At 43.5% G+C, this 144,179-nt stretch overlaps 2 protein-coding genes across 18 annotated transcripts; one reads left to right on the top strand and one right to left on the bottom strand.

Annotated features, from left to right (window-relative positions):
• Positions 1-84,584: 84,584 nt before the first annotated feature.
• On the top strand, positions 84,585-107,943 carry HNRNPA3 (heterogeneous nuclear ribonucleoprotein A3). 17 transcript variants are annotated; one of them, XR_009558415.1, is made up of 14 exons: positions 84,624-84,742; positions 88,106-88,205; positions 92,283-92,405; positions 92,573-92,719; positions 92,876-93,086; positions 94,280-94,369; positions 94,457-94,549; positions 94,645-94,728; positions 96,173-96,310; positions 97,928-98,053; positions 98,138-98,210; positions 98,297-101,080; positions 101,165-101,229; positions 102,014-107,943. XR_009558415.1 is itself a non-coding variant. In XM_035134681.2 (12 exons), the coding sequence occupies exons 2-11, from the start codon at positions 88,143-88,145 to the stop codon at positions 98,191-98,193; spliced, it is 1,131 nt and encodes a 376-aa protein (XP_034990572.2). In that variant the 5' UTR covers positions 84,624-84,742; positions 88,106-88,142; the 3' UTR covers positions 98,194-98,210; positions 101,165-107,943. The 17 variants fall into 17 exon arrangements, 3 of the variants coding, with proteins under 3 accessions (XP_060136834.1, XP_034990572.2, XP_060136803.1); XR_009558416.1 differs by having other exon boundaries at positions 98,297-101,229; positions 102,014-102,080; positions 102,854-107,943; XR_009558413.1 differs by having other exon boundaries at positions 98,297-101,229; positions 102,014-102,080; positions 102,522-107,943.
• Positions 104,374-129,566, bottom strand: NFE2L2 (NFE2 like bZIP transcription factor 2). The gene is made up of 5 exons (XM_035134632.2): positions 129,336-129,566; positions 109,874-110,143; positions 109,208-109,300; positions 108,451-108,648; positions 104,374-106,264 (listed from the first exon to the last, which is right to left on the bottom strand). Exons 1-5 carry the CDS (start codon positions 129,354-129,356, stop codon positions 105,068-105,070), a joined length of 1,779 nt encoding a protein of 592 aa, XP_034990523.1. The 5' UTR covers positions 129,357-129,566; the 3' UTR covers positions 104,374-105,067.
• Between the last annotated feature and the right edge of the window lie 14,613 nt (positions 129,567-144,179).

Here is a 144,179-nt window from a genome sequence, read left to right as displayed (position 1 = left end):
ATGTGGCTCCATCTCCTGTGTTTCTTCAGAAGTAATTCCCGCTGTGGGTCTTGCTCCTGCTGTGGTAGGTGAGCATATGACTCCAGTCTGAGGATACAGCACGGCACGCCCCATACATTTAAAGCACATGACTTTCCACAAAGATCCAAGAAAACTGTACTTCTCGCAGAGCTACAGTTCCCAACACACTTCATCTCTAGTTCCCAAGATTCTTTGTGGTTTTGTGGGGAGAGATATGTGCTTTACATGTGCTTTTGATGTATGGCATGTTCTCAGCCATAGAACAGAAAAATAAAAATAATGGAATACATAGTCGGTGCAAAGATTCGATGATGGCCCACTTTATTTTCCCCTGAATCCTGTTAACTTTTCCAGCCCGGTTCCTAAGCAGCTCTTTGCTTTACTTCAGTGTCTCTTCTCCTCTTGATTACGGCGCGTGCATGTCTGCAGCTTCCTCGAGGCTTTTAAGACTCATATTTTTAGGAGGAGCCACAGACCTGTTCTTCAAGATGGAAATGCTGCCCTCAAGCTGCCATTGCAACCTGAAACAAGGATGCTTTGCTGCCTCAGGAGGGGAAAAGAAGACTCCAGGGAACATCTATTCATACATGTATTTATCATCTACAGCACCATGAAGATGTTCCCCAATGTTTGATGTTTACAGGGAAATAGAATTTTCCCAGTATTGAGATTAAACCAGAAGGAAGGGGAAACGATTCCCTGACAGCTAGTACCAAAACTAGTCTTAGCTTCTTGTTTTTTTAAAAAAAAAATAAAACCAACATGCTTTGGTTTCTGTGGGTTTTCCTCCTCTACCTTTCCTGTTCTTTCCAGTATGCTCAGCTTGTCACACACCCTCAGAGCTTCCCTGCATACTCGGCCCACCACCTGTGGTTCTTTCAAGCCCTGCCCGTGACCCTCAGAAGACGAAGAAGGAAGCTCTCAGTACTCTACTCAGGGCATCCGCCTTTTTAATAGCGATGTTAATTATTTGAGGTGAGTAAATCACAGTCAAGATAATGGCTGCAAAAAAATTAATAGACATGGTTTTTATGCTATAATATACTAGTGTACTAATCATCAGAACAGTTAATTGAAAAGCACTAAATGTTTTATTATCCATTCAGAGCTCTTTCTGCTTTTGCCACACAATTCTTTCTTTTTATTTTTCTTCCCATCCCAAGTTTCCAGGGGGCAGGGGGCAGTGTGTGAAAGAAACATCACAAAGAAACATGGTGTGCGTGTGTGGGTGTGTGGACAGCTCCAAAGTACATTTTTATAAGGTGAAACTATAAGCGACAAGCAAGCTGAAATAACGGAATTTTGGTTGGCATCCCACATTTGGGACTGCAAAGAGGTTGTGTGTGCGCCGATTGTGACTTATTAAGATTGTTGGGGTGTGTGGTCTCCTCTTCCACCACCACAACCACACTGCGATAACCGCTTCTCTGTCAGGGTTCAGCAGTGGAGTCCTGACTGACAGCCACAAATCTCTCACTCTCTCTTGTACCACCTTGGTCAGAGACTGGAAGGCACTAGAATAAACCCCAGATTCCAGACCAGGACTCTCCAAGCCATGAAATCAGGTGGCCAGGGGAAACCAATCACCTTCCATTTCCTCCCATAAAACATCTAGGACCTGCTGATGTTTGAGTAACAGTACCAGGAAATGCCACTTAATTTCAGTTCAAGTAGATTGCAATTTATATTTGGGTAGAGAAAAATGCACATTTTTCCTGCAACTAACCGTGTTATAACGTTGTAGATGCCTCAGGGTGGGGTCAGCCAACGTCTCTGGTGCCATGGGTGAGGCCACTCCCCATATTACTCCCATGATTGCCCCTTCACACGAGTAGCACATGAAAGGGGCTAGGGAATAGCTAGCATTCCACAGGCTCCGTTTGGCCTTGGAGCGGAGGAAATGAAAGAGAGTTAACAAACTTTTAAAAAACCTTCCTCATTCTGGCCTTGTTTTTTTGAGCTTTTGCGCCTTTATCTCCTGTTAAGGGACTCCAACACCTGCTTGTCTGTGATGAGTTGGCTTGTTTGTTTACTACTTTTTTCCTGTTGTCAGCTGAAAAGCCCCTTCTCTAGCTAGATGCTTTATTTAGCAGCATGCTATTTCTATCTTCTCTATTCTCCTATATCTTATTCTGTAGCTTGACTCTCTCATCACGTCTCTAGACATCTCAGACCTCACAAACAGACCTGACATGGTGAGACCCAGAGGACGCCATTGACATTTTATTTTTTGAAAAATATACGCAGATTTATCACGTCCGGTTTTTATTTTGATTTGTTTTATTATATCTGTATGACGCTTTTCATTCAGATGAATCCCAAAGCGGCTTACAAGCAACAAATAACAATGATAGAACATAATAAAACATCACAAACACAGCATAATTCCTATGGAATAGTTAACGAATCATCGGTGAAACAATTGCAATCTATAAAGCACCTCTAACAAAGCAACAGCTGAAAAACATGCCTAAATGTCACAATTAAAGGAAAGGTCATATGTATGATGAACAAATCAATACAGCATTTATAATCTATTAAACAACATTAAGAACATCAAAAAAAATAGCAACCGGAAGATAAACGAAGCATGGTTAAGTTCATACATACCCTGTTTCTCATATTTTAAGACATACCCATAAAATAAGCCACAGCAGGATTTTTAAGCATTCAAGGAATATAAGCCATACCCCGAAAATAAGACATAGTGATGGGCGCAGCAGCAATGCCGGCCGCAGCAGGAGGAGGAGGAAAAAAATAAGACATCCCTTGAAAATAAGCCATAGTGTGTTTTTTTGAGGAAAAAATAAATATAAGACATGTCTTATAATATGAGAAACACGGTACACTCTCTGCCTTTACGCCATGTCATGTTTGCCCCCGAAGGAACCATTCCAAATATGCCAAAAGCCTAATGTTCAACATTCATATACTGATATATATATATATATATATATATATATATATATATATACACACACACACACACACACACACACACACACACACTAACACACCTTCTGCATGTGATGTGGCATGTACCAGGGATTCTTTCCCATCAGCTGAGTGCCAGATACCTGCAGTGGCTTCCCAGCTTACTCTAATAGCTATGCATATGCAAGCAGAAGGTCATTTCGAGCAATAAAGTATGTAGAGATGCACATTGGGAAAGAGGGAATTAAATGATGGATTGAAAAATAAGCTGGTCAGTACAAGGTAGCATACACGGGCTCTGTACTCTTTGGGCTAACAGATTTTTTTCCAAAATGGAAATAATGGAGAGGAAGGAGAATGAAATGTCATTGGAATTAGTGAGTCAGCAGTTTGCAGGTGTCCCGTGTTATTTCTGTAGCCGAAGGCCATCTGAAACTCCCGCACCTGTCAAGGAGAGCTGTCCCCTCCCTCCCTATACCTCGGGTCTTTTCTGCCTTCATTATCCTTCACCCTGAATGTTGAAGACCCACACTGAGCATGTGGAGTTGTTGTTGTTGTTGTTTCTTACCCACCCTTCCCCCTAAGGTCCCAGGGCAGGTTGCAACCATGATAACACAATGTTAAAAACTTGTTCACAGCAACTTAGAATCACAAGCATAAATACATTGTGCAAAATACACATGGTTTGAAATAGCTCATGTTGCTTCATATCTATGTCCTACTTCTCCTGCAACCACAACTACCATGAAAGAAGTAGAGTGTTACATTCACGTTATTAAAAACAGCATATAAGTATTCCTGAAACAAGAAAAAAGTCAAACAAGCTGTGTGGAAGGCAGAAACAGTGTTTGTGTCCTCTCTCTTCCCCTCCACACACACCTACCCTTTCTCTCTGCACTTTGATTACTGGCAATGCCAGCTGAAAACGTTAGCTGGTCAGATTTATCGATGCATTTAACATATTTATAGACCACTCTATTTATAGACTATAAGGCCACTGAAGCAGTGCATGCCTGAGATACCTAGATTCGACCTCACCACCGGTTAGCCATAGGAATGGAGGCAGCAGCACCACATGCCGGATCCTGGACCCCTCATTCAGTGAAGGCTGAATTTTCTGCAGCAATAAATCCAGCAGGTGAAGCTCTCGTGACCAGGACACATTTAGCGGAGGAGTTTGAGAGGGAACCCAGAGTGCTGTCTCACAGTGTATGTAGGACCAAGAGACATGGATGGTGAGGGAGCTGCAAACCTGTGCCACGTTTGTCTTCCTGACGGAGAACATGCAAAACTACACCTTCAGGAACTTGAGGCCCACCAATCCACACATCATGCTAGCAGACAAGATGAGAAAGCTTTTGCTAGACAAGAGTGCACTGTCCTGGAATAAAGATGTAGGTGGGGTGCCCCCGGGGGTGAGGAAGATCACCCAATGCAGGAGACGAACTCCTGGAGGAATGTGACACACAAAAAAGCAGGACTGTCAGGAGTCATGCTGTGCCTCTGGAGCTGCAAAATTGATTCCATACCCTCATCTTGGACACTGATTCTCAGACAGAGGTAAGAACAGCAGTTGCAGAACTCAGAAGACATCAAGGTGGAAGTGCAGGTGCAGTGCACAGAACGATTCCTGCTGCTCCTCAGAGAAGGAAGAGGCGTGTGGTGGTGCAGGTGGCTCCCTTTGGAGGGGGGCAGAGGCTGCATTGTGCTGAGAAATGACTCATGGTTTCAGTTGTCTCTACACTAATGCACAGGGTATGAGAAACAAGCAAAGAGATCTTGAGCTCTTAATACAGGATAGCAAACATGACTGAATAGGTTTTACTGAAATCAGTTGGGATGAGACTCATGAATGGAATGTAGAAAATGAGGGGTCCAACCTCCTCAAAAGGAATATTCCCCCCTGCCTTGTTCCCGATGTCGATCTTCACTTATCCCTTCTTCCCTCGCAATGTGTGTGTGTGCCATTTTGTGGTTCGCTTCAGGTGCCAAAATGTCTTGGGCTGGGCATTAGGGACTAGCCCTAACTCTTTCCTAACGAAATGCAGCTATGGAAGGACAGACCCACACGGCAAGGAAAGGTTAAACTTTTTATTAAGAAAGAGACACAAGCTGCTATAAGGATCCTATAAAAATGCTTTTAACATAATGCTTAATTTGGTCCTAAGGCTGCAAGCCTATGCAAACGTATATGGGGGTGAGGTGAGCCCCATTGAAGAGAGTGGGGCTTACTTCTGAGTAAAGGTGCATAGGTTTGCACTGTAAGCCTGTATCCCCATGTGACTGGTCCCTGGACACAGTTCCAATCCTGTCCACCAGCCTGATTTGGAACTTTTGTATTACCAGACCAAGTCTGACACAAATCCCTTGTGTTAGATCAGGCTTCCTTCAGAAGTCAACAGAAACTATTTATCAATTAGAATTGCGCAAAGGCTGGTTTTATTATACTTTTACAGTCTTTACCATGTGCAAATGTTATGAGCATAATAAAACACTTTGTTATCACTTGCTCGTAAATCATTTATTGCCCAGGAGTTTCCTTAAGAGTCACTTTGACAGCATCCGCATAAAAGGAAAAAAAGGAGACATGTTTTTAAAATCATGTAGCTGAATGTGATTCCTAATAGATCTTTCTCCTAAATTACATCTTATTCCCTCAGGGGTTCTTAACAACACCTCCAAAATGTTTTAATCTGGTTTTTGTTCCTCGATAGATCTCTAAAATAAATGCCATATAAATAGAAACTATTAATAAAAATTCAATTGGGAGTGAGAAAAGGGGGGGGACCTTTGAGTTCTCTTTCTGCCACACACAGGCTGCATGACAAAATCATTCTATTAGCAGCCTAAAGCACATGTTTCCAATCACAAGCTGTTTATATTGTCAGACTTTTTCATTTATTCTGTTTGGATGAAATGTATTTGTGCTAACAAGAACCAGTGCTTTTTTCAGGGGGTACTCAAGGGTACATAGTACCGGCACCTCTCTTATTTTGGGGTAAAAATTGTGGCACTTATGGTAACAACTTCATGGTGAGTATCAGTACTGATTTTACTGGGGGAGGGGGGACACTGACAAGAGCAAAAACCATGGCATCACCAAAGTGCTTGGATGGAACTCAGCATATCACACTATTTTATTCATTTCATAGAATCATAGAATTGTAGAGTTGGAAGGGACCGTGGGGGGGGGTCATCTCGCCCAGCCCCGTGCAATGCAGGAATCTTGTTGCCCAACATGGAGCTCCAGTCCACAACTCTGAGATTAAGAGACTCGTGTATTATAATTGTTTTGAGTGACCAGGATTTTGCAGAATCATGGAATCAAAAGCTGTTGTTGTTGTTAAGTCGTTTAGTCGTGTCCGACTCTTTGTGACCCCATGGACCAGAGCACGCCAGGCACTCCTGTCTTCCACTGTCTCCCACAGTTTGGTCAAATGCATGTTGGTAGCTTCAAGAACACTGTCCAACCATCTCATCCTCTGTCGTCCCCTTCTCCTTGTGCCCTCCATCTTTTCCAGCATCAGGGATCTGTCCTTCCAGTGAGCACTCAGGGCTGATTTCCTTCAGAACGGATAGCTTTGATCTTCTTGCAGTCCATGGGACTCTCAAGAGTCTCCTCCAGCACCATAATTCAAAAGCATCAATTCTTCGGCGATCAGCCTTCTTTATGGTCCAGCTCTCACTTCCATACATCACTACTGGGAAAACCATAGCTTTAACTATATGGACCTTTGTAGGCAAGGTGATATCTCTGCTTTTTAAGATGCTGTCTAGGTTTGTCATCACTTTTTTCCCCAAGAAGCAGGAGTCTTTTAATTTTGTGACTGCTGTCACCATCTGCAGTGATCATGGAACCCAAGAAAGTAAAATCTCTCACTGCCTCCATTTCTTCCCCTTCTATTTGCCAGAAGGTGATGGGACCAGTGGCCATGATCTTAGTTTTTTTGATGTTGAGCTTCAGACCATATTTTGCACTTTCCTCTTTCACCCTCATTAAAAGGTTCTTTAATTCCTCCTCACTTTCTGCCATCAAGGTTGTGTCATCAGCATATCTGAGGTTGTTGATATTTCTTCCGGCAATCTTAATTCCAGCTTGGGATTCATCCAGTCCAGCCTTTTGCATGATGAATTCTGCATATAAATTAAATAAGCAGGGAGACAATGTACAGCCTTGTCGTACACCTTTTCCAATTTTGAGCCAATCAGTTATTCCATATCCCATCTGTTTCTTTCTCAGTTCTGTTATTTTACACACACACACACACACACACACACACACACACCTCCAATGTGTGACACACCTGGGAATGCAGTAAAACTGAGATGAGGGTGAGCCCTCCAAACCTTGAAGCATGGGAAGTCCCAAAAATAAATTATAATTTGGCAGAATATTTAGACTATTTGATATGCATATATATAATTTGGAATATGTAATGTGAATTAATTGGATTGTTAATTTGGAAATTTTAATAAAAATGATTTTTTTAAAAAAAACGCGTGGCGACAACGGGAGGCCTCATTAGCTAAAGTGGTACCTCAAGTTAAGAACTGTTTCAGGTTAAGAACGGACCTCCAGAATGAATTAAGTGTGTAACCAGAGGTACCACTGTACTTTTTTACCCTTTTGCAGGTCCACCACATACCAAAGAACGTTCCCTCAACCTCATTGTATCTCCAGCACTTATCTGATTCAGTCTTATACATCTACATTTGCTAAGTGAATTGCATACCTGCCAAGTTCGGGCCTGGGAAATAAGGGACTGGGCCGGAAGTAGCAGACCGGAAGTAGCGCTGCCGTCATTTTGGAACTGGGTGGAGCATGCTCAGAAGCGACTTTTGATGCTGCTCTGCCCTGCTCCAAAATGGCTGCCGCACCAGAAGTCGCGCTGCAGCCATTTTGGAACTGGGCAAAGCAGCATCAAAAGTCGCTTCTGAGCATGCTCCACCCAGTTCCAAAATGGCCGCCGCGCCAGAAAAACCAGGAAGAAACAAAAAAATCTGTTTTTTCGGCTGGGAACAGCTAGAAAAACAGGGGGTTTCCCGGGGAATACGGGAGACTTGGCAGCTATGGAATTGCCACTTTCTCATGAAGTTCCTCTATGTCCCCACCAACGGCTGCCACAAATGCCCAGTAGGAAATGTGCAGGCAATGGCTGTGATTCACATAGCAAGCTGCTCTACACATTGCAGCCATAGTCTGTTCCACTCATCTGGAGGAGAGTGTGCTTTCAGTCATCCCAGTAGGATGACCAGCTCGCAACCTGGAGAACATGCTTTAAAATTCTCCAGTGCAGCAGAGCCTTTGCCACCCTGTTCCTTTCTCAGCCTTGCCACATGTCGTCTTCCCCATCTGCACAAGCAAAAAAAAAGCAATCCAGGTGTGTCACACACTGGAGAAACAGCTGCCTCCACTTCCACTGCATCAGGGCATATAACGGCATAAACACATTTTCTAGTTTGCAGCCTGGCAATCCTATCCCCGGTGCAGTGCAGATACTGAGGCTGCGGAATGAAGGCTTGTGAAAGGCAACCCTGCAAAAACAGCAGCAGGGTGTTGAAAAACCATCCAGTAGCATTTTGGAAAATGCTCGTTGCTCCACTTAATTTGTTTCCGGGAGTGGAGGTAGCAAGCCTTGCGATGTGGTGCATGCACAATGTGCACACTATAAACTGCGAATGCCATTCTATATTTATGACAGCCATTCAATTATCAAAAGGGGAAATGCAGTAGAAGGGAGGGAGGGTCTCTGAGGTTTTCTTGAAGTATCCCTCCCTAACATCCATCCCACTTATTTTACTTTACATTGTATTCATCTGGTGGATAATAAAAGGTAAAGGAGGGCTTTTTCTTTGCCTGTCAGCAAATGATGAATACATGTGGTAGAGATTATTTAATACCACCAGACCACCAGGGAAGAAGATTTAGGTGAGCAGCAGCAGAGCTGTGCCATTTATTTTTATTACCATGCATTTAAAATTACGTTTACAGATAATTGTTTTTTCTCTCTCCAATAAACTAAGGTACTGGGGGGGGGGGAGGCGGGAAACCAAAAAACAAAGGAGGAATTTAATAATATTAGACCACCAGGGAGGAATTCAAAAAGTTGACTTCTCTCTCTCTCTCTCTCTTTCTTTTTTGGTAGTATTAATGAAGCGGGTTTGCTTTCAAAATCTCCAATTATTTTTAACTGCAATTTCTGGAGAGATAATTTTAAGCTAGAATGACATGATGAGCTTTCATCCGAGGGAGTTTTCGCGCAGATTCAGTTGCTCCTTTACAAGGGTAATTAGCTAATCAAATAGTCCCTCAACACCAGCAGTTTTATAACACCTGTGTAGCTGCCCACATGCTCATAATGTTTTTCAGCTGTAGGTCCCTATAGACTCAGCCCTCCTGTTTTCCATCATTTTTTGGCTAGGACATAAGTCTGCTCCCACAGAAATCAAATTAGGCTTTTAATGGGAGCTGGATTGAGACTTCCTTTTGTTTTGTATTACTGAGTCTTCCATATTACGTTTGGGCAGTAAGTAACTCCGTGGTTGGGTTTCTTTGATTTCATGCACGCCACATTTCAATGGAAAGAGAACTCCCCTCCCCCAGTAAAGTGTTTATACCTTTGAATTACTGCAAATGGAAGACAAATTCTCCACAACCGAAAATTCGGCAGGACTCTAAACACGGATACCTCAAAGCAAGCAGGAGCAACCAGCTTCCGAAGAAGAATGGGGGGGTGATGATGTGCAGCGCATGGCGTTGCACATTACACCAGGACATCGGAGGAGCCGGGGGCAGAGCTGAACGTGGCAGCATGGTGCCACCACAGCTTCAATAACCATGGCTCCTCTTCCTGCCACTGGCCTGGGTCTGTTTCTTGCCTCCTTTCCCTCCACAGGAGGAGGAGGAGGAGCCAGCCTGGTGCCACACTTGGCTCCACCTCCTCCTCCACTTCTGGACATTGTGGGGGCCACAAGGGCTCGCCCCTAGGAGATGGCACCTCTGGGAGCAACAAGCTACATTCAATTGAGTAAAAATATCCTCTGCTCATGCAAATCTTTGCATGCACTGTTAGAGTTGTTCAGCGGAATTCCGGATCTGGACCTTATGTATAAATGAATTCTTTCCACTACAAGAATGAGCTCGATGTTTTACTGCAGAACATCTTTTTTTTCCTTCTTTTTTTGAAATCATTTTTATTTAATTTTACAAATATAAGTTTATAGCAATATCAAATACATATCCGTATTTCTCTGAATCTCAAGACTTCCCCCCATCCCCTCCCTGGGTTCTATTGTCAACATTTTCAACTGCATATTATTTCATAACCTATATTTTCCATCTATCTATATTATCCATAGTGTTTGTTACATTACAAGTGAGATTAAAATGCTGCTAATGTTTTCATCTGCTTACAGTGGTCTCCTAAATAAATTATAAATTTCCCCCCATTCTCTATTGAAGTTTTTGTCTTCTTGGTTCCTGAGCTTTCCAGTCAGCTTTGCTATTTCGGCGTAGTCCATCAGCTTGGTTTGCCATTCCTCTCTGGTAGGGAACTGTAGAACATCTTAAATACCAGTTACTTTGTCATTTTGTAATGTTTATCTTAATGTAACACACTGCATACAAGCAATGAGGTTCAGTCCTTTATGCAGTTCCGTAAAATTTCCTCCCTCTGGTCACAGAGGGAGATCAAGGGTTGGCCGAAAACATTTTGGCACGTCAAGATGGCTGATGCTGCAGGGGTTCCCGTGAAACCCTTCACTCTGAATGCGCATGTGAAGTGTTTGTGGCATTGCACCAGCCTGCCCCATCCCAATGAAGATGCCCACCACCACCATCCCATGTATTATATGTTTGGTGACCATGTGAAGAGGCCCTATGCAGGTAAAGGTAAAGGTAAAGGGACCCCTGATCATTAGGTCCAGTCGTGACCGACTATGGGGTTGCGGCGCTCATCTCGCGTTATTGGCCGAGGGAGCCGGCGTATAGCTTCCAGGTCATGTGGCCAGCATGACAAAGCCGCTTCTGGCAAACCAGAGCAGCACACAGAAACGCCGTTTACCTTCCCGCTGTAGCGGTACCTATTTATCTACTTGCACTTTGACGTGCTTTCAAACTGCTAGGTTGGCAGGAGCTGGGACCGAGCAACGGGAGCTCACCCCATCGCGGGGATTCGAACTGCCGACCTTCTGATCGGCAAGCCCTAGGCTCTGTGGTTTAACCCACAGCGCCACCCACATCCCTTTTGTATTATACCATGTATTATGTGTTTGGTGACCATGTGAAGAGGCCCTATGCAGGTAGGGATGAACATACATATATTTCTCCATGTGAGGACAATTATCATTGGCTTGAGATTCCCCACTATGGAGAGAAGACCTAAGCACATATATTGTCTCTGACCACCATAACCGGAAATACACTCATAGTCCTCAATCCAGCAATCGGAAGCTCCAGAATCTGTGCGTTTGTGTGGCAGTTCTCAATCCATTACAAATCCTGTATGTACAGAAAAGCATACAGCATAGATTCACACTACTGGCTTTCCCCAGCAGTTCTTAGCCAAGTTCCAGATTGTCATGGGAACACTCTTTAAAAGGATCATTTCACAAAACCACACCGACAGTGTGTGGAACTGAGAGCTGGTGCAACAAAATGAAATGAACACATTCGTACCACGGAAGCCAGAAGAAACCAACCAACCAATGCCTAAAATGTGTTGTGGTGGTTGGCCAACTTGTATGTGGAGAATCAATAAAATGTAGGATAACCTCTCTAGTGTTGTGGGGCAGGCTCCTGTTACTTTGAGTTTAAAGCCAATGATTCTGCCATCTAAATTTGTTGGTTACCCCAACCCTCCAGAGAAGTTTGGGGAACATAGAGGGGAGGAGAGAGAAGAAAGTCCCATTGGGCAAGGGGAAGTTGTTCTGCTCATGCAGTTATTTGGTTGGATACTAGCCTAAGACAGCGAGAGTAGAATACACCTAACTATGCTTAGGCATGGGACATAGGTGGCGCTGTGGGTTAAACCACTGAGCCTAGGGTATAAATGAAAGTATTATTTTTCTTTTTATTATGGAATAGGATGTCCCTATTTTCATCAAAGAGATGTCAGAGGGTATGACATAGCTAGTCTTCCCTGGATGCTGCAGCCCCCCAGATAATAGTCACTACTCCCCCAGAGAGGGAAAGAAAGACCAAACACAGATGTAGGTGTTTGCTATGCAATTAAAGTTTGGCCCTTACATTGTCAGAAAAGGTATTACAGTAACATATGAAGTGCAAAGTGCTCTCTCCCTGCCCACCCGCCTTGAATGCATGATGAGCAATTATGCAGTGCAAAAGTCTGTGGGGGTTTTTGTGCCAAGGCAAATAAAATTTGGCAAAGTGACTACTGGGCAAAACCAGTTCTCCTAGAACTGTATTTAGCACCTAGAAAAGTGAAGGGTTTTTTTTCCTTAATGGCAATTATAGAATTAAACCAGACAAGTCGCATTAATTTAAAATGCAAATTTCAAACCACTGAGAGGACCCCGATGAAATCCACGGGACTGGTCTGCCAATAAGTAGTGTCCAGATTAATCCTTTCAGCATGTTCCCTCTGCCTAGTTTTACAACAGAAGCCTGGCAAGAGAAACGAAATCCTCTGCCAGACCTTCCAGCTCTGCAAAACAACCACAAATGCATCTGTTAAAAGGTTTTGCAGAATTTGGTTTGCCAGCTCTTTAAAGTAAAACAAATGTATATTTTTTGTGGGTTTTCTACCCTTCGCATGGCTAGGGTCACCAAGCAGTTAGGAATGCCAATAAATCACACAACAACAACAACAACAACAACAACAACAACAACAACATAGCTGCCAAGTTATCCCTTTTTTTAAGGGATTTTCCCTTATGCTGAATAGGCTTCCTCGCGAGAAAATGGAAAACTTGGCAGCTATGAACAACAACAACCCCTGATCATCTTGCTTTATTTAGAGCTGGGTGGCTTGCCTGTAGGCCTCTAGTTGTTGCTGGACTACAACTCCCATCATGCCTGACAACTGGCCAGGCTGTTTAGGGCTGATGGGAGCTGCAGTCTAACAATATCTGGAGGGCCGCAGGTTCATAGCTGCCAAGTCCCGGTTAGAAAAATACGGGATCAGGAGCGCCGGCACCAGAAGTCGCTTCTATGCATGTCCAGGCATGCGTAAAAGCAACTTCCGGTGCCGGCGCTGCCCGATTTCCGGTGCCCAGACATGGACAGAGCGGCACCGGAAGAAATCCGGGGGAATTATGGGATATTTCGCCATTTGGGAAGACAGCGGGAAACGGCTTTAAAAACAGGGGTTTCCCGGGGAAAACGGGAGACTTGGCAGCTATGCGCAAGTTCCCTGCCTGTTTTAGAGAAGCAAGAGATGGGATCCATCCGAGACAGACCCCTTGCTGGAAGAAGGAACTGGAGCCAAAGCTAAAATTGACAAGAATCTAAGAATCCTCATCTTCACTGAAGGGCAGCAGGTGCAGAGCTGTAACTTGCCCTAATGCCACAGGGATTCAATTCACCTTTTAAAAAATCTACTTCACTGAATCTATCATGGCGGATATGGAGGTAAACACAGGAAGGAAAGCCCCACCACTCATGAGCAGAAGTCATCCTACATGTACAATGACTTTGTCAGATTCACTCCACAATACATCTGAAAGGGGGACACCTACGTAAGCTTCAAAACCATCTCAAGCCCTGAGTGATCCATGTGAACATAGCGAACGAAGTCCGCTAAAGGCAACAGGGTAGAAAATGTGTTTTGAAATGGCCAGGAACATGCCAACCGCCCTCAGCTACAATGTGCAGCTAATGAAGGCAGCATTGAGGACATCCAACTAACAAACTAAATCTCCATTCCCATGCTAATTTCTGGTCTGCTAAATAAATTACTAAGGCCATCCATATTATCATTCAATTTAGCTTCTGCAACAGATGTACAGTCCCTGCAGTTCTTCCTTGGTTTCTCAACCCTTTGCTAAACTGGTCCATGATGCAATTATCCCGCTCTGGCACAAGGGTCGACAGCTGGTAAGCAATAGGCAAAGGAATTGCGAAATTTGATAGGTAAGGTGGAAACAAACCTGCTTTTGAACAAAAGCTAAGGCTTTAATCCTTAGCAGATTTTGTATTTTGCTCCTTGTAAGGAGGTCAGGGGAAACTGAGGAGGTTGTTCCCTAAGGAGGTTGTTTTCTTATTTTCGTAACTCATAAGTAGTTTTTGACCCCTCTTTCTTCACTCTGTTGTATCCCCTTTCTCCCTGCTGCTTTCTAGAAGGCTCCAAAGTGGCAAGAGTGAAGAGCCTACTCTAGGTGCCCATGCTGTCTGAGGCAAGGTAGGTGGAGACCAGAGAAAGACTATCTTGCAGGAACACTTTCTCCAGGGATATTCACCCAGAACATCAAAAGAGCCTGCTGGATGTGGCCAGTAGCCCATCTAGTCTAACAATGTTGCATAATGTACACATTTTTGTGCAGCAGTTTGTCCTAATACAATGCATTTTGGCATGCCATTTGCACAGACATGAGCATTTCAGTGCACATTATAGCCTAGTGCAGGCATCCCCAAACTGCGGCCCTCCAGATGTTTTGGCCTACAAGTCCCATGATCCTTAGCTAACAGGACCAGTGGTCAGGGATGATGGGAATTGTAGTCCAAAACATCTGGAGGGCCGAAGTTTGGGTATGCCTGGCCTAGTGTATGCATTTATTGTACGTATGACTTGACCGGAAAATGGCACAGCAAAATTCAGAGAAGCAAATTTCTAAGGACGGAGGTGTTGTGATTCACGAATTGCTTTGGGAAATGAGAATTTAGTAAGGTTCGCCTCTAAATTTGGAATGAATCAGATTTCTCCCCCACTCCTAATTCTGACCACCTCCCTGGCAGCACAAAAGAACAATCAATTAAATGAGTAACAATTCTCTGCCTTTTGTGGCACCTAATATCAGCTTCCTGAGTTGGCCATCACATTCCGCATAACATCAGGATCACAGGCCTTCTAAGAAAGCTAAACAATTGGCTTCCAAAGAAGATGATTAAACTATTTATGTATGTGACAACAGCATTTGGAATATTATATGCACAGAAATGGAAAGACGAGACGGTTCCAGGGAAGGAGGAATAGCTTTTGAAAATAATGGACTATTACAGAAATGGCAAAGCTGACAGTGAAATTAAAGAGATCAAAATGATGGAGAGGTGAGAACTGGCAAACAAGCTTTTTCATGGGGAAACTCTGTAACAAGTACCAGCAGTTTTCTGTATGAAAATACTTTGTTGGTGATTCTACGAAGTCAGCTATGGCCTTTCCACTGAGTCTACTGCAAGACTTAGCATAGCTCCATGCATTTATTACATTGACTCAGGGGCGGAGCAAGCAGGGGTCGGGGGGGCGGTCTGCCCCGAGCGATGCCCTGGGGGGGGGTGACAGACACTTGGCCTCCCTGGCCCGCCCCTCACCTCCGCCCACAAATGCGCAATCTGTTCGGGGTACCACTGGCACGCGGCGGCTCCACGGTGTTCCGCACATGTTCGGCAGCCCTTACGGGGTTCCACTCTCACACGGGTGACATCACCGTGACCCCGTGCTGACTGCGCATGCGCTGGATCCGGTGCTACATGCGTCATTACGTAGCAACGCCACGCCCCCGGGTGCATGGCAATTTGCCGCCCCATGTGTCGCACCGTCTCCCTACACCCCTGCATTGACTTCCTGCCTTTCTGTATGAGAAGCGCAAGTTAGCACACATGCTTGCCCCGAACCCTGTTTTAGCCTCACAACAGCCCTGTGAGGTAGGCTTTGCAGAGAGAAGATGACTCGCCCAAGGATGTCCACTGAGCTTCATGCCTCGGTGGCGATTTGAAGCCCAGTCTTCCGTGTCCTAGTTCAGCACCCTAACTGCTATACTGCACTGCTTCTTTTGAGATTCTTCCAATGCAATGTGCACAAAAGGCTTTGACTGGTGTGTGGTGTGTGCAGAATTCAAACTGTCCCACCAGCGCACAAAATGAATCATATTTGGTCAGTTCGGATTCTGTTTCCTTGTTCCCTCTGCCCCTAACTTCTGAAGCCTAATTACTGTCGAGAGCAGCTGTGTATGCTGCCAATTGCCTTCCCTACAATGAACACATTTTCAATAGACAAAACATCTATTCTGCTTCTAAATTTGTTTTTAATTTAGAAGCAGAATAGATGGGGGGGGAGGATAGAGAGGGTGCCCCAGCTGTTAACACCCCTGGCTTGGTTCAGCCAAGAGCTGACATTGAGCAGACATTAGGAAACACTTTTTTTAAAAAAAAAAAGCCTTGTAGTTTGTAATGATTTAATAGCAGACATTTCTGGCTTTGAGTGTACTCTGAAATATCCCTGTACAACAGGACAAATGATAGACTACTGCTATTAATTTTACCTCATAATGTCTGAAATGCTGCTTCAGAAATACATGCAGTATTTTTACTCAATTTTGTCAGGTAAATACTAAATTCTTTTGTCATAATAACTTTACAACACTGTGTTTCACCTTGTCTTGCCTTGACTGCCAAAGGTAATAGGGGTTGTTTTATTATGCCCATAAATTGGCTCAACTGACTTACCCTTATATCCTGTTTCCTGAACTTAACGAGAGATTCTGCGCTATTAGGGAAAACACATCATCCTACAGCAGGATCAAAACCAAAGGAAGCCCCGATGGTAAATCATGTTAATTTCTGGGAATCTTCACCAGGCAAACCTTTAACATTCCAGTAGAGCTTAGAACAAATTCAATATGTTCATCGACGATCATTTTTGCGGCGGCTGTGCAATTATGTTTAATGCACTCTCTATGGTTCCTTGCACCCAAAACTTTGTGTTTCTTGGAACGGGACACCTAAGTCGAGCTATGTCTGCCAAAAATTCAGAACCACAAATATTTACAAGAAAGAATCAAGTATGTGGGGTTCCAAACCAATTTTTAAAAAAGTGTTGGGATGTTGCTTTCAACAACATTTCTGTTTTCGTTGAAAGAAAGGGGGTTTTTTATTGGTTTTTATATAGCGACCAAAAAGTAACTTACAACAAACACTTTATCATTATATGTCATTTTCCACCACAAAAATCCAATCCTAATTAAGCTTAAAGAGCAAACAGCTGGAAGTTTCCTATATCAAAGCACGTTGTGACTCCAGGGGACGCCTCAGGAGCCATTATGCAACTCCTCTCCTTTATGATGCAGTTTGGCAAAAGTTTCCACTGAATCCAGTCAAGACTCCTCCAGATTAGTTTCAGCCATAATTTGGAGGCTGGGCAGCTCCAAACACGATAGTGTCTGTGTAAAGAACCTGGATCAAGAGCACTGCATGAACACGCCTTTTTACAACCACACCATGAGTCCACAGCGGAAGGCATTCTGGAACTTTCTTCTACGTTTAATATTATCTCCTAAAGGCAATATGGTGGCATCGTCGTCATCATCTCAGCTATGCACACAACCTCCAGATTACAGATGAAACTACCTTGCTTGAATCTTTAGAAAGAGTGGCTTTGACAGATTATCATAGAATCGTAGAATTGTAGAGTTGGAAGGGATGCCCAAAGGTCATCCAATCCAATCCCCTGCAATGCAGGAATCTCAGCTAAAATATCCATGACAGATGGCCATCCAACCTATGCTGTAAAGAGCTCCAAGGAAGAAGAGTCCACCACCTCCCAAGGGAGACCGTTCCACTGTCAAAAAAAAGCTCTTGCTGTCAGAAAATTCTTCCTGCTGTTTAGTGGGAATCTCCTTTCTTGTAACTTGAAGCCATTGGTTTGAGTCCTACCCTCCAGAGCAGGAGAAAACAAGCTTGCTCCCTCTTCCATATGACAGCCCTTGAGATATTTGAAGGTGGCTATCATATCTTCTCTCAGTCTCTTCTTTTACAGGCTAAACATACCCAGCTCCTTCAACTGTTCCTCATAAGACTTGGATTCCCTGCCCCAAGTTGTGAACAAGTCCAAAATAGACAGAGGAAACAGAGGCAGGGGTAGATGAGGAAGAATATGGGTGATAGCCAATGTTTCTCGGGCTCAGAGTAGGTCCATTGATCTCAGCGGATCTATTCCAAGGGTGACTTTTGCTGGAGATCACCTACAGTTGATTTTCCTCGACTAGAGTACTTTAGCTCATGAATCATTCCCATAGTCGCTACGGCAAAGGTGGGTTTTGAGGAGATGTTTAAAGGAAATAAGTGGCTTCAGAGAGATATGTTGGCAGGAGTTCCAGGCATAAGGGACTGCAAGGGAGAAAGAGTGAAATTGTTTCAGCGAACAGGAGGCCTTCAGGCAGTTGAAGTTGATGGAGTTGGACGTGTACAGTAGGTTGCCATGCGCTTAATGACAGACACAGGGAAAGAGCCATTAATCAGGGATGGAATACATGAATTATAGACAGAAGTCGACAGGTTCAATCCCTGGCATCTTCAGTTAGATCAAGACATGACTGCTGTTTGCAGAGACAAGATGACCTATGTGGACCCAATCAGAGGCAGATATGTAGGGGGGGGCACAACTGGTTCAGTCACACAGGGCACAGAACCTCAGTGGCGCCACAGGTGATGTCACAACTATGATGCAGAGTGGTAGGTGAGAGGCAGGGGAGCACCGAATGTTGGTGTTGCAAGGGGCACTGCTGAAATTTGAGACCCCCAAGGTCCACCACTGTCCCAGTAAGTCTGATTTGGTATAAGGCAGCTTCCTATGTCCATCTGAAATATGTTCACTTTTCAGTTGTCTTAGCAGGGTGCTGCAGAGATCACATTCTCCGGACCACCATCCAGAGCTACCCCAGGGGATGTGGTGCCTTGCAGGGGAATAAAAGTGGGGGGAAGTAGTGGCACTCTTTGTGTTTGCTCCCACTGGTGTAACTATTCAGTTGTATCCAGCCCCATCCATTTAAAGCACATCTCCCCACCCACCCACAAAGAATCCTGGGAACTGGAGTTTGTTAAAAGTTCTGGGAATTCTAGCTCTGGGGGAGGCGAACCCTGTGCTTTAAATGTGCCTTATATGTATAGTTTATGTGCAGCCAGAATCTGCTAGCTGGGAACCCTTTGTTTTCTTTGGAGGCACGAGGAGGCCACATGGACAAGGAAAGCGCTGATGGAGCGGGGAGTGGAGTTCATGAATTACTAAACCTTGCATCAGCCATGTACCAAACATACATAAATCAGGCCTTCCTTTTTCCAAAAGGCCAAGCTTACTTTATTACCTTTCCATTGGTCTGTTTTTCGTGGAAGCCCTTTAAGAATGCTTAGAGGGAGGGAAGGGAGGAGGAAGAAACACTTCTGCATTTGTGGCAGCAGTTAAAATGTTTAACACTGGCAAGCTTCCAATATATACAATTAAAATTACTGTAACCCTCCGCAGCAGGATGGGAATTCTAGTTATCCACCAAGTTAGCACCATCCATGTAGTATTTAATAGGTGTATTTTGAAATAGAACTGTATCATTAATTTCTCTTCACACACACACACACCTTCCTATATGCATTCATTTTATTTTTATTTATTAAAAAAAATATTTCTGGACCGTCCGGGCATAGAAGATATCAAGGCAGCATGTAATGAAATACGATAGTATAATAAAACGTAAAATACCATCAAAACAATAAAATAATGTATTTTTTCCAGATGGGAGTTTATTCTGGAATTGATGTCAATTATTGTCAACAAGGTTTTTTTGCATCCCACATTGTCATCCTCAAAATGCCATCTCATTCTTTTTAGTTTTTAAAATATTTGATCCAGCTTTTCCTGACTTTGGAAAATCTGATCATAAACAGCATCCTTTTGTGGGGGAGACGAGTACAAATTTCAGTGGGTGGTCTCAGTTGCTGCAGCCCTGCTTCTGTTTACTCCCCACCAGAGCAAAACCTAGCTATTTTGGTTCCAGTGGAAAGGAAAGAAACTTACGACAATGATGATCATATGATAACATTGCTGCTACATGCCCGCTTCTGAGAAAATAGTCATTCAAGACCTTCACATGATAGACGTGTGGAGACTCTGCCACAATGCACATATTAGGATTTTTAAATAATTATAACAATATAAGATACAAAAACCCAAAAGGAGCCAGTGTGGTGTAGTGGTTAAGAGCTGTAGACTCGTAATCTGGGGAACCGGGTTCGCGTCTCCGCTCCTCCACATGCAGCTGCTGGGTGACCTTGGGCTCGTCACACTTCTTTGAAGTCTCTCAGCCTCACTCACCTCACAGAGTGTTTGTTGTGGGGGAGGAAGGGAAAGGAGAATGTTAGCCGCTTTGAGACTCCTTTGGGTAGTGATAAAGCGGGATATCAAATCCAAACTACTTCAGTTTAAGTACGCTTCAGTTTGAGTACTTTCAGTTTAAGTACTCCATGGACCCGTCTGGAACGGATTAATCCACTTTCCAGTACTTTCAATGGGAAAGTTTGCTTCAGGTTAAGTATGCTTCAGTTTAAGTACTCCGCGGACCGTCTGGAACAGATTAATCCACTTTCCATTACTTTCAATGGGAAAGTTCGCTTCAGGTTAAGTATGCTTCAGGTAAAGTACAGACTTCCGGAACCAATTGTGTACTTAAACCGAGGTACCAAGGTATTGCCCTCCTGGAGGCCACATTCCAGGTGTAGTGGGTGGAGACTGGAGGTAACAGTGGGCAGGAAAAATGGATATAACTCTTGTACAATAGGCTACAAGCCCATCATGCAAAAATATACACAGAGAGATATTTCTCCCTCCAGGCCAGCAAGAGTTCAAGGACACGTTCTAGACAGGCAAAAACATTTGAGGACCAGATAGGCCTGGAGGTCTGCATTCACCCCAGGCCTAAGGTTTCCCACCCTTACTTAAAATACTGCTTCATGGCAATTTGCCTGGGTTCCCCTTCATTGAAAGGCACTGCGCTGTGGTTTCCAAACTGAAAAGTTTATACTCAAAAAGTGGGTTGTGGTTGAGGAGACCTTATTGATGGGTTGGTGACTTGAGCTACCTGATGTTTTCTGTCAGAGAGAAACCATCGAGGAATTACTGAATGCTCATTGCTTTTCTGCCCAATATTCCCTGCTAAAAGGTTTTAACAAGATAGGATCATAGAATTGTTGAGTTGGAAGGGACCCTACAGGCCACCTAGTCCAACCCCCTGCGATGCAAGAATATCAACTAAAGCAGCCATGACAGATAGCCATCCAGCCTCTGCTCTAAAACCTCCAAGAAAGGAGAGTCCACCACTTCTCATGGGAGTCTGTTCCACTGTTGAACAGCTCTTACTGTCCAAAAGTTCTTCTTGAAGTTTAATCAGAATTTCCTTATAGCTTGAAGTCATTGGTTTAGGTCCTACCCTCCCATAGGAGCCAACTCCTGGGGGCCGAGGTCCCTACGCCTCCCCAATAAAACATCTGAAGGGGCCAGGGGTCCCCAAAGTTGATGGGCAAAGCCATTTGAATGGTGTGCATGTGCTGCATCTTGTGATTGACTATGCAGGGTGGGGCTCACCTGGAAACCCACCCACCCCAACATTTTATTCAAGATGGCACCCTATACCCTCTGGAGCAGGAGAAAACAGGTTTGTGCCACCCTCCATGTGACAGCCATTTAGATATCCCAAGATGGCAGGCTATCGTATCTCCTCTCAGTCTCCTCTTTCCCAGGCTAAACATACCCAAGCTCCCCCAACCGTTCCTCACAAGGCTTGGTTTCCACATCTCGTAAGTAGGCTTTGGCCTTGTGCGACTTAGCTCTGTTTGGATATAAAATATTCAAAACATTCCTGCGGTGCCAGCCTATTCATTTCGACGGGGGCAGGCTGTCCATCAGGGGCGTATTTAAAAGCCTCCACAATGTGACCTTGGCAGTCTATCTCCTCTTGAATTAATAATCATCGCCTATATTACAGATGGCAGCCAAAATGACACGCATAAAGCAAGCGTTTGATTTACTGCACTTCTATTTCAAAAACTCATCTGATATAGAGTGGTGGAACTCCCAGATCTCCCTCACCCCACCCGCAACCCTGCACCAGCCCTGTTCGTTTGATCACAGTAAAGCATCCCCTGGTCACATTGCATACTGGTCATATATCTTGTGCAGCTATTGATAACCGGACCAGCGTTGATGGGAGACAGGTAGAAGAAGCCAACGCTCGGGTCCTGAGCCAAGGATCAGCCCGACTGACCTTTCTTTCACATCAGCACATATGCACCATCTACCCAAAAGATTGGTGGTGGGTTGCAATGATCTGGTCATTGCAATACAATCGCACTGTGGTCGTCCTGCAGGTAAATGAAGCAGGAGAGGAAATGGCGGCAAGAAGCGTTGTAGGAGCATCCATTCCAAGCCTCAAAATGTAGCCCCCATGTAAATGGGGAATTGCCTGTGCAGTTAAAAAAATAAATTATTTTCTAAATTCTTTGATGCAGGCCTTTTCATTTTGCCTTTCATATACGTGTGAATGCCGTGAACATTTGGGTTGGACATATATAGGTCTTCCCCATGTGATTGTTGCCGTGTGTTCCAAATGGATGCCAAACACAGACTTCATGTTTAAAGTTTTGCTGCTGCTGCTGCTGTTTTTTGCATTGCACTTTAGAGTTTAGTTTATTTGTAGCAGCGTTTTAATATGTTTTAAACTTTTTGATAACGGCATTTTTTGTTTTTATAATTCTCCAGTTGTGAAGCCATCCTATAAATAGAACAGTGAGGCACAAATAATAATAAATTGCTCAATTTGCTCAATTACTAATGTATAAAATTGGCATCACATTTTTTCTCACCCCAAAGTTTTTTTTTTAAGTTAGCTTTGCTCTGTCCACTCATCGATCAGCAATAATACTCTTCTGACATTACTGATTTAGTTGTGGTATGGTCCAAGATTTGATGAATGCCTGACAGCTGGCTATTTCGGCCGGCTTCATCGTTTGGCAGCCTTTGTAGAGCCTGAGCATGTAGCTCACTTAGGTTGAATTCACATGAGAAAATACAATACAAATTAGGTACATTCTGCAAGAATTATTTGGGAGTAAACGGCTTCCTTAATTTAGGACACGGTCTTATGCGTATTTACTCACAAGCAACCCCCAATGAGTTCTCTGGCAGTTCACAACATGTCCCCTCCTTTTTTTTCTTTTTTGAAAAATATCCCTCTCTTAACAAATATTAAAATGAAATTAAATATAGGCAAATCTGAATAAGGCTATGTAAAACCTAATCGTGGAATAAAAGCATAAAAGAATCATAACATTCGAAAACTTCCCAACAGAGGTCATCCATCACTGGCAGACTTTCAAATTTCAGTGGTGTCTTGTGCAATGCCAAAATTAGGCACGTGGCCCCTCTCACCTTTTGTTCTACATAATTGTTGTGGCACTCTCTGCGGTGCCCTCTCAGCTCAGCACCCAGTGTGGGTGAATTAGCCATGCTCTCCTCTGGAGTGAGCACAGACAAAGACCTAAGTCCCAAGCCTAGTCCTGAAGCCAGATTGCTATGGTATGGCTTCAGATTATCGCTTTCTATCAACAGTGTCACCCCCTCCCTCTCAAGTACTTTCCTGGAAAGGGGTTACAGTGGTACCTTGGTTCTCAAACACCTTGGTACTCAAACGCCTTGGTACTCAAACGCCGAAAAGCTAGAAGTAAGTATTCCAGTTTTCGAATGTTTTTTTCGAAGCCTAACAACTTATGCGGTTGTCGGCTATTGTTTTCAGGAGCCCTGGGTTCTTTTTACTATGCAAAAATCAATAAAATATTATTGTTTCCAGGGCTCCTGCAGCAATCAGAAGCTGCACCTTGGCTTTCGAACATTTCAGGAGTCAAACGGACTTCCAGGAGGGATTAAGTTTGGTGCTTTTGTTTTTGCTATTTATTTTGCATTTTTGTTTTCAGGTTTTTTTTGGGTAATTTGTTTCTGTTACTGTGTGGAACCCAGTTCAGCTACAGATTGATTGATTGATTGATTGATTGATTGATGGATTGAGGAAATGGATAAAGCCCCCCCCCCCCCAAACAATTTCTTACCTGCAAACAGTGCAGGTAAGAAAAAAAATTAGTGATGATTTTTATCATCTACAATACTGTCTTATTTATTTTATAGTACAGTACATTGATTACTGCTTTCATTTTATGGATCAATGGTCTCGTTAGACAGTAAAATTCATGGTAAATTGCTGTTTTAGGGGTTATTTTTAAAAGCCTGGAACGGACTAATCCCCTTTCCATTACTTTCTATGGGAAAGTGCGCCTTGGTTATGGAACGCTTTGGTTTTGGAACGGGCTTCCGGAACGGATTAAGTTTGAGAACCAAGGTACTACTGTATTTGCAACCAGGCAGCATTCTCATTAACCTCTGGGTCCAAGGCTTTTTCAAGAGCAGCCGTGCCATTGCCCATACCCCACAAGTGTCCCAGTAAAACTGGAACATTCCTTTTTTGTGAGAGAGCATGGCGACCATTTTAGATGCTGTGATTTTGCCCCAAAAAAGCCGGGGGGGCACAATCTCATGCAGTGCCCCAAAACATGCATTTTGCTCTCATACTAGAGCACAGTCCCCCCCAAAAGCCATGTATTTTGTGCTCCATGAGCTCACGTGGGTCATGTGACTCATGAGGGATCATGGCCGGTTAGACCCGCGTCCCAGTTTGGGGACTCAATATGTTGGAGGGTACGCGGCTGGTGCTGTGGTCTAAACCACTGAGCCTAGGGCTTGCCGATTGAAAGGTCAGCAGTTCGAATCCCCGTGATGGGATGAGCTCCCGTCTCAGCTCCTGCCAACCTAGCAGTTTGAAAGCACACCAGTGCAAGTAGATAAATAGGTACCGCTCCGGCGGGAAGGTAAACGGCATCTCCGTGTGCTGCTCTGGTTTTGCCAGAAGCGGCTTAGTCATGCTGGCCACATGACCCGGAAAAATTGTCTGCAGACAAATGCCAGCTCCCTCTGCCAGTAAAATGAGATGAGCACCACAACCCCGGAGTCGTTCGTGACTGGACATAACTGCCAGGGGTCCCTTTACCTTTACCTATGTTGGAGGGTATGCAACATGGCAGGCATTGTTACTTTATGCAAGGGGGCACTCCAGCTGGGGAGAAATTCAATTCAGTCAGCATTTAAAGGCAAACCTACCTGATTTGCACTTTCTTTCTTTTCTTGAATAGATTTTTATTGGGTTTTAAACACAGTAGTACAGGGACAGTTCTCACTTCTGAACATACGGTACAACTTAGAAGAAGATATATTTAACAACAAAGAGAGAGGAGAAGAAAAGCATGAAGGAATATAATCAAAAAGGGTAACTTAAAGTAACTTAAGGGTAACTTAAGGGTAACTTAAGGGTAACTTAAGGGTAACTTAAAGTAACTTAAGGGTAACTTAAAGTAACTTAAAGTAACATACCATTAAAATAATTAAATATCAGACTGGTGTAATAAAACAGGAAGGTTGAGTATGGTTGCAAGCATGAAAATCATACCCATTACTGTCGTGGACACATTGAATATTGGAGGGAAAATAATATAACATCGCAGATTACTGATTTGCACTTCCTGAAAAAATACATGAGGCCAAACATAGCCATTTTTTGAAATGTGCACTTCTCTAAGTTTTACAGTGCAGTTCGTCAGCAAAGTAATGTGTACGAAAATACAAATACATAAACATGCATCCATTGGTGAAAATGGCATGCAAAAATGAATTTTAGTAGAAATTCCACACAAAAATATCTTTATCAGGAGGCATTCACACACAAATGCTGGTGAATTTTCAGGAGGACATTTTAAAGAAAATAAAATCTCAAACTGATGTGGAAATGTAGAGAAGGAAATTTAAGCTTGGACAAATGAGAAACTGAAATTAATAGCCACCCATCCCTAAGGCTCATGATTTTCTGGCCAAAATAAATTCAGTGGTGAGGAAGCAGACTTCTAAAAAGAACCAGCGAAAACCCTAATGTGTGTGTGTGTGTGTGTGTGTGTGTGTGTGTGTGTGTGTGTGTACACAGCATCATTACAAAGTGGTTATATTTATTCTAATTGCTGCTGACTTCACAAGTGCCTCATATGAAGATAGTGAACAAAAAGTAAGTCAGTTTTATTTGCTAAAAAGAAACCTCATTGATAATTGCAACAACTGGAGCCAAGATGCTATTTCTAAAATGGAGGATATTTTAAAATAAGGCAATTTGAAGTGCCAAGGGAAGGCCAATTCAAATTTTAAAAATGGTGGCAAGGGAAGCCTGCCACGAATGGCCCACCCTTCAACATCTTCATAATTGCTAAATAAATAAACAATTGGGGACTGAAGTCCCGACATGCCCATGGTACTTCCTCTACCAGTCATATACAGTATGTCTCGATCCAAGTTGGTTTTCCAGCTCATTTCCGGTTTCATTTCAGCTGTGCATCCAGCAAGGGCTACCTCAAATTCTTTTGCATGCCCCTGCCTCCATATCCAGTGTCTTGCAGGCTTCAGCCAAAACTTCCAAGCTTCTCTCTCATCAACCGCTGCAGCTTGAATTCCCTCCAATTTTGACTAAGCATCTGTCTGGCTCATATTTGTGGCGTTCAACCAAGCGGTCTAGAAAATGGAGACAGATGGCAATGGATTAACTCTAACATTTCCTTACTACACGGCAACCGTTATAGATTTCTCTATTGTATTTGCACGGCGTATTTCTATTGACAGTTCCATTACGCAGATTGTGATAAAAGAACTGCTTCTTAACATTTATGAATGCCTTCATAAGGATTTGTTCATGCTGAGCTTGTTCCTCGGCCATGCTTGGCAAGTTCACCCACACAGTTGAACGTCTAAGGTTCCTGCCTCCTGCCAATGGCACCGCAGAAGACCGACTGCTTTTGTTGTTGTTGTTGCTGCTGCTGCTGCTGCTGCATTTTGTATACCACTTGGAGATTTCTAAACAGTGCCATTTTTTCTAGAAAAAGAGGTACTGGAACTCACCTTGAACACCTCCCTTGTTCTCTTACTTATAATGGCAATGGCAGCCACTTGAGAGGTGCTGGAACTGAGTTCGAGAGTTCCAGCTGGGAAAAAAGTCCTGCTTCTAAATATTAAGCAGTCGAGAAATGCTCTTAAATAAATAAATAAAATAATGGAAGTGTCACATGCCTGTAAGCTCCTGGGGCTCCCAGTATGGATATGGGGATTTTGCCATACTCTGTTATTTCTTCCCATTGTCCAACCCAATATTATATAGATATAGATGATATAGATATATCTGGCAGACTCTGGTCCATGGGGTCACGAAGAGTCGGACACGACTAAACGACTAAACAACAACAATATAGATATAGACATAGATATAGATGAGGGACCCAGGTGGCGCTGTGGTTAAACCACTGAGCCTAGGGCTTGCTGATCAGAAGGTCGGCGGTTCGAATCCCTGTGACGGGGTGAGCACCCGTTGCTTGGTCCCAGCTCCTGCCAACCTAGCAGTTCAAAAGCACATCAAAATGCAAGTAGATAAATAGGAACCGCTATAGCGGGAAGGTAAACAGCGTTTCCATGTGCTGCTCTGGTTTGCCCGAAGCGGCTTTGTCATGCTGGCCACATGACCTGGAAGCTGTACGCTGGCTCCCTCGGCCAATAATGTGAGATGAGCGCGCAACCCCAGAGTCGGTCACGACTGGACCTGATGGTCAGGGGTCCCTTTCCCTTTACCTTTTAACTTATGCACATGCAGCTTTCCGCACTTGGCAAAAAATAAAAAGCAGGAAATGGATAAAATAACTACTATTATGCAGAGAGGAAGAAAACTGGTGCTTACTAGGAGGGAGAAGGCAAAGAGGGAGGCAGCGGGGAGGCCAGCACCTGCTGGTCCAATTTGTCACTCCTGCTGGTTTGCTTGGACCATGCCCCTCTCACCCCCAGTAAGCAACCCCAACAGGAGGTCAGGTAAGTACTGCTTCCCCAATGCTAAATCCAAACAAAACTGTGTGGCAGGTCCCACCTTTTGAAGGAATAAAGTAGTGTCAATGAACGGGGACAGAAGCAATAAAAAAAGAAAACCATGGACACCTCCTGGCTTCCATTCGCTCGTTATTGTCCAACAAAACATTTTTTCCTGGCGTTTCAGTAAGCTGGTGGACCTCGAGTTCATGAATGTCCAAAGCAGGAGATGCCCATTTATGGTCTGTTTCAGTCATTCCTCAAACTGGACATATATTTTTTTCATATTCTCTTCCTTTGAGTAGTCATTGTTTGGGATACAAAATCCTTCAGTCACCTCCCTGGTAACCTATTTCATTTAGAACATAATAGATGTATGTTATAATTATCATTGGGTATGCGTTGGTTGTAAATCTGTAATGATTCCAAACTTTGGGAGGCTAACGCTTCATCATTCTCTGCAAAGCGTTTTTCTCTTTTGCAGAGCTGGGGTTCTGCCAGGAAGTCTCTCTCCCCTCTCCCAGCATCTGGTACCCAGGTTCCCTAAAACCAAAAAGCAGACAGGCAAAATTGAGACAAGGAGCCTGCAATATTTATGAAGTTCTTTGTGTGAAAGCATAACTTCCTCTGTCCACCAGCCACAATCTTCAGAAGTATCTGGTTGTCGGTTTATCAAAAAACCGTGAAAGGAAATCAAACAGAGCACGAGAAAGTTGTGCGTGCCTACTTAGATCAATATATCCCCCTGAATGGATCTGGGACTCCGCTGCTCCAATTGGGTAATTTAAACAGAGTCCCTGCTTTCATCCACAATATAATTTCAATTGCAAGTTTATGGGGGGGAAATTAATCCTTTGGGATTAAACAAACAGTGGCATTTCGGATCTGGAATATGGGAAGCTGCTACGTCCCAGGCAAAAACTTGCACCATCTATTTTTTATTTTTTATTTATTTATTTATAATTTTATATCCCACCCCTCAAATAAAATTTCCCAGCGTGGTTGGAATGTGGCTACAGCTTGGCTTCATGTCATAGACAGGGTTCAATACTGCCTTATTTGACTGAGAGCGGCCCTCCAAGATTTCAGGTCTTGCCCTCATTTGCCAACTGATCGTCAGAGACTGAACTCTCGGCATGCTCCGCCAAAAGAAGTCATCCTCTTCTAGTATATATTTTGAGGGGGGGGGATTGTCCAGTTGTTTGTTCTCTATGCATTTGGGTGCCTCTTGAAATATCATTGCCTAACTTGGCACCAGACTTCCTGGTGTGTGTGTGGGGGGGGGGTGTTTTCATTGGTGTTGGGCCACCAACTGCCATTTTGAATCAAGATGGTGGACCAAAATATCACTTTGGCGTGATTTGCCAGGTTTTTGGCAGAAGCCCTGCTGCCTCTCAAGATATTGTGACCAAACTCAGCATCTTGGGATGAGGGTGGCAGTCCAGTTATATCAGTTTCATTATTCGCATCACCATTGTCATTTGTATACCACACTCACAGGGCAGTTTGCAACATAAAAATACAAAAAGAGAACGCAAAATACATAACAAGTGAAAAACGATAACCTTTAAAAGGCCATATATTGTTTAATCAGCCAAAGGCCTGATTCTAGAGAAGCATTTTCGCCTCCCTGGGGAGCCACTGCAGAAAGGTTGTCCCCTCTCATGTTGTCCCCCTCTAGACCCCTTGTGGAGAGGGAACATGGCAAAGGGCCTCAGATGATGATCACAGGGTTTGGGTTGGTTCATATGGGGAGAGGCAGTCCCTGAGGTAATGTGGTTCTGACCGAACTAAGCCTCCTAGACCTAGAGCAGGCATAGGCAACCTTGGCTCTCCAGATGTTTTGGAACCACAACTCCCATGATCCCTGACCACTGGCCCTGTTAGCTAGGGGTCATGGGAGTTGTAGTTCCAAAACATCTGGAGAGCCAAGGTTGCCTATGCCTGACCTAGAGCACAATATACACCAAGAGGCTTAGTTTGATCACGATACACGTTGTCTTTTGTGAATTCTCCTCACTCTAAATGTAAATAACTATGCAGGAATAATTAGCCATGGCGTCATAAAGTCGTTGTCAGTGTGTGTCCCCCGCTGCCGCCAAAACATGTTCTGTATACCCAAAAGCTGGTTCGTCATCTGTGTTCTTGAGCATTCCCAACTCTTCTGAATAAAGTTACCTTTGATTTGAAAATGTTCCTGTTTGTTCTCTGTCCAGCAAGGAAGAGGCCTCTGGGTCCTTCCTTTACATCACCACTCACACCGATAAGCTTAACTTGTCTTCCGAACCAATGATTTATAGTCTTGTTTCATCACATTGCAGCTCCCCAACTCTTATCTCACTTTCTACAAACAGACCACGGAAGGCTGGCCATGAGGCCGCTATCCCCCAAAAAACACAAGCCCAGCAAACTTCTACAACGTTAGTAATTTGTTTCCTTTTTTTTTTTTTTAACCAGACGGGCAAACAAACGTATCAACAAATTTGACCAGGGATGGGGGAGCAAAGAAGGCTCTCTATTCAGTCTCATATTATGATGCACGTTTGTCAGCTGAAACTACGCTAGTGGCTAATTGCCTGCCATTCTCAAAGTGACTGACCTTCTGACCTTCAGGGGAATACAGCCACTTTGGAGTATCCATACTGTACTTCCAAATGTTTCCTAACAAGAAGGAAACATCAGGCCAGGGCCCCATTCTGGTCAGTGTAGGCTCATCAGAAGTGTAGCAAGCCCAGATGGTACCTGGTGCGGAATTTATTTTGTCACACACACACCCCCCATCGACAGCTCAGGGTAGGCTTGAGAGTCGCAGGCATGCGCGAATGTCCACCCCCCCTTCCTACGTCTCTGCACCCCCACCCCTGCAACTCCCAAGTACTGTACTCTTAGCTGTCGGGAGACGGGGGGGGGGGAGTTTGCTGCTTTGCCAGGGTGCTGGCAAAGCTGCATCCTCTCGAGTCCCATGGCTCCCATCCGTCCCCCTCCCTCCCTCCCCAGCTTGCTGTAAAGCTGCAAAGCGGGAACCGCTTACAGCAAGCCAGGGAGGGAGGGAGGCTGGGAGGGGGGCCCCAGCTCAGCGTAAGCGGCTCCTGCTTTGCCGCTTTTCAGCAAACCAGGAAGGAAGGGAGGGGGAGCCGTGGCTCCCATCTGCCCCGACCTGACTCGCTGTAAAGCGGCAAAGCAGGAGCCACTTATGGCAAGCCAGGGAGGGAGGGAGGCTGGGAGGGGGGGCCCTGGCTTGTCGTAAGCGGCTCCTGCCGGTGGCAGAGGGATCCCACCGCTGTCTGTACGGCGCTCCAGCGGCCCCCCGGTTGCAAACCGCTATGCACAGCACAAGTGCAGTATCGCTACGTGCAGTGCATGCTTGCGACACCGCACATGAGTTGTATGTAGCAGTTTGCTGCCGCCGCCCGAGAGCCGTACGGAAACCTCGACTGACACTTACTCAGGTTTTCTCAGGGGAAAGTGGAAGTGAGCCTTAACAAAGTATTCCAACAGTTCACATTTTAAAAAGAAAATAATAATAATATTTTGTGTGTGTGTGTGTGTGCAAGAGAAATTAGCCTCCTTAAAAATACCGTTGGTGGCTCTTACAAAGCTTAAAATCAGATGCAAAATCTATCCTAATGTGGTTATGTCTGGTAGATGGAGGGAGGCTAATAAATTAGAATGCACTATCCATCAGCGTTGGCCATTTCTAAAACTCAGTCTTAACTCTTGCTGCTGCGTCTGTTTTGAGACTTAAAGAACAGAGCCACCCTGATCTCTCGTGCATTTCAAAATCTTTAAACCCCATTGGAAAAACGGTGATTAGGTGGCGCATGGGTGCCTTTAAGTGTGCTCCGGATTTAGCAACTTTAACCAGCCACTCGACTCCGTGAGCTATCCATTACCAGTCAGCTTTATGTACTAACAATGTGGACCTTCAAATATGCTGCAAATACACCACAGCAATAGTTTAATGTTTCCCAGATTGAGACACCTTTTTTTCTTTTCTTTTCTTTTGGTGAATGTATATACCATGGTGGTGAGGAACAAATCTCTCTTTACACAGATGGAAATGCCAAGGACATGTTGTGGGGAAAATATACTAATGAGGTGCGCCAACCAAAACTCATGTAAAAATGGGGCTCTGCAACTGGAGTCCTCAGGGCCAAATCTGACCACTTGAGAGAGGTCAACTGGTGGTGTGTGAGAGGCAGGCCACATTACTAAGAATTAAGTTACTTGCCTACCAACCCTCATGTGGCTGTCAAGGTGGCTGCTTAAGAGCCCTAAATGCTAACTAGTTCTTCAGACTAGGATTGTAACCCATGTGAGGGCAAGGGCAGTTAGAGTCCTGCCCCAAAGGAATCATTGCTTTCCCCCCACTTACATTTTAGGGATGAAATTGGCTTTTTCATTTGAGACATAATAGCCTCCATTTAATTATTATTATTATTATTATGGTTATGGTTATGGTTATTATCTTATTATCTACTAGCTGGCCCGGCCACGCGTTGCTGTGGGCTTTTGTGTTAAATGGACCTTTTTCTGTTAAATGGCCCTTCAGAGTCTCCCTTTAGAGTCCCCTCACCTGCCCTGTCCCAACCCTGACTCCCCTACTGTAAGTTTCAAAAATAATACTCCCCCACCCACGCGTGTTCCTGAAAATGTCCCCCCCCCCAACACTGCTTTGGCTAACTCAGGGTCCTACCTCCCTCCCCATGGCTATGTGTTTTCCCCCCTCCTTTTGTTGTGCCTCATCCCTGTGCCGCTCCCCATTGTGAAAGGCCCTATTGTGCTTGTTTTTCCCTGCTTGGCAATGCTGCGGCCTATTGAAAAAGCTGGGCCTTGTTGCTGCAAAAGGACTGTTTTCAGTTGGTTGCTGTGGAATTTTGTGGTGTCATCTGGCGGCGCAGCTTTGGAGGCAGCAGCGTGCGATCTGCCTTTCTATTGGATGCTGCTGGAGTCTTCAGAGCTTCTGGTGGTGACGTCTAATTTGGGCGCCACTTTTTTTGTTTAATCATTATTTTAAGTGTGAAAGGTGTGGGGTTTTTTGGGGGGGATTTATGCCAGATCCTTCCCTGATGGGCATGGAATGTTGTGGCCAAATTTGTTACATTACGGTTCAGCAGTTACGGAGAAAGGCTGTGACCTCCCCGCGCGCAATGCCTACATTTTTTATATATATAGATACCCACCAGCCACTCTGAGTGGCTTACAACATATCTAAAAACATCAGTCCTTAAAGCAGGCATGGCCAAACTCGGCCCTCCAGCTGTTTTGGGACTACAATTCCCATCATCCCTAGCTAACAGGACCAGTGGTCAGGGATGATGGGAATTGTAGTCCCAAAACAGCTGGAGAGCCAAGTTTGGCCATGCCTGCCTTAAAGACTTCCCTAAACATGGCTGCCTTCAGATGTCTTCTAAAAGTCAGATAGTTGTTTATTTCCTTGAACATCTGAAGGGAGGGCGTTCCACAAGGAGGGCACCACTACCGAGAAGGCCCTTTAAAACAAGACTTTACTTTAGAGATGCACACACATTATATGTTTTTAAGCACGCACTTGCACACACACACACACACAAAATCCATAGCTGCCAAGTTATCCCTTTTTTACAGGGATTTTCCCTTATGCTGAATAGGCTTCCTCGCGAGAAAAGGAAAAACTTGGCAGCTATGACAAAATCATAGAGCTACAATTCTGATTACCCATAACTACATTTCCCAGGATTCCTTGGGAGAGGTTCTTTACTGCACAGTGTGCATGCAGCCTAAAAGCAGGAACCATTCTATTAAGTAAGTAGATAACTAATATGGCAACTGATTTCCAAATTCCACCCACCTGACATGCCCAGACGGGCTGTATAGAGAGATGATAGACAAAGGCAGTAGTGGTGGCAGTTCCTATTTGTTCTTTCCAGGGCTGGAAAATGGTACTGCTCCCTTTCCACCTGCTTGCTTAAGGAAAAGAGTGGAGGTAATAGAAACCCTGTTTTATAAAATGCTTCATCCTCCAACATAATTGCACTAACCCAATGGGTAATGAGGGCGATTTCAAGCTGCTTACAGGCAGGCATTCAGCCCCAGTAAAACTCAGGGACTTGTGCAGATTGAAAGAAACAAATATTCATAAAGCCAGCATCCTGGCCTCTACAGTGATAAAGATTTGTGCTCCGCACAGGTGCCAACAGAACAGAGAGAAAAACTAAGCAATTTCCAGATAAGTTGGTGGTGCTGTGGGTTAAACCACTGAGCCTAGGGCTTGCCAATCAGAAGGTCAGTGGTTTGAATCCCCACGACGGGGTGAGCTCCCGTTGCTCGGTCCCAGCTCCTGCCAACCAAGCAGTTCGAAAGCACGTCAAAGTGCAAGTAGATAAATAGGCGTTTCCGTGCGCTGCTCTGGTTCGCCAGAAGAGGCTTTGTCATGCTGGCCACATGACCTGGAAGCTGTACGCTGGCTCCCTTGGCCAATAATGCGAGATGAGCGCCGCAACCCCAGAGTCGGTCACGACTGGACCTAATGGTCAGGGGTCCCTTTACCTTTTTAATCCAGAAAATGATGATAACAGAATTTACTGTGCTCCAAATTTGGTGACCACTTTCTGCGCTCCAAAAATCTACCATTTCCCTTTTCCTCATAGTGTGGCCGCTCTAAAGAAAAAGAAGGAATTTAATCCATTTTTGTCTTACTCCTGGTGCAAGGCATGTGGGGAGAAGAGACATGACCTTTCTGCAGTCCTAGAATATCTAAGTGGTTCCTGTCTCCTGTTGAACGAGCCCCTTGTGCTTTTCGTAGAACAATGATCTAATGAAGGGGTAGGGAACCTGGACTCCAGTTCCCGTCAGTCCAAGCAAGCTTGGCCATTGATCAGGGATGAGACTAGTAACATCGGGGGGGGGATTGGTTCCCCAGTCCTGATCTAGCTCAGTGCCTCCACTGAATGGACTGGACAAATTGAGAATTGTCATCCATAAAACAATGCAGATTTCAAGCCCCATCTCTTCGAAAGACGTTCCTATAACCCACAAATTTGTGGCGCAGATGATCCGTGCTATAGAGGAGGTCACAGAACATAACTATTGGGGTCCTTTCTGTCTTTAAAATCTATGAGCCCTTTTTTCTAGCCATTACAAACTTGGAAAGTTTAACTATTATAGCCTAACGATGTTGTAGGGAGAAAAACAATGTGGGGATTTTATTTCTGTTTCTTTTAAAACTGTAATAGTTATAAAGGACTGAAATGAAGACCAATTCACACTAATAGGGAGTTAAATTATATGGGGGATCATCAAACGTTAGATTCCTTATCTGGTTTCGAAAGTGCTTCATGCTCCTGTCTTTATTACACAGCAAATTGGCACTCTTAAATTATATTTGCATTCCTCCCCCCCCCCCGCCTTGTTACAGGTTTTAACTTCACGCTGTTTCTAGGGTCATTTTTTTCTGAAGTGGAAATAGAACAGGGTTCAATTAGTGACTCCTGTGCCATAACTTAAAATTAATATTAGTGTTCTTCTTGTAAATAACATTTGGATCATTTCCACAGATCACAAAGCCGGCCCTTAATAGTTCCATTGTGAGATTCTCTAGGGTCAATACTGTAAAATGTAAGATACGAAATCATGAGCACTGTGACCAAAAGATGAACCAAAAGATGAAATCCTTTAGCTACAAAAGTAGCAGTGTGCAAATAGAGTATATTCTCACCTGCATCAGAGCACCCATGGAGCTTGCATTCTGTAATCTCATGGGTTCTGTAACTGGGCTTGTGTCACCATCCGTAAGACTATAGTGTAAAATATCAGAAATAAGCACAGGAGTCCACTTAATTATGGGCTGGTTGCATATTTATTGCTTTTATATGCATTGCCGAATCCTACAAAATTACTATTTTGGAACAAAACCAAACTATGTCTCCTCTTTTTCCTTGACTTGGATTCTTGTCTCCCTCCTGCCCTAGAAATTACAACAATTTCAACTTTCAACTTTACATTTTAAAAAGCTTATTGGACTTGCAGTTGTAGAGACAGAGACTGACATTATGCACTCTTAAAATGTGAAGCGCAACAAAGAAAGTTCAGCGGGCTTCAAAGCCCACCAAAATCAATGGGAATTGCGAATTTAATTTTGCATTATTGTTCCCAACGGGATGCAAGTGAATTCAAATCTATCTGAACTGAATCCAGTACTGTACGTGCAAAAACCAAACAAAAATGCTGAAGCGCATAGTGAATTCTAGATTGCTTGTCCTTGTTTTTAATGCTCACTTTTGAGTGTCACTCTTCTGAGGATAAGTTGACAGGTGTAAGTAACAATAATAATATACAGCCATGTCAGTTAGATATGAACCTGATAAAAGCCCCTTCCACTGAAGTGAATGAGCACATCTAATTCAACTTTTGTTCTGTTCACTCATTTGCAAGAATGGGTTTGTGCTTTCTCCTGTTATTTTTCACAGCTAAAGGACAGATCTGTTAAGCAACACATTTCTCATCCAGTTGTCCAGTGTACAGTGGTACCTCAGGTTACGACGCTTCAGGTTACAGACTCCGCTAACCCAGGAATAGTACCTCGGGTTAAGAACTTTGCTTCAGGATGAGAACAGAAATCGTGCGGCGGCGGCGGGAGGCCCCATTAGCTCAAGTGGTACCTCAGGTTAAGAACAGTTTCAGGTTAAGAACGGATCTCCAGAACGAATTAAGTTCTTAACCCGAGGTACCACTGTACTTGTCATGTGGAGGCACCACAAATATGCCTAGCATAAAACTGAAACCAAAGTCCCAAACTACACATTATACTGGATGCATTATTGGATATAGTATAATTGGGGGGGGGGTAGAGCAGGAGACCCAAATACAGTGGTACCTTGACTTACGAAGACAATCCACTCCGTGACGCTCTTCGTAAGTCGAGGTCTTCGGATGTCCAAGCGCCCGTACCACGCATGTGCGAAGCGTGATTTTGCACTTCTGCGCATGTGCAGACCGCACGCGCTGCTTCTGCGCAGGCGCAGAACGGGGGCGCAGAACGCACACGTGGCAAAAAGACTCCCGGGGTTGCCGACTTCAGAAGTCAAAACCTTCAGAAGTCGAAGCGTTCGGAAGTCGAGGTACCACTGTATCAGATGCCGCGGAAGCTCAGACATGGTGGATAGAGGAGTTTTACCATCTCCCCTGCTGTGATCCTGGCAAATATATATGCCCATTCATTCAGAAACCACCCATCAGGTATGCCAATGAGTATGAGTAACACTTTTGAGAGTGGCATTCAGTGAAAAGAGCATTGGCCTTTTGCTGCCTGCAGTTCGTCAGGAGCAACTTGTCGTGTGAGATTATAGAGCCATCAATGGACAATCCAAAATAAACCATGCCATTTAATTGTCTACGTGCTGAGACAAATAGCGACCTTGCCTTCAGAGGAAGCCTGCATTTCTATGTTCATCTTTCTTTCCATATACTACTTCAGTGAGTTAATGGTGATTCAATCTATTCGGAGCTGGAAGCTACTTCTCTAAGCTGGAGCATTTGAATGAAAAATGGGCAACCCACCCAGCCAAATCTCCCTTGGCCAAATGATCCCATTTAATCAGTGTTATTGTTTATATCTAGACAGGGGCTTTTAATCTGAGTATCTATCTACTAATTCTAACTAAAGGAAAGGAAATGGTGGGCAGGGAGGAGGGAGACAGAGTGTAAGTATCATTGCTGAGTCAGTTTTTCCTTTATCTATCTATCATGACAAACACGGCAGCAGGCAGGTGCGGCCTGGACTCCAGAGGAGTCTTGCTTTCCCCCAGAGGGTTCTCATGCTGGGTCAAGGAAACATCTGCTTCACAATCCTGAAAAGGATTCTCTCCCGCTCCCCCCCCCCGACTCTTCCTCTGTATGTGTGTGTTCTCTTTTTTGCCACTTTTTTTCTGTGTGTACATAATGTCTGACAGCCTAATGAAGCATGCACAGTAAATTCTGTACCTAATAATATCCTGGTTTCCTTTAGATCGGGAATAGCCAGTGTGGTGCCTTCTAGATATCTGTTGGACTACAACGCCCCATCAGCATCGGTCAGCATAGACAATGGTCAGGAACAATGGGAACCGTGGTCCAATAGCATCCTGCCTGTTTTCTGATACTTGAGATGGATCTACACGCATGGTTTTGAACGTTAAGGAAGGGTTAATGGATGGTTTTGATAACATAGATGGACACATGACGTCCCCCTTTGTTTTGACAATCCCACACTCCTAGGCTGCTATAGGAGGCAGGCAGGCAGGCAGATGACAGGAAGGAGGCTGGCGAGCAAACAAGTGGAGGGTGGAGGGAAGGAGAGAAGTAGAAGCTCCCTCAAGTCAGCACCCAAACCCTGTAACCCCCCCCCCCAAAAAAAAGCTCAAAAACTTTGGCAAATCATTCTCTGGAAAAAGCTCAGCAACTTTGGTCAATCCTTCCCTTAAAAAAGCTCAACAACTCCTGGCAATGACAATGGGTAGATAACAGCCAATATTTTTATACTGTGAGTAGATCGCAGTCTCTGGGGAGTCCAACTAGATTTCAATGTGGAGGGGGGTGACAAGAAAGTTTCTGCACCGGGTACCACCTGACCTTGCTACGCCACTGGTTGGAGGAGGAAATGGGGACATTCAGGGATCGAATCAGAAGCCGGGATGGCTTTCGTGATTCTGGGACTGTCCCTGGGAAAAGGGGACACTTGAATTTAGGGCAAGGAGTACTGTAATATAGAGATGTAAGATGCTATTAATATTAGCCAATGGTGAAGTTCATCAGACATCAAAAACAGCTTTTGATTCAGAGCAGGGATGGGAGAGTACAACATCGTTCCTGATCCTGTTAATAATGCCGCATGTGTAGAAATCTGTCCTAAGGATGCTTTGTAGGTCTTTGGAACATTCACCCCCACCTCTGTTTTCAAAAAGAGTTCCATGGACCAGAAAAGCGAATGCAAATTTTGCTGAGAAATGCTTCTGCTAAACGTTCAGCTTCTGGTTGCTGTGCTTAATGCTGCTACCTACCGTCAGCTTTTGTTCTCGTTGCTGCATTTTAAAATATTTATCGTTTAAGACCTGCTGCTTTTATTGGTATTATAGCCATGGTGAGCTGCCATGGGGGCTCGTTTTCATAGGCAGAAAGGCAAGAGAGAATTGTAAGGAATAAGTAAAATAAATAAATGCAGACGGAGAAAACAAAGGGAGAAAGTACTTCCGTTAAAAAGTCTGTATTTAAAGCTAATGCTTGCATCCCCCTAATATGGTACCGGTTTATCTTCCCTGAAATAAGACAGCAACCTAGTGATTTTCAAATTTCTACTTTTTTACTATTTTGTTAATCTAATCACCAACCTCTGTGCTAGCATGTTTCAACAGGTGAAAATCAGGCATGCCCCCTCCCTCAAAAAGAAAAAAAAAGGATCTATTAGCACCAAAATGTGGCATTTTCTTCTTGTCTTTGCTTCTTGGAGGAGTGAGCATGTGAAGCATTGCCCGTGTGTATCACCCAAGTCAAATCATTCATGATACAAAAGAGCTTTTTGAATCCATTAATAATAGCAAAGACAACTGGAAAAACCTCAGGTAAATATGAACTCTGCCACTGGATGATGTCAGTTGTCCAATAATTATATGCTTAATCACTTTGCCTTGCTTTAGTGTCTTCAGAATCAGTTCCTGCGGTCAAAGGGGAAGAAATTAGCATCTTAACAGATAAGGGTACAATGCTAGGACAGCAGAGAGCTCTGAGGTCATATCGGATTTGAGCAAGAGTTGTTTTGCAGTGAAAGTGTGGTGATCTCTAGAGACCAACCTTCAGCTGAAAATGATTTCCCTGTTTATAAATATGCATTGCCTGACTTTTCTCTCCCCCGCCCCCAGGTTATTATGTTTTGACAACAGCCTCAGCTCCCAGGAGTCAATGGAGTTATTTAAAACGACAGGTCTCCTCTTGAAATTGTCTGCTTTCGTGTGGCTTTCCCCCTCTTCGTACCATCTACAATTAAAAATTAAAAGCTAGGCATTTCATCGGGATAATTTAGAGATTTAATCCTTGGCTATCAAGGCTCTAAATTACTATCAAAAAAACTTATTGCTGGATAATTGAGCGTTAATTGCAAGGAAACAGCCAATTTTCTAATCAACTGTTGATGGTTTGCATTTTCAAAATAAGGCAACTAAAGCAAAACTGATCCTGATGTTCTTCTGTAGCTTTCCGTTAGCAATCATTGGAAGCAAAGATTCCACAATTTCATTGATCAGAGTCGGCTTGCAGATATTCTGAGACGCGACATGAAAACGAAAACAGATTTGCCAGATGTCTCCCTGTGGAGGTTCTGGCACACATGGGGTTGTGCATAGGAAAATGCTGCTAGCTTGTGCCAGCTGACTAGTTCTTTCATCATCTTTCATGCCATAAAGTCCCTGCCATTCCTCTAACTTCCTTAAACTCTCCATGACTATACAGTGGTACCTCGGTTTACGAACTTCATCTGTTCCGGAAGTCTGGTCTTAAATCAAAGCTGTTCTTAAACCTAGGCGTGCTTTCCCTAATGAGGGCTCCCACCGCCGGTGCACTTCCACAGTTCGGCTTCTGTTCGTAGACCAAGGTAAACTTCGCTAACTAGAACACTACTTCCAGTTTTGCAGAGTTTGTATACCAAATAGTTCGTTAACAGGGCTGTTCTTAAACCGAGGTACCACTGTATGTGCATTAAGACTCATTTTGGTCTAGGCCAGGTATAGGCAACCTTGGCTCTCCAAATGTTTTGGAACTACAACTCCCATGATCCCTGACCACTGGCCCTGTTAGCTAAGGATCATGGGAGTTGTAGTTCCAAAACATCTGGAGAGCCAAGGTCGCCTATGCCTGGTCTAGGCCCTCCAAGTTGCAAGGATCCTCTCCTAACTACCAAGCCTTTCAAGCTTGGGAGAACCTGGCCTGAATTTTATATTTTCCGTCTCTAAAGCTAAATCAATGCATAGCTAAACTCATATGACTTTGGTTTGCGTATCATATTCTATATGCCTGAACTTATTTCCTGTTTCCTTTTCAAAAATATTTCAAAGTTTTGCTTTGGTTATTGAGAAGTTCTGGTCCCATCCCATAGACACACCCATATACGTGACCTCATGTTACTGCTGAGATAGATAGATAGAGCGATAGATAGATAGATAGAGCGATAGAGCTGATAGATAGATAGATAGATAGATAGATAGATAGATAGATAGATAGATAGATAGATAGATAGAGCTGATAGATTATAGATAGAGCTGATAGATGATAGATAGATAGATAGATAGATAGATAGATAGATAGATAGAGCTGATAGATTATAGATAGAGCTGATAGATAGATATAGCTGATAGATAGATGATAGATAGATGATAGATTATAGATAGAGCTGATAGATGATAAATAGATAGATGATAGATAGATAGATAGATAGATAGATAGATAGATAGATAGATAGATAGATGAGAGATAGATAGATAGATGAGAGAGAGAGAGAGAGACAGACAGACAGACAGAGCTGATAGATAGATGATAGATAAATAAATAGATGATAGATGATAGATGATAGATAGATAGATGATAGATAGATAGATAGATAGATGATGATAGATAGATAGATAGATAGATAGAGCTGATAGATTATAGATAGAGCTGATAGATGATAGATAGATAGATAGATAGATAGATGATAGATAGATAGATAGATAGATAGATAGATAGATAGACAGATAGACAGATATAGCTGATAGATAGATGATAGATAGATGATAGATTATAGATAGAGCTGATAGATGATAAATAGATAGATGATAGATAGATAGATAGATAGATAGATAGATAGATAGATAGATGATAGATAGATAGATAGATAGATGAGAGAGAGAGAGAGAGACAGACAGACAGACAGACAGAGCTGATAGATAGATGATAGATAAATAAATAGATGATAGATAGATGATAGATGATAGATAGATAGATGATAGATAGATAGATAGATAGATGATAGATAGATAGATAGATAGATAGATAGATAGATAGATAGATAGATAGATGATAGATAGATGATAGATAGAGAGAGAGAGATAGACAGACAGACAGACAGATAGAGCTGATAGATAGATAGATGATAGATAAATAAATAGATAGATGATAGATAAATAAATAGATAGATGATAGGTAGATAGATAGATAGATAGATAGATAGATAGATAGATAGATAGATAGATAGATAGATAGAGATGATAGATATGAGAGCACATGCTCTGCACACAGAAGATCCCAGGTTCAATCCCTAGCACAGGGGTCGGCAACCTAAGGCCCATGGGCTACAAGTGGCCCACAGGGGTCGTTTAACTGGCCCACAAGCCGCTCCCAAACTGAGCCGTCCATTCGGCGAGTCCCTGCGCGCTGCGCTAAACTGGCATAGCGTGGTGCGGGGACTTGCTTCCACGGCGCTGGAAATCGTGCCTGTGCAGATGCCAGAAATCCAGCCCACAGAGGAATCTCCACTGGAGTGAACCAGCCCAGGTGAGGTAAACCTTGCTGACCCCTGTCCTAGCACCTTCCAGTTGGACTTGGAAATACTTTGGACTGAAACTCTGGCAAGCCAATGCCAGTCAAAATAGGACAGGAAAAGTGGGGGGCCACTTTGATATGATAGGCTGGATCCCAAAGTAGCCACCCTTCCATAAGTCACTTTTGACAAACAGAGCAGGTTCTAGTGTGGCTTTCCTTATTGCTAAGGAAAAAGTCTGGTCTTTTGAGGAAGTGGCGTTCTAGCACAAGAGTTCCCACTCAACTATAATTTCACAATCTGAGCTTGCTGGCATGTGACTGAATTTCCCCATCCACCCCAGAAAATAGTGACCATCTGGAAACACCCTTTAGGTATGGTCATCGGCGCCAGAATCATTAAAAAATATATATTTATATTTTATCAAAGTGATTTTAGTTAAAAGAAATAAAGTGATACAGGGGGGAAAGATGGAAAAGTGAGAGGGAGAAAAACAACAACAGAGATACATATAAAAGCAAAAATATACCCTCCAAAAGCAATATACGATATTCCCATACATTCTTGTATCAGTTGGTATAATGTTATCATCCTAATGCAGGGGTCCCCAGACTTACCGAGCGGCGGGCCGGTGCCCGCCGCGCCGACCGCGCGGTGGGCCGGACGGCAGGGGAGTGCGCGCGCAGCGGGCCGGAGGGCGGGGGAGTGCGCGCCCGTGCGCATGCGCACACGCACACGGGCGGAAAAAAAATCGGCAAAAATCGCTTGTGCGCATGCGTATGGGCCTCCCCCGACCCGGAAGTGCACCAGAAATGACCTCTTCCGGGTCGGGAGAGGCCCGTACGCATGCGCACAAAGGATTTTCGGCGATTTTTTGCCGATTTTTCAGATCGCCGCTGCGCCGCGCGCCGTGAGAGCGGGCGGCGGCAGCGGGCGGCGGGGGTCGTCGCGGGCCGGATTGGAAGGCCGATTGGGCCGCATCCGGCCCGGGGGCCGTAGTTTGGGGACCCCTGTCCTAATGCTTATGTAAATGTTAATAACCTACTACATTTTGTATAAACACATTCCAAATATTATCGTATTTATCCATACAGAGCCTGTGTCTGTAAGCAGTCCCTTCATAAATTGCCAGTGATGTCATATGATCAATCCATTTACTGAAGGGTATCATTCTGACCCTGGCGCCAGAATCATATGACCATGAATGTTGCCATGTTGTTGACTTGCACTTTGCAGACAAAGCCTCTGCTCTGCAACACTGTGTGTGTGTGTGTGTGTGTGTGTGTGTGTGTGTGTGTGTGTGTGTGTGTGTGTTTTATATGGTGAGAAAACAGTACAGTGGTGCCTCGCAAGATGAATTTAATTCGTTCCGCGAGTCAATTTGTTTTGCGAAAAATTCGTCTTGCGAATTGCGGTTTCCCATAGGAATGCATTGAAATTTCTTTTTTTGCCCATAGGAACACATTAATTAAAATCCAATGCATTCCTATGGGAAACCGCGATTCACAAGACGAATTTTTCGCAAAACAAATTTGTCTTGCGAGTCACCATCAGATCGCAAGACGCATTCGTCTTGCGAAAAATTCGTCTTGCAGGGCATTCGTCTTGCGAGGTACCACTGTATTTGAAGCTTGTGAGATGTCGATAATATTTACTTTATTGCAGTGACTCTGGTGATTGGACCACCAGTGATGGGGCAAAGGTATATAGGAGTATAGAGTTGAATTCCCTAGGCTATTTTTCTGAAAAACAAAGTTGATTCCCTGCCCCCAGATACTGAAATTGGCCAGATGAACATTTGAAGCCTCCACCATGCTAAACCTTAATACAATGACCTAAAAAGACACTTGCTTTGCCCCAAGTACCCACAAGCCACCCTTACATTCAGCCAAGAGCCGTGGAAGGAAGAGCCAAAAGCTCCCCACCTCCGCAATGGGCAGAAAAGAGACACACCCCAATATGTGTGTGTGCATGTACACACACACACAGCCTGCTTGCCTACTTGGCCCAGAAAAACAGCAGCCTAGCTACGACCATCCAAGCAAGGGGCTAGGAAGGAAATGCAACCATTTAATTGACTGGCTTCGTGCCAATTAAGAGGATTGTTGATTTGCCTCTCTGTGCAAAAATCTGTTCTTTGCCCTGGTGCTCTTGCCCATCCTTCATTTTCCCAATGTATTTATTGAACATTTCATTGTTCTCATCACTGAATATTTTGTTTTTGTCAGCGAATTTTGACTGTTCTGACAAATCCCATTCATCAACTGATACTGAAACCAACTGAGGCTTAAAACAGTTTCCCAGTATTGTAGCAGGGTTTCTGCTAGAGAGGGGGGGGGAGGAGCAGGGGGGTCTTTAAACAAAAACAAAACAAAATAATAATCTCAAACAGAAAATTCAAGCTAAATGAATACAGCCTAACAGTGCCTTTTTCCAATGAGAAAGAAAGAAAGAAAGAAAGAAAGAAAGAAAGAAAGAAAGAAAGAAAGAAAGAAAGAAAGAAAGAAAGAAAGATCTAAAAATTGTGCCCTTGAAATATGGCTGTGCAACATGCTCACGACAAGTATATAGGATTCATTTTCTCCAGATAATAATGTATATTTAAGAGAGCCACTAAGAGATGTCAATGCTAATTTAGTACATCTATTCCATTACATGCTGTTAACTTTTGCTTCTTTGACAACCTCGTCCATTACGTTTGCTGCTTTGGTTCAAAATCTGATTTGTGAAAATACCCTAACTCCAATTTAATATAATATTATAAATCCAACTGCATCTAAGTGAATGCCTTATTATTTACTTTAGGCACATATCCTCCTCTTATAAATTTAATCTTTAGAGTTCAATAACAAATATGTGACCCTTTTTCGTAAAGGCTCAGAGAATTGTAGTGTTTGCCCTGTAAAGGAACAAGGGATACTTATTGCAGGACGAGAATTGCTTTGCATAAGCCAAGGGTGAGACAAACTAAACAGTCTGGAAAGCCTTATCCTCCGTGAATTTATCCTTTTTTAAAGGCAGCCGTGTTGGTGGCACTCATTACATCTTGTGGGAGTGAGTTCCACAGTTTAACTTTGTGCAGTGTGAAGAAGTACTTTCTTTTGTCTGTCCTAAATCTCCCAACATTCAGCTCCATAGGATAGCCCTAGTTCTGGTATTATAGGAGGAAGGCTTCTCCCTATTCGCTTTTTCTACATGGTGTCAACAAGGTCATGAACCAGCAGATTGGGATGTTGGTAAATCAAAGGCTTTAGGTGAGGCATCCCCAAACTGCAACCCTCCAGATGTTTTGGCCTACAACTCCCATGATCCCTAGCTACCGGTAGCAGGACCAGTGGTCGGGGAAGATGGGAATTGTAGTTCAAAACATCTGGAGGGCCGAAGTTTAGGGATGCCTGCTTTAGGTTCTAAAGAGGCCCTATGAAGGGACAAGTCCCAGATTGTGCTTTGTGGCTCCACAGTGCTGGCTGTGAGACTTTCCCTGAAGATTCACTATCCTCAACAGACAGGTGTCCACCATCAGGAAATTCAATGGCCAGAAGGAGGCAGTCAATGATATCCTCTCCAGATATCATTGAACTCCACTGGTCCTAGCCAGAATGGACAATGATCAGGTGTGGTGGTAGCTGTTGTAGTCCCAACAAAATCTGGACGGCACCACATTGGCTACCCACATATTCAACAATGGGGGGGATCTCAACATAGCTGCCAAGTTATCCCTTTTTTTAAGGGATTTTCCATTATGCTGAATAGGCTTCCTCGCGAGAAAAGGGAAAACTTGGCAGCTATGTATCTCAAGGGTGCACCCTGGAAAACACAGTGGTGTGCTCTTTAAGTGACCCTGAAGTAGAAATATATTTTAAAGAGCGTGGGCCAACGGCGTTGTTATTTTTGTGCACCCTTGAGATTTTATCTCCCTCCTTTTCTTCTTTCCCTTGGTGCCTTGGTTTCCAGTAATGGCCACAGTTCAGTGTCCACAAAAGCTTCCCAGAATGAGGCCTCTTTGGGAAGGAGGAAAGCAAAGCCTATTTTGTGAAGGGGAGAAACAAAACGTCTCAGAGCATTGAGCAAGCCTCTCCAGATATTCTCTCTTTTTTTGTCAGACCAGCTCTTTTTCTTCTCTCTGGCAATAGATCTGTCTTCTTCGCACTGGAGAGGTTTCTACTGTAAGTCAGGGCCAAACCACATGTGAGGCAGGAGATTGATGATCAGATCGCCTAACCAGTTTCTTTCTTAACTGTAAAGCAGCTGTATGGGCTCTGGTTTTGATTGCACCAGTGGTGCTGGGGGAGGTGTATTTATTTAATCCCTCGTTACCGCCATGCCATTTCATTAATCTAAACCATCCCTTCTTTGCTTCTATTACTCATGCTGGGGTGGGGAAATACTGTAGGTATATCATGCTGTATTTCTCCCCCCTCACCACAGAGTTAATAAAAAGCTTTGTGCGGGTGATTATTAAGGATGTGATAAGGCATTGTTTTCTATATCACCATTCATTGTATGCAGCAGCAGCAGTTCCGTTCCGCTACAGTTCATTTTCCTCCCAAAATGACGTCAAAGGTAACGGTAAAAGGTAAAGCACCCCTGGATGGTTAAGTCCAGTTGAATTCAACTATGGGGTGTGCCACTCATCTCTGCTTTCAGGCCAAGGGAGCCGGCGTTTGTCCACAGACAGATTTTCAGTTCATGTGGCCAGCATGACTAAACCGTTTCTGGCACAACGGGACACTTTGTTGAGTGCCAGAGCGCATGGAAACACCGTTTAGCTTCCTGCCGCAGTGGTATCTATTTAACTTCTTGTGCAGGTATGCTTTTGAACTGCTAGGTTGGCAAGAGCTAGGACAAAGCAACAGAAGCTCACACAGACTCGAACTGCTGACCTTACGATGGGCAAGCCCAAGAGGCTCGGTGGTTTAGACCACAGCGTCACCCACGTCCCTCCAAAATGGCATTATTCATCACTGATCCCCTAATTATGGGTTGGTAATATAAGAAAGGAAGCTGCTCTGTGCCAGAGGGCAAAGGGGTGGGATGGGACCCCTCCCTCACCTGACTAGTACTGAGAAACACAATAGCCAGAGTGGTGTGAGGGAGCTGGGCTAGAAGCAGGCAGATGTCAATGAGACAGAGCCATGCTTGGTTTCAGCTGGAATCCAAGGCCGTGGCTATGGGAGAAGCAAGACCTAATAGGGTGTTAATGCTGTCAGCCCCTCCATCGTAGGCTCCGCTTGTATATATGTGTCTCCGCTGTTCCTCATTCCATGAAAACCAAATCCTAGTTAAGTGCCTGGAACCCCTGGAATCTTGTACCACTCAGAGATTGGGGCGGAATTCAATAATTATAGATAGATAGATGATAGATAGATGATAGATAGATAGATGATAGATAGATAGATAGATAGATAGATAGATAAGAGAGAGTGTGTTCTCTTTCCTCTCCACCACTGATCTCATTCCAGATATGGGCATACATTAATTATCATGTCTGCAAGTGCAAAAGCAGGCTGTACACACCAACTTTGAGGTAGCCACCAACATATAGAGAGCCAATTAAAATTAAACAGCCTTTTCCATTTTAGTTGTTCCACAGCATCAACAGGGTTTGGTTGACTCTGGCATCCCAATTCCACCGTCATATTTACCAGCGATGTCCTCTAGAGGACAGTTGAGGAAACAGATGGTAGGAATCTCTGTACCCCTTTTGGTTCCTTGGGGGGGGGGTGTTGTGAGTCATTTCCTGTGCCCAGGCTCTGCTTTGTAGTTGACACATGCAGAGAAGGGTTGAATGAGGCTAATATTACTTTTGAATTCCACCATCTCCTTGCCAATTTCCTCAGACTTTCCACTGACGTCTTTTGCCTCACCATCTTCATCCGAAGGGAATTTTTGTTGCAGGCTTCTCCTTCCAGGAGCTGCAGTGCACATTCTCAAACAAGGCAAAGTTACATTTCTTGTTCCTTGAAATAATTTATTTCACTGCAATTTCCCCAATGCAAGCCAGATTAAAGAAAAAAAGTGGGGAAAATCTGGGACTAAGTTAAAGCACATTTGTACCAGATGTCCCATTTGTGAGGAGGGGAATTTCACCTCTGATCAGAAGAGAATGTTTGCGTGTTCAGACCTTTAAACTTCCCCCTTAAATAATTTCAGACAAGACTCAAATTTTGGTTTGGTTTTTGGCAGAATTCAGGCCACAACTTTATTGATTACAGCAATTGAGTGGTTGCATAGGCTCTGGTTCAACTAGCTCCCTGCACCGTGGCAGGTAGCGCTGACCCAGAGCTCCATCATAGGTCAGCCTAGGGTGAACACCTGGAATGGCAGAAAGCCGGGGACAGGCTATGTCCACCACCCTGGTGTCCCCCTGGACTCAGGCACGGGCACAACCCCTCACAGGGTTGACCAAACCAATGAGTCCGTGGATTCCTTTAACAGAATACCCTTCGCATAGGGATGGCGAGAGCGTTCCCACACCCCCATCACCTGAACCAGAGCCTATCCGCAACCTTACAAGTTGTGGCGATTTGCTACGTGGCAGGCGAAACCCAAATGGCACCAGCCAATCAGCCAAGTGGGGAAAATTCCTGCCGTGCCCGTGTCCCAACGACAGAGAACACACGACGGCATAGCAAGGTCAAATGCGCAAGCCCTAAAAGTAGGGAGACGTGGGCGGGTGTTCCGATGCACTGACCAAGAGAGAAAGCTCAGGGTCACGTGCATTGGCATATATAGGTCCCTTGATCCATTTTGGCTAGCGCCCATTGGTCAGATTGAACCCAGCATCAAGGGACCTACCAATTGGGTGTTGTGGCTATCCAATCGTACCCACCCACAACACAAGGGTTTTGTTGCCAGGTCTCACCGCAACAGGTGCCCTCTTTGAGGGAGGACACAATATGTGTAGCAGGTAGAATGGGGGTTATAAGAGTTTGAGATGAGAGCCATGTTGGATTCATAGTTTCATCCCATAAAAGGACAATACAGACTCCACTGCTTTTTATATTGCTTTTTATATTAGATGTTCAGATGGGTTTTTTTTTTAAGGCAATCAAGTTGAAACTCTGGGATTCAACCACCCTCGTGAAAAGACTGACTGTTGTCACACATGAGACTTAAATATAGCTTTTGTTTCAAATTGTTTTCATCTAATATGAATAGAAGCCTGGAGTGTATGTGCATACAATTTTCTGCTGAAATCTCTCCTATATTAACAGCATCCATCTTGCCAAAAGTGCCCTTATGCATGTTTACTCACACATAGTTCTCAGGTAAGTGTACACAGGATTGAAGCCTCATAGCACAATTGTAGGCATATTTACTTGGAAGTAAGCCCTACCCTGTCTAATGGGGCTTGGGCTACAATCCTATGCATAATAACTTGGTAGTAGACAATTGAACTCAGTGGAACTTCCTTCCAAATACACATGTATAGGATTGCACTGAAAATGTCCTATATAAAAACACCTCTGTAGTTTAATAATCTACATATATACTTGGAAAAGAGGCCTACTGAGATCAATGGGACTTCCAGCACTGTCTGCTGTCTACTCAGAAATAAATTCCACTTATTTCAATGGGGCTTACGCCCAGGTAATTGGATATAGGATTGCAGTCTTACTCCCATTGAAGAGTGCTTAGAACTGCAGCCTCAGTAAAGGGTTTTGAGTGTATCTGGGGATTAACATATAAGGTTACCAATAAAAATAAGTAGTGCTATAATTGTTCCTCTGAAAGAAAGAGTTATCAGAATAACTGATGAGGAAAACACACTCAAGCCAATCAATTTTTCTCAGGATATTAGCTGTTCCACAGCAGCCAAAGAAGGAAGATATCAGTCAATAGATGCTTGGATTAACTACTTTATGAGCAATAAGGCAAATCAAGATTGGCATTTTAACATTGCTTAAATCAACTGTGTTATGAGAATCAATGGAAGAATCGACTCAATAGGTGCCCACATTAATTCGCAGGTGGATGTGACTTACGTATTTCAACTTTGAGCCGCAACAGAGACAAAAACACTTTTGGCCATGATTCCACACATATTTGAAACCACTGAAGTCAACAGAGTTAAGGATGCTTGACTATATGACCTTTGTCCATTAAAGGGCAGGTGAGAATCTTCTTCCATTTGCCAGTTCATTATGTAATAGATTTGCTCTAGATCAAAGTCCATCATATTTCACATGGACATACCGCAAACATTTTGTGTGTTGGAATCTGCAACCCAAATAAACTTCCAGGTGGTCAGTGAGCAAGAGACAGTAAAACAGTGGCACCCAGAGGTGAATTTTTAATCACAGTTGAAATCAACGGCATTAATGATTATGTCACATTCTCTCTCCTGTGCTGCCCCCATAATAAACACAAATAGCAGAGATAACAGGATTCAGAAAAGCCCTCCTAATCCCAGTTGAAGGACTTGCTCATTATTATTATTTTGTCAGGCATTTTAAGTAAGCTTTTCTGATTCTATGGTTCATTTTGACTGAGGTACACAGCCACACAGCCACAGGTTTAAAGCAATCATTTCATTTTAACAGCCTTGGATTCCCCCCCCCTCCCCAGGAATCCTAGGCAGTGTTAAGGGTGCCGACCTCTCACACAGCTACAATTCCCAGCACCCATAACAAACTATGGGGCACAGATTCAACTGATGGACTCCTCTACCAGAAACATGCACAAGAACTTTCACCAGAGCAATGGGGCTTTCCCCCATCTCCTCCCAACCCCCATGAGCCCTGCGAGCCCCCCAGATTGGCTCACAAGACTCAGGAAAACACCCATAACAGGGGGTGGGGAACAGAAGACAGGAGATTATTCCAACATGCAAGCAGGGGCAGAGGAAGAGTTGGGGGGGGTCCAGGCCGCCCCGGGTGTCATCACTGGGGGGGGGGTGACAAAATGACAAAAATACAAGTTTTTAAAAATAATTTTTTAAAAATGGGCTCATGAAACTTTTTCGTTCAGTCAACAAATGTAACGAAACGTGGCTGGCACTGGGCACCACACCATGGGGGCCGGCACTTACCGCAGGGCCTGCAGTGTGCCCAAGTTACACATCTCTTCTGGGAGTGGTGTGGTGGCTTGGGCAGCTGCAGGCTCCGTGCTGCCTGAAATGGCAGCACGGGGCTTGCGCCTGCCCACCGTTTCTCAGCCACCCTACAGCTGAGGGGGAGGTGGCAGAGAGGCTTTGCGCAGTGCACCCTGCCCCCAGGGGCGGCTCGCCCCACCCCCAGCTGCGGGACACGCACACCGCACTGCGCACCCGGGCAGCTAGCTACACTGCTGCATGCAAGCAGAAATGCACTCAGGAGAGCAATCTCCTTAGCACTCCATTGAATTTCTCCATATAGTTCCCAGGTTTCTCTATGACGGTTAAAGTGGTAAGAGTATTTGAAACACATGGGTTGGTTTTATCCCCATTATAACCTCCTTTAAAAAAAATAGGAAATTGTTTTTATTTGATTTTACAACAAAAATCAAATGTAATTTTATAATAATGGTTTTGATTTTATAACAAAACCAAATACATATCCATATAGAGATTTCTCTGAATCTCAAGATTTCCCCTCATGCCCTCCATGGATCCTATCGTCTACATTTTCAACTGCATATTATTTCATAGTCTTTACCTGTATTTTATATCTATCCATATTGTCCATAATATTTGTTACGTTACAAGTGAGATTAAAATCCTGCTAATGTTTTCATCTGCTTACAATGGTCTCCTGAGTAAATTATAAATTTCCCCCATTCTTCCTTGAAGTTTTTGTCTTCTTGGTTCTTGAGCTTTCCGGTCAGTTTTGCCATTTCCTATTGTAACTTCCTTGTACACCACACAGAAACTATGGTGCTAAGCTGTAAATCAAGATATATTGACCAGCGAATAAGTGTGCTTGAACGGGAAGGCTTTTTTTTTTAATAGAGAGAGAACAGCTTAGGGAACCGCCTGGAAATGGGTTTGCTGTCTGGGATACCCAAATAGTGGCTATTAATATCCTCCCTAATTTGTGCTAGCAAGTTCCTTTACTTAGCAGAGTTTACATTCAGGACTGTCTCAAGCATGTCGGGCGCCCGGGCGCTGTGGTGCGGAGATCGCTCCGGCGCACTCGCCCTGGTGGGCGGGCCCAGTGCGCAGCACGGCTTACACACGGCTTTGCCGCGTGGCGCCCCCCTGCCGGCCCGGCGCCCTGGCGCCACGCACCACCCAGCCTACCCCTAGAGCCGGCCCTGTTTACATTCTCTGTTTACATGCACAGCAGGTAGCTGGTTGGAGGCTTTTGTAAGCCTCTATTATACATTTCAATCTGTCTTCAGATTGAATTGTACGTTCCAAAGACACCACAATCTCATTCAAAGTCAATAAAAGAAGTTTACTTGCATCAATTCACAGTTAGATTCCTGAAGGCAGACTTAGTTACAAATATGTACATGTGGATTGACCCCATATGAGGGAATAATCCCAGTGCTTCTAGTAGCTGAGAGCTAGCAGAGCAGTCCTAGCTAGAAGCTGGTCAAACGAAGAATGAAGTCAAAAAGAGAGAGGTCTGCTGCGTGACTCGTCCTTTTGTTACCTGGGCAGGTTAGGTCACGCCCACCTTCTATCACATGCAAAAGGAAGGATACTCCAGCCAGGAGGAACAGGAAGTTTCGACTGGCTGGACCAAACATTCCCTCGCATGACTTTTCTAGCATTACAAGGAATGTTGTTCTTGACTGCCTCTCATGGATCACATCCCACATTTTTTATAGTTTCCCCTGGATTATGAAACAATCTTCCTCTGGAAATGTGCTTGGCTTATCCCTCCCTCCCTGTCTTCCACTGCCTAGTGAGGACTTTTTTTAAAAGAAAAATTAACCTGCCTGGTTAGGAAAGCTTTAACCACTGGTCCTATTATTTTATCAATTGATAGCCTCCAACGTTGCTCAGATGCAAATAGGGCATTTTTCATATATAATTTTTAGACAGGAGCAAGAATAGCATTTTCTTTTAAAATCAAGACTCTCTGTGCTCTGCTCCTCCTTTTCTCCCGGCCATGGGGGCCCTGCCCTCTGCCTGCACCTCAGAGCTAGGCCTTTCTGGTGGCAGCCTCTCCTCCTCGCCTGCTCTCCAGCAGCCACTACGTGCTGCCAAAGGGAGGGAGTTGGCAGCAGCGGCCATGGAGAGGGAAATAGGGACATTCCAGGATCAAATCAGAAGCCAGGATGACTTTCGTAGTTCCGGGACTGTCCCTGGAAAATAGGGACGCTTGGAGGGTATCTGATTGTGCCTCTCTGTAGCTGTTGTGACAGTGTGTCACATTTGTTTTCAGTGATATAAATCTCCCTGGGTGCTGGTGTGTGTGTGTGTGTGTGTGTGTGTGTGTGTGTGTGTGTTTTACAATGGAAGGGTGTGATATAAATGGTATAATCCAAAGCAATACAGGTCATTTGACGTGCTGTGGTTTATTGCTGTTAAGGAAGGCTACTTTGGCTGATCAGCTTGCATTTCTCACTCTTGTTTTTGTTTGTTTGTTTTTGGCAATAATTTTTATTAACTTTTCAATTTTACATTTCCAAATAAACATTTTACAAACTTTAAAACATCCAGTGACTTCCCTTTTTCTCCTTCCATGGTTCATTATACATATCATACATCCCTGTATATTTTACTATAACCATTCAAATCAGTTTTCTACTTTTACATCCATCAAAAATTATTTACTCTGTTGAACTTACTTTAGTGCTGCCAGCGTTTTCAGCTGTTTACAGTTATTTTCCATATATTCAATAAATGTTTTCCACTCTTTAAAGGTATGTTCTCCTTGCTCTCTTGTTCTATGTGTTAAATCTGCAAGTTCTGCATATTCTGTTGACTTAAGTTGCCAATCCTCTTTAGTTGGGACATCGCTCACTTTCCATTTTGGGGCTAACAAAACAAGGGCTGCAGTTGATGCATACATAAATAGGTAAGGTAAAGGTGAAGGACCCCTGGACAGTTAAGTCCACTCAAAGGTGACTAGGGTGCAGCACTCATCTTGCTTCTCAGGCTGAGGGGGCTGGCATTTGTCCACAGACAGCTTTCCTGGGTCATGTGGCCAGCATGACTAAACCGCTTCTGGCACAACGAGACACTTTGACGGAAGCTAGAGCGCACAGAAACGCCGTTTAGCTTCCTGCCACAGCAGTAACTATTTATCTACTTGCATTGGTGTGCTTTCAAACTGCTAGGTTGGCATGCATAAATACGGTAACCTTTTCGGAAACCTAGGAGTTTCTGTCTGGTTTATTCCCAACAAAAAGGACTCTGGTTGTGGTTTGGGGGGGGAGAAGTAGTTTTAAACATTTTTTTCAATTCATTATAAATCATTTCCCAATATACGTTTACCTTTTTACATGTCCACCACATGTGAAAAAGTTTCCTTCCATTTCTTTACACTTCCAACATGTATCTGAGTCATAGCTGCCAAGTACCCCGTTTTCTCCGGGAAAACCCCGATTTTACTTACCTTTTCCCGGTGGTCCCCCGTATCACTTCGTCTCCCGTTTTTCTCTGTTATTTTCTCCTGCCGGCGGCCATTTTTTTTCTTTCCGATTTGCCCTTCTATGGGCACCAAAAATGGCCCGTAGACGCGACTTCCAGTGTTGGCGGCGGCCATTTTTGGTGCCCATAGATGGGCGGAGCGACACCGGAAGTTGCGTCGACGCACTTCCTGACATGCGTACAAGCGACTTTCGAAGCCGGCAGCGGCCATTTTTGGTGCCCATAGAAGGGCAAAGCGACACCAGAAGTTATGTCGACGCAACTTCCAGTGTCACGCGGCTGCCGTTCCCGGATTCTGCAGTCCGGGACTTGGAAGGTAATATCTGAGTCTGTTTTTAAATCTTAGCCAACCTACTTGGAGTTAAATACCGTACCATCTATGAGCACTTCTTACTTTTGGCCAGTAGTGGTGCAACAGCTAAATCCTTGCCTGAGATCTCTTAGCAGTCACCACTTCAAGATATACCCTGGGGCTGAGCCCTGCTGAGAAGGAGAGGAGCTCTGTTACTATGTCATGTTGCTCACTACTGAGCACTGAAAACTGAGCACCAAATAAAGCAGAGGCAATCTCCTGCAGGCTGTTTCCATGTGCATGGCCGATGCCGCAGTGTGCTGCCATTTCCTCCCAAACCATCATGTTAAAAGGGCAGGATAATTAGAACAACCCTGATGATCCCATCCTGGATACATTCTTGTGGCTTTAAGAGGAAGCTGGAAAGGAAATGAGCAGATTTGTGATGACCACAAATTGCCCAAAGACTGCAGAGGCTTCCTTGTAAGACAGCCCGGGATCTGCTCATCATCCCACTACAGTATTTTTTTTTCCCTCTGGCCAGAAAGAAAGAAAGAGCTGCAGCAAGGAGGTGATATAAGCGCCAGTTATTTATCTCACCAAAAACTTTAATTAAATCCAAAGAAAGTGTGTGGCTCTCCTGCATCAATCTCGGAAAGGCACAATAAAATCAGGCTCATTGATTTTTAATTAAAAGGCTATACCTTTGCAATTAGCAAGGCGCGTGCCTGCACTGCAATCAAAGTAGGGCTTCGTGGCTACACTGAACTGCAGGAAATGGCTGGGGCAGCAGTGTGCAGGCCTCCAGGAGACCCAGAAGATGGCCGGATCCGTGGTGAGGTTCTGCTTTAAAGCACTGCGGAAGCCTTAAATGAAGTTCCAGGCAGGAACAAGACTGTAGGGTAAGGAACTGGTTTGGTTAGTTTCCCTGGCAGACTTTTTCACAGTTGTATTCATTTTGATTTGCACCCTTTGCATCTTTATCCTTGCCTTCCCCCAAGTTGCTCGGAGTAGCCAGCATGCATGGTCGCCCTGCTTAATCATCACAACCACCCTGTGAAGTAAGTTAGGCTGAAAGAGAACGGCAGGCCCAAGGTCATCCCAGGGCTCAGCAGGGATCTGAACTCAGATTTCCCTGGTCACCACATCACTTCTTTCCTTACCTTCCAAGTTCCGGACTGCAGAATCCAGGACCGGTAGCCATTTGGCACCGGAAGTTCCGTCGACGTAACTTCCGGTGTTGCTTTGCCCTTCTATGGGCACCAAAAATGGCCGCCGCCGGCTTTGAAAGTCGCTTGTACGCATGTCAGGAAGTGCGCCGACGCAACTTCCGGTGTCGCTCCGCCCATCTATGGGCACCAAAAATGGCTGCCGCCAACACCGGAAGTCGCGGCTATGCACCTCCGGACATGCGTAGATGCGACTTTTGAAGTTGGCGGCGGCCATTTTTTGTGCCCATAGAAGGGCAAATCGGAAAGAAAAAAATGGCCGCCGGCAGGAGAAAATAACGGAGAAAAACGGGAGATGAAGTGATACGGGGGACCACCGGGAAAAGGTAAGTAAAAAAGGGGTTTTCCCGGGGAAAACGGGGTACTTGGCAGCTATGCTTCTTTCTCAGCCTCAGTGTTAGGATAGCTAAAAGATCATCTTGCCCATTTAGATTCCAGCATAGCAGGGGGTTTTGTTTTGCTTTGTTTACCGTAATTGCGTTTTGAACAGAAAATCAAAGAAAACAGAAAGGATTGGAATCTTGCCGAACTGTCACAATTTGAATACGAGACTGAATCTGAGTTCCTTGTCCTGATCAACAGCACCAAGACTTCTTGTTCTCTGGAATTGCTCTCAGCCAAGAAACAAGGAAGAACGGAAAGAATGCCAGCATGGCTGCAGGATCAGGCCAAAGGCCCATCTAGGCCAGCATCCTGCTCTCACAGTGGCCAACTAACACCCTCCACGCCAGCAACCAGCACTTAGAGGAATATTTCCTCAAACAGTGGAGGCAGAAGATCAAACCCTCCAAGTATCCCTGTTTTCTAGGGACAGTCCCAGATTTACAGAAGTCATTCCAGTTTCTGATTTGACCCCGGAATGTCCCGCTTTCCCTTAGGATATTCCTACTTTCATCATAGAATTGTGGGAGGGTGTGGAGTTATGCGACCCCTGAGCCAAGGAGATAACTATACAACCTTTAGAAAACATCCGAAGGCAACCCTGTAGAGGGATTTTTTTATGTTTTATGTTTTATTCTGTTTTTATATATGTTGGAAGCTGCCCAGAGTGGCTGGGGCAATGCAGTCAGATGGGCAGGGTGTTGTTGATGTTGTTGTTGTTGAATAGGGTGACCCTATTTTCTTTGGAGAAATGTTGGAGGGTATTATTATTATTATTATTATTATTATTATTATTATTATTATTATTCGAAGTAAAATAAAAAATTCCTTCAGTAGCACCTTAAAGACCAACTAAGTTTTTATTTTGGTATGAGCTTTCGTGTGCATGCACACTTCTTCAGAACACGGCTACCTACCTTTAATTATTCGAAGTGTTGGTGCTGACCTTTAAAGCCCTAAACGGCCTTGGCCCTGTATACTTGAAGGAGTGTCTCCACCCCCATTGTTCTGCCCGCACACTGAGGTCCAGCTCCGAGGGCCTTCTGGCGGTTCCCTCACTGCGAGAAGTGAAGCTACAGGGAACCAGGCAGAGGGCCTTCTCGGTGGTGGCGCCCGCCCTGTGGAACGCCCTCCCATCAGATGTCAAGGAAATAGACAAATATCTGACATCTAGAAGACATCTGAAGGCAGCCCTGTTTAGGGAAGTTTTTAATGTTTGATATTTTATTGCTTTTTTTATTCTGTTGGGAGCCACCCAGAGTGGCTGGGGAAACCCAGCCAGATGGGTGGGGTATAAATATATTATTATTATTATTATTATTATTATTATTATTATTATTATTATTACCGGGTATTAGATAGACATTGTGTCTAGTAGCCATATTGATCTGTGCTCAAGTGGAAGGCAAACCTTTCCCATCAGCTCCAGCCAACCAGGCAGAAAAACTATAGTAGCAGAAGTTCCACTGTCTCTGCCCCTTGGATATCGCTTTCTCCAATTCCTGGTGTTCCAACCCCCCCCCCAATAAAACATAAGATCTGGCATAAAACAGGCTAAAAACAAGCTAATAAAGGCACTGGGATTCTATACAAGAGATCAAGATGTGCCTGGCTTCCCCCACCCCTTCCCTACCCAATGATGGGGGTATTCAAAGCTCCATTGCAGCAATGCGCAAAGCCAGCCAATAAACCGCCAGCATCATTATCAGCCCTGCACCAAAAGGCAAGGAGATCAACTACGGGTGCAATATTGCTCTAATGATCTTCCCTTCCCTGCAATTGTATTGCTTATGAATAGGGTATCAGGCAACACCGAATTTATTGCAGGTTTTTAACAGGTCTTAAGGGCGAATATTACCCATCAGCAGCATTGATCTATTGAGCTGTTTCCGCAGCTTCCGAGGGGGGAAAGTCTTCTCCGTTGTCCACTTTTTCACAGGCGAGAGGAGGAGAAAGGTCAATACGGCAACCTACAGCAACAGCTAATGGTGCCACCCTGTGGCTAGAAAACGCACATGGCCTCGCCGGCTGCCCAATTGTTCTCTGCCTCTTGTCGTTATTGCACTGTAAACTGCAGAGCGCGTAAACCGAAAAATAAAATATCTAATCATACGTATAAGCCCCAAAATCAGCAGAAATAAGAGAACGGAAGCTATTAGGCTTCCACGTGGCTCATAAATTAATTGGCGCGGCGGAACGTCTTTTGCTGGGCCCAGCGAAGGAAGCCGCATAAAGGATGGGGACATGGAAATAATATCAGCAGAGCATCCCTGGTTATGAACCATGAAGCCTCTTAAACAGTTTTCAATCTCTCTTTTTAATGTTATCACATCCATAAAATATTGTATTTTATTATTGCAACTGCTGAATGCGTATGGCTGTTTATTGCTGGGCAAAGGGCTGAAGTTGTTGCGAGGCAAGTTGGCTGTGTGTTTTTAACAGTGGGAGTGGCGGGGGGGAGGGAGGCTTTGGTTCCCAGAAAATGTCATCGCGGCTCCGGTGATCTACTCCTCTCGAAAGGAAAAATCCCTCAGGTGCACAGTAGGAGGAGAGAACAGAGTTTGTGACCTGATTTCAAGAACTGCTGCATCAACCGGTGAGGCTGGGCTAGGCAGATCTGGGCAAAGCTGCCATCACGAAAGCTGACGACAGGCCAGCTTACTCTGGGGCAAGGACAAGGCTCTGTGTGAACGTTGAGATGAACTGTGGAAAGATTATCCATTTAAGGGAGTGAGATCATATTCATAGTGAGATGCATTAGATCCAGGATAGGAAACCAGTAGTCTTCAAAGATGTTGTTGGGATACAGCTCCTGTTATTTCCCAGCAGTCCATTAGCCACACTAGCAGCCGGTTCAAGTTCAACAACCTCTGGGAGACCTTGGGCTGTAAGAAGGCATCGATTTCCATTCTGACCTATGTTCACTGCATGCAGCAGTGTTTCCATTCTGCTGCGGTTCAGCTCGCAACAGAACTGCACTCTATATCTCGCTGTCGGCTGCGGATGAATTTTACATAATTATATAATTACATAATTAATCATTCCACACCGTTCATCGCAATGCAAAGGAAGCACCATGCAAATGGGGAGGACTCATCATTTGTGTATCATGTGTAGAATGAACAACAACAACAACAACAACAACAACAACAACAAATCATATTTGTTGGGTTGATTTCTGTTCTGGACATGGGACCAACAAGTGAACAAAGGCAATTTCTGCTCAGAAGCAGGTTTGCCTCCTCATTGAGAGCTAGGTTTTAATGTGTGGAGGGATGGTAAATATTCATTCCATTTTTCATCCAAGGAAATAAAGTTCATCTATGGGGGTGGGAGGGAGAGATATGATTTAGGACAGTGCCAGATTTAGGGCGATGTGGGCTGTTCCCCTGCATAGGGCACAGAGCTGAAATAGCACAAAATTGAGAGAAGATCCATAATTTAAAAGATCCACTTTGGGGTGCCAAATTTTGGCTTAACACAGGACGCCATATTACAAAAGAATACCAAAGTCCACCCCTGCTTACAGAAAGTGCTGTGGGTCAGTGTCAAAGCATCCCCAAAGTCCCAAGTTGAATCCCTGACATGTATCCTGCCCCTCCTTTGAAGACTTCCAGCAACATGGATGTGAATCATCCCCTTTTATCCTCGTCACAATCCTTTGAGGTGGGAGGGAGTGACAGGCCACCAGCCACCAAACGAGTATCATAGCTCATCAGAGATTCAAACCCAGATTTCTTTGATTCCAAGGACAGCTCTAACATACAGAATAACCCCCATAAACTGTAGCAGGGATGGGAGGAACCTGTGGTCTTCTGGTTGACTGACCATATATGGTGGCCCAGCAGGCGATCAGTAAACATGCTTCTTTTGCTTGCTTGGGACTGCAAAACCAAGGGGTTGCCAAGCCACAGTGCATCTCTTGAAGTCAACAGTCACCTCCTGGTGGTCAGCGTTTTGTGGGAGAGATTCAAGCAAAACCCAGAAATTTAGGAAATTAATGTGGGTTAAAGTCTAATCCACTGAGGTAGGTTTGCCGTTAAATGCAAAGCATTTCTCCCCCATCCTTTGATGGCAATGCTGGTGACTTCTTTTATAATAAAAACTTCTACGTTGGTACAAGTCTATGTAAGTGCCCAGTTACATATTACTTCCCCTCTGGCAAAAAAATAATAATGAATGGCATTGACAGCTAATTCAGCCATTAGGTTTTAATGATTTAATTTTTATATTCACTCCCAATATACAACACCTTAGCCACAAACCCGTAAAAGGGAAATTAAAATGGAAATGCCCTGCATGTATAGCACCGTGTTGTAATATTCACCCCTTTTTTTTCAGCCCACAGGATATTGTTGGATTCCAGTTTTCCCATCCACCCCAACCAACATGGCCACTCGTCAAGTGTGGTGGGATCCGAAGACCCACAACTTCTAGAAGGCCATAGGTTTCCCACCTGTGAACTGTTGTAATGTATAGTCTTCTATCAAAGAGCCTGACTTATTTCTGACCTTCACACTCAAAGCAATATAAAGGCTGCAAAGCGCCACATGTTGTTGAATTTCAAGGTGCCCCATCTGTATTGGCCTTCCATCAACCTTTGAAAATGCACACATGTGCACAGGGGGTGGCGCTGTGATCTAAACCACTGAGCCGCTTGGGCTTGCCGATCAGAAGGTTGGCGGTTTGAATCCCCGTGATGGGGCGAGCTCCTGTTGCTCTGTCCCAGCTTCTGCCAGCCTAGCAGTTCAAAAGCATGCCAGTGCGAGGTAAAAGCATGCCAGTGCAAGATAAATAGGTACCACTGTGGCAGAAAGATAAACGGCATTTCCATGCACTCTGGTTTCCGTCACGGTGTTTCGTTGCCCCAGAAGTGGTTGAGTCATGCTGGCCACATGAACCGGAAAGCTGTCTGTGGACAAACGCCGGCTCCCTCGGCCTGAAGCGAGATGAGCGCCGCAACCCCATAGTCACCTTTGATTGGACTTAACCTTTTTACCTGCTCTCTTTTTTAAAAAACTAATAATAATAATTAACTATTTTCTTGAATTACAAAAGTAAATACAGCGTCTCAGTTTTCCGTCCATAGAATCTTTTCTACTTGGTGTGGGACACTGACGTTATAGCCCAACAAGATAACAACAAGAACCCACCATCAGCATATGAATTGATATGGCTAAATTGACCCAACGAGCCCCTCCCTTCTCACATACATGCTTACAAAACTCACTGCAGCCAACGGAAATCAACCAACCATGCCCTGGACTCGCCAACCTCTCTCACCACCAATGAAAACATATAAATGAATTGAAAGAGAACTTACCTACGTGACACTGATGCAGAAACTTTGCGCGCACACGGTGTAAAAAATGAAAGGATACTACCCCTCCTTCTCTCTCACAGGCACACTTTTGAACTCTCAACCTAAGTTCCCAGTTTTAATTGTGTATTTTCATTACGGATGTCCATATCTTAATGTCTGTTTAATTATTTGTAGACCACTTAGAAATCTCTTTTAGCATTTAGCAGTTTAGAAATTAAGTAGTAGTAGTAGTAGTAGTAGTAGTAGTAATTCCCAAATTCCTAGTCACTTGCATCAGAGGGCATGTTTGTTATCAGAAATCCAGCATGTCAAGTACATTAAGAGCTGCCTTTAAAATGTGTGTTCATGTTATGTGCTGATATCCTGCGAAATATAAATTCTCCCACCCAGCCATTATAGGTTTTTTAAGGAATAGCTGCCTATTTTCCCCTTTTCTTTTGATGGCTGTTAGAGGAAGGGTTGCCATATTAAAAACACATTAACTATACCAGCTAAAACCATAAGGCTTTGTACTTGATGGGACTCCATAAGAATACACACACGCATACACAATGAAAACTTGTTACAGGTAGGTAGCCGTGTTGGTCTGAGTCGAAGCAAAATAAAAAAATTCCTTCAGTAGCACCTTAAAGACCAACTAAGTTTATATTTTGGTATGAGCTTTCGTGTGCATGCACACTTCTTCAGATACACTAGAAACAGAAGTGTCAGACCCTATATATATACAGAGGGTGGTGGGGGTGGGTGGGAATGGGCTGATGGGCTGATGGGAGTGGTAAACCTGTAGATGGCTGTTAATGGCTGCTGATGGCTGCAATTAGTCCTGGGCTGAGGTCATCAGCCATCAGCAGCCTTCTAGTGTATCTGAAGAAGTGTGCATGCACACGAAAGCTCATACCAAAATATAAACTTAGTTGGTCTTTAAGGTGCTACTGAAGGAATTTTTTTATTTTACAATGAAAACTTATTAGGCATCAGAAGAAATCTGTCAAGCCTTCCCCTCCTCCTGTACGGGGCCATGTACATCAGTTATACGGCACATGTAAATTAATTCTAGACTAATTACAGCTTTCGAAAAGGAAGGAAGACTCCTTTCTCCCTTCTTGGCTTCCCAGCTCTACATAACATTTCTTGCTCCTTAATGCAGGTTTTGCTGAAAAATACTGTGCCATCTTTACAGAGAACGGGTGCTTTTTCAAATCCTATTTAACGTAATATTCTGTGCTCTTTTTCAGCTCAACCAGGTGGCAGAGAGGAGGAAACACTATTGTCCAACAAATTTGGAGTTTCCTTTTTTTTAAAAAAAAAATGTACCAGGGCAATGTGGAATTCTGGGAGGGAACATTATGCTGTTCTCTCAGTTGAGACTTTGTTACCAGTTTGGAAGCATCCATTGTATTACTACAGCAGTGTTATTGAGCTAGTTTTATTAAGGCAAATTTATAGCAATGTTAGAAATTAATACCACTCCTTATTTCCACCACAGCCTGGCTTTATTGAATGCCATGGGGCATATTAATCAGTAAAGCCAAGCAGTGCATGAAATAAAAGTATAAATTAACCTGTAACATGAATGTAAAAATGGGGTTTAATAAAAGAGAAATAAATAACACTTTAATGATAATCAAGCAGCCTGGCCTAACCAAGCGTAGAGTGTAATAATGCTGAAAACAACCCGCTGATACACATTTAAAATGAAGTTTAAAGCCATGACACAAACAAAAACTAATAAGAATGAAAGTTCAGAAAAAGGTTTGAGTCATTTCACATTCAACCTCTGCTGAGGTATATATAAGAAAATATGCCCTCCATGTACAGGAGCAACATGTACGATTGTACTTCAGATTGCGGATCTTCCCTCTAATGAGTCAATAACAGAATTGACCGGTAGTATTCTGAGCTATTCCCACAAATAAAAGAACAATCATGGAATATTTCCTCGTGGCTTTCTTAAGGCACCCCTACCCCGCTTTTCATCTGCAGCTCACAAAAAAACATTTTTAAAAACATCATCCTATACAAACCTGCCTGTCATGGTGCTTCATGGATCTTTTTCAAAGGCCCTTTTACGTATTCTTCCACCTTTGGAAGTAAGACAAGACCAGGTGAGAGACTAGGGACGTACCTTTCCCTGTAGCGGCATCTTAGCTATGGAACGCCATCCTCAGAAATGTTTACCTGGCACCAGGTTTGCGTACTAAGTGGAAGCACTTCTTTCCCCCAGTTGTAGTGCTGCTGCTTTTATGGTATTTTATTAAACTGCAGAGTTTTGTTTACTTATTTATTTATTTAGAACTTTTATAATCTACCCTTCATCTGAAGGTCCCAGGGCAGAGAATACATACACATTAAAACGAATTAATTCACTGAAAAGGATATTTCACCAAAAATATAACCAGGGCTATTTTTCTAGGAAACAAGGTGCCAGAACTCACCACGACTGCCCTCCCTTGTTCTCTTAGAATGTCAAAGGTGCCCACCTGAAAGGTGCTGGAACCGAGTTCCGGTGAGTTCCGCCTGAAAAAGCCCATCATAAAAATCACAAAATATATTGTAACTATTTACTTGAATCTGATTTTAGAGTGCCTTAACTGTTTTCCAGATGGGTAGCCACCTTAGTCTGTTCTAGAAAAAACAAAAAGGCCTTTTGGCACCTTAACCACTAAAAAATGCACTATGCCCTCCAGATGTTTTTTGGCCTACAACTCCCTTGATCCCTAACTAGCAGGACCAGTGGTCAGGGATGATGGGAATTGTAGTCTCAAAACATCTGGAGGGCTGAGTTTGAGGAAGCCTGGCTGTGATCCACAAACTCCTATGCCATAGTTAATTTGGGCACTTCCAGAGATCGGGACTTAATATTTCAAACAGGACGTTCTAGATAGTGCAAGCAAGTTGTTGGCAAACAGTTTGCCTGGGCGTGAGATTTGGGTCATGAATAGGGTTGCCATATTTCAATAAGTAAAAAATCCGGACACCCCCAATTTTGGGGAAAGCCCAAAATTCTATGGACGTCTGGTGTATATTGGTTTCTTCAGTGTTTTCACAATATGCACACAGTCAAAATATTCTGGACCAATTTAAAATAAGTTGGGATGGGCCTGGGGGCCGCTGAGGGTGACTGTCCATGTGTGTGTGAATTGGGGTAGAGTGGGGTTCCTTTATACCCTGCAGAGATCTCTCCACCTGTCATATGGTGTTTGTTCAGAGAAGTATCACGCTCTACATTTTAAATGGCCTCAATCTGTTTCTGAAATTTATCAGGTGCAAAAACATATATACCAAGCACACAGAATATAAAGGGTGTGTGTGTAGCAATAACTACGATCTCTTCAAAGCCATTTGTACCTATAATTGAGATACATTTTTTTAAAGCACATTTTGTTTGTTTGGATCAGCTCTTTTAGATAAATGCCTATTTATTTCTATGGCCCCGTTGAAACTAATTAAAGTATCACCTCCGTCATTCTTAATAAGGCAACCAGGGCCTAAATTTCAAGGCTTGCCTTTAGGTAAGGGTTGTAAAGTTGCTGCTCGCGGGTATCTTAAGGCTTGTTTTTAAAATGCAGCCGTCATATATTCCAAGTCTGAATGCAAACAAAAGCCCAGTGCGTGAACATTTGACCCAAACCTTCCGTTATAAAACAACATGTGAGCTCCCTCTTCTGGACTCCCAGGAGAAGTTGAATGACAAAAATCCCAGCAAAACATTTTTCGCTTGCCTGCTCATCACAAACAAAAAGTGTAGCGTAAAGATGTTGAGGAACCAGTATCTGCTGTATTAAAAAGCGTGACGTCTTCCTCTAAAAAAAAGAAGCTAAAATGCTACTCCAAAACAACTGTACAATTATTAATGGCACTATCATGAGGGGGAAAGTATAGAAGCTTTTAAAAAGGGAATTAAAAGATAGTGCGGCAAGTTGTATTTCGTGCTTTTATAAAGGTAATGTACTCATGCTGTTTAAGTTCGCCATGTCTGCTACTTTTGATGGAGCAGGATTACCTCATGACTGCCTTTTCAAAGTACGTCTTGGGTTCCCTAGAAGCCGTTAAGGATCTGACTCCAGAGAAAATGTAATGATGCTAAACAGGAGGCAGCCTTCAAATTTAGTCAAGTGAGGTCCCAGTACTCTTTGATGCTGTTCACTGGGAGTTCTGTCAGCTAATGAGTCAAGCCATCTGCAGCTATTTCCTGACAGATGTGGCAAACCATACCGACTTGCATCTCTTAATGGGGAGCTCCGCAAAAAAAAAACCTCCAGCTCTTCCCTCCAGATTATAGGCCAGGCTATTTAACCATCAGGTGAAGCAGTTTCCCCTAGTGCACAGTTTATTAGGCTTTTTGTGTGTGTCACAAAGTCTTCCCCACTCAGAATTCCAGGTACCATCACTGTGAGAGCCATCCACCGAGTGGTGGAAGGATCAAAGTATCGGAATGTGTGTTTTACCTCAAACCTACCCTCCACCAACAATAGACAACATACTGGTCTGGGATGTTGAAATATACTCGAGTTGAGTAGTAATTTCATGTTCTTTATTTCAGCTCATAGGAACAGTGATTACATTTCCCCCCCCCCAACCTCAGGCTTTATATACATTATTTACACAATGAGTACTGTCTGATTGGTTGATTATGTTTCCTCCTGGAACCTGATTGGGCTGCCAAGGCTGATTAACTTCTTCCTGGGGTCTGATTGGACTGCTCCTGCAGGCCAATCAGGTTGTTGCATTCTAGGATCCTACCTGCCTATTGTTCTAGGATCCAAGCTTAGTACATAACAGAAGTCCTCCTCAGCTGGGATCTGGATGAGCAAATTGCTGCCTGCCATCTGCAGTCTGTGAAATGGGAATAATGCAGGCTAACACAGGTTTCGTTGTTGTTTACGAAAATAAAAGCAACACTGTCTGAAAAGCACTTAAGCTGCCGTTCACATCTTCATGGAAGCCAATGTACAAATGCTGATTTTCATGGCTGCAAAATGAGTGCTTTGCACACCCAAGGAGTTGGGGCTCTCATGGATGATAACCAGCATCAGTCATTCTCATAGCAGACCCACTGAAATCAATGGCCAAATGATTTAAACGGCCCTATTATGAGTTTGACTAACACTGAATACCACACTATAATTATAGTAGGTGATGCTCCTTGGAACGTTGCTTAGGCAGTGTTTGTGTGACCATTGTTTGAACACACGACATTAGCCACAATCCATATCTATCCTGTAGTTTCTTGAGAGACACCAATTTTCACTGTTTCTCCAACCAGCTTCCATCCGTTTGAGAAACATCAGATACATTCACTTTGCTGTTAAACTGAGGAGTGCGCCTTTGAGGTGGCCATTGCGCATGCGTGGACAACAGCACATGCACGGACGACAGCTTTGTGAATAGGAGTTGAGAGGGTTGCAGATGCAGGGAAACCAAACAGACAAGGTGCATTAGGTGAAGACATCCATACCCCCTCTCCGGTGTGTACAGTGTGAGTTGAAACACAGTGGGGGGGGTGATACTGGTGCATTTTAAGTCGTGTGCCTCCTCCATGTGCGGTCCGGAGGGTGGCAACACAAGGGCCTTCTCTGTAGTGGCTGCCTGTTTGTGGAATGGAGGAGGAAGAGGAGGAGGAGGAGGAGGAGTTTGGATTTGATATCCCGCTTTGTCACTACCTTAAGGAGTCTCAAAGTGGCTAACGTTCTCCTTTCCCTTCCTCCCCCACAACAAACACTCTTTGAGGTGTTTGAGGCTGAGAGACTTCAGAGAAGTGTCCAAGGTCACCCAGCAGCTGCATGTGGAGGAGCGGGGAAGCGAACCCAGTTCACCAGATTACGAGTCCACTGCTCTTAACCACTACACCACAATGGCTCTCCCCAGGAAGTTTCAACCTGATGCCTTCACTCTTTGTTTTTAGGTGCCAGGCGAAAAAATTCCTCTTCAACCAGGCCTTGGGCTGATTAATATTCTACAGCCTTTTACAGGGCCGGCCCTACGGCTAGGCTGGGTGGCGCAGGGCGCCAGGGCGCCCACCCACGCAGCTCCGCCCACCCGCCGCGCTGGGAAACGGGGCAGGGCGGGGGCGCCGGAGGGATCCGTCGCACCACGGCGCCAGGGCGCCAATTATACTTAAGACGGCCCTGGCCTTTTAAATGTGTCTGTGGGAAGGGGAGGGGGTATTGTTTTGCTGTTTTGTTTTACTTATTTACTTGCTTTTATCCTGTATTTTATTCAGTGAACCGCCCTGAGATCTTATGAGGAATATCAAACAAACAAACAAAAAACAAATAGATTGTACATAGTCTTATCTTGCCTTACCAACCATAGCATGAATGTTTAAAACATTTAAAAACTCCAAACAATGCAATGTGCTTCGTTGAAGTGTAAACAACCGGACTTCCTTCACCGCGAAGAATTTTATCCCTTACAAATATCTATCTCCTGGTATCTGCAATCTCATCAAGGGCCCTAGGAGTTCCAAGCCCTGCTCCTCATCCACCCCACCAAAAAAAAAAAAAAACCCTCAACAACAACCATTGTTTTATTTTTATTTTTTTAATGCCACGCATCCTCGTGTGTTTTCTCTTCATCTCATTGAACCAGCGAAAGGACTGCGCCAGCTCGGCTTGCTGCTGGTAGCTGTCACTAACACTCAATCTGTCTTCACAAAATGTTATTGCAAGTGCGTTCATCTGGGGTGTCCTTATTCGCGACAGCTGACCTTCATAGGTACATGTGACATTTAAAGAAAAGTTCTGCTTTACAGCCTTCCCTGTGCTTTTGGTTATAAATTATTTGTAGAGTATCAGTAATAATAATTGATTCCAGCCAGTAAGTAATAGAGTTATAAACAGCTCCCACTATTTAACGAAAGTAACGCCTCAGTCCCTGGCCTTATTTATTAGTATTCGAGAGCTCACCACAGCTCCTCTAAAATCAGTTATTGCTTAATTAAACTAGAAAAGATGACCTGCCGATGACTCCTTGTTCTTTCCACAAAATACCAGCAGTGTAATTTCGGTTTCCCTGCATGTTTTTTCCCCCCCAAACACGACCCAAATACAGTACTACAGTACAAATACAGTAAACAAACATCAGGTAGATGAGGAAAGCGCGTATTTCCCCCCTTTGAAGCATTAGATCCTTATTTCCACTCAATGTACTATCTGTTTATATATATATATAAAAAATACCCACTGCAGACATTTCCATTTTATTAGCTACTTTATAGCTCTCCTTATGTTCACAAGTGAATCAGTTCGAGAGGTTGGGATAGATACACTCTCAAAGAGGAAATATTCTCAATGACTTTTTTAAAAGCACCATGTTAAAACTTACTGCATTTCACCAGAAATACAATATATCTCGTGAAGTGCTACAGTAGTTTGGAATATACAGCAAGCAATGTCCACAGAGATAAAATCAGAAATGAAAAGACCTCACCAGTAAATGCTCTGATGTATGAGGCAATCTCTCCATCAAATAACGGCATGAAGATTTCAAATAAATAATCCCCAATTAAATCCTATCACAAGAGAAAAGGAAAAAGGATGGCAGACACCAGATTTCACTCTGCTCTCCCCTACCCCACCCTCTGGTACAATGTAGTGATAACTGACAAATAAAACTTAATGCCACATTATCATGATGCAAATAAAAACGTACTGTATTCTTATATAAATGTCAAGGTTGTGATTGTAGCTCTGTATATCATTTCTCCGCCACTAGCTGGCACCATAGCTTTAAAAATGTCATACACTTCCTTGAATCGGCATTTGGATTTTACTAATTAGGAAGCAAGACACAGTGTTTTGTGGAGGCAACAGACAGTCGAGAAAACATCTGGGGTGAAGCAAGCTGAAAGTTTATATTCGTGGGGTTGACTGCTAAGAAAAGGGGCCTAGTGTCTAATGGGCCGTGTTCATTAATCAGAATCCAAGTGTTCTGGAAAATGTTAGGACTAAATCCTTGGTGGATCAGGAAGCCGTGCATATAGCAACCAGGGAACTAAACAATACTGATATGGAATCAAATTATTACTATCACAAATTATACACAGACAGTGAATGTTTTATATTTACTGAAAGTGGAAAAATTGCTCCAGTGTACCAGCTGATTTAGCAATCTCTCTCTCTCTCTCTCTCTCTCTCTGTGTGTGTGTGTGTGTGTGTGTGTGTGGCATAGATTTTGCTCTGCTAATTGCTACCTGGCTACCTTTGTTCCCTGAAGCCCAGGTGACAGCTGCCCCAAGAGGCTATTCTGTTGCTCTTCTTTCCCCCAGGCTACATTTTGTTGCCATCAACCGCCTCTGGTAGGATTGCACAGCTGTGCTTTCCAGTGCTTGTTCCAGAACATTCTCTAAAGCACAACCTGTGTAGGTTTCAGAGAAATCAGCCAGAGCGAGGACATCATTCCGCCATTCCCTTAAAAGAGTCGACGACAAAATATATCCAAATCGTGACAAATTGCACGTTGATCATGTTGGGCCAGCAATGAAAGCACAATAAATGACAACGACTGACCCAAAATTCCACTGAAACGAAAATGCCGTGCATTTAAGGGCAAAATCAACACTGTGTTGTAAGGACAGCAATACACCTTGAGATGCTCTTTTGGTACCTAGGAGTTATTTATTAATCTAAAAACTTTCTGTAGAATGTTCCAAAGCAGAATTTAAAACTTATATTGGTCATCATACAATATAAACAACATACAGTACAGTGGTACCTCTACTTACGAATTTAATGCGTTCCGAACACACATTTGTAAGTCGAAAAAATTTGTAAGTCGAATCCCATAGGAATGCATTGGGAGAAAAAATTCGTAAGTCGAAGCAACCCTATCTAAAAATTGGTAAGTAGAAAAAATCCTATCTAAACCGCATCCAAGATGGCGGACGGAGCTCCATTTGTAAGTAGAAAAATTCGTAAGTACAGTTATTTGTAAGTAGAGGTACCACTGTACATTAATACTATTGAGTTGGATCCAGGCCTCCCATGACTCAAATTTGGAAAGAAGCTGCTTGCTTTCTTCTTCTTTTTATGTTAGCTTTCTTCACAGTTTGGCTTTGACCTGTCAGCTGCATAGAGAACTGCTGGCCCTAAAAAAAAGGTTACTTGAAATAAAAGTGTGGGGCTCTCTGTTTTTCCTTTGCTTCAGTTCAGATTCCAGGCACCGTACCCATTTCATTTCCAATACGAACTGCCCATTTAATTGCACTGTGAGTTTTACGATGTGCCCCAGGCAGCATTCCTTATAGGAAGTGCCTCCGTGTTTATATAGAGATGCAGGGTGTCCTCACACAAAGCAAAGCCAGAAAAGTCTTCCTTGAAGAGCGTTAAGTTTTTTCACAGCTATATCATATCAGAAATGCTGATAGGCCTGAGGAGCAGAGGTGTTGTCAATATAGGTCGGTTGGTTAGAGCGTGGCGCTGATAATGCCAAGGTTGCAGGTTTGATCCCCGTATGGGACGGCGGCATATTCCTGCATTGCAGGGGGTTTGACTAGATGATCCTCAGGGTCCCTTCCAACTCGACAGTCCTATGATTCTAATGTCAACACAGGGGTTCTCTTTCTTTAGGCTCCTTGGGTTCCCCTTCCCTCCTTTTGTACCGCAAGTGCCAACTTAAAAGGCTGGTGAATCATTCTTCTACTCAATTTGGATTGAAGCTGGGGGGTGGGTGTGCATTGAAACACAGTCTTTCATAATAAAGAATGCGGGGAATCTATAAGTTACCTTGGAGACCACTGCAAACAGTTGAGCTCCTTAAAAGGTAAAGGGTATTAGGTCCAGTCGCAGACGATTCTGGGGTCGCGGCGCTCATCTCACTTTACTGGCCTAGGGAGCCGGCGTACAGCTTCCAGGTCATGTGGCCAGCATGACTAAGCCACTTCTGGCGAACCAGAGCAGCTCACAGAAACACCGTTTACCTTCCCGCTGGAGCGGTACCTATTTATCTACTTGCACTTTGACATGCTTTCAAACTGCTAGGTTGGCAGGAGCAGGGACCGAACAACGGGAGCTCACCCCGTCGCGGGGATTCAAACTGCCAACCTTCTGATCGGCAAGCCCTAGGCTCTGTGGTTTAACCCACAGCGCCACCCACGTCCCTATAGTTGAGCTCCTTAGCAGGATTTAAATAACACTTGTAATGTAACAAGAACTAGGAGTACATGGGATTATTTTTTTAATAGAGTGACTTAAAATATGCAGCGGAAAAGGATTAGTGATGGAACCCATGGAGCGGTGGGGGGAAGTCCAGAGATTTGATTGATTCTTTGTTTGTTTATCTTTTTATTACTGATGATTTTGAATGCAAATTTTAATTTGCAAAACTAAATTTAAAAAATTTTTTTAAAAAAAACTTCTCTGGGAAACTGCCATTAGTCGTTATCAACAGGACTGGACTAAATTAGGGTTGCCATATTTCAAAAAGTGAAAATCCGGGCACAAAAGTTGTTGAGCTTCTTGGGGGGAGGTGGTTGTTGAGCTTTTTCTTTTTACAATTTGCCAGAAAAAATCTACTCTTCCGACATGGGTTGCCATACACCCGGGTTTCCCCAGACATTTTTGCTAATTTCCGGAAATTCCGCCCGGATTCTATTTCCAGCGGATGAATCCCGGCTATGTCCAGGGAATTCCGAACGCATGGCAGCCCTAGTTAAATGAACCACCATGGCTCTGACTCCATTTAAGGCAGATGCCTGTGTTCTTAGGCCTAGGAGGCTTTGGAAGGGGGAGTAGATTCAATATCAGGAAATACTGGTAGTGGTAGAGGTCTCCCTAATCTGAATTAAAGGACTGAGAAGAGAGCCCAGGTAGAAGGAGCATGTTCCACCTGGACTTCATTCAGTGCTAAAGTTCCAGTGATGCTGATAAACCACAACAAAGGGGTGAGAAGACAAGAGATTCTTGAGCGCACAGGAGAGAATGGTGACGGGTTCTGATCTGGTGCCATATCTCACGGCAACATCACAAATAGCTCCAAGGGAGCATCTGATTGGCCACTGTGTGAGAACAGGATGCTGGACTGGCTGGACCACTGGAGAGACCAGCAAGACTCTTGTGATGTTCTGGCGTTCTTAGCTTGCTCCAAACAAAGGTTGTGCAAGGCTGTTTCTTCTGCCAAGGAACCCGGGCTGAACTTTTCAGGGCAATAGATAAGAACTCATTAATTAACTAGCTACTTGTTTGATCCTGCCTTTCTTCATCGTGTGGCCTTTACATGTCAGGTAAAAGGTAAAGGTAAAGGACCCCTGGGTGGTTAAGTCCAGTCAAAGGCAACTATGGGGTTGTGGAGCTCATCTTGCTTCAGGCCGAGGGAGTTGGCATTTGTCCACAGACTGCTTTCCGGGTCATGTGGCCAGCAGGACAAAGCTGCTTCTAGCGTGATGGAACTCCATGACGGAAACCAGAGCGCACGGAAATGCCGTTTACCTTCCCACCACTGCAGTAACCCATTTATATACTTGTATGGTGTGCTTTCAAACTGCTAGGTTGGCAGAAGCTGGGACAGAGCAATGGGAGCTCACCCCGTCGCAGGGATTCGAACCGCCGACCTTTGGATCGGCAAGCCCAAGAGGCTCAGTGGTTTAGACCACAGTGCCATCCGCGTCAATGTCTCCGCTTAAGCAATAATGCTCGCACAATATTCAGAGTTAAAACCACAGTGTATCAATTGCATTAGCCTTGCAGTTCAGCTCTCCTACAGCATGGTAAACAAAAAGGGAAATTAAAATGAACTTCCCAAAATGGAAAACAATTTATAAATTGGGGGGGCACCTTTGTTTTGCTTCCTGCTTTGTGGCTCCCATTGGGAGTGTCGGACTTTGGGCTTTAAAATTTCAGTGGCGCCCTGTGTGACACCCAAACTCAGACCCCCACCCTCACCTTCATTGTTACAGCACCCTCCGCAGCACCCTCTTGGCTTGACGCCCAGTGCAGGCAAACCAATCACGCTCCCCTAAATCCACCTCTGTTGTTGATGGAGCAATGCCAGCAGTCAGAGTTCAGCTTTATTCACAGGTGCAACTGGCAAACACAGTCCAGGATCAGTTGGTTGAACTCATCGGTCATGAAGGGTTACGGGTCTGTTTGCTTGTAAAACAAGCAATGCAAGTCCATTTTCCTGTGCCCAGCAACTGTCGGAGGCATTCACCTGCTGGGCAGGATACAATGAGCTTCTGCTTTCCCACTCTGCCAAACCACAATTATTGCATCAGTGACCTGAACTTCCTCTGCTCTCAGCTCAGGGTTCCACTTGTTCCGTGCCTAGAAAGCACGGGACTTGGCAGAAGAAATTGATAGAATTTATGGAACTGTCTGAACAGACGGGGAGACTTCGGGATCGGAGTGAAGAAGCAGCGGTAGAAGACTGGAAGAAATTTAGAATTTATTTGAAAAACAAGCATGTAATAGATTGAGTCAAGGGTAGTGAGGGAGATACAAGGAAATTGTAGATTATATAAAGGTTTGAAAATAAGTATTGTTAGAAGATAGGGATATTAGAATTAAGATGAAAGATATAGATCGAGTGAATAAAGGGTAAGATATTACAGATACAGCAATATGATAATATTGTCACAAATCTAGAATTTATATAAGATTTAGAATTTACTAAATATGAAATGTAAAGAAGCGCAGCAGGAGGAGGAGGAAGTCAATAGATTAGAAATAAGGTTTATAAACAAGAAGTTTGGTTTCTGTATATTTTTTGTGTAATTTTTTTGTATTTTGTATTTTGTATTTCTTGTATTTTTCTTTTGTATTTTTTGTGTGTAGTGTGTCTTTGTAATCTTGTATGTGTGAAAATCTTTAAAAAATATATTTTTTAAAAAAAATAGAAAGCACGGGACTGAGTGGTTTTTCCGCTTAAACTATGCCTTCTCGGCAAGTGTCCAAGTGGTTTTGCCCCTGCTCCACTGCTTTCTCCTGGAAAATGTGCTAAATCAGAGCAAACATCAATCCAGAGAAAACCCAGCAGACATTTGCTCCAATTCAGCAGTCAATAGTGGGGTTTTTTTCCAGGGAAAAGCAGAAGTGTGGATGAGCCCTCAAGCAGGCTGATGCTCATTGGAACTGATAGGGTGGGAGGCAGGGAGCCCAACAGTAGGTGGCGCCAGAGCCAATGATAGGCAGTGCCAGCTAACTGTACCTTTGTCTCCAGCCTATTTACAACACTGAGACTAAGGAGGAGGAAACTGACAGGCTGTGCTGTCCCATGAACTGTTTGTAAGAAATGGAGCAGGCAGGTGGGGAAGAGCTGAACAAGGGCAGACTGAGGTTGGGGGGCAGTGCCCCATTTGCCCCAATGCACTAGGCCCCATTTACTCCAACTGATGTAGCTGGGGAGACACAATACTTCACTACTTGTAAAGAGAGCTGGGGGAAGTTTGAGGGGGACTTCACATTGCATGGGGGGCCCCACTGTTACTTCTAGCCTTTTCCTGAAATACCAAGGAAAACATCAAAGAAATTTTACCAGACGGGAACGTAGGGTGAATGTGCAGACTGTGCAGGACAATCCTTCATTCAAACCACTTTCGAGACACAGGGTGAGGGGGAAATGGGTTGGGACCACAGGTGGAAGTGGTTTTTATCCAGCAGAAGCGCCTATGAAGGTGAGAAAGGAGGAGAGACCATTTCCACCAATTCCCCATGCTCCCTACAGACATAGATCTGCTCCTCCTCTGCTGTTGCAGCGAGATCTCCAACCTTTTGGAGTAGATTTTCAGGGGATGCAGGAGTCCGCAGTAGGAGAGAAGAATTAGCAAAATAAATAAATACATACTTTCCATACGTGGAAGCCAAGAGTCCCCCATTCTGCTCACAGATCTCTCAGCCCTTTTGACTATTTTCTGCCCCCTGCCTTCACTTCTCAACAGTCCTACGGTATATTGCAACACAGCCGTGTTGGCTGATTCATGGGCCCCGTGAGTCACACACCTGGCTCCTGGAGCAATTGCTGGTGAGTATTAAGCCCCTTAAAAAAGAAAAATTGGCTGCTGAGTTAGTGATTTTTTACAAAACATTGCAGAGCTCTGGTGGGGGGCAGCATGAGGAAAGTTGCCTCTTGATTTTCAGGGATCATTTCCCGAGGAGCAGTAGGTGACAATCCTCACGATTACGTGCCGTCAAAGGTGACTATGGGGTTGCGGCACTCATCTGGCTTTTCAGGCCGAGGGAGCCGACATTTGTCCACAGGTAGCTTTTCCAGGTCATGTGGCCAGCATGACCAAACCACTTCTGGCGTGGTAGGACACCGTGACAAGTGCCAAAGTGCACAGAAACACTGTTTACCTTCTCTCCGCAGTGGTAACTATTTATTTATTTCCACTATCTGCACATCACAGCACTGTGGTATGGAAGGGGACTCTCTGTCTCTGAAATCCTGTCCCTCCAACAATTCAGAGAGTGCTGTGCGTGAGAGAAATTGAGGGAGAATGTGCTCTGTGTGAGAGTGAGAGTGCTATATGAGAGGTCTGGTTTTTGTGGGGAATTTATGTTGGCACAAGTGTGTATGCCTAAATAAAAGGTAAAGGTAAAGGACCTCTGGATGGTTAAGTCCAGTCAAAGGTGACTATGGGGTTGCGGCGCTCATCTCGCTTTCAGGCCGAGGGAGCTGGCGTTTGTCCACAGACAGCTTTCCGGGTCATGTGGCCAGCATGACTAAACCGATTCTGTCACAACAGGACACAGTGACAGAAACCAGAGCACATGACAACGCCATTTACCTTCCCGTCGCAGCAGTACCTATTTATCTACTTGCACTGGTGTGTTTTTAACTGCTAGGTTGGCAAGAGCTGGGACAGAGCAACGGGAGCTCACCCCGTCACAGGGATTCGAACCACCGACCTTCTGATTGGCAAGCCCAAGAGGCTCAGTGGTTTAGACCACAGTGCCACCCGCATCCCCATGCATACCTAAGTGGATTTGTGCTGGCATGCATCAGCCCCTGGCTGACCACCAAAGTGACTCTTGGACCCCAAAAAGGCTAGCCTTCAACAAAGGATCAACCTTCATTACAGATCTATAGTTTGAATCAAGCAAAGCTTACCTTGAACTTGTACTTCTCTGGGGTATTGTCACTTTATCCAAAATCCCTTCCAACTCAAACACTGTGTGATTGCAACGAAACTCTTTATCCTGGGTTTCCCGATGTTCTGCAGACACTTTTGAGAAGTTTCATTTGATATGGGACCACTACGTTTGACAGTACTTCAACAAGGATTGTCATGCCAGTCAAAGGACACAATTCTGCCATGGTTTCAGTTCCATCTAAAACAGCCAATGCTTTTAGTCCCATTGATTTCAGTGGGAGAGGCTGAGTCATCATGACACATATTGAAAAGCATATTTGATATTCGGTTTGTTTTCTACACTTAAAAACTCTCATCACTGCATGGCACCTGAATTACAATCACATTTTGATTGTTTTGCTTAACTTCATATGTTGAAGAACACATAGAAAACTATTCCACGGCTTCAGTAGCTCACCCTTTTCCTTCCCAAACAAAAGAATCTATTTTATCTATTTCTTCTAGCTAAAGTTGATATGCAATTGTTTACCTCAAAAGGTGAATGTTACCTCTATAAGGTAGCATCAATCTGAAGGCTATTTCAGCTCCATGAAAGCACATCTAAAAAATTAATCATTTAGGTATTATTCCATTTTGTGTGTTATACAGTTGACCTTAACTTAGATGTTTGTTTGTGTAAACTGCTTATATTACTATCCTCCTTATTAGTGTAAGAATATGATTAATCATATGGTCTATGAAAGCAGGAGAACTCAAATCATGTGTGTCCTGAAGGCAGGAAATGTCATCAGGTTATATATTGCCATAAATATTTGTAGTACTCAGCAGTTTCCAACTGTGCCTGTTGCAATGTGACCTACGATATTAAGCGCTCGGGTGTGCGTTACTGAGCAGAAACATGAATGTATCAATGACACACCAGTGAATATCCCTTTTAACATGCACATCACTGATCAGACTACTGTCAGTGTCTGTATTTAATGAATTCAGCTCTTGATAGAAGTGCTTCTCATTTACTCCTACAAAGATGTTATGTTTTATGCTTAAATTCTCACATCACATTTGACACAATCTCAAGTAGAGCTCAGCTATTTGGGGTGGGGGGGTGAGGCATGTCACACATTAGTGACAACAACAACAACAACAACAACAACAAATAATAATAATAATAATAATATATTATTTATACCCCGCCCATCTCTTCCCGAATCTGAGTGACTTTATCTGCAAAAAACTTTGCAAAATCATTGCAGGAGATCATGTGGCCCGTACTGGGCCCCGATGGAGCAGGTGATTCTACTAAATTGCAAACCACCTGAAAGAGTCTCCTGCTTGGCAGATGAAGTTGATGGACTACGCAGAATTGGATAAGATGACAGGGAGAATTCGAAACCGGTGGGACCAGAGGTTCTTGAAGGATTGGACTAAATTTGAAAAATATTTGAAAAACAATTGTAATTAACAAATTATGCTTGTAGGTTTGCAGGAAGTTCTGTAAGGAGAAATATGTGAAATATTACAGTGAAATTAGGAAATTGAAAATTGATTAGTGATTATTAAAAGTAATAGTGAAATAAGGAATACAAGATGAAGTTAAAAAGTTGGGAAATCTTGAGACATGGTTGATAGAAGTCAGAAAATATTGTATAAGAAATGAATGAATGTTAAATTATTTTTGGAATATATATGTAAAAATTTAATAAAAATATTATATAAAGAAGAAGAAGAAAAGAAAGAGTCTCCTGCTGCTGTTTTCTGCAGATGCAATAGAAGCGGTGAAGAAAGTCTTCTTCGCCATCGCTATCGCCACTTGGTAGGCTCAACATTGAGCTCTAACCCGTGTCCGGTCAGCTTCAGAATGAGTTATCCACCACCAGCGCTCTAGCCATTTCAGTGATTGTTTCATTGCCCTTAGATATGTGGAAAACCACGGGGCTGTCCGGAGAGCGCTTTGGAGCCAAATAGTCAATAGCCCTGGTTAACTCCACATTCCAGCGAGCCACCAGAGAATCAGGTGAAAGGCCATCAACATGTGAGAAAGCATCCCCTACCAGTATCTGGAAACCATTTGGATCCATTAAGTGGCAGGGGCAGGCCATCCGAATCAGTCCCACCTCCCTACAGAGGGGAAGGGTCGCGGAGATGTCCAGTTGCACCAAGAAGTGATCTGACCATGGCACTTCTTTAGTTTCGCTTTTACTTAGTGTCATATCACCAGCATCCATAGAGGTGAACGTCAGGTCCAAGGCATGTCTGCGGCTACGAGTTGGGCCAGACTTATTCAGCGACAGCCCCATGGAGGCCATGCTTTCCACGAAGTCCCGAGCGGCCCCTTGTAAGGTCGTGTTGGCGTGGATGTTAAAATCCCCTGGGACAACCAAACTAGGTGTCTCCAGGAGAACATCCGCCACGACCTGAAGCAGCTCGGGGAGGGAATCCTTGGTGCAGCAGGGAGGTTGTTACACCAAAAGGAATCCTGTACTGCCCCTATTGCCCAACTTCCAGAACATGCACTCAGAGAACTGGGTGCTAATGACTTCCTAAAAATCACTGCAACCCCCCCTTCCCGCCCACAAGGCCTGGGTTGCTGTGTGTAAGAGAAACCTGGTGGACAAGCAGCGGCAAGGACAGGCCCATTTGCTTCATCCAACTACCAACATGAGTTTGACCAAACTGTGGGAGGCAGTGGAAGACAGGAGTGCCTGGCGTGCTCTGGTCCATGGGGTCACGAAGAGTCGGACACGACTAAACAACTAAACAACAACAACAACAACAATCTATCATACAAGTCGTGCTGGACGTAGATATGAACAGGTTTTCCCCAACTTCTAGATGTATAATATATTGACCAGGTACTGGATAATTTAGTTCTATATTTTCAGTTTGCTTTTCCAGCAGGGCAGGCTGAACATCTCTTAACTTCTTCCAATCTTTTTCTGCAAGTATATTTTTGAAGGGGTTGCAATGAGTCTCATTGTGTCCTCAAAAAAATAGGTGGATTAATTGGGCTACTTTTTGAACTGAATATGCACAGTTTTGTCATGAATACCAGTTTGTGTTCAAGGGAGATATAGCATGCTAACATAAACCCATTCCGTGGGCAATGAAGAGTTTGTGTCACCAGCACTCAGAATGGTAGGGCAAATGCCTTGGAGGCATCATTCAAAGTTGATGCTAGGATTGCGGTCTTCTAATTTTCTAAGGGTCCGTGTTTTTAAGGGCCAGCACTGCAACTACCATTGCCTCCTCTGAAATGTCTTGCTGTATCAGGGTGTGGTGCTGGCTTGGTTATGGTAGCTGAGCTGCCTTTTATTCCCCCACCCGCCCCAAAAAGGGTGCAGAACTGAGAGACCCACCAAGCTAGGAGGCTATAGCAGACATTTCCCCTGCTGCCACCCACCCCATCACAGAGCAAGCTCGTGGACGTGGGGAGCTGCCTACCAGAAGGATACTGTGTTGGAGAGAGCAGCTTGCCTGAGGCCCCCTCAAACCTGCCCTGTAGAGATTATCATCATTGTAGTCATGGACCAAATTTTCTGCAGGCTTTCACAGTGCTCTTGCTGCTTGCACACTTCAGCAGCTCATATAGTGCAGGGTGCTGCGATGTCAGTATCTGGTAGGATGTGCAGTGGGTTGATGTGATGTTTTCTTGTCCCCATGTACAGATTAACTCAGTCTATACATTGTTAACATGGAGAAGCATCGTCTTCCCGGTGATTCGTGTGTGCCAATGGTATTGCCATGGATACTCAGGAAGCAGCTGTTAGGGCTGCTACGCTCTCTTGTTTTGTGTTTTGTCGTTTTCTTCTTCTCCGCTTTCCTGCTCGGTGAAAGCCAGCCATCACCTTGGCAGAACTCGAAAGCTGCCTGTCTAGTCCTACTGGACTGGCATAAATCATAGTACTCCGGTTTAAACGGGCTATATAGCTTGCAATTGTATAATTTGACAAAAGAATTAGCAGTGTTTACAATTAATCATTGCTGATTGTTCGAAGCATGCCTGCCAGCGTGCTTAAGAAATTGCTGGGGCTAATAGAAAAAGTTATATTTGTTCTGTTTAGAAACCAGAAAATGGCAACTCAGACCAACAACATATATTTAAATTCAGCCTAAGAGAGTTGGCTGTTATTGGCTGAACACTGCCCCCATGGTGTTTGCTAGCAACCACTCCCACAACCAGATCTGCATTGCAGTCATGGAAGGAATACGATCTATTTTTTCCCCTAACTTGCTCATCAGGGGTTCTATGAAGCAAGTTAGAAAGGACACATTCACATCTCTCTAGTTTTGATCTTCAGAGCAAATATTTTAAAAATTAAATATGTATCAAATAATGCAGCTATGTCTCATTAAAATTCTCAAATTAATAATCACAGGAAACCTTACATTCACATTGCAGATTTATTCATCAAACAAAGGGACTTCAAAGGGAAAGAGCGACTGTAGAATTAGAAGTCATTATCACAAACAGCAACTAACTGAATTAGTTATCCTTAAATAAAATATGGAAACATCTCAGCTCCTTCCATTCTCTGCCTCCTCTGGCCGAACATAGATGGATATTTTATGGTGCAGTCCTAAAATTTATCCCGTCTGTAACCGAGTGCACAGAATGGGCTGAACCAAATCACAACAGCAAAACAAACAAAACAGAAAACAAAATAAACACACCATCCTGCATACTGATGTTGTGGTTATGTTTTGACAGCTCAAATATTTGGAACTTAATGTCTTGTCTCCTTGCCTTCACTTACATATATCTGAAAATTAAAAAACAGTTATGAGAAAAGAGAAGCAATCTCATTTATATTTGCTAATCTTGCATATTATTGAAGAATTACAAGCAACCACATCAGGTTTTTTGCAGGCACACATGTCATGTGTGAAACTACTGCAATGTACCCGCATGTGCAGCAATCATTTATTAGTTTGCTTTTAAAGATATTTACATACTGCCCTTCGCTATATTTACAAACAAGATAAAATAAAAACTACATAATAAACAAAAGCATTAACATCATTCTCACAAGTTACATAAACAACATAACTTAAAAACACCGTTAAAATGGCTTAACCCATTAGCCACTAAAAGCCTGGTGGAAAAGGTGGGTTTTCAACAGGCATATGAAAGAACAGAGTTGTGGGAAGGTAATTCCAAAGATGCGAAACCACCACTGAAAAAGACCTTCCACAGGTCGCTGCACTCGACAGGTCCTTTAATACAAGAATCACTAGAAAAGTCTCTTCCACTGATTTTAGGATGTGGGCAGCTTTTCTCAGATATTTGGGATCCAGTCCATTCAGGGCTTAAGATATCACCTTAAATCCTTCAGTTAGGCCCAGAAGATAGCCAGCAACCAGTTGCTTCTGTTTGAAAATGGGTTATACTCATATCAATGTGCTCGCCATTGCATTCTGCATTAGTTGCAAATTCTGGAGAGCCTTCAAGAGTTGGAAGACCCATATAAAGTATATTATAAAAGTCCATCCTGGAGGTTATCAGGGTGTGGATAACTGTAGTCAGGCTATTATTCCTGCCCAGAAAAAGCTATAGCTGATGCACCAACCTAAGCAGCTGCTGAGGTCACCTTAGCTTCAAGGAGACTAGGGCCCAGCGGGAGTTGTCATCTTTTCGTAGGGCCTGCAAGACAGACCTGTTCCACTTGGCCTTTGGACTGACTCAGTCTGACCCCGGTGTTACCCTCCCCTAAGGTTTTATCCTACATATATTTAAATGAGGTTCCACTTGTAGATTCCTAATTTTAAAATTGAATTTTAACATTGTATATAATCTGTATTTTAATTGAATTGTTTCTTTTATGCCCTGGGTGTCTTTGGGACAACCGTGCTTATTTAGCTATGGGATTTGAAGTGCTTGTGTTCCTACCTCTCCCACTCTAACAACCCTTAGGAGAATTAGATCAAAGCTACAAATTATTAAGCATGGATATGGGGGGGATTATCTATTTTGAGAGAATATGAATTGGATGATACATTTTAATGCCTTGTAATGTTGTACATGGGCTTAGCCAGGATTTTTGTTGGGGGGGGGGGGGCAGGCTACTGTTAAGGGAAGACAGAACCTCAGATTTGTATTGATTTAGGGGAGGCAGCTGCACCCACACAGCTACGCCTATGATTTTGTGCGCCTTGAAATTGTGTTTTTTGGTATAAAGTTTACAGGTTTCTAGTCCAGACAGGTGTTAGCATTGCAGAGTAACCGGCCAGGCCCAGCTACTCAGGAGGCCCCCCCTGCCAGCTGTTGCACCCAAGGAGATGGTAATATCTCTTGGGTGGTGGGAGCCCCCCTCCGCGCTGCAACACCTACTCCCGCCTGCCTTCTTCTCAAGACTCCTCCGGGGCAAAAGCGACGCAACAAAGCAGCTGCTGCTGCTCGCGTGCCCACGAAAAACAGGCAAGTTAGCGGCTGCAAAACACTCGCAAGTAAACAGCTGCCAGTGCTTCAAATTGTTACACTGTGAGGCGCCATGGCTGGGTCTCCAACGCTGCCCACAGGAAGAGCGCGGGAGAAATGGCGGCGGTGGCCTCTCGCTCAGCTGTGCTTATTATTTATTATAGTGTTCTCGAAGCTACTAACATGAGTTTGACCATATTGCGGGAGGCAGTGGAAGACAGGAGTGCCTGCCTGGCGTGCTCTGGTCCATGGGGTCACGAAGAGTCGGACAGGACTAAACGACTACAATTACATTATGTTGATATTTGTGGGGAGGCATCAGGGACGCGCGAAGCGGCCGCTCCAACTCGGTTGAGCAACCTTCCGCCTCTCTTTAAAGTGTATTAATAAAGGTGTGTGTGTGTCTGTGTGTTATAAAAAGCGCATCCATCATCTCTGTTTTCAGACCTTCTATAGATCAATTATATATTCAAAGTGGGAGGCATTAATACAGCGTCGTCGTCGTCCCCTTCAGATGTTGTTGAACTACAACTCCCATTATCCCTGGCGGCTGGGCCAAATCTGGCGGGAATGGGCGAATTCAACAACTGGCGCCCCCATCGCGAGACTTTACCTCAGGGACGGAGAAGAGGCAAGAGAGGCCATGCGGGTGCCTGCGCGCACCCGCGCGCTTCCCTGCCTGCCTACGCGCGCGCTTTCCCTCGCAGCCACGTCAGCTGTCACTCCCCACCCACCCACGTCAGCCCTCTCCCCCCCCCTACTCCCCGCGCGCGCGCGCTCTTTGTCTTGGCGGCGGCTCCGTGGGAAGGACTGGGCTGAGGCAAAGGGAAGGTGGGTGGTGGTGGTGAGGGACCGTCTCTCCTTCCCTCCCACCCATAACCCGGAATTGGCCCTCACTCGTGGTCAGGCACAGGCACGAGCACGAAACGCCGCTTCCCCCCCCTCCAGTGTCTCAGGCGCCGCGCTCGTGCACGCGCGCCTCCCCTCCCCTCCCGCTAACCGCCCGTTTATTTGCTGTTCTCCCTCCTTCCCCGCGAGCCCGCCTTCCTCTCTCTCACGTGCCCCGCTTTTCCTCTGACCCGCCCCGCCCACCCTCTTCCTCTCGGCTCCATATTGAGGCTGAAGGAGGCTAAATCCAGTCACAAAATGGAGGTAACGTTTGTCGGCGCCGCCGCGCGGGAAGGCAGGCAGGCGGGGAGGGAGAGGGTCCTGCAACGGCGGTTGCGGAGCGGGCGTGAGAGTGGGTGGGTGGGGGTTGCAGAGGGAGCGGGCGCGTGGCGCGGCGCATGAGGGGCTCGCGGGAGGGAGAGTGATTGGCTGGCTCGGCTCCTGGCCTTCTCTCCATCCACACACACACCCTCTCTTCCAACCACCTCGGTTCTTGCTTTATCCAGCTGCAAACAGCTAATTATCCGAAATGGCGCGAGAGGGCGGCGGCGGCGGCAGTTGGGCGGGAGAGACTTCTGTTGGGCGCCATTGTAACCCTATGGAGAAAGAGGCTCGAGTTTGAGCGAGAGCAGCCGCAGGAGGCTCTTTCCTAAGTTGGACCCAAACCAAAATCCTTCCCTCAACTGTGTACAGTATTAGGCTTGAATATGTGTTTGTTTGTTTGTTTGTTTGTTTGTTTTTGTGTGTAAGCAAATTACAACCCGTGACTTGATTCAAGTGCCTATCACTCGATGGTCTCGCTGGTTCTCATTCGACTTCGCGAGCCACTTGTGCAGCGTTTGCCTTTTTAAACTTTAAAAGCTCTTTAATCCCACTGACTTGAGCGTGACGACGAAACATCCTGAGACCTGTGTGATGTGTTATTTTTAATGAAAATAAAATAGTTAAGAAAAGCACCCAGTTCCTCCTACACAGCAGCAAAAGAGCTAAAACTAACTGCTTCCCATAATCTATTCTTCGGGTGCTTTCAGTTCTAATAATATTATGGGATATCTTGCATTTGTCCACGTGGCCCAGTGGGCCTTGAGATGAAAACACGTTCTCTCCCCCCCCCCCCCAATAGTAACTGGTGGTTTGACATTGATGTTGAATTGTAGCAGTTCCTATTTCTGTCTGTCTTGCTGGGTATTTTAGTGGCTGTCACTAAAGCCAGTAAACTGGAGTTTTCTGGTTCATGGAAACAACCAGGCCTTCGAATGCCTCTTTAATAACATAATCTAGCTAATTATCTTTCTCTGGCAGTATGATCAAAAGCCTGGCAGCTGAATTCTGAAAAATAATAATGGATTCAACCCCCCCATTGAGTGATTACAGTTTTGTAGATGAGTCCCCTATATAAATTCATCCTATCCTATGCTTTTTGATAGAATTACTTGGGAGTAAGTTCCATAAGGTTCCAATTTAATTTTTATTATATCCATTCTTTAACCAAAAAATCAACATAATGATGTGAATAAAATATCTTTAAGATTGGATGTGAGAAGACTTTCGAGACCTTGGAATCTTAAATTAGATTTAATTAAAATTGAACCTGATTGTGTAGCTTCAATGAAAGTCCCCCTCAAACCAATGCTGAACTACAGTATAACAAGCATTTTTGTATGATGACATGCCAAATAATATTTTGCAGGTCTGGAGACAACTATCCATGATTAAAACCTGTGCATATCTAGACTGAAATGTCAAACACATGTTGCTTCAAAAAAACACCCTATACCTGAATGTTGTGCTCTACATTGCATTCTGGTTTTTGTTTTTTTTTAAATTCCTAGCTGACATACAGATTTTATCTGTTATCCTATTAAGCTTCAGAAACATTTGACGGTATAACTTGATGTTTTGTATATGAAAATTAGAAATGATCTTCTCAAACATCTAAGTATTCTGTGACTAAGCAGTCTTGCCTAATCCTGTCTATCTGTAGCAGGAAAAGGGCTTTGTACTGTACTGTACCTGTAACAAGAACTATATGCTGTTCATTATACTAATGTTCTCCTTGGCCTTCTTGCTGAAACCAGCTATGCAGGGTGTGTTGGGGCTTGCTTTTTGCTCTGTTTCAGGGTTTGCATTCTCTATAGCTTTGCTTATCTAAGCTGAGTGTTAGGGACCTGGGTCATAGAATTGTAGAGTTGGAAGGGACCCCAAGGGTGAAGTGTTGAACCCCTTCAGCAGAAGCTACTGTCTGTCTTGAGGTATAAAAGGATTCAGAGAAGGCCTCTTGAATTTCTTGTTTTAATTGGCCATTTCTTTCTTCCAATATTTTAATGTAACTCTGGTTTGGCAACAGCTGTCCCTGGCAAAAAAGCAAAATTTAGAAGTAAGGATAAATGTCCCTGCTCAGCATAACGGGGGGGGGGGGAGGGGGACTGATATTTTTGACCAAAACTACACCCCCTCTGCATACAAATAAATGGGAGTAAGAATCTTCAGGACATAATTGCTAGATTTGACCTAATAGCAGAGCCCCTCAACTTGAAATAGTAGCATAATTGCAATGAACTACATTGCAGGGTTGTTATAAGACACTTCTGTCCAACTTGGGCTGTATCCACCACCCGTACCCACCCTGTTTTGCAACACCACCAGACCAAATTGCAGGGTTGTTGAAAACAATGCAGCCTGCAATTATGAGGAGTGAAACACTGGAGGGTTGTCCTAAATCACTCTACCAGCCAGCCCCTCTCCAACCTGAATTATGGGGAGAATTACATTGGCAGGGCTATTTATTTAAATGTAGTGTTCACAGGAAATAGGACATGAGGCTAGAAAGAAAAGCAGTGCCTCTGTTTGCTGGCACTTTGTAAGGCAATGCACATGCTAGTGCTCAAAACTGGGGGCTTCTCTGTTGAGTTGTTATGGACACCTTTATCCTGCCGAGGGATTTTTTAATTATTGCTTCTCAGTGGGAAGCAGGAAATGGCGCATCTAGGCAATAACATGGCCATCACTGTGAGATAGATATCTGAATCTATATCAAGGATCAGAATTGCTGGTTCAGTGATACCCCAGCTGTAAGCAGGGCAACAAGGACGTCAACCCCCCTTTCTTTAAGCCGCTGGCCTAGTAAGAGAGGTAGCAGGGCCTCTGGTTCAAGGACCTGGATGTCTCGCAGGAACGAGAGGCGCCAGGTTTGAAGGCAAAGCAAAGTAGCTGTAGCGTAAGCCTTGCCTTGGAGGCTAGGCAGGTTTGGCGGACTCGAACAACACATTGAGGGAGAGAGGCAGAAGAGCTGAGGCGCTGATTGGTTTTTTAATTATAAGATATTTCCAGTGATACTGTCAGGTTATATGCCTGGCTGACCTATTCAGGCATTTGTTCCCCTTTCTTGCTAGCTACTGCTTTGCAATTCAGTGTGTAAACAGATGAGTTCCATATTTCAGGATAAATGGCTTGAGATTAAAGACACTCCCTCTCTCTGTTTGTTTCATTCTCTCATACAGTACCATCCCTTAAACTAAAGTGGCTCCCATATGCTTGCTCCACTAAAATAAGCCATTTATTTGTATGAGAGTAAGAAAGTAAAAACTTTTAGGAACGGGTAAATTACTCGTGCTACTTGTTATTTAGGTTAAAAGGAGCAACTGAGTCAGAACGCTCTCCAAAAATGGCGTGTAAAGATGAGAGAGAGGCTGAAGATTACAAGAGGAGGGGAAGAAGATCTTCACAGGTGGAATACTTTATTTTTTCCTAGTTCTGTTACATGGGTAAACAGAGAATTCTTGCTTTCTGCTGCTTTGGTAACACTGTGTTTGCTCAGATGCTACATTGCACTTCTCTTCTGCTTGGCTCTTACGCATGTATTATGCTTTTTATTCTCCACACTAGTTGGTGATTTCTATAATAGCTCAATACTTAGGCATATTGAGAGTTACTATGGAATATTGAACTTGAAAACCAGCAGTGCTATTTCTATAATGGTATAAAAGTGATCAAATTCTATGAACAGTCATTTTATTAAAGAGGCGGCTTTTAATGGTTCTCCAGAAATACAATACACAGAAAGGAGCAAGGACTGAGTATTGCCTGTTGATTAGGATCTAGATATCTCTAAAGTGCTAATAATGTGCTGTGATATTTCAGACTGCATCCATTGTTGGATACACCTTCATAAAAAGATACTTGGTATAGAAAACTAGTGTGTTGGGGGTAAGATGTTCAATAGTCTTCAACGCAGAGGAGCATTACATCATAGAAAGTCTTGTCTGCAATCTAAAGGTGTGTCAGACCAAACACAGGTTTACCATATGACTGAGAACAAGGCCAGGAGTGGGGATGATCACTTTCTGAACCAGTTGTAGTGGGCAATATTTTAGAGATCCTTAGCAATAAAGCTGTTTTTGAGAACCCATATATTTCCCTTCTCCAATGCCCCCCATGACTTCTTACAAACTCTGAATGGTGGCTTGTAATGTATGGTGTTATGGTTTTAGTTTTGTGCTATAGAATTGTAGAGTTCCAAGAAACCACACGATCTTATTGTGAGGCAGCACCACCCACCAGCTGCCCACAGATGAATGGAATGCATAAGATCTAAAGACATCCTGTTTGTGGAAGGCAGGAGGAACAAGGGAAAGCAATGAGTCCATCATGACAAAGGTGCTGCTTTATGGGAACTTACCAGAAGTTTAGGTTTTTTCTTGCTGCCTTCACCTTTTGGCAAGTGACATGTGGAGCCCATTCCTTGCTCTCTAGCTTGGATCTGGGGTGGGTATCATGCCCATAAGAGTTCTGAACATAAGAATAAGGAAGATCCCAACCTCTCTCTCCAACTCCAAGCATGAATGGCTGTTTTGGCAGTGGGTGACTTAGATGTAAGGAACACCTTGGGTGCTTGCTGTCAAAGCAGCTCTTAAGAGAAATCTTGGGCTGGGACACTTCAGTAGTAAAAATCAAGAGCTGCAAAGAGAGCCTGAAGACTCCACTCAAGTGAGGAGATTGAGGCTGGCCATTTTGTCAGATCTTCCATTTGGAGGCCCTGCAGGAGATCAGAGACTAAGGCTGTAGTCCTGCACAATTTAAGCCCCACTTAATACACTGGGACATGCTTCCTGGTAAACATGCATGTTTCACTGGAGAGGAGAGACTGGATGACCACAAAGTTTCAGCTTGGCTACTGAAGACAACCAAAATTTGTGACCTTCTGTCTTCCAGTTTGGACCAATTCATACATTGTCCATTTGGCAACTACCTTCCATAATTCAGGTTTTGCCTAGAAGCCCTCTAGTATTCCATAATAGTTGCCATAAAAACCATGATAGGAAAGATTCAAGTCTGTAGAATTGGCGTTGTGAGCTAAGCTTTTCTGCTCAACTGTGTTAGCTAGGCATATATTTCTCTACTAATAATTAGGAATGCTGTGGGCGTCTGCTAATAAGGCTGTTGCAGAACATTGTACTTGTTTCTCTGAAAACGTAGCTGTTAAGCCTCTTGTGCAGGGACAAAATAAAAATGATAATTTAGGGAAATCTGTTACTTCGTTTGGAGTCTCCCCAGAAGAATCAGCAGATTAATTCAAAGAAATGTACTACTTTCAAGGAGCGATGGTTAAAAATACTTTTGATACTGAGGAGTTCCTGCAGCATCTAACCTGCTTCTGAGGGAGAAAGTAAGCACATTGTTAAGTGAGAGTGTAGTATATAGAAAAGAAAAGAAAACATTTATATTTTTCTGTTCCTGGGAATTATAGCCCCTCTGTTTGAAGGCTTTAACATTAGATTTTCATTTAGTCTCTAATATACATCACCTGTAATAAAATAAGTAATTTCTACCTGCAAACTAAGGCACCTGAGGTTGCCGTTTAAAAGAGGAAGCATAGCAAATGAACCACCATTACTAGTGCCCTGCTAGGATTAGCAGGGGAGAAGTGAGGGCAGAGCAGCATTCTTGTGCTTCTTCATCCTTCCCTGAGGTTTTATTTTCCTGCCCCATAAAATTCATTACACCAGTTCCAGGGCTGTTAGTCATCTCCCTGGTTTGGGTGTGTGTAGAGGAACTGGGAAGAGTATGGATCTGTTGGATCTATAGCCTTCCCCCAGCGGGGACATAATTTTATAAATAATCGCTCTCAACACATGATTTATGCAACCTTAATGCGAACAGATAACAGTTAACTATAAAATGCTCCATACTGTTGACCCCAGACCATACCTCCTTTTGGGGCCAGTGGGTACATCTCGAATTTTCATAAAGTTCTCTGGGTGCTAGTCACAAAATGGTTTCCATGGGGGCGACATAGCAAAACTGATACAATGGAGTTTGCAACATAACACACAATGGTTGCCACATCTAAGAGAGCAGGAAAAAGATGACCACAGGCAGGCATGTCCCTCATCAGTCTGCTGTGCTCAGTCACAGAGAGAAACTGTATTTGAAAGGGAAGGGAGGAGTGAGTGTCCAGCCCTGGCATCTAATTAAATGTGTAATGGGGGGGGGGGTGTTCAATGTAGGAGAGACTGAGCTAGTGTGAAGAAACGAACAGAAAGAACAAAGAGTCTCTCAGGCACTGGATTTTTTAGAGGATGTTTCTTGAGACCTTTTGCGGGTGCCGTTGGAAATACTGGAAGGCACCCTAGGCTCCATGAATTGGTGGTTCCTGCCTTAGTACATGAAGTGTAAATGAAAAAGTGGTATCATAAAATGGGTAAGAACATTTTGTTCCTTATGTTTCTTGGAATTGAAATACTTCATCTACTCTTTGGAATGATGGGTATTCCATTAGGACTTGTATCTATATGGGGACAAATCCTGTGTCTCCTGAAACTTTTTCAGTTATGCCAGGCACAGAAGACACCTTTGTTTTGTAGTGCAATCGTGTGTTTCTGAGCCGTAAGCAATGCAGTTGGCTATTTAAAAAATGCAGCAGCATTCTTGTTCTGTTGTGTGCAGGTTATTCTGAACTTTACAAAGTTAAGTAGGACTGGATGCTGCTCTCTTGTGTTGTGTAGCCTAAAGTTTTGTTCTTCCTGCAATAAATAAATAAATCTGGGGGTTGAGATGTTAGGCGTGGTAAGTAGAAAATTATACGCACCCTTAGTCGTTTTGTTTAGTGATTAGCCAACTTTTGCTAGAGTTGTCTATCCTCTGAAGTTCACGACATGGCATTAAAGGTTTTTAGTTTGTTATTCTTTTTAACTAAACTTGAAATAGTCAACATTTCTTTATATGCACAGACCAAAGACATCAGTTGATGAAGGTGTTAGATTATTAATTGAAGTTTATGTCCTCATCCTAGCTGCCTCTAGTACACTAACAGCACAGACCTTTGCATGCCTGCTCCAAAATCCCATTGAGTCTAGTGGGACTTACTTTCATGTAAATGTGCTGTACTTAAGACAGACTTGAGGGTAAGCACTGTTGAACATAATGGGATTTCCTTCCCCATAAACTTGCATAGGATGCATTGGATGGCTACATTACTGAGTAAACATGTGCTGAATGAGGCTGTAAGAACTGTTCATACACTATGTAACAAAATCCTGGTATAACACCCAATCTGCTTTGCACCCTTTAAACTTGTTTATGTAGAAGTAAGTGTACCGAGAGAGAAACCATGAGCCAATTGAGTTTATTATTTATTTAAATATTTACAGACCTCACTTTTCATTAAAAAATACAGCAAAGCACTATGATAGTACCTAATCATAGTGAAGTGTGATAAGACAGTAAGTTGCTGTGAATTGTGTTGGTGGACTTCGCTGCAATAACACAAATCTCGTACAGCATATTGAAACTTACCTTCTTTCAGGGCTACGATCCTAAAGAACCCGAACAGTTGAGAAAACTGTTTATTGGTGGCCTGAGCTTTGAAACTACAGATGATAGTTTAAGAGAACATTTTGAAAAATGGGGCACTCTCACAGATTGTGTGGTAAGTAATCATAACATTCAGTTTACTTTTAACAATGTTATGTGTGCTTACTTGGAAGAAAGTCTCACTTTCCAGTGGGGCTTACTCCTAGGTAAGTATGCACAGGTTTGCAGCATTCACAAAAGTCAGTGCCTAAATTATTGTTACATGCTTTAACTTTCTTGAAGGTGATGAGAGACCCACAGACGAAACGTTCCCGAGGCTTTGGCTTTGTGACCTATTCTTGTGTGGAAGAAGTAGATGCTGCTATGGCAGCCCGACCACATAAGGTTGATGGGCGTGTGGTGGAACCAAAGAGAGCCGTTTCTAGAGAAGTAAGTGAATATTTAAGTATATATACTGAATTGGTCAAACCTTAATTGTAGGAACTTTTAATCATTTGCAAATCTTTTTGTAAGACATTTGTAAGTATTTAGGCACGGCACCATCTTGGAAGGTTGAGATACTAAATGTAACTTGTGATTTTATAGGATTCTGTGAAACCTGGTGCTCATTTAACAGTGAAAAAAATATTTGTGGGAGGAATTAAAGAAGACACAGAAGACTATAATTTAAGAGATTACTTTGAAAAATACGGCAAAATCGAAACCATAGAAGTAATGGAAGACAGACAAAGTGGAAAGAAAAGAGGGTTTGCCTTTGTAACATTTGATGATCATGATACAGTCGACAAAATTGTTGGTATGTAATGCTTTTCTTTTGTGCAGGCTTTTTATATTTCTTTCAAGCTACTGATGCATGGAACCTTCTCCTAGTGAACAAAAAAAATTACTATAAGAGCTAGTCTTCCTATTTGCTTTCTTACTAAATTGAATATATTTTACAACATTACCGTTTTAAATATCAATATACTGTAGTGCTTTTGGGGGGGGCGGATGCTTTTCTCTCCTGAACTTTTTTGTGTGGTGGCTTTCCTACAATTTTAGACGACTATGAGGAGCATGATTTGCTCCCAGCCTCTCTTCAATCCCCCTCCCCTGCCTGAATCTTTCTAACATGTCTTTGTAGTTAAGTGCCTAGCTGAGAAGGACAGTCCAGTTTCCTTGCTGGGCCCCTTGTCAGGATCTAGCTGGCTGTCTACCTGTCCCTATTCTCCCCCCCCCACTTGGTTTGGTCACATTCTTTCTCTCCTGCAAGTAAGAATTTCATGCTACACCCCAAGGTTTCAAGCATCCTTCACACTAATTGAGTATACTTATGAGCCAGGTACAACAGACTTGCTAACTGCTTTAAAATATAGCCTGGACAATGCTAGGATCCTAAAGAACCTTGGGTCCAAAGCAAGCACATTCTTGGAAATCCAGCAGGAAAATGAGCACACTTGGATTGCGTGGGAAGAGTCCAATGCAAATGACCATTAGGTACCACACTATGGAGGGCATGATCAGCTAAAATCAGAAAGGGGAAGCTTTTTTTATTTCATTATGGTCTTTCCTACTGTTTCCCTATCATTCAAGTACTGCTTGGATTCCATGAGTCATTTGTTCTTTGAGGAGCTCATTTCCCCATGAATTTTTCCTTCTCCCACTCCCCCCCCCCAAATAATTTCTAGGCTCCAGAGATGTTCCTTCTTTATGAAGAGGTGAGATGAGAGGGATGCTGAGCATCCATTTTATGGTATATTCTGCCCACAAAGATCTAGGAAACAAACTTCATTGCCTATTGTTTTCCTGGCTTCCTTTCTTTGGCTCTTTGTGCTATGCATCTTTTGTTTTATGGTATTTTTAGAGTTTCCTTTACTGATTATAATATGGAGGAAATAAAACTAAATAATAATACTGCTGCTCCTGTGAAAATATATTCTGAATAATATGGCATAAGTGGTTATTCAATTGTGCACATTTTTATAATGATCATTTTAAAACTTATTTTAGTTCAGAAATACCACACTATAAATGGACATAACTGTGAAGTGAAGAAAGCTCTCTCCAAGCAAGAAATGCAAACGGCAACTGCACAGAGAAGTGAGTTTGTTACATAATAGCACAGCCCATGGCAATAATTGCCTACAAGCATTGTAATAATTCACTCTTTTTATTTTTTGTCTTTAGGTCGTGGAAGTAGTTCAGGCAATTTCATGGGCCGTGGGAACTTTGGAGGCAGTGGTGGCAGTTATGGCAGAGGAGGAAGTTTTGGTGGCAGAGGTAAACATCTGTTCTTGCTTCTCTACCCCCTTCCAAAAATACTACCCTGGATTACGGTGCATCACTGTATATTACACTTCTTGTTCTGATTTTAGGTGGTTACGGTGGCAGCAGTGGTGGTGGTGGTGGCAGCAGAGGAAGTTACGGGAGTGGTGATGGATACAATGGCTTTGGTAATGGTAAGAATAACATTGCTAATACCAGTTCAGTTATACTTTGGGGGTGGGGTCAGTCCCTCCTTAGATCTGCCTGGTGTATCTTAATGTGAGAAATGTGAAAGGGAAGCTGACAACTTGTGGAAAATCTAGGTATTACAGTAAATTGGGTTCTCTTAAGTTTAAGTCATGATTAACTTATCCCATGGGACTAAGGCATGACTAACTTACAGAGCATTAAAAAAAAACAACCAACACCTTATGTCAGACTGGGTGATCACCAAACTTGTCCAGGGCAGCTGATGGCAGGCTGTCCATCATTTAGATTCAGGTAGGTAGCCATGTTTGTAAGACGCAGTCAAAATAAATAAATACATAAATTGTCCAGTAGCACCTTAGAGACCAACTAAGTTTATTCTGAGTAAGCTTTCATGTACATGTACACTTCTTCAGATACATCAGTTAATTAGCCAGTGGTAGGTCTTGGAATGGGGCATTCTAATGAAGGCGATAGAACTGAGACAAGCCGGGATCCACTGGATCCCAAACTGGTCTCACTGCTGTCATGTGATGCTGTAGGTCCCAATTGCCTTTCCAGCCTGGAATGTCTCCCCACCCCACCTTCGAATTTGGCCACAAAGAGTGGCAGGGGTGCAGATGCATTTTCCCTGACATCTGGAAGGACAGTTGATTGTGCCACAGTCTTGAATCCTAAGTTCCTGTGAACAAAATTCTGCTCATGGGAGTGCCACCACTCTGGGGCAGGGAAGGAAGTCCCCTAAAAAAGCTCCAGGTAGTTGGGGAATCTCCAATAAAAGTTGCATGGGGCGGCACAGAGGGCTACTGGTGAAATTGGCAAACACTTCCCACTCGCCCTTTATATTAGTAAGAGCTTCTGCTGGATCAGATTCCCTTCTGTACATGGACAGGCAACTCAGGATCTAAACATTATTTTTAGATTTGTGAACTGTATGTAACCTATTAAGAGACTTTGGAATTGCTTTATTTTCTTCAGCCAAAATATAGTTGGGTATGCACAAAGCCTTCTCAGCAGGATAAATAACCAAAATATAGGTTATCCTCAAGCTGCTTGAATGACCCATGACAGATAGAGCCTCTGGTCCTTGCACATGGAATACTTGGCAGTTTCCAGTAATCAAGTGATAAATCATGCTCAGTGGCAACCAGTCTTCAGCTATGGACATGAAATGGTTTCCATTGATTGCAAATTGTGACTACGAATCCTTAGTCATGGCTAGGTCATTGATTTTATTTGGATTTCTCCATTGGGATTACTTGTTTGGTAGCTATTACGTCGTAATACGCCTTTCGTAGTAGTTGGTCTCCAAGCAATATTGGTGATTTTTTTAGATACTGCTTTACAGTTCCCAGTTACTTTTGTGTTTAGATCATGTCGTTTCATAACAAAAAATTCACATTCCTGTCACTTTTATTGATCTTTCTCAAGGTGGGAACTATGGAGGAAGTCCTGGGTATGGCGGCAGAGGAGGTTACGGTGGCAGCCCGACCTATGGAACCCCAGGTGGTGGATATGGTGGAGGAGGTGGAGGCTATGATGGTTACAATGAAGGGGGGAGCTTCGGTGGTAAGAATCCTGAAGTACATTGTGTTGATACATCTGTTTGTTCTGCTCATGTTGGATAACAAGCTTGAGGTCTTTAGCCTGTCACCATTTTTAAAATGTTGTGCAGTGTAAACTTCAGCTGAAAATGAAAACCACTTCCAAGTTCTAACCCAGACATCCCCAAACTGCGGCCCTCCAGATGTTTTGGCCTACAACTCCCATGATCCCTAGCTAACAGGACCAGTGGTCGGGGAAGATGGGAATTGTAGTCCAAAACTTCTGGAGGGCCGAAGTTTGGGTATGCCTGTTCTAACCCCTTGAAATCACAGTGGTATGAAAGATATTATTATTATTATTATTATTATTATTATTATTATTATTATTCTGGGTGGCTTCCAACAAAATATTAAAATATAGAAATCCACCAAACATTAAAAGCTTCCCTAAAGCTTCATGGTTCCCCGCCCCCGCCCCCAGGCCAGTTTTGTAGGATGTCTTCTTTAAGCTATGGAGATGCACTTGTAACAAGACTCCAGAGCAGGGGATCTACAGAAAGAGGGCTTGCTTTCCCACCTGAGCAACCTTCCAGTGGCCACATGTCAGTGGTGGACAGAGCCCAAGGCAAAAGTGTGCAAAGGAAAGTAGCTTTCTACACATGCCTTTCTCTATCCCCCAGCCAGGGGCAAAGAGCTCATTGACACATTCCAGCCAGGCAGAACCCTCAAGAAAGGTAGAATGGAGGGCTAGCAAGCAGTGTGGCCTGGGCTGAGTCGCAAGGGCTGGATAGAGAGGCCTGAAGGGCTGCATTTTGTGCCCAGGTCTGAGGTTCACCACCATTGCTTCATACAAACATTCATTAAGCCTTAAAACCTAATAAGGGAGCAACTACAACTTTCTAGCCAGCTAGTTCCATTGCCCAGCATTTATTTAAGAATCTTTACGTTAATGTAATCTACAGACTTTCCCCCTCTTACCTGAAACTCTTTGTGAATAATTTACTGTTGTTTGTTTTTTCCTGCCTCTGCATTTTTTGCTGGCATTGGAGTGTAGAGGAAAGAATCCAGTCTATCTGTTCAGTGTTCAGATCTGGGGAAACTTTGGATCTGTGCTAGTGAATGCCTTGCAGTGTGGATTGGAATACTAGTCTCATTTTCTGGGACTGGACTACTGCCCGATATCATTTTTTAAAAAAGAATAATGCTCTTGTTCATACTTCTCTCAAGAAACTTTGAACTTGGTTAAGTTGACACAGCAGAATTTTAAGTATCTAGAGTTATTAATGTGGTTAATTAAAAGAACAGGAACCCTTAATGATTTAGCAAAGAAGTGAGCATTTTTTATTTTGCCAATATAACAAAGGTTAGCAAGAACTGAACAGGAAATAAATTTTTGCATGTGTATTTTGAATGTTCTTAGGAACAATTGCAGTTACTCAGCCTAGCCATGATTATGTCCAGTTAGCTAAAATCCCATTATGTGCATACAGTAAATCTGGAGTTATGAAACTCGTGTTGTATACTAAAGTGTATTTTGTTTGGGTAGGTGAGTTAATGTGAATGAATTGTAGTGCACTTGAAATGTACTTCTGAAATAATTCTTGATCTGATAAACACAAACCTTACATTTTATTATTCTCAGGCAACTACGGTGGAAGTGGAAACTATAATGACTTTGGCAATTATAGTGGACAACAGGCCTCAAGCTATGGACCCATGAAAGGAGGTAGCAGTTTCAGTGGTAGAAGCTCAGGCAGTCCCTATGGTGGTAAGTATAACTTACTAAAGTACGTATGTGTCTGTTAGGTTCCTAAAGAATACTTATTTCAACAGTCCATGTTCCCATTTTTAGGTGGCTATGGATCAGGAGGAGGTGGTGGTGGTGGCTATGGTGGAAGAAGATTCTAAAAACTAGCAGAATAATGGTAGGTATGATACAAATACTTGTTGTATATGAAGACTATACAACGTTTCACTGAGAGTAATCCTTTTCTTATCCTGTATTCAACAGGCTACACAGTTCTTAGGAGAGAGCGAGGAGTTGTCAGGAAAGCTGCAGGTTACTTTGAGACAGTCGTCCCAAATGCATTAGAGGAACTGTAAAATCTGCCACAGAAGGAGCGATGAACCATAGTCAGAAAAAGTTACTGCAGCTTAAACAGGAAACCCTTCTTAAGGACTGTCATAGCCACAGTTTGCAAAGAGTGCAGCTATTGATTTAATGCAATGTAGTGTTTAGATGTACATTCCTGACTTTTTTTAATTTGTTGTTTGTAGCTTTGTCTTTTCTTCATAAATCAGGTATATTGCCCTGTAAATTTGTGGTAGTGGTGGTAGTGGTACCAGGAATTAAAAATAATTAAGGAACTTTTAATTTTTTCCAATATTTGTGTAGTTCAGTTTTTTCTCACTGAAACTTCTTTAAATAAAGAAATGTAGTTTTAGGGTATATTCTTGCTAGGAAAAAAAATCAGTGCATTATAATCTGTATTAATTTAAACTAGAAATGCTGAATCATTTAAGAACCTTAGTTTTCTGCATATGTAACCGAATGAAATGAGTTGCACATGCAAAGGGAGAGAAAAGATGTTTGCATTAAAGCTTGTTTAGCTGTATAACTAGGAGTGAGTCATTTAAACTAGTGCTTGTGAATGATAAAAAGCTTTACTTTCAAATGAAAATTCCAGATACTTCTGGCTTGTGCATATCTTAATTTGTAGCCTTTGTTTCTTAGCCTAAGACTTATAAGTAAATAAGCCTTGAAAGAGATACTTTAAAGCTTTATTCAGTTTGCCTCCCATTTCATTGGTATATACAGGAACTACATTAAGCATTGGCAGAACAGGTTTATTACTGTTGAGGCTTAACACCCCACCCCCAACCTCAAACAGATTTAAGTGTGTGTGCACACACACTCTTTTGAATTAAAACTTTGAAACCAATGACCTGGGTCTGTTAGCTTAATTGTATAACTTCATTTGTATATATTTCTTCCCTCAAAACTGGTTCATCTATAATGGTCAATACTTCCTACTTTGTGTATTTCTGCATGCCCTCTCTTATCTGAAACTTACAGCACAGGCACAATCGCTTCAAGTTCCTTGCAAATGGGTGTAAATATTCTGACCTATGAACAAACCCAATACATTTCACACACTTTCTAATGCCTTGATTGTAGGCCTTGAAGGTGATATGAAAACCAAATGGTTCACAATCTAGCAACAGGAAATATCTGGGCTGAACATGATACATATTTGTCACTAACAGGAGTATTGTGGGCTATAAATCCATACTTTTATGCATCAGAATCGTGTGTTCAAAACTTGATAAAATTCATAAGCAGGGGTGTGTGGTCTACTCCTTCACTTACCCAAATTTGTGTACAGCCATTTCCCAGGCTATCCTTCTCAACCTGATCAGACTTCTCTTTTAACTATTGCCAGAGCAGTGCTTTCTGTCAGTACACATCCAGAAGAGTAGGGCACAGTGAGTAGAAGAAACTCAGACACTTGCCAGTATGATGCTGGATTTTTTCTTCTGTTACTACTTCTCTAGGCCAATGAACAGTATCAGGTAAACAATTCCAGTATAGGAATGGATTATCAGACACTATAAAACGTTGCTCTAAAATTGTTGTAGGTTCAACCAAATGTGTATATTGGGCTTGTACAAGGCATACAGTGGTGGTGGTTGTATAGAATTCTATGGTTAAATCTCAAAAAGTACAAGTGTGCTTAAACAAGGGTCAAGCACTGATACAGCCCCGGAGTGCTATAATATCATAATTGTATATACAGCGGTACCTCTACTTACGAATGACTCGACTTACGAATGTTTCTACTTACGAATGGAGCTCCGCCCGCCATCTTGGATGCTGTTTAGATAGGATTTTTTCTACTTACGAATTTTTAGATAGGGTTGCTTCGACTTACGAATTTTTTCTCCCAGTGCATTCCTATGGGATTTGACTTACAATTTTTTTCGACTTACAAATGTGTGTTTGGAACGCATTAAATTCGTAAGTAGAGGTACCACTGTATTAAGGTGGGAGTTGGGTAGTTGGCCAACAGGAAACAAGTGTTCTATAATCCAGTAGGCAAAATGTGTAGAAGGGCATCACTTTGGTATTGTGAAATGGAATCCTCCCATTACTAAACTGCATATGCAGATTTCTTCTTAGAAGAGTAGAGTAGATGTAAATCACCCCTTTCAGGCCTACTGTTGATTGTAGGGACAGAACCTAGAGGATGAGTTTTTCTGTTCTTGTTGGAGTGGGAGAGGGTGGGACCTTGATGGCACACAGGGGGAGGGGGAAACCAATTTTATAGTGTGTTAATCTGTTCTGCTATTCTTAATCATGCAATCTGAAAGTTGCCAGTTGTTGGTGCCAGTGACTTAGACCTAGTTCTCTGATGTGGAGAAGTGTAAGCAGAGGACAGCAATTAACCAGCTCTAAAGACTTTAGGATGTACCTCTTAGCCAATGTGTGGATCAAAGGAGACTCAGACAGGACTTCCTGCAGCCTATTGTGTATGTGGACCAGTCAGCATATTTAAAGAATGACAAGGCAGCGACAGCACCAGCTTCAACTTCCAGAAAAGTGAAAGCATAAAATACTATGCTGATAGTGAGCAGCTTTCCAAAAGCTAGTTAAAACTGCCTATCACTGCTGAAATATCGAAGAAAGTCTAGCAAGAGTTCTTCACCAGTTGGAACCTCCTTGAGTCATAGCTACTTGAGTTCACCCAGTCATAGGTCTAGCATTTAGACCTGAAAGGAAGGGGAATGAGAATAGGTAAGGTTCGTCTCTAACACTTTTAACGAATTAAAAGAGCTACTCTTTCCTGAACAAGGTAAGAAAAATCTCTTTGACTTGCAGATTGTTGAAGAAACTTCTGCTTGACCAGATGTGGATTTCTTGCCTGCTGGGAAACCTGTGGCTTGGTAAGACTCTAGTACAATATAAAACATTGATGTGCCCATGACTGTATTCTTGGCTTTGAATATCCGGCATCTGTGATAAGGAACTATGCAAAAACCAGGTGAGTGCCAGTACTTAATCATTGTACTTCCATACTATGAAATGTGAACAATGCAGCATTAAAATTGTAATTCTCATCTGACTGATGTATAGGGAAGCTATAACTGGTGACTTTTAGCACTGATACAGCTTTAGAAAATGTTTCATGTTATTTTAGTAACGCAAGAATCCTAAAAGATAGGTCAGTGTTATCCAGATTGCTTAAAGGTGGCTGAAGTGTAGTAGCTTGTCTGATGAACTGCTTGCTGAAGCAAGATTTTATATGGGACTTAGCCTTGCACATAGTGAAATGGTTTCTACTGGATGTAGCCTTGCACATAGTGAAATGGTTTCTACTAGATTACATCTTTTGGTAATAATTTCCCACAACTTAAATGATAAGTAGATTTTTAAAATAAAAACTGTATTTCATGTTCATTAGTAGACGGGTAACTCCCCGTTTCCGCAGGGGTTGCGTTCTGGGTCAAAGCACACGTCGGTGGAGTGCGTATAAGCCTGCCCCCAGCCCTCCTTTTTACAGGTCCAAAAGGACTTGTGCATCAGTTGGATGTGCCTAAAATGATCACTGCCTGTAATTAGATTTGGGCAAATCCAATGCATAAAGTCAACCTGAATTCTGACCACCTTTGCACACCTGTTGGAACTGCAGATTTTCTGTTGGTAATATTATTAATTACTGAATTTCAGACAAGAAAATAATTTCCTCCTCTGGAAGTTGAGTACCTGATGTCCCTAACAAATAATTGGTATTCAGGTAACCCAAGTCTTTAAGAATGGCTTCTTAGTACTGTATCTTGGTTGGGCTTTCCCTGCATATCTCAATAAATACTTAAATTCTGTCTTGCCTTATTCTCCATCTGTGTTAGGTCTGCATGCTAATGAATGTAGGTTCATGGTTCCATATCTTCTTCCCCTGTTGGGCACCTAGGCTTTTGTCAGCATTATATTCTCACTCCTATTCAACCATGAACTTTGACAGGGAACATTTATAATTGTTGACTTCTCCCGTCTTCAGACACACGTGTCAAATGTAGTGCAAATGTTTAATGGGAGAGCACACAGTGCTACAAGGCCACGTCTCTTAATTTGCCTCTTATCTAAAACTGCTGCACTAGACGTTGCAGTTTGCTGCTGCCGTTGCCCAGCACCGGAGTGGCAAACGGCAGCTCTGCTTATTTTCTCTTTTCTAAAATAGGGACTCGGCCAAGCTGCTTGTGTGCTCATTTTGCACCTTTCCGCCCTACACACAACAGAACGTAGATTTGGGGTGAGTGTATGTGCTTCTGTTTTCTTCCTCCTCTAGTAGGAGGGTGCCGGCTTTGTGCCTAGGAAAGAAAGTCCTGAATCCTCGGTGAACTTGCTTACGTACTGTCCCAAGGCTGCATGTTTGGTGAGGTGTTTAGAAGATTTGGGGAGAGAAGTGCAGGCAGAGCAAGTGTTCTTCAATAACTAGTTGGCGAAGCTGGGATACTCCTTAGCTTTACAATCTTAATGTGCTAAACTTGCATTTTCTCTTCTACTCTGCAGGGTAGAACAAAGACAACCATCTCCACAAGTTGAAAGAGGATGTGAAATACGCTGATAGCCTATGATAGGTGAAAGTGATTGAAGTGTGACATCTCCCACTCACCTTGTTCAAACTCTTAAAATAAAGTGTCATAAATTATGAGTTGGCCAATCTTTCCAATCGTATGTGGCTATTAGGACTTCATTTCTACATCACTGCCCGCCCATTTACTAAAGATTTCCTTCCAGCTTCCACAGTGTTAAAATCGAAGAGTTTTGAATTACTCAAGTGAATGTGGGTAACCTTCCTTTAGTTGTATGGACAACACACCCCTGGTTTTACAGCAGATTTGGCTAGCCTGATTTAACTGTAAATAAATCTCAGCCTTTGAAAGAGAAAAAAAAATAACCTGACAAAATTTTATCAAATATTTTTTCACATTATAAAAGGGGAATTCAGGGCTCAGCAAGGCAGTGTCCTGATAGGGTTGCTGTCGACAGACCTACGTGTATTGTGTAGTTGGAGATGTTCTGGAATACAATATTGCATGTTTTTAATAATACGAATGACATGCATTTGTGTCACTCATGCTTTCACCTGCAAAAATGTGTGTAGCAGCCGGGAAAGACTTTGTGTAGGATGAGTAGGCAATACTATGAACAGCCTTCATAACTAATGTTATATACATACTGTTTTCTAATTAGTAACAGGTTCCTGCATACAAAATGGCCGTAAAGCTAAAGAAATTACAGCACTACTTTTAAAGGTTTAAAAGGGTGCTTGAAATCCATGAAACTGAAGTACACCATTGCTTGCATTTAAATAATAATAATCATAAGTAGCTATAGCTGTAATTTGAAGTTTGAAAGCTTATAAAGTCACCCTATGTGTACTTAATTTGGCTTCTTCGAAACTACTTTGGTCTTCAGTTTGTGTTTTTTATTCTAATACAGTATCAAACTACAGGTAATAATATTAGGTAAGGAATATTATTTCGGGTGAGATTAATTAACTACTGCCATTTCCAGTGCTAGTTTGAGCTGCTGCACTAATAAAAATAAAAGCTGTATCCTGTACTCCATAACATAATGAGTGACCTCTAACAGAGTCATTGAGTCCAACTTTCAGTGTAGGGATATTACCCATCATGGCCAAACTCACGTCTTTTGAGATTAAGAGTGAAACATTACACTAAGTAAAAAATTGTTGCACGGTGAGACATGTTGGATGTCTCACCCATTAGCTTTCCAGTAGGGATGTCCAACAGGTTGATTGCGATCTACTGGTAAGATTCCCTGCAATGGCATGGTAGATCTCTCTAAAAAAACCTCAGCAACTTTGACCTGAACCCCCACAAAACGGGGCTTTTCTCCCTAAAAAAAGTTCAACAACTGAACCCCCCCAGTTCAGGGGGTAGATCATTGCCAGATTTTAATTCTGAAAGTAGATTCTCAGGAGTTGGCCACCCCTGCTCTACAGGTATATTGGCCCAAGTTGAAACCCTTGTGGTAAGGCCACATTCTAATGAAACAATCTAGGCCAAGAGTATATGCAGTTTATTTTTTAATGTACAAAATCTAAAAATTATTACTTAGAGCATACATTTGTATGCAAAGCAAAATTTCAGCTTTAAGGACACAATCCAGCCCCAAATTAAGCATATTGATGCTCCATTCATTTCAATGAAAGAACAGTTTTAATTCTTGTAATGAGCCTCCAGTTATTTTGGCTGGGCTGAGCCCTACAATACTCCTTTAGTATGTGTGTTTACTAACACTACATTCAATCTCTTATATTAAAGCAAAGCGTAAAAATTTTCAAGGAACTGCAAACATTCCATTCATATCATATCAAACAATGTTTATGAAAACAAGATTGGTCTTGTAAGTAATTAGGATTAAAAGTCTTAAATCACCCTTGATATACAGTTAGGTAAAACAAATTATAGGAACAGTATATAAATAAGAAATTTTGAAATATTTACACTAGAACAGGAACTAGCCGAGTTGCTGCTATATAAAAAAAAAGAACTAGTATCTTATAAAATTACTACCCATTGTGCATACATTTGCCTTACACCGATTTTAAGTGTATTCATATAGTTAACGCTAAAGAGACATTTGTGTAAAGTCACTTTGGGGGGGGGAGAAATATTTTGCATCCTAGGAAGTCCTAGGAGTAGAAAATACAAATTGAAAAAATAGTTGTTGAGAGAACATTAGTCTCCCTGATCTTCATATTTTAGTCTCTGGCTTCTTGCTCTTAGGAATAAGAAAGATGGTGCCATCTCTTGTTTGCTGCAGTGAGTAATCATTAAGTGAATAAGGCTTGCCATCTTCATCCCGAAGCATACGGAAGACCTCAACGTACAGGGTGCTCAGCTGCTTTTTCAGCAGTCGCAAGCTCTTGTCGTTTTCTGCTTTCTCTTTGAGGAGCTTCTCTTTCTCATCCTTGAGATAACCTAAGTCGTGCTCCAGCTCGGTTATGTTTTCCAGTTTCCTTTTGCGGCAGTTCTGAGCAGCCACTTTGTTCTTGCCTCGCCTTCGTATGTCACGAATCAGAGTAAGCTGTGCCTCACTGAACTGCTCCTTGGACATCATTTCATTGAAGTCATCCACAGGGAGATTGATTATTTTTTCAATGGGGAAAGGGATACACAGAGCTTTTGCCCTAAGCTCATCTCTGCTGAAATGAGCATCAAGTTGGCTGGAGGACTTGTCCTTCACAAACGGAGCTTCAGCATGACCAGGGTTTTCAGGCAATTCTTTTTTGGGTATACTTGTGAGCTGCGATTCAGGATTTGAGACGCACTGTCCTGGCGACGGAGACAGCGGAGCATAGAACTGAAATGAATGCATTTTAGCATTGCTCTGTGGCACGCTTCCAGGAGCACTATCCATCTCTTCCATTTCAGAATCGCTGTATCCAAATCCTGTATCTCTAGAGATGGAAGATGACCCAACAGAATGAGTGGGAGATGTTGTGCTGGGACTCGCATTCAGCGAAATGCCAGAATCAGAATCGTTGCGTTCTGGGGCATTTCCTGAAAGGTCACGGTTAAAAGCTTTGCACTGAGCAAACTCTGAAAGATCGATAGGTTCGTTTAAAAATCCAGCAATTGCCTGGTCCACAAAATTTGGTGGTGGGGGAGACGTGTTCATATTCACACCAACGAAGGAAGAGTAGAAATCCTCAGGAAAATCAGTGCTTGTGCATGATGTGGTGTTTTGGCTAAGATCTTCTGGCAGTAGCATGCTGGAAAAGGAAGATTCCAGAGGGCTCAGGTACTCTGGACTGCAGTTAGCAACTTCTTTCTCCATATCAGGTAATGAATCATAAAAGCTAAAGTTCATATCAGCCTCTGCTGATGCATTTTCCAAGCATGCATTTGGGGTTACTTCAACCAGGTTATTATTCTGAATGTTAAGGCACTATAAGGAAATAGGAGAGAGAAGTTCAGCAATGATATATACAGGATGAAGTTTTACCGTGTGACAGTTAACATTGTGCACCTAGCAAGCTATCCAGTCAATGCATTTCTTGTGCTTTAGAGGTGATACATTTGGCTGTTGTCCCTTTTTTCTATTGCTTCTGTATATCCGACGGGGCCAGAAGAACTGGCCATACAAAGCAGGAATTGGGAGAAATGCACGCAACTGCAAACACTCCCTTTTAGCCTGTGTAAACTTCTATGATGTGAATAATTGGGATAAGGGGAAAGGGAGGGGCATCTGAGACGTTGGAAACTATAGCTTGCAGCATTTTGCTTTTTCAGTCACCTGTTGCCTTTCACTATACCGAAGTTGCATTCTAAAAAGATGCCTGCCATATACAGTCATACCTCGACATCCGAACCCTTTGACTTTCAAAGGTTCCGACTTCCAAAGTCGACAACCCCCGGAAGTCCTTTCGCCGTGCGCGTGTTCTGTGCATGCGCAGAAGTGCGAAATCGCGCGTGCGCTGTGGCGGCACTTCAACATCCGAAAACCTCAACTTACGAAGACGGCTGTGGAACAGATCGTCTTCGTAAGTCGAGGTACCACTGTATTTAAATAAGTTATTGGAGGCAATCTTCCCTCAAGTAAACATTTCTGTATTAGGAATTTGCATCTTCCCGTTTACATTCCTACCCCCACCTTTAAAAAAGTTGCTTTAATTTCCTTGATAGTTGTGGAAGTCACTGTTGCTTTGGAGTACAGTGGTACCTCGGGTTGCAAACACTTCAGGTTACAGACTCTGCTAACCCAGAAGTAGTACCTCGGGTTAAGAACTTTGCTTCAGGATGAGAACAGAAATCATGCTCTGGCGGCACGGTGGCATCAGGAGCCCCCATTAACTAAAGTGTCTCAGGTGAAGAACAGTTTCAGGTTAAGAAAGGACCTCCAGAACAAATTAAGTTCTTAAACCGAGGTACCACTGTACTCACTCGACAATGTTTTTTTTAAAAAGCTGCATGCTTTCTCTTCCATGTCTACTGTCTTAACATTTCATGGGCTGGATAAAGCTGAGAAAGGGCTTCAGAGAAGTCTTCAGCTGCTTATCTAAAGAGGCAATACCTTGGCAGAAACGCTAATCACTCCATTCATTGTGCAAATTGAATGTTCCGTAGAGAAAAGTGCTACATAGTGAACTGGGGTTTCTGTTCAGCTTCTTGGAAGTGCAAAACAAACGCTATTCCCCTCCTTGCTGTACAGACCCTAGGAAAACCAGTAAAGCAAGCCTTACTAGGGGATAGTAAGCCCCAAGCTCAGTGGAGCTAAATTTACATGAACTCACTAGGCTCAGCGCCTCCCGTCAACTAAGTCAGGTGCTTTGAAGACCCAGCCACGCCACTGTTCACCCTTCTCCCTGCCAGGCTCCCAGGTGCTTTTCAGCAATGGGCAGTAGTGCTGCTTTTAATCAGTCACCAGTTTTCCATCAGGCAGCGGCTGCCCACCATCTTGGTTACACAAAATGAGGGGCCCCAGCCCGTGAGCTATAAAATTTAGATCTATTGGCCAGGGCATTGCATTTTAGGTAACACAAGATGGTGGCCTGCTAGAATGGATCAGTCAAGCCTAAGCACAATTCAAAAAAGTAGTGCAGCCCCACAGAAGCATGTTTCGGAGGCCTGCCAGAACCACTACTTGATCCTGGTTGGTTGGGTTGGGGATATACCGAGAAAAGACCCCACCCCAAGTCCAGTGCCAGCCCTGAGACTCAAGATTACGATTTGTATTGAAGGTTAGAAACTCAACACAAACTTCTTGAGCAGAGCAGGCGTTGCTTTTGAATAAAAAGCATGCAAAGGTTTGGATTGAAAAGGAAACTGCCGATACGGGCAAACCTTTTGCTTTTCATGTTCTTCTAAAAAATACTGGTGGGTGAGTAAACGTAACAACCTTTCAAGCTGCTACCTTCATCCTCATAAACCCAAAATTTAATTTTGTAAATACACAGTAGTTGCAAGACGACAGGAGGACCCACCGTCCAAGGGCAAAAATGTCAAAACTTTTGATGTGCCTTTTTTTAGTATAAATATTTGCCCCCAGTATCTGGCTACTTATTTGAAGTGTTATTTAATAGTAATAATAAATTTGATTATTTAGTCATTCGTTCAAGCGCTGACTGCTGTTACCTGCAGCTCTGGAATAGACAGCAATTCTTCCCAAACTTGTTCTATATCTTGTGCGGTCTCAGCATCTGCCGTTGTCGACTCTGGAATGGTAGACTGAAGGAGAGACGGGTCAAGTGGGATCATCCGATCAGATTCAACAAAGACCTGGTTGCTGTCCATCTCAGAAGGTGCTGCTGGCAGAAATTCAGCAGAGGGAACCTGGAATACCAGGCAACAGATTTTATTTATTTTTTGGTCAGTTATGCTTGAAACCCGCTGGCTCTTAGGTTGGCTTGTGGCAATGAAAGAGGTATTTCGTAGTAGGGACATAGGCAGCTGCTTTATAGCAAGTCCTGTCCTTGTCCATCTAGCTCAGTATTGTTTACACTGGCTTGCAGCCGCTTTCCAAGGTTTCAGACTAGAGATTTGCCTAGGCCAACCTGGAGGTGCCAGGGATGGAACTAGAGAAAGCAATATGTTGGTAGGACAATCTGTACATTCAAATGTGTTTGCTGCATAATGCATGCCATTAAGCAGGACACTGCAATCACAGGATCACAAAATTGTAGAGTTTGAAACTCCCTCAAGGATCACCTAGCCCCAACCCCCTGCAATGCAGGAACCTTTTTGCCCAGGGTGGGGGCTGAACCCACGACCTGAGATTAAGAGTCTCATGCTCCACCAACTGAGCTATCCCGGCCCCCCGATAAAGAGACAGAAAGGAATTTTAATTGTTGTAAAGGAGAGGCCAGATTAAAAACAGACTTGCAAGATTTACCTGGTCATCAGCAAACAAGAAAGTCTCTGCCAAAAGCTGCATACAGTCATCAAAGAACAGGTCATCTGCATCTTGTTTGGAGATATGAACGCTCTGTAGATTGAAGTTAAAAAATAGCAAATATGTAATACTTCTACTAAGTTCAGGCAACCTGTTCCTTTATATATTGGGAGATATCTCTCCATGGAGTTTTATTTTGAAATAAAAAAGGCACAAAAAAGCACACCACAATGCAACAAGATCACTAAAGAAACAAACTTTCTGGTTGCAATCATTAATATCTCCTGGGTGTGCTTGCGGGAGAATTAGAATAAAGGACACTAAGAAAAATCTCATTAAGTATTGAAAGACTGGCTATACAAGTTCTATATTGGATAGATAGTAAACAGAAAATATATAGGCATCTGTACTTTCTGGAATTTCATCAGAAGTTTCAAGAGAACCCATGGAGCAATAAATGGAAACCGTAGCACTAGGATAAAAAACAATGCGATTCCTTACTTCCTGAATAAGTTTGTATATAACCATAGTCTCACAAATTGTATCAATCCCCTGCTGTTCAGATAGTTTGCTCTGGAGACTTGCAGTAACATTCTTTAGGAAAGGGGGTGGTACCCAAAATGTAGATCACATGACAAAAAGTTGGGGAGGTTTTTTTTTTTTTACCTGTGAATAATTATTGGATGTGATGGCATTTCCTGATTCAATGGCTTGAGCAGGCTGAATAGGAACAAATTCTCCTGTTTCCTCATCCAGCTGCAGCTGGTCTAGGAAGGCTTTTTCTTGCTCTTTCTGAAGCTGCTCTTGTCTCTCCCTCTCAAGCTTCTTCTGTTTTTCATACTCATATTCCTTCCGTCTTTGGCTAAAATCAAAAACTTCACGCCTTGCTCCGAGATCTATATCTTGCCTCCAGAGAATGTCGATCAGATTCATATCCTGTATGTGTAAAAAACAACAACCCAGTATGGATAATAATATTGGATCTTCAAACTTTTTTTCTTTACATAGTTTTCAAAACAGGTGCTGTCTCATCTAAGTTGATTTAAATCAGGGTTTTCCAATCTTGGGTCTCCCAGCTGTTTTTGGACTACAACTCCCATCATCCCTAGCTAGCAGGACCAGTGGTAAGGGATGGCAGGAACTGTAGTCCAAAGACAGCTGGAGAAACCCAAGTTTGGGAAACTGCTTTAAATGGAATCAAAGGACTGTAAACTACACTCTGGGTATTCTCCATTGCATGATGGTACAAAATTCATGATATATTTGACTTACTCCCCGCCCCGCCGCCTCCCCAAAAAAGGTTAAGATGTGACTTCGTGGCTTCATAATAGAGTTTCGGTCCTGAGCACTAGCTTCAGATTAATGTAGCAGTCACCACAACAGTAGGATTTATTTGTGAGTAAACATGCACAGTAGCAACTTCATGGCTGTAAGCACTAGCGATTGTTCCATTAAACCTAATGGGACTTCCTTATAAGTGAAACCCAGGTTGCCTGCGTTGTAAATATGCATTACAAATTTGAAGTAATGGACCAGTGGCATGCATTAATTAGCAGTGACAGTTTCCAAAGCGCGATTACAGGATTCTATTACAGACGAATATTACAGAATGCTTTTAATAAAATGTAAACACCTTAATGTGTCACGTCCCCCCCCCCAAAAAAACCTTCATTCTGATATAGCTGCTATTCATTCAAAATTGCAATGAGAAAGCTGTCTTTGAAACCTGATATTTTTGGAGCGCTTCCAGAGGGATCTGTTTATTGAGCTTTAATCAGGGAATTTGTTCGTAGGGGGGGGTGTTAGACAACATCGGCTATTTAAATGAGCATTTGTCCTTATTTGTTGGGAACCTAGACGGTAAAGGTAAAAAGGTAAAGGACCCCTGGACAGTTAAGTCCAGTCAAAAACGACTATGGGTTGCGGCGCTCATCTCCTTGCATCAAAGCACATTCCAGTGCGTGGTCCTGCAAAAGTCTGGTCTTTTGGGAACGCATGTTCATTGCACAAGACCTCTTAATCAACTATAGTGGCACAAGCTGAATTGGTCGGTAAGCGACTGAAACCCACCCAGAAATAACAACAATCTGGAAACACCCTTGGCCTTAACAGGTTTTTAAAAAAAGGAAAACGGGAAGATCCTTTATATCATACCATTTGGTCCATCTAGCTCAGTAATGGCCATGCTGACTGGCAAGTGGCTCTCTAGAACAGGGGTCAGCAAACTTTTTCAGCAGGGGGCTGGTCCACTGTCCCTTAGACCTTGTGGGAGGCCAGACTATTTGGGGGGGGGCAGGCACCTTTCTGATTGGCTGAGGAAATGCTGCAAGGGGGTGGAGAGGGGCCAAGTTTTGCTGAGTTCGGAAAATGTATTTAACCCACTGCACAACAACATGAAGGTGTGCCGTTTGCCATCTGCTGCACCTATTGATTTTGTCTGACAGAACCAATAAAATAGTTTTTAGAACTTTGGAATTTTGCTGACACAGTGCGAGTGGGGGGGGGGGGAGATGAATAAATTCCTATGCCCCACAAATAACCCAGAGATGCATTTTAAATAAAAGGACACATTCTGCTCATGTAAAAAAACACTGATTCCCGGACCGTCTGCGGGCCGGATTGAGAAGGCGATTGGGTCAGATCCAGCCCCCGAGCCTTGGTTTGCCTACCCATGCTCTAGGAGCAGGCATCCCCAAACTTCGGCCCTCCAGATATTTTGGACTACAATTCCCACCATCCCTGACCACTGGTCCTGTTAGCTAGGGATCATGGGAGTTGTAGGCCAAAACATCTGGAGGGCCGCAGTTTGGGGGTGCCTGCTCTAGAATTTCACTGACGAGTCATTATCCCCATGCTGCAAGTTGCAAGGGGTTATGGCTGGCAAGCAGCAGCTTTGCAGTTTTCATACTGCGGATCAAGTTCTGAGTGGGATACAACTCTGCAATGTTGTCTGGGTGAATTAGAACCCCTGTTGCAGCTTGAAAGCTGGGCTGAAGTTGAGATTAAGAAACAACGAACCTGCATTGTTATTCACTGCTTTTACCTCCGTACTGCATGGTGGGCAAAGGCAGTAGTGCATGACAGCCCTGCAGTGTAGTGTTCTACTCTTATTGCTTAATCCCCCGTCCAGTGAAGCTTACTCCCTATTCTGTAACACTGGTTGACCCTAACAAAGGTAAAGGGGCCCCTGACCATCAGGTCCAGTCGTGTCCGACTCTGGGGTTGCGGCGCTCATCTCGCTCTATAGGCCGAGGGAGCCGGCGTTTGTCCGCAGACAGCTTCCGGGTCATGTGGCCAGCATGACAAAGCTGCTTCTGGTGAACCAGAGCAGCGCACGGAGCGCCGTTTACCTTCCCGCCGGAGCGGTTCCTATTTATCTACTTGCACTTTGACGTGCTTTCGAACTGCTAGGTTGGCAGGAGCAGGGACTGATCAACGGGAGCTCACCCCGTTGCAGGGATTCGAACCGCTGACCTTCTGATCAGCAAGCCCTAGACTCTGTGGTTTAACCCACAGCGCCACCTGGGTCCCATTGACCCTAACAAAAGTCTTTGTTAAACTGTGAATTTTCCCCATTTGTGAATGGCCCAACACAACTTACTTTTCTTGTATGATTTGGAGAACATTTAAACAGGGTGTAAGGGTGAGCTTAGGGCAAATTACCTTGTCATAAAAGCCATAAAATTATCCTGACGTGCATAAGACCAGCAGGATCAAAGCACTAACTGCATTAATATATTGCTCCCCGTACTAGCAGTTAAAGCTTCAAACACAAAGTCCATGTTGTAGGCACAAGACAACAATGGAGTGGGGGGGAAGAAATAAGCAATTTTAACTTATTCCCCCTGCAATTCTGCTGTTCACCCCCTGCCTTAAAAAAACAGCTGTTCCAGAAAGTCAGCGAACCGTGTTGCAGAACACAGGAGGTAGCACTGGGGGCTGCAGGGGGAATTGGCAAAAATCACCTCCACGGCATGTTGGTCCATTTCACAAACAAACAAAAACACATCTGCAGAAGGGCAAGTCTGGACCTGACCCACTGAAGTTTTCAGATAATGTATTCGCTAAATAACATCTGGACTGGGATTCACATGAAGAAATTAGGTGGTGATAAGTTTCTCACGAGTAAGAAGAGAATTCAGGGTTGCCCAAGGAAAAGCAGGAGCCCCACTAGGTTCGAGACACAAAAGGAAAGACTTGTGGACAACACAGCATGAACTTCTGCAATTGACCGTTGCACAATATGGCAATGAATGCTGGCTTACGATGGCTACAGCCACAATAGCTAGATGCAGAGGCAGCATTCCTTTGGATACCATATGCTGGGGACAAACAGGGAAGGGTTATTGCTTTCCTGTCCTGCATTTGGACAGATACTACAGGAAACGGAATTCTGGACCAGATGGGCCATTGATCTGCTCCAACAAGGTGATTGCGATGTTCCTGCATGCCCATGGCTATATTCACCAAATTCCAGGCTTTCCCTCTAACGTCTATCTTTCTAATTAAAGTATATTTCAAACCTCTTCCAAGGAGATGCCAAATTTCACTAGGAAAGGGGTAAAAACGAAGAGAAGCTGAAAGAGTTATTATGGCTGTCCACAGTAAGAGTTTGGTCCCTCCAGACTGCCATGGTAGAACGAACTAATTAAGTCTGGCAATAAGGGAGAATGCTGCAATATGGCAGGGCTTCATTAAAGGCCAGTAGTTTACCAGCTGCTCACCCTCTTCTCTCATGGCAGATTTGAAATGTCTCCTTCATCTCTGAGCATTTGCAATATGTTCTGGATAAAAATGGCAGGATCTGGATTTTAGATTCCGTTTCTAAGTTGCTCATCGTTTTCAGAGTGCCATTGACTGGGCTGCTGCCTCTGCCAAAGCGAGAAGCAAAGATCAAGTGCTTCTCTGCAGTCCTCAGCATGTCAGATGACTACATGTCTTTCCCAAGTTTGCTTTCAGCTGTGACCAGAGCCGTCTTTCCCAGCAAGTGGGGGAGCTGCGGGGCTTTGCCAGCGGCCTCCCCTTTCCCTGCACGCACACTTGTGCCCCGCCAACTATAAGGCTGGCGTGCAGCTTGCCTCTGCAAGGATCGTTCTCCTCCTGAGGCGGCTTGGGAGAGAGTTGTGCCCCTCCGGATGGCTGGCAGTGCGCAGCTATGGCCACCCCAACACTATCCGTGGTAATTTGGGGGCGCTGGGCGGATATTTGCACCCCAGCGACGCATCTGCTAAAGACAGCCCTGGCTGCGACAGTAGAAATGAATAGAAAACAATTGTACAGAAAATGGCATTCGAGAAGCACTGTGGCTTAAAAGCCGTAGCCACGACGACAGCTGCTTTTGAAACTTGGGACCTGTTGGCATGAAAGTTATTGCACAGGCTGTTCAGAGTAGTTGGGAGGGCGGAGGAATAAGCCAAATCTATGCAAAATGAGATGAGAGCAACTCCCTTTTAAATGCTTTATATCTTACATTACATTACATTACATTACATTACATTACATGGCAGGGAGTTGGACTAAGTGACTCTCAGGGTCCCTTCCAACTCGACAATTCTGATTTTATGATGCAATGACTTTTTCATTAACTGGAATCTTCTTAATATGATAATTTGCAGGCGCTCTGTTTCATTAATTTTAAATAAAGCTTCCACCCCCACCCCACCCCCCATAAAAAAGTATTTAAGGTAAGGCTACGTTCCAATTAGATTGATTTCTACAAATTTATGTTCATAAATATTTCTTACGGTTCCTGTAAATGCTTGCATTGACTGCCAAGTTCAGATGAATATCAAAATGAGGCTGAATGTGTTGCTAATTCTACACAAGATTAATAAACAGTACATAACACATAACACATGTCTTGCTAACCACATCCTTCAGAAGAATTTACTGCTGATAAAGAACAACGCAATGGTCTGTCATGTGACTTGCTCCATAAGAAGACTTTTGTTCTCTTTTTTTTGTTGTGCAAGTTCCCACATTATGTCAGAGGAAATAGCTGTTTGGGCAGATCCAAGAAAGGGGAATGCCCAAGGAAAAGGACTAGGCTTTCAACACCTGTGAAAGCATGTGTTTTGGACAAGAAGGGTTTTCAACTAAACCCTTGAACAATAATTTGGATATTAAGTAGTTTAACTATAGTCTCAGCAGGCTTGATTAATAAGTATTACTATTTTACATTTTTATCCTGCACCAAAAGCTTAGGGGAAGCACAACTATTTGACGTTTAGAAGACATCTGAAGGCAGCCCTGTTTAGGGAAGTTTTTAATGACTGATGTTTAAATGTGTTTTTAATCTTTTGTTGGAAGCCGCCCAGGGTGGCTGGGGAAGCCCAGCCAGATGGGCAGGGTATAAATAATTATTTATTTATTTATTTATTTATGTGGGGAGTCCCATTGTGAATGCAGAAATCAGTTTGCTAACATAGTTATTCAGTTGGATACCACCCCGTGGTCCTTTTCTTCTTTTGTACTTAAAACAACCATGTTGAGGTAGGTTTAGAGATAAAGGCTGGCCTAAGGTTTCCCAGTGAACTTGATGACTGACTGGGGATTTGAGTGCTCACAACTGCAATCCAACGGTCTAACTCAGTGTTTCCCAAACTTGGGTTCCCAGCAGTTTTTGGACTACAACTCCCATCATCCCTAGCTAGCAAGACCAGTGGTCGGGGATGGTGGGTACTGTAGTCCAAAAAAACAACTGGAGACCAAAGTCTGGGAAATGTTGGTCTAACTCAGGCATCCCCAAACTCAGCCCTCCAGATGTTTTGGGACTACAACTCCCACCATCCCTAGCTAACAGGACCAGTGGTCGGGGTGATGGGAATTGTAGTCCCAACACATCTGGAGGGCTGAGTTTGGGGGTGCCTGGTCTAACTATTATACCACCCTGAGTCTCCATAATGGCCTGTGCAGGACTGGGAAATGGTGGTGTCAGAGACGCTGATGCGGCTACTCTAGAGTAACGACTCCTCGCAGCATAGTCCTTTTAGACTTTTATTAAGTGCTGATTATTTACAGTGCTCAGAGCGATCTATATACATGCTTTCGGTCAGGTGTCAGTACCTCCGAATGGAGGTTGGCGCGTTTTCTTCCAGCAAAGAAGCTTGGGGAGACCCAGCCTCTTCCCCCGACGTTTTTTGCGCAATTCCGGAGTCGGGGGGATTGGCCTTCCCCCCGGGCTCCCCCCTTCCTGTCCCACCTGGGTCAGTGGCTCCGCAACCTTGCCTGAGCCTCGGACACCACTTCCTCCTGATTCTCCGCTGGAGGCAGAGCTCTCCCTGCTCTCCCCAGCGCTTGGGGATGGGCTGGACCTTAAGATGGGAGGGACCTCTCGGTATCCCCTGTCCCTCACAGGTGGGCTCAGGTGTTTATTTCTCAGAGCACAGGTATTAATGTGCTTATAACAACTACAGTGGAACCTCAGTTCTCGAACGCAATCTGTTCCGGAAGACCGTCTGAGTTCCGAAACATTCGAGAACCGAAAACTCACTACGGAAGCCTCAATTCAATGGAGAAAATTGAAAAACACGCAGCGGAAGCCGCTCGACTTCCGAGACGCGTTCGAAAACGCAAGCATTTACTTCCGGGTTTTCGGCGTTGGGCTTCCGAGACGCTTGAAAACCAAGGTACCACTGTATAAGGTCCGTTCAGGTACAGGTAGGAAACGCAGGCATTTATGCTAGTATCAGGGGTTAGTTTGTCTGAGTGCTCAGGCTTGGAAGCTGTTCTCGGCACCACCCAGGAATCTTTGAAACAGCAAGAAATAAAATTGCCCCATGGCATGCACAGAGTGCCTTTGCCTCACCACTGAGTAATCGCTACCTCTCCCCTCACACTCACGCTTACAAGATCAGCGCTACCTAGGCTAATGATATGGCTTCCCAGCGGGCTTAGGCATGAACCCCTCTCTTTTTTGAAATCAAATGCTGAATGGCATTTGGTGTTTTTACTCATTTACTGATATGCTTTTCCAGAGCCTGTTCCGAGCCACATTGCTAAGCTTAGTCTGGACTTATAAAAGGCAGTTTTAATAAGATAAACATAAATGTTAAACAATTCACATTAAGCAGCCATCTGGACCCCAACGGAAAATTTCATGTTTTAGGTTTACATATCAGCATTTGCCATCTGGGTAGTCAGTTATAGATTTTATGTGAAACTCTCTGTGTGCGTTGTAAAGTTTGGCTATTAACTCTTATTGCGCTTTAGCAAACATATTTGCATCAGGGTAAACAAAAGGAGCAAGGCAAGGGCCCCAGATTTAGAATTTTATATTAGGTGTATATAACAAAAGCATTCTGTGGTCCAAATATGTTTTAAATCCCTGCCAGGAGGCCTTAAAAATAAATTAATTATAAAAGATATTTACAGGAAAGTGTATAATGAAATTTGGGGGTAAAAGGAAAACAGGGTTTTTCAAACTGAGTGCCACCAACTCTCTGGCTCAAACGAGTTTATCTTAATAATAGTGATGCTCTACTACTGAATTGTGACCCTAATGAAACCCCACTGACCGAAGTGGGGCAGAAGCAGCTCCTTCAAATTTAGAACAAAAATGAAGCAAGCATCTTTATCTCATGCCTATGAAGGAAGGCATGTAAGATCTTGAGGTGAGTGGAAGAATTCCCTCAGAATCATGTGTCTTAAAACAGCCTCAAAAGCCGATCACACCTTTTACCTCAGAAAGAAGGTAACTGAGCCAAGTCAGAAGGGTTCCTCACTTTAAAATAATAAATTATAAACAGGTCGTCTTGTTTTAGTGGCACTGGATGAGCTGTATGGTTCTGGCAGTAAGTGTTGCTGTCACTACCCATGATTTGGACGGCCATTATGCCTCACTTTTATTTAAGAGTAAAGCCAATAGCTTCTTTCCCCCTTGTTCTCTTTCTAATTCTTTCTCACCTTGCTAGCCAGAACCCAGAGGCATCTGCCCATGCAGCCATTTCGAAACCATCCAAGCAAAAGGCTTCAGGGAAAAGGGGTAACTGAAGAATATATGCTTTTATACCATTGTGGGATGAAGTTTGCTTTTCACCAGATTGAATACCGTTCCCTCCCCCCTCCCCCCTCCCGAATGTTTTAAATTCCACGTGACCCACTTTCCTTATAATAAACAAATTTTTGAATAGTTGCCTGCAGATTTCATTCCGCTGCACTTGAACACTATTTTGCTACATCTGCTAGGAAACGGCATATTTTTGGTTGCAAACTGACGCCCTCGAGCTTAAAATCAGTGAGTCCGTGCATATCTAACATTCTGTTTATATGCAAAAAATGGAAGTATCCCAGCATTCACATATAAACATTGTGGGAGTAGGAAGTGTCCATGCATGCAAAGAACCTATAAATGTATGCAAGTATTCCGGTTTACCTTACACGGTCCTCGCCTCTCTCTAAGCGCACCCTACTATTAAAGAGACTGATCTGCAAACCTTCCCACCCAATCTTGCATCAGTTGTGAGTAAAAGCTCAAAACTACAAGGATGAGGAAGGGTTGAGCTACTTGCAGCAGCTTTGCTTCTCGATAAAAAGTCATTTTGATCGTGTTATTTTATTCCTCAAAACAAGTTTACATGGCTGGCTTGGCCCTCGCTATCATATTCCTTTAGTGGCTTTTGGCTCGTGGTGCTCAATAGGCCTCATCACAAATTATATGTGCAGTGTTCTCAATTGGAAGTTATGTATGATTACCCGGCAATTTTGAGTGCTTCAATTTTCAAGAAGGGGAGAAAGCATAAGACACATGCTCCAATGGTTTTATCTCAAGTATTTTCTGAGAATTCAAGAGGTATGAAACAAAATTGTAACTAGGTGGCGAAGATAATTTTCATCTGGTGGGAATGCTTCCATAAAGCATTCACGAAAGAAAGAGCCTTTCTCACTAAAACACCAGCTTTTTCAAACTGCAAATTTTTAACTGAACCTGGTGTAAGTGTTCCATTAAAAAGCTATCACTCAATTCAGAATGGGAAGCTTGAAAACCTAAACATTTTATCAGAAGAGAATCAGTTTAATACCCAACGACTGGCATTTTTCCAAGTTGTCATGTGTTTTATAAAAACAAAGAATTTTTGAAGCACTTATTTTTTTCCATCATCATTGCTGCTGCTGCTGCTGCTGCTGTTCAAGACAACCATCAGCTGTAGCAGGAAAGCCAAAACTTGCTCCTACATTTTCCATCACCGTTGGTCTTTCCCTGAAAGACCTTTAGCAAAAGGGGGGGGGGTCAAATCTCTCGAGCTGCAATGGAGAATTGTTTTGCACAGCAATTCTTCTATTCGCCACAATTTTGTATTAAACTGTCTTTAACAGTATGATGCAACGATGACTTCTTTAAACACTTGAGCATGCTAATGGAAAGGTGGGACAATTCAACAAATGTCTACATGCGTACATCTATTCAACCAGCGATACATACATTGTGGGTTACTGTAACATCACCAGGATGTGGAAAAATATTTAGAAATAATTATTTATGGTGATACAGTTTACATTTCGAAAAGTAGTATATGATATGTGTGATATTTAAAACTGACTGTACTTGGGTGTAATGCTAAACACTGACAAGCTTAGGATCAATCACATTTCGGTATCACTACACTGTAGTTTAGCGTGACATGCTTGAGACCAACGCAAACCTTGGACACACTTGGGAGTTGTAGTCCATCGGAGGGACCCAAGGTTGCAGAACATTGGTACAGAGGACTGCAAAAGATTGGGGGCTTGGTGAAAGTTGGGTGCTCCACCGTACACAAAGGCAAGGCCCCCACTGAATACAACCCAATGTTCTCATTTCAGATGTTTGCAATGTCTGTCACTGGCACAGACAACCCCAGTATTTGCTGTTAAGCCATGGTCTTCCACACGCCCTTATATATGACCCATTTCCTTCCTGCGCACCTTAAAATGAGCTTCAGAAACCTGCAGAGCTAGCCTGGCCAGAGGCAATAAATCAAAGGAAGTGTTTTCTTCACAGGCAATAAGGGGTCTATCATCTCGCCTTTAACTGTATTTAAAACCACATTTACTGACTGGGTCCAGACAGCAGCTTCCCATATACCGGAGCGTTCCAAACTTTTCATGTCTGTGACAAATTTTTAGACATGCATCGTTTCACGACACAGTAATTCAGTTTTACTAGCAAACCAGAGGTTAAACTAACCCCTTTCCGGCCCCGGGAGGAGAGCAGGGACTGTTCGTGTGACACACCTACACAATGCAGCCAACACACTAGTGTCGCGACACACTGTTTGGAAAGCTCTGCCATATAACAATTTATTGCGAGAAGTGTTAGTAAGGAAGAAGTACCAAAATGCACAAGGTTCTCCCACAACAGTCACATTTGGGGACAGCAATCCTGCAAGACCCCAGGTTCATTTGGACCAGCAGCAAATACCTGTCTAGGGATTTGCACACACAAACTCCATGTAGCTTGTCAATGTCAAGCATACGGAACAAGCCTGTTCCACTGAGAAACCCTGGTTTCAGTCAACAAAGCAGATCTGCAGAAACAAAGGAAAGTGTGTTTGAATTAGCTGTCTGTATTTAAACTAAACAAGAGGGGGGCGAGACCCATATCAGAAGTGACTGCGATATGATAGTCCAAATGTGGTGATTTGCGTCAGGTGTTGCCTAAGCATCCTTTGGGTTTCTGGCTTGATTTTTAGCACATTTTCAAACTTTCTTCCATTTTAGAAAATTGAGATGCTGTAATCGGGGCTCTGTATACTCAAGGATCGAAGTACACTACAATTGCCTTAAATCTATGAACTGTGTCGGAGTGAAATTACATAACATTATGGATTTTTCTCTAATACTACATAAGGTTCTATTTTCTTTCTTATAAGCCAATTCAATTGCTTATCTTATTAAAATAAGCATGTAATAAAACTATTAAGCTGAGCAGTTCTGTTTTCTCGGCTATCTGGACTCCAAAGTCTGGCTTTCTAGGTCCTGTTAGCAATTTTTTTCTACGTGCAGGCAACTCTTGCCTGATTATTCTCTGCTATAAAAACCGGTCAGTTGCATAAACAGTACAGAAAATGTTTCCAAGAGACTGTTAATCTTGCTGCACTTTTAGTGCTCCTAACTACAATTCAAACATTTCAGTATACTTTCTCGTGCAAAAATGAAAAATTATTATGCAGTCATTCCAAGTTTTCAAAGGGCCTTCTAAACTCAAGAAATAGGCTGCTTTTGGATGGAATGCAATAACTGGGGCCAAAACAAAGTTTAACTAGGCTGTTAATCTGTGGTCTACTTTTTCATTTTGGCTGAAGTGCAAAACACGCCTACAGAAGATTAATGTCTAATCAGTGCCAACAGACTGTTGCTCAGGCCTGTATATCACTAAGGTCCTGCATATACATTGCATGGCCATTTTCTTTATGGCAAAGCAGTATGGAGAGGAAGAGATTTCAAAAAGAGAAACAGCAATGGCTGCTTTAACCTTTATCTCTCCCCCTGGTTCTCCTGCAGGACTACAAACATTGCAAACCCATGTCTGGAACCCAGGGGATAAGAGGGGCAATTGAGAACAGATGGGAAATGGGCTGAAAAACAGGTCATCTTTATCCCAAATCATTCTCTGCCCCATATTGCTTTGGGGAAGTTCATCTGGCTCTGTCTGCTACAACACTTCAAACTTTGTTTGAATCATGTGTGTGTGTGTGTGTGTGTGTGTGTGTGTGTGTGTAATCATATATATATATTATTTAATTTATTTATTAAATTTGTATACCACCCTTCATCCAAAGATCTCAAAGCGGTTCACAGCATAAAAATACAAAGCAGTAACACAAAATAACCCTCATACTATTCTCCTGGTAACAGAGGTTCCCCATGGAAATCTTTATGCTATATAAAAAAACACTTTTCCACAAGGTCAATATGGGAAATATCCAAAATAGGAAATGCCTAACGAGTGAGCGGCAATGCTTTATGTTATTATTTTAAAATATGTTGTTGTTGTTTTTAGAAAAGGAAAATAAATAAGTTTATTTCCTCTTTGCACAAGTTGCTGAAAGAGCTATATATTTCTGTGTCTTGGTGGAGAAACTTCCTACAATGAGAATTGCTGGTAATATTTACAGTTACACTATTAGAAGAGGCAAAAATTAACAGCAAAATCAATTTATTTATTTTTTGAAATAAGTAAAGTTTAAACAGTTACACACACACACCCGTCCTTGGTACCCAGTGGATCCTGACTTCAAGAAAAGTCTCATTCCATAACCAAAGCAGCTGCCTTGAGGGGAAATAAATGATTGCACAACTTCCAACTTCTTTCTGGCTTTTAGAGCACTGAAGTTTGCACGCTAAAGAACAGAAAGGGCCCTTTTAGGGAAACTATGACAGGCAACTGCCACCTTTTGTTAAGGCCAAAAGGAGAATGCAGACAGTATCCTTCACAGATAAGTAGTTCCATGCTGCAGACACCCAACAAATTATTCACATTTGCAATATGATCAGGTGTCAAAACCGTAATGAAGATGAACACAATTTTTCTAAATCTATTCAAGTATTTCATTTCTACAAGCGCCTTAGAAACGGGGTGGGGGGGAATAATACACTTCTTCTTTTTGCACAGAGCACCAAATGATCTAATTTAATGTCTTCACCTCCTCCATATACCACCTTAAACTATTACAAACAAAGGTTTGAGCTTTCAATCATACCCTGCAACATCTGTTTCCCACACCCCATATTTTACTAGCCTGATTAAGAGTTTTGCTGAAAGAATGCTCATTTCTTTATGAATTTTTTAGTTAGATCAAAATTAGTAATCGTATGGTGCCACAGTTGCTTTTGGATTCTGTACGCCCCCCCCCAAAAAAAAGTAGTACCGGTAGTTTCCAGGCCAACACTAATACCTGCACTTCTGCTTAGGAAAAAAATTAGATTGGTTTTGAAATTAGGCATGCCTTACCATGTTTGCTTTGGGCCACGTATCAGATTGTCTTATGAGTGTTGGGGACGGGAACCGAAGGGGTAAGATAAAGTACGGTAAATGTGACTTGTTCCTCAGGATGAAATCATTTTCCTTATTGCGCCAACAAAACAAGGTTGCAACTTTAACACAGCAACCCTCTGTTTCTACTCAGGAGGAAGCCACAGTGAGTTCAATGGGACTTACTCCCAGGTAAATAGGTACATTGGTGTTCATTACTTAATGAAAGGATTTTTCTAGCGGAGGTTGCTAGACAAATTCGTTTTATGAAAAATTCGTCTAGCGAATCACGGTTTCCCATAGGAATGCATTGAAATTCAATTAATGCGTTCCTATGGGCAAAAAATATATACAGTGGAACCTCGGTTTATGAATTTTCGGTTTATGAACGCCGCGGACCCATCTGGAACGGATTAATCCACTTTCCATTACTTTTAATGGGAAAGTTCGCTTCAGTTTATGAACGCTTCAGTTTATGAACAGACTTCCGGAACCAATTACACCCATGTTTCAGTTTAAGAACGCTTCAGTTTAAGTACTCCGCGGACCCATCTGGAACGGATTAATCCACTTTCCATTACTTTCAATGGGAAAGTTCGCTTCAGTTTATGAACGGTTACTCCGCGGACCGTCTGGAACGAATTAATCCACTTTCCATTACTTTCAATGGGAAAGTTCGCTTCAGTTTATGAACGGTTACTCCGCGGACCGTCTGGAACGGATTAATCCACTTTCCATTACTTTCAATGGGAAAGTTCGCTTCAGTTTATGAACGCTTCAGTTTATGAACAGACTTCCAGAACCAATTGTGTTCATAAACCGAGGTACCACTGTATACAGTGGTACCTCTACTTACGAATTTAATGCGTTCCGAACGCACATTCGTAAGTCGAAAAAAATTGTAAGTTGAATCCCATAGGAATGCATTGGGAGAAAAAAATTGTAAGTCGAAGCAACCCTATCTAAACATTCGTAAGTAGAAAAAATCCTATCTAAACCGCATCCAAGATGGCGGACGGAGTTCCGTTTGTAAGTAGAAACATTCGTAAGTAGAGTTATTCGTAAGTAGAGGTACCACTGTAAAAAAAATTCAATGCATTCCTATGGGATTCGCTAGACGAATTTTTCGTTATAAGAATTGACCCGTGGAACGAATTAAATTCGTCTAGCGAGGCACCACTGTATACGATTGCTCCCTTAATTTCAGAACTTTTACTCAAATACAGACACGCCCCAAATAATCAGGGAACAGATTTAATTATTTTCTTTTTGACTAAAAGTAATATTTTTTAAACATAAACTTTTACAAAATCTTAAGATGGTTGCTTCCCATCTGCAAAGAGCCCTTCTCCCTGCTCTCATAGGGGAAATGCTTTCCTACTACACTAAGCAAGTGCATTACCTTAAAAAAAAATACAGAAAATATACTTCTTGCTTTACCCACCCACTGATTGAGAGAGGAAAAACCAGGATTAATCAATTAAATCAACTTTAATTAGGTGGCAGCTCTCATCACTGACTTAAAACAACATTTCAGATTTGAGTGCTGAGCCAAGGTACGGTACTAACTAACCTTCCCAACATCACCCTGCGATAGTAAGGCTTAAAGCGGAATCTCAGAGATATTGAATGTTCTTGTCCCTTTCTCTCCTCCACAGCAGTTGGCAGGCTCTCATGCTTCCCGAACCTCTGTTATGTATCTCCCTTTGAAACCACTTGTAACAGCACTGTGCCTCCAGCAGCCCAATACAGTACCAGATTTTGCGAGGTTAAACTAGTGCAGTAGTAGTTATCCGAAGCTTACAAGGTTGTGTTGGCTACGATGATGTAGCAAACACTACATACATAAAACACACGCACGAGAACACAGATTTCATTTAATTTCGATAAAGCTAGAACGACCAGAAGGAGAACAGGACTCCTGAACCTTCATCAATATTTTTGTTGCAATGGCATGCAAAATTGCAAAGGGGGAGGGGGGGCCTTCAAAGCAAAGTAGCCTGACGAGTTGTTTGCTTGGTGCAGCCACCGCAGAAACCCCTTTTCCGAAGTGGCCCCCTTCAGCAGGGAATCATGTACACTGGCCCTTAATCTTTTTTCTTTTGCAAGAGGCACTCAAGAACAAGTACAGTACAGTACAGTACAGACATTTAAGTTTGAACTTAATGGAGATTAAAGGCTGGAGGTGCCCACAAAAAGCCTCACACCCCTTTGCCACAGACCCCCTTCTGGAGCTTTCCAAAACCTCAAAAGGACACTTGTTTTCTTGTAGTTGTGATATCTGCATGCCATACCCTCCATTCTGCCCGGAGCGCTGACTTTCAAAATGCCTTAAAAATACTTAGATGGTGATATAGATCCATTTGTGCCTGTACAGTGCCCCAAAGCCACACAAGCGTTGCAACCTTTGCACCTGTAGATATGCAGATAATTAACAGTCCTGTAAAATGTAACGCAGGTAAGGCCGAGCCCGAACAGACCAGAAGAAGGCGGGGGAAGAGGGCGATTATGAAAGAGATGTCGAGAGATGCCAAGGGATTTTTTTATTTTAAAAAAACGCTCTCGTCTTTCGCCCTCTCCTGCTTGCGGTGCCAATCGAAGGTACATCAACCAGAGCCACACATATACCATGCCCTGAGCTTCAGGAGTCCACACACAGCAAAACACTTTCATACCGCAGCACCATGCTTCCACCCTGGGGAAACAAGAGGACAGTTGCTTCCTCCCTGCTCCCCTTTTTAAAAAGCAAATACAGTCTGGAAAGGTACAGAAGAGGTGCTACCCAAACATCAGATGTTAGTCTGAAGTCGTCTGCTCCTGGAAACAGTTGCATCAGTAAGCATACATTTCAAGCTTCCTTGCACCGCTCTGGAGAACGCTGGAGCTGTCTTTTGTGGAGGGTGATGGGAATTGTAGCTCCATGAGGTCAACCCCCTTGACAGTTCCCAGGATGCTTTGGGCGGAATCCATGACTGTTAAAAGTAGTGCGAGAGTGCTTTTAAATGTATGGTGCGGATGTGGCCTTAGGGAAAAAAACACAGTGCAATGTCTACTCAGAAGCCAGTTCCACTGAGTTTATTGAGGCTTACTCCCAAGGCCTAGTGATATTCTACAAGTCCAAACCTGCCACAACTTTCACTTCATGAATGAAGAATTATATAACATAATGCATTGTGTGTATAGAAACCAGGGAGAGGTATGCATGCACTTTTCCTTTTGTTACCGTCAACAGGAGAGTCTCGAAAATAGAAATATATTTCCAAGACTTGGGACAGCTTTGAATGTGTGTAAAAAACCCCAAGAAACTACTATTTTGGGTGTGGTGCAGTGCTTGGCAAATGCACAACGCACATAAGTTGCATACGCACCATTACACTTAAAAGTACGTCATTTCCCCCCAACGATTCATGGGAACGGTATTTTCTTGGGGGCTCTACGGATTGTAGTTCTGTAAACGACAGTTCCTGTGATGATTGGAGTGGGGGTGCTTTGAATTTATGGTGCATATGCAGCCAGTCTGAGGTTTCATCCAGGAATCTATTATCAGCAGAAGTGAAGTGGTGGGTTTTAACTAGGGAGAGGTGCTTTTCAGAGATGGTACTTGTGCATCCTAGAGCAAAGAGTCGCCAACACTTTCCTCCTTTCGATGGCAGATTAAGACATTTTCATTCCCCAAGGCTTTACGCTGTTAAGACTTTATTGGTTTATGCTGTTAGACTGTATTGAAAGAGAAGTTGCTGGATTACAACTTATCACTAAACTGAAAACTATAGAGAGACCTGGTCTTAATAGAGATATTGGATTCCTGTCTCATTACATATGCTAATCATCTGCATACTATCACTTGTTTTTTCCTGTAAGACTAATTGCAGCCGTTAACGGTCGTCAACACCAGGCATCCCCAAACTGTGGCCCTCCAGATGTTTTGACCTACAACTCCCATGATCCCTAGCTAACAGGACCAGTGGTCAGGGAAGATGGGAATTGTAGTCCAAAACATCTGGAGGGCCGAAGTTTGGGGATGCCTGGTCAACACCATACCCATTGAGTCAATCACCCATCTCCTACTAACCTCCTGAGAAAAACCCTACCCCACCTTCCCACTACAGTATATATAAGGGTCTGGTGACTTCTGTTTCAGTGTATCTGAAGAAGTCTGCATGCACACGAAAGCTTATACTGTAGCAACAACAAACTTAGCTGGGTCTCTAAGGTGCTACTGGACTGTGTGTGTGTGTGTGTGTGTGTGTGTGTGTGACTGTATTGCTGTTTGCATGGAACTCTGCTGTTTAAAAATTTCTTTTACAAAAAGCTGTGGGGGTTTTTTTTGAAAAAGTTTCTAGATGACCCATTCCAACTCTACAATTCCAAACTTAACTTGTTTTTTTGTGTTTGTTTGCGCACAAAATTGTTTGTTTGTTTTACTTGTTGTAAGTGGATTTTGGTATTTTAACAGTTAAGTAGCACTGAAGTATGTTAAATAAATGCCCAGAGCAATTGCTAACGGTTATTTTGAGTACTAGCACTGTTAACTCTGGTATGGGCTACAATCCCATATCCAATGTGCAAGTCCCTTGGAACATAGTGAGGCTTACTTTTGAGTAAACAAGCATAGGATTGTGCTGCTAAGTTAATTCGCCACTGAAAAGCAGCTTACAGCTTTCTTTTTTAGTGGCACGATGTTAAGTCTAAGCATGTTCCTAGAAACTACCAGAAACGCACACTTCATGTTTGAGCACATACTGGTACACTATGGCCAAACACCACACAAAGAACCAAATCCCAAGATGGGAAGGCATGTTTTAACAGAAAACATCCAAAAACACCACAGCACATGCCTCCTTCCAGACCCATGTCATCACAGCAAAATAAACCAGTGAGTTGTATTCATAGGTGACAATTGACACATTCCCTTTCCACATTGAAAAAATCCTTATAGTTAGTTATACCATCACCAACAGTCCACATTGAAATGGCTCAGGACTGCAGTATGTCAAGGACCGCCTCCCCTCATGTAAATAAACCCGGACCCTGTGATCAGCATCGGAGGCCCTTCTTCATGTGCCCCCTCCATGAGAGATCAAAAAGGCAGCAACACAAGGGCGGGCCTTTTCTGCATTGGCTCTCCGCTTGTGGAACGCTAGCCCCTGGGAAACTCGCCTGGCACCTTCATTATATATCTTTAGGCGCCAGGCAAAAACATTCCTCTTCTCTCAGGCCTTTGGCTCATTAAATAATCCATGGTGCTTTAAATTGGAGGGGGGGGCAGTAACATATTTTACTATGTTATTTATTTTGGAGGGTTTTATACCTTAAATCACCTTGTGATGAATCACCAGATGAAGGGAGGTACTGTATAGAAATTTTAATAATAATAATAAATAGTAATAATAGGTACATAAAGGGGACCAAGATTATCACGGACACCAGAGTGGGGGGGGGGGGGCCTACAGTCAACTCAAGTGTTTCCTCCTCTCCTTCCTTCTTCTCCATAGATCTACTTCAAATAATTTAGGAATCAAAGCTTTTAGCCCAAGCCTCCAAAAGTTCCAAGATTTCAGGACTCAAGCAGTTTCAGAACCCATCCGAGGTGCGCTGTCTCCTAATCCCAAATTCACAGGGCCCGTGGTGCACGCACACACCAGCGACGAGAGCAGCACTCTGCACATGCCCATAAGCACTCCTTTGTTTTTACAAATTTGCACTCTGCCCCAGGTGGGCGGTCCAGGTTTCGTTTTTGATTTTTGGACGGGTTCCAGGCTCAGGGGTAGAAGGAACAAAGCCCCCGGGTGAGTCCCGTGGGTCTTTCCAACTTAAAAGCACCCGACTGCCCGCAAGCAGCCGCCCCTGCCTCGGCCCCGGCCTCGCCGTCGAGGCTGGCAGCGCCCGCCGGTGAGTCAGCGCGCTCGTGTACGTTGCGTCACGGAGGACGGGGCGGGCCGGGGCCGAAGAAAGCCTGCAGCTGACAGCCGTCCTCGCAAGTGGGTGGCGCCTGCTACCCTCGCCCCGCCCCAAGCCGACAGGAGGAGAACGCGCAACGAGGCCTGGGTCGCCCCTCCCACGCCCCTTGGGAACCTGCGGTGGGGAAGGGGCTCCCCCTTAGGGACCCTCTCCTTGCTCAGCCAGATGCCGTTGCAAGGAAGGCGTGCGGGGGGGGGGGTGTTGCGGGTCTCTCACCTGCGGCGCCTCCACCTCCATAGTGCCGAGAAGGAGGCTGGCGCACCGGGCCAGGCTCACGGGGCGGCTGGGTTGGGCAGCGCTCGGCTTCTTCTTCCCTGACGGACGGGCGCGCTGGGAAGCTTCTGCTGGCTCAGCCGTCCGCTCCGTCGCGCTTCCCCGCTGTCCACTTCTCTGCCCGCCCCGCGTTGCCGGGAAAGTCTCCGCCGCCTGCCCTGCTCCGCCCCGCCTTCTCCCGAGCCACTCACGGGACCCGGGAGGAGCAGGAGGAAGGAGGGCGGAGAGGACGGCCCCTTCTCCTCTGTGGAGCGCAGCCAGGCTTGGGGGAAGGTAGGCGGGCAGGCAGGCAGGCGCGCCGGTGGGAGATAAACTCAGCAGGCGCTGCGGGAGGAAAACAAACCCAAGTCCGGCCGGTTTCAAGGAGAGAAAGGGTCCTTCCTTGCTCTCCAGTGCCGGATTTACGCATATAAGCTAAACAAGCTATAGTTTAGGGCCTCACTCTCTTGGGGCCCCCCAAAAAAATTTAAAGGAAAAAAACTGGATGTACATTTCCAAAATATAAGATAAAAAAACCAAATAAAACCTACATACTACAACAGTGTTTTGTGTTCTTGCAGGAATTAACAGTTGTGTGTAGGCTCCTATGATGCATGTAATGGGCCCAGCCTGCTCCCTAAAATACCACACTGGTTTGCTCATTTCTATACATACTGTGCCTACATTCTGCATGTGCAAATGGCTTTATATATTGATTAGGTCCATAAATTACCATATAGCATATATTCAACACAAAAAACACCGACAATTTGTTGTTGACAAAAGGACTGCTGGACATATAAAGGGTCCCATTATCTTCAGTAGCTTAGGGCCTCATCAAACCTAAATCCGGCCCTGGCCATGACGGCTGGGCTGCTGCCCGGTCCCTCCCCGCTTTTGCGTCCTTCAGAGTTGCAGGGGGGGACGTTCTTGCCTTGGCAAGTAGTTCTGGGGTGGGCAGGAAACGCTACGCATTAGATGGATAAATAATGGTGAATTAGTATACAGTATTGGTGGAATGCCAAACCAGAGGATGACATGCGCAAAATATCTAGGATGCCTTTTTATTTCATCATGGCACAAAAAGCGTTCTTAATATGAATCCGATGATTTTGGCATCCTACATTTACTACTTTCACATCCCACTAAGGCTTGCTTGCGAGACCAGGGTTCAAAGCCTGTTACCGGGTGACATTGGGCCAGTCTCTGCCTCTCGGTCTAACCCAACTTCACAGGGTTCTTGTGAGGATTAAATGGAAGGTGTGTGTGCATGCCACCTTCGGCTTCTTGTAGAAAAAGTTTGATACTTATATTAGGGTCTGCCACCCCTGCTTGCCAGCCCCACCTTTCCCTTTGCCGCCTCCCCTCCATACCCCCACAGGTCCTCTTTGTGTCTCCATCCCTGCTTTCTTCAAACTTCCACTGTTGTTTTTAAAAAATGTTTTAAAACCTGGTTTTAGCAATATAAAGCCCTTAACCCATTTGGAACCAGTTTACTTGGAGAATTGGATCACACAATATGTGGCTACTCAACTGCTTTGATTTGCTGAACTGGCCCAGCACAATACTCATTCTGCAATTGTAAGAAATCAAGCTTTTAGTGTGGTAGCACCCCACTTTGGAACTCATTGCCTATTGATATCAGCCTTTGCTGTGCTTTTTTCAGCACCGGCTGCAAACATTTTATATATACCGTGTGTGTGTGTGAGTGTGTGTGTGTGTGTGTAAAATTTAAAAGGAACTTTGGATTTTACTGACAGTATTAATGTTTGTTTTGTTTTTGTGAACTACTTATAGAGCCTGTTTTCAATCACATGGTATATCCATTTTCTTAAATATTAGTAGCTATTCCTTGCAGGACAGATGGAGAGGTGGCAAGAAGTAACTGGCCCTGCCTCTGCAAGCTTGTTCTCTCTCACTTGCCAGTGTGGGGCTTGTTGGGACTGTGCCTGCTGCACTTCCCAAGCGGAAACAAGTGAGCTGGGACAGTGGCTGTGACTAGCCACTTCCCTCAATACACCTCCTTCCAAGCCACACCCCTTCCCCCAGGCCCCGCCCTTAAGCAGCCCTGTTGTCATCGTCCCCACCCCACCTTGAGTACCTTTGCCCAGCTGGAATGTGCCCTTGTACTCTTGATAATGCCAGTTGGTTGCCTGGATGGAAGATAGAGAGGGGTGTGCAGGAAACTAGCCTACCCAAAAAAGGTAACATTTACATTCATTGTTCTGTCCACTTTGGCTCTGCCCACCTATGGCATTTGCCCCCCAATCCCATCCAATATACCCCAGATGGAAATTCAGTCCTCGGTCTGGATATAGGCTCTCCACCCGGTTTTTGAGGGAGTTCTCGCCGTTGTAAACAAACTTATCTGTAGACTGCTGAGCAGTTCTCATTCTGCTTGACCCATTAACTCAGAAGAACAGGATTTGCAGTTTAAAAGTCAATGTGAAGAACACTTTCTATATCTCTGTGAAGGGCAAAGTCTCTTAATTTCGGTACTTAGTAACACAATTTGCACACCACTTTAACACAATTTGCACACCACTTAATATATGAAATATTCTATGGCAGCTAGTATACTTGTGGTTATAACTCGTGATGGTGATAGGATCATAGGAATGATCCCCGTGCTACCTCAGCTGCAACACAAACTTAGGAAACAACCATATGTGATGTGTGCTGGATGATTGGGGAAAGGGCTTGTTTGTTTGTTTGTTTTTAAAAAACCACCACCACCAACAACAACAACAACAATTTGATTATTGACATATATGACTGGTTGGTTAAAAGGAGTTAATCTTTGGTTAATCTGAGTTACTTCTGGGAAGCATAGCTGCCAAGTTTTCCCTTTTCTCGCGAGGAAGCCTATTCAGCACAAGGGAATTTCCCTTAAAGAAAGGGAGAACTTGGCAGCTATGCTGGGGAGCTTACAAGGTCCCTGAAATTCATCTTAGTATGAATTAGTACTCTTTCAGCCAGCCTGTTTTATCCTCTGGATGCACACCTGGGATTTTAATTTTCCATTAAATGCATGAACCAATGTGCTCTTTTTGTATACATGGTGGTGTAAAACACAGGCTTATAGCACTATTACAGGCATCCCCAAACTGCGGCCCTCCAGATGTTTTGGCCTACAACTCCCATGATCCCTAGCTAACAGGACCAGTGGTCGGGGAAGATGGGAATTGTAGTCCAAAACATCTGGAGGGCCGAAGTTTGGGGATGCCTGCACTATTATATCACTTTTAACACCTTCAGTCCCTGGTCTCCTCATCCTGCCGGGAACATCCTCAGTGAGGCATGCCACCAGACTCGAGGCAAGTAAAGCATATCCCACAGAGTGTTTAAACTGGGTAATTGTTCTTTGATATTGCCGCATGTCGTCGTCAATCACTTGACCAGCATGGACATCTGTATGACGTGGTCCTACTACAATGCTGGCAAGCCCTTCACCCCCTATAGCACATGCCAATATGACGGAGTTGCTTCCCCCCTAATGCTAATTGCCACAGAGGGGATTTTCATTGGTATCGCAGCTGAGGAGCCCACGGTTAAACCTCCCCTCCCTGTGTGCTGTGATCCTGATAAGACATGGAAGAGCCATACTGAGTGTTCATTAAAGAAAACAAAAACAGGCATGGTTGATAATCATGCAGTAAAAATAGCTTCTGACTTAACTCCCTAACTAACTTATCAGTAGCTTACGCATAATTGGAATAGTGGGTTGCTTCTCTCAGTGCCACATATTAATGAACAAGCTGAGTCTCTTTATTCCCACAAAGTTGCATAAGAATAAACCTCATTTAATGTGGTGGGACTTCCTTCCGAGAAAAGGCACAAGTTTGGGCTGTAAAAGCAGCTGTGTGGCTTCTGCTGTGGTTGCCTTCCCCTCTTTTGACCCCCCCCCCCCGTCTTGCCCTAGCTTCACCTCTCAGTACAGGTTCCTGGATTTTCTGGTTCTTCAGAACCTCGGGCTGGGAAAGAGAGAGAGAAAATGTTTATTGCCCAGCCAGAGGCTCTACTCTAGAGAGACCTTGATAAGTACCTGTGAGTTCTCACTCTCCTCCGCAGATATCTTGCAGTTTTTCAGAGATGCTGAGGGGAGAGAGGGTGGGGAGGCAATGCAGTTCACACTATCCCAGAGGGCTAGAGCAGTTGAATGTGTGGCAACAGATAATGGCACTTCCTGTTTTCTGGGAAATCTCCTTTCCTGGTCTGTTGCCCGGTTGTTAAAGCAAAATTGCACTAATTATTTAATTTTATATTTTAAAAAAAACCTCCAGAAGTGCCCCTGCCCTAATTCCCTTTAAAAGCAGGTATAAGCCCATGTTGCAGTTCATAAGGAAAACAGCACTCTCTCTGGTGCCGTGTAAAATCATTCCAACGCCACTTCATTTCTGCAGTATTAAAAGGCTCAAGTGTTATGGATGCCCCCTAAGGAGCAAGTGAGCACATTATATAGCTATTCTGGAGTAAATGCCTTGCCTGGACACACCCAGGAGTCATTCTGTTTCCAGAAGTAGCCAGCTAGGGTGCTTCCGAGAGGCCCACATGCAGGGTTTGAAGATAACCCCACTCCCCTGTTACTAGTCCCACCCCCCAGCAACTGCTATTACAGGACGTAACTCATTTGAAAACGAAGGTACCACATAGCTATTGTGACTAATAGCCACCGATACACCTGTCTTCCATAAACCTACCTAAAATTGAGACGCCTTATTTGTCTATGGACTTTTTGCATGAACTGCAAAAAGATAAAACTGATCCATCCTGAAGGAAATCAGCCCTGAGTGCTCACTGGAAGGACAGATCATGAATCTGAGGCTCCAATAATTTGGCCACCTCTTAAGAAGAGAAGACTCCCTGGAAAAGACCCTGATGCTGGGAAAGATTGAGGGCACAAGGAGAAGGGGACGACAGAGGACGAGATGGTTGGACAGTGTTCTCGAAGCTACGAACATGAGTCTGACCAAATTGCGGGAGGCAGTGGAAGACAGGAGTGCCTGGCGTGCTCTGGTCCATGGGGTCACAAAGAGTCGGACACGACTAAACAACTAAACAACAACAAGAAGAAGTTTGTTACTTTTGTAGGTTACAGATTGATTGCTAACATTAGAGGGAAATGGAGTGTGTGGGATCTGTGCAGTTCCTTTAGTATAGTTTCAAGCAGTTCGGCTGCAACCTCCCGGCTGCCTGCTGAACAACAGCATACAAACATCTGCCTAAAAATGATTTTTCATGTGCTTACGTGACTCAGCTGTGCACTTTTTAGAACACTGAAATCAGCCGAATTGGTTGTACGCTAAGATAGGCAACATAGCTCCCTTTATTTGTTAGTAGTTACTGTACATATACAGTGCAAAATTAATTAGAGCAATAAGCAAATCATGGGATGAAATGCTATTTTAACAACATTCCCATTGCCTTCAGAAGGGCCTGTGGTTTTTAATCTGAAATTTGAATATCCTGCTTACTTCTGAGTTTGGCCCTGACAGGCTTGAGATTTTGCTTGCATGTGAACAAACAGACCCCGTTGATCCCAAATCAGAACATATCACTGCAAGACAGTCTTTGGCCCCTTTCTTTGATAAGCAGTAATATAAGTGGTGCATCGTTTGATTTCTTTAAATTTTTTAGTAAGAGCTTGGAATACCAGAGCAATAAATCTGTCAGGAAGTATTTCATTTTGGGCACTGCATGTTATCAGCAAAGAAATAGCTCCCACTTGGCGGGTAAAGGAATAAGAAAAATGGCAGGTTGGTCTAAAGGAAAATATCCCCTACATTAGGTGCACAGTGGGACAAAATTGGTTCCCTGGTGCTCTGTGCCTTGATATTTTAGTCCCATTTATGATGAAAGGAGCCTCATGATGTTTTTCCATATCTATGCCTCTAGCTATACCATAGCCATTTTATTTTCTGTAATCCTAAACTCTGTCAACCCCCACATCTTGTGTTGCCTGAGGAGAAAAGATGTGGCTGGGATGAAAATTAAGGATGTGTGTGTGTCTGTCTGACTGACTGACTGAATCCCATACTCAACATGAAGCCACATGAAGCTGCTTTTCAATATTAAAAAAGGCATGGGTAAAATAACCACAGAACTTAAAACAATTACAGAACTACCCAGAATGTGTTGTTCTTTCTGCCCTTAAGCAGAGTTCAACTGAGTACAATAAAATCAGGTACAATGCAAGCAAATAACCTAACCTACCGGTAGGTTATTTCACAAAAATAGAAGATGAAGTATTGAAGCCACAAAGCATGTTTGTGTTGATTTTGAGGTGTGTTTTTAAAAGGAGTCAAAGATTTATTTTAAACGGAGGTGGTATTGTGTAAGGAAGATAGAACGAGAGAGAATGTTTTTGGGGGCACTGCATGATGGGGAATGAGTTTCAGAATAATTTAGCATCGGATGAAAATACTTTATCATTACATTCATCTGATCTGATATGGGGGAAAAATACAGATAAGCTAGGCATTAGGTTAGGAAAACGTTAAGCATGGAAACCAAGGGACTTCTATAAAGGAACTTCAGGCTCTTGCAAAATTGAGCGGAAGTGTGAAAACTTGTGAAATAGGGAAGCCTGAAAATGAGGAAGGCTGAGGTAAAATCCACCCAAGTAGTGTTTTTAGTTGAACACAGAAACTACCACCGCTAATTAGTAAATCTTACTGTACTTTTGTGCACTTCATTTTCCCCTGACATGACTATTTATAGTACCCTCCCATTATATGTGTGCATACCTGAAAACTGAGGGCCTCACTCCATGCAACTGAAAAGAGAAGCTCCAGGCTGCAAGGGTTTTGCAGGAGTTAGGTTTGAGCATTTAAAGTGGATCAAAGCACTTGTGTTGCCCTGGTGCAACAATTCTTGTCTTAAAAAATTAAAAAACAGTGAGCTTTTTGTGTTTTGGAAAATGATGGGGAAATGCATTTAAAAGCATGGTGTGAACGAACAATAGAAAGATATGTGAACAGCAAACAAACTGGATTGAATGCAGGATGAATGCCCATTATATAACCACAATAAATTAGAACAAGTGCTTATTAAACACCAGATATAATCTAACCTCAGCGTAAGCTTTGTGCAAACAAATCAGGGTAGGTGTTCAATCAATTGGTGAACTGGAGGTCACCAAACTGAAGTAGACTGTAAAGTTATGTCACAATAAATTTACCACACAACATATTTAAAGCACATTTTCCCCACCCCAAAGAATCATGGGAGTTGTAGTTTACTCCTCCCAGAACTACATTTACCAGCACTCGTAACAAACTACAGTTCCTACTATACTTGGTGTTTGTGTGCTTTAAATGTCTACAGTACCAAAAGGCCCTTTTGCATTATAACAAGTTTGTTTTCAGTGCACTGCTCTTCTAATACATGCTTCATGTATCTTACTGTAAAGGCTTCCTTGTGCTGCCAAGCAGACTTAAGTACGATTGCCATATTTCAAACAGTAAAAAAGTTGTTGGGTTGGTGTTTTTTTTTAAGGGACGTTTTTTAAGGGAAATCATTGGTTGCCAGATTTCCCGAACATTTAGACGGTTTCCACCCAGGCACTGCTTCCAACTGCTGTATTCTGCATATGTCCAGGAAATTCCAGATGTATGGCAAATGTAATACGAGGCTACTGTTGTGTAATCACACAAGACAGGGCAGGTTTGCTTTTCCAGAGCCCCAGCATTGGATTTCTGATGGATATTGCCACCTCGTGGTAAACAAGAGCATGGACCTTGTCATCCCCAGCTTTGCTGTTGGCATCTTTCTGTCTCTAGAGACAATGGAGTGTGCTTCTGGGGGTGAAGTCAAACCGCTGCACCAAAGTGACCTCCCCAGGGCTCCCTTTTGTGGGGGGGGGTGTTATTGGGTTATTGTTTTTATTTTGATTTTCTATATTGTGATCTTTTCATGCATTAATTTTCCCCCCTCCCATATGACTTCCAGTTATGCGGTATGCACTGCAAAAATGTGTTCTTTCCATATCTGCTCGGAATAGGGCTGCAGTTCACCAACTGCACAAGCTGTGTACAGTACTTAGTGATGCCAAGGGACGAGTATAAATAAGTGGTTTGTGAACTGTGGCCCAGGTAATTAACAGGATTTCAGCCAGCCCCCTTGACGATTTGAAAGGGCTCCATGTATTCCTTTGTTAAACCATACACATGCAAATCAGAATCAACTAGGAAATGAATAACCCATCTGGCAGTACAATGTACAAACGGAATAGCGTAATAAAGATGAAATTTTTAAAATTAATATTCAAATCATACAGTCATCCTTGATTTAACTTTCAATTATACAGAGGTAATTGTATTAAGGAATTACTTCATTTCACCGGTTGGTGAAAAAAAAATAGCTTGAGTGTTTTAATATCCTAGTGTCTGTAGGTAATATACGACCTGGTCTGCAGTCCTGAGCTGACTAGAATCCTAATTCTTGTTGCGCTGAGCATATATGAGTGTGTGTCTATAGCTAGCCTCTGAGCAAAACCCTCTGGACCTACATTCCACAGTCTATAGAATTTGCCGGAATATCTTTAACAGATTTCTCTGTACAAATGGTACTTCATGCTAGAATGGAGCTCCATGTCTGGAAGGAAATACACAGCAGATTTAACAGCTAAGGGCTGAGTCTGTGTACAGGCTACAGTATTGTATAAAATATGGTAATGGAATTGTATGAAGGCTGTGTTCCTATGATCAAGTCCCTTCCATAGATCTTTTAGAATTCGGAAGCGCTCAGGCCTCTCTCCGATCCACTTTATGTTCTTTTCTTCTCAAATGCAACCAGCTTAATCCACATTTAGGTGATGAGCATTCACTGGCAACCTGATTCTTTCCTCTCCCCCTCTCTTTAGTAAAGAAAACCAGGTTTGTTCTGAAAATCTGCTTACAGGAATGTTGTTTGTGTTTCTTGGGAACATTTTAACTCTAAACTGTGCCAAGTTCAAGTAAGTTTATGATGTAAGAGGAGTGCGGAGAGAGGAAAAGAAGAAAAAGTAAACTGAACTTAAGTTCGCTCTGATTAAAAGGGGTCAGGAATGCTGTGGTAAGGAAAGCAAAGGCATACAGAAACTGGAACAGCGCCCTGAATTAAATGAAACTGGACTAGCAGCCATGTGACCCAACGTACCGGTAAGTGTCAAACATATGCTATGGAGAAAGTAAAATGACAATGATAGCAATGAAGCTATTTAAGAAAAATGCCTCAGTACTTTGATGAGAATGTTCTTCTTCTTTACCATTAATGATCAGCCACTGGTTTGCATCATGAGAGTTCATATCTGTCCTGAATTTATGGAGTCCCATAATCGTAGGTGCACTCATTATCCATATATTTCTCAGCCCAGCAAACTATTGGCCTCACCAAGGATGATCCCTGGGTCATTCTCCAATATATTACATAGAATAGATAAGCTGAAGAAGTGCCATTCTGGACTGTACCACTTCAGTCTGTGAGGGTGAGTGATAATTTTGAATGACCCTTCACATTTACAAAGGGAGGGAGGAAACTCTGCACGCAGTAAGCAAGAACATCAGGGAGCAAGATTTAACTCAACTCTTAACACATCATATGCAGAATGGGATTTATATGGTGGTGCATTTAAAAATATGCATACCATGCTTGCATGCTGCAGTTTTGAAGTGGTTTAGTCTATAATTCTACCACCTTGTGCTTCGTTTGTTGGAAGTGTCAAGGAGTGACTCAGCTGATGTATCTGCATGAGAATGGGCGGAGCATGCTCAGAAGCGACTTTCGATGCTGCTCTGCCCAGTTCCAAAATGGCTGCAGCGCAACTTCCGGCGTGACGGCCATTTTGGAACTGGGCGGAGCATGCTCAGAAGCGACTTTCGATGCTGCTCTGCCCAGTTCCAAAATGGCGACAGCACTACCTCCGGTCTGCCAATCCCTTATTTTTCCGGCAGGAACTTGGCAGGTACGTACCATACAACAAGGGATACCACAAACTTGAACTTACTAATGCCTTCAGCAAGACCCTTAGCTTCAACAAGAGATTCACTTGTTTACTTATGTGGGTGTGGTTCATTATAGATCTCCATTAAAGCATCATATATAGTACCAAGATGATATCTCAGTGGTTTCAAAGCATCAATCCGACTCTCCCATCTTGTTTGACTCAAAGGCTTAACAGTAATGGTAGGTACATGGCTAGTTAGTATTTGCCAATGCTGAGTTGATGCAGAGAAATAATTATAGATCTGTTGAACCAACATGAAGAAGCCTGTTGCTTCCCGGCAACTCTTAGCAGCATCATTGACAACCAAATTGAGAGAGTACACACTGCAGGGCACGAAAAAGGCACATGGATTTATATCAAGAACTCTCTTTTGTACTCCATGTTCTTTACCTCTTATGTTACTCCCATTATCATAACCTTAACCACGCAGATTCTCAAGTGGTAATCCCATTTGCTCAAGCAGCCAAAGAAGAGTTTCTGCCATAAAGGCACCAGTAGCCAAGAAATGTTCTTTTATTGTAACCTCAGGCTCCGATGTTTCAGTATCTGATGGCATGTTTACATTGACAAAACGTACAATCTTGGTCATTTATTGTTCAGTATGACAATCAGGTGTACAGTCCAAAATAACTGAGTAGTATTTGGCGGAGTTTATACGTGCAAAAATGTTCTGTTTTATGGAAGTTGCTAAAAGCTCTATAAGCTCATTTTGGATCTCTTTTCCTAAGTAGTGAACCATAGTTTCTTCATCTTTAACTCTGCGCACATGTTCAGTCATGACAGGGTCAAAAAGAGCCAAAAATTCAACAAGCTTCAAGAAATTCCCATTGTTCTCACTGTACAACTTTTCAGTTGTACCACGAAATGCCATGTTTTGCATGCCAAGAAATCTGACCGCAGCAATCAAGCGTTCCAAGACTTGTTGCCAATATTGCTCTTCTTCCCTTATTTTCTGTTGGACACCAGCCAATCAGTCAAGTGGGAAAATTCCTACCAGGCCCCTGAATACAGGCGACCCCGTGACAGGCACTGCAAGGTCAAAGCAAGGGGCCTAAACACAGCGGAGGGCGGGTGGGAGATTCAAAGCAAGCAGCAAAGAGGAGGCACAAACTGCTTCTTAAGCTTAAAATAGAATTGTCAATCACGAAATTGCAACAATTAAAACCCCCCAGCAACAACCAACCCTCCAATAAGATACAACAAGGTCATCAAGACCCTGGGATATCTTGTTAACCCTTCCGCAACCCATGCTCTCCCCTATAGTGAGAATCTGCTTTTTCAAAGGTATTTCCAGAAGAACACCTCTTGCTTGGCGTCTTCCTTGGCTCTTTCTGCCTTTCGTTTGCGGAACTAAGCTCCAGATGGTTTTTTTTCCTGTTGGCCATTTAAAAACCCTTTAAAGAGCTTGAAATGGGAGGAAACGGTGCAGTGCAGTGCAGTGAGCACACCCCATGCCATTTTGAAAGTGGACCCCTAGCTCAGCTTCTCTTCCCCATAGTGGTGATGGAGGGAAGGGTCCACATAGATGCTTCCTGCAACCACAATTCCTCTCTTTGAGCTGGATTCAGATAGGCCCCAGCTGCTGCGCCTTCCCCCTCGCCCACCGCCCCTGGCCCCAGGTGGCCTTGATGAGGCCCCCCACCGCCTCATGGCCTGGCGCCGCCGCCTTCTAACCTCGTCGTCGTCCGACCAGCCCGCAGCTCCGCCAGCAGCCCAGCACCTCCGCTCGTGACACCAGGCCAGGTGCCAACTTGGCGCCGCCAAGGAGGGAAACTGCGGCCTGCTGCTGCGCCTGTCTGTGAGGCACGAGCAGCACAGCAGCAGCGCCTGCTTCTGCCTCCAGAGGGCGGGCCGTGGGTAAAGAGAAGTGGGTGGGCGCTAGCAGGCTGTGTGGAGCATGAAAGAAAAGGAGTGGTACCGGGTGGGGTGGGGGGGGGGCAGTCTGGACAGCGTCCCCTCCATTTTGGCGCCTTAGGCAACTGACTAGTTCGCCTAAATGGACGCGCCGGCCCTGATGACATTCATATAGCGCTCTCTCTCTCTGTGTGTGTGTGTGTGTTAGTCTACATAATTGTACAGGGCAAGAGCCCCGATCCCCGATCTAAAATCTTCCTAAAAGTGTATTTTATATTTTAAAATTTAAGTGTGGAGAACCAGAGGGAGATCGTGCTACAACCAAAGCACATTTCACTACAACCACAGTCTGCAGTGCATTGTATCTAAACGAGCCCTCTCTTTTAGGAAAACAAGAATGAAATTTCCCCTGGGGAGGGGGAAGTACCGAATAAATTAGTTTTTAAAATTCAAATTAGTGCTGTTTTGTAAACAAAGCTGTCTTCCCTATTAGTATTCCCATCTGTGGGGCTATAAACTGTTAGCAAGCAAGCTTCTGCTTATATTTTATTGCTTGTTATCAGAATTAAGTTGGCCTTCTGAATACATGAAAAAAAATGAAAGCACTGTGATTGTTCTCCCCCTCCTTTGGAGAACTATTGGATGAGAAATGCTAATCACTGTTATTAAAAAGCTGAAATATCTACAAAACATTTTGGTCCACATTTGCTTTTCATCAATCTTCCAGGGGCCACATAAAAAAAGGTGGGTGAGGGCAGAGACTAAAGTGGGCAGAGCAAAGAAATGTAAGGGTATGGCTTGGGGAGATGGGGGTGTCTTGAAGAGAGTTTGAGGGGCTGGATTGAGAGGCCTGAAGGCCACATTCGTATCCAAGGTCTGAGGTTCCCCACCCCTAGTCCACATGGGCCTACCAATTCTCCCACACAGTGGCGTAGTGGGGGGGGGCAAAGGGGCAGTTGCCCTGGATGCAAAATTGTTAGGGGGCACAAAATTTCAACCCCCAGTGCTGCCTAGATACAGCTGCATGCTTCTGTCACTGGGCTACATTGAAAGCAGCTTCTCCATGCGAACCAGGAAGTGACAATTTTATTATTTACACCAGCCACTCTTGTTTTCTTATCTCTGCAGCTGCGATCTTCTGGGTGACATGGGTGGCATTAGGCAGTTGAATACGCATGCACACTCTACCCATTTCCCCACTTCCCCCTCCTCTGTGTGGCCCTGGGGCACTGGCAACCCACGCCACGCCACTGCTCCCACAGAGCAGGAAGCACTTGTCTAAGTTAATGGGCAGCTTCATTTCTTGTTGCTTGAAATCTGGGTATGATGATATCTTATCAACATTAAAGCATATAATCTTTTAGCATACGCGGAATTGTTAACCTCATTTCAGACTTGGAAGACTATACTTTTCAAAGCCACTAACAGTTGAGAAAGAAGTTTAAGAGCCAATATCTAACATTAAAGTAGGGTACTTTGCTGTACTACCTATTAGTCCAACCTAGCAGTTCGAAAGCACGTCAAAGTGCAAGTAGATAAATAGGAACCGCTGCAGACAGCGGGAAGGTAAATGGCAATTCCATGTGCTGCTCTGGTTTGCCAGAAGCGGCTTTGTCATGCTGGCCACATGACCTGGAAGCTATACGCCGGCTCCCTCGGCCAATAATGCAAGATGAGTGCGCAACCCCAGAGTCGGTCACGACTGGACCTAATGGTCAGGGGTCCCTTTACCTTTTACCTTACTTTGCTGTACTACCTATTAGTCCTGTTGCAAGTCACCCCAATCTCTACTAAGCAGTGCACAAGATTCCAGGCGTCTTAGCCTTCAACCAGGGTCTATGTCTCTTTGGGGAGAAATAAGGTGTGTCAGAATCTGCAGCATCTTTGAAATATGGTTTATAAGCACAAATGTGCAACCTGGGGGTAGATGAAGTGAGTGCACAGTATACAGCTTTCTTATCTCAGGAGCATCTTGTCCTTCTCTGCAAACCAACATTGTGCTCAGAGACATCCTACATACCATGTATTTGTTCTTCCTTCTTGCCTCTACAGCAGCCCATGGAATTCCGCCCCACTCCTTTCCAGCAAACGTTTAAGGTTTCAAAATGGACATTTTTTCCCATGACGTTATGTCTCCATCATCTTGGCAACCTGCCAATTCTCCTATCCATTTTGCATTGCCAATGGCCCGTAATGGCTCAGTATTTGGCTCCCCACCCACTGTTTGTGTGTCTTCCCTTGTGTGTCTTTAACATATGTGATGTCACGAAAACACTCTTGTCTATCATAATGCTAATTTATTGTGGTGATGAAGCAGATCGTTTTTCCCATTCAGAGCCCCTCCAGACTGATGTTTTTTTATGGGTTTATCCTGCATCATGGCATTGGCATGATAATAGTGGATTACTGATGGGTTTATGCTGAACCATCCACTCACCCTTCTATTTTATTAGGTTTTTTTGTGGTACTTCCCCTACCTATGGTACATTATTGCACAGTTGTTCTCTGGAGGGACACTCTTGTACTATCTATAGATATAAAAATGTAGGCATTGCGCGCGCGGAGGTCACAGCCTTTCTCTGTAACTGCTGAACCGTAATGTAACAAATTTGGCCACAAAGTACCTTGCCCATCAGGGAGGGATCTGGCATAATCCCCCCCCCAAAAAAACCCCACACCTTTCACACCTAAAATAATGATTAAACACAAAAAAGTGGCGCCCAAATTAGATGTCACCACCAGAAGCTCTGAAGACTCCAGCAGCATCCAAAAGCTGCGCCGCCAGATGACGTCACAAAATTTCACAGCAACCAGCTGAAAACAGTCCTTTTGCAGCAACAAGGCCCAGCTTTTTCAATAGGCCGCAGCATTGCCAAGCAGGGAAAAACAAATAGAATAGGGCCTTTCACAACGGGGGGGGGGGGCACAGGGATGAGGCACAACACATAGCCATGGGGGGGGGGAGGACC

This window comes from Zootoca vivipara, chromosome 1 (assembly GCF_963506605.1).
Source record: "Zootoca vivipara chromosome 1, rZooViv1.1, whole genome shotgun sequence".
Classification (NCBI taxonomy): Eukaryota; Metazoa; Chordata; class Lepidosauria; order Squamata; family Lacertidae; genus Zootoca; species Zootoca vivipara.
Note: the sequence above shows the minus strand (reverse complement) of the source record. Positions and strands in the feature narration are given on the sequence as shown.

Excerpts from the sequence above, each read along its gene's own strand:
- HNRNPA3 (XM_035134681.2), top strand. The coding sequence starts at position 88,143 with ATGGCGTGTAAAGATGAGAGAGAGGCTGAAGATTACAAGAGGAGGGGA. Across the intron at positions 88,206-92,282 it reads GGGGAAGAAGATCTTCACAG|GGCTACGATCCTAAAGAACC; the intron begins GTGGAATACTTT and ends ACCTTCTTTCAG. Across the intron at positions 92,406-92,572 it reads GCACTCTCACAGATTGTGTG|GTGATGAGAGACCCACAGAC; the intron begins GTAAGTAATCAT and ends ACTTTCTTGAAG.
- NFE2L2 (XM_035134632.2), bottom strand. The coding sequence starts at position 129,356 with ATGGAGGTGGAGGCGCCGCAG. Across the intron at positions 110,144-129,335 it reads TGGAGGTGGAGGCGCCGCAG|GATATGAATCTGATCGACAT; the intron begins GTGAGAGACCCG and ends TTACACATACAG. Across the intron at positions 108,649-109,207 it reads TCTTGTTTGCTGATGACCAG|GTTCCCTCTGCTGAATTTCT; the intron begins GTAAATCTTGCA and ends CTGGTATTCCAG.